Source organism: Manis javanica, chromosome 3 (genome assembly GCF_040802235.1).
Source record: "Manis javanica isolate MJ-LG chromosome 3, MJ_LKY, whole genome shotgun sequence".
Taxonomy (NCBI): domain Eukaryota; kingdom Metazoa; phylum Chordata; class Mammalia; order Pholidota; family Manidae; genus Manis; species Manis javanica.
The window spans coordinates 47347181-47491359 of NC_133158.1; the positions used below are offsets into that span (position 1 = coordinate 47347181).

The window sequence follows — 144179 nt, forward strand, 5'->3', positions numbered from 1 at the left end:
GCTTAGGGTCCAAAGGAGGAAGGCAGGTCAATAGGACTTTGAAAAGGACTGAAGGGGTGGGGGTAAGGGGTGCAGATTTCTTCCACAGCTCTCTTCACGCCCAGTTCCTTTCTCTACAAAAGTATGAATGGAATGGCTTTTCTAGAAAGGACTTCCATGAACATAAAGGAATTCCATTCCCTGGGAGGCCCGTGGAGGGCCAAGCCAGTCTTGACCTGGGCTTATTTCTCAAATCCATTTGATGTGGTATTTTTGTGAACGTGTTAAGACCACAACACTTGTTTTTCTCTTCTTCTTTGTGTGTGTGTGTGTGTGTGTGAGTCCATATTTACTAAAATGTTCCTCTTTCCCTGCCAGAGCCTCACAGAAGTCAAAAAACGGTATCCCCAGCTTAAATGTGCAGACGCTTAAAGATGGAGTTAACAATATTAGGTTGCCATGGTAACTGCTGCTAACTTTGCACTGAGCCACTGGCCCCCTGAAAGCCAGCTTGCTTAGGAATCTTCCTTCATGTTCTAGGTTATGAAAACTGATGTTTGTTTAGACAATGAAGTTTTCCCTAGTCCACATTTTTCAAGTACATACATATCACTGTTAAGCCTATTTACATTATCATTTGTACATCTGTAACAGTCTTTTCTTCACAGTAATATTTTGTCTTCAACTGCTCTGAAAGCCTTTATGATTTGTATTTACTGAATACAGCCCCCGATGGTTAATAATAAGGTAGACACAAAAGCGTTTTGCAGTATTTTATTGAAAAATGTTGGTGATATCTCCTGCTCATCAAACCTGCATATTCCAGGAATTATAGTTAAATTATGGGAGTCGTGAACATAAAAATAATATCCCAGTTTTATTGTATGTATGCATACACTCACACAGAGCCACTAGTGAGGAACAGCTAAGTGCAGTATAGATATAGAGGTGTATGCATTCAGTTCTTATAACCCAGCCTCTCTGATGCAGGACACATTACTAAATTTGCAGATTTCACCTCTTTATCATAAGGCAACTGACACCCTGCTAGGGAACAAGGCAGGTCCTCATAGTGACACTGGGTTGGCAACAGATCACTTCACATTTTGAGAACAGTAAACATAGGTACACTTTGATTCTAGAACGATGAGTTAAATACACTTGTTAAAAACCCTTCCACTCAGGGAGGTGGAAGGAGTTGCCTAAAAGTAAACCATTTTTTAAGAAGCAGCAAAATGATGGAGTGTTTATTGAGTGGAGCAAACTGGAAGACGGTGGTTCAATGTATCCATCCACTTCAGAGCTGTGATAGGATTTTTAAATGGTGAAATCTTGAAGCAAAAATATAAAACAAAAATTAATGGAAGTTCATTTTTAAAAACACTGCTGGTGCCTTATAAAAGGATTTCTGTTGACCTGTTACACACATGACATGTTCATATGGAACTTTCTATGTAGAAAACGCAGAAAATGCTGAAGAAAATGTATACATCATTTTTATTACATCCCTTAAGCACGTTTTCCTCCATGAGGCACAGTCCATTGACAGTTTTCCATATTGCACATGCAACTTAACTAACTTGACTAGCACTACTTGTAGCAAACTCGAGCCTAGAGAATTACAGGTCTGTGTGGACCAGAGGGATTCTGCCTTGTAATCAAATTTGACAAGGGTAGCCAATCGCCTTGGGCACCTAAATCATCCACATGTCATTCTCATAAAATATCTGGCACTATGTGTGTGTATATATATATAATGCCTAGTCAATATTCTGAAGGTGCTATTCTTGGTTATCAAGAGTTCAGAGGGATTAGGAGGAAGTAACCCCGGAAGTACCTGTGAAGCACCCCCACGGTCATCACCTGGGCCTGGGCTTGTTGAGTTTTGTATGGCAGAAAGGGTTAAATTAAAACAACTTTTAATGAGACCCATGAATGGCTTTTAAAGACCCTGGAGCTGTCTATTCTGGGGACTTAAATCATCACATTCTGCCTTGATGTATGAATCTCAAAGGGCTCAGATGCCCGAGGCGTCCTCCGTCAGCTCTGTGCGTGTCTGGCATATCTTACGATATCAGGGCGAGGGTTCCTCCTTAAAGTGGAGGATATTTCTGGAGTGGAACCTCCTTCCATCTCCCAACGGGACTGTTACTGGGTATCAGGGCCACGGTCAGGCGCGCGAGCCTCATTTCCAAAAGAGGAAACCAAGTGCCCCCAAAGACAGGGTGGTTTGGGGTCACACACGGGACGCTGGGGACCTCTCCTTGGCCCTTGGACTAATCTGGCTCTTGGAGAACAGAAAGGTCTGCCGTGCATTTCCCCGCTGGGCCCGGGGCCAGGACTCGGTCCTGCACTAGCGTTTACGGTAGCTACGGTAAAAATCTAAAAGTTGGCCGCGGAGTTCTATTAAAATAGTTGTCTCTGTATAAATTAATTTAAATCGTGCATCTACAGCTCGCCCCCTCCCCTGGACTCGGCTGGACGTTGTCAATCAGGGGCCCAAGCGGCCTAGCCTATGGCTTCTCGCTGCGGGTCACCTGCCGTTGGTGATGATGACCGAGGCGCCCAGGTAGTGCGGCAGCGGCGCTCCGGGCGGCGAGGCGGCGGCGGGGCCGGGGGGCCGGGGCCGCAACGCGCCGGCCGCCGCTTCGGGGGCGCCGGGGCCGCAGGCCAGGCTGGGCGCGCCGGGCGCAGCGCCCCCCAGCGGCCCGCGCCGCGCCAGCACGCGGTGGTAGTTGAGCAGCACGAAGGGCAGCTGCGCCGGCGCACCCGGGGACTCGGGGCCCGGCGCCGCGCAGCACTCGGGCGGCGCGCGGGCCAGCGCTAGCCGCGCCCCGTCCCGGGCGGCCTGGCGGGCGGCCTTGGCGGGGCCCGGCGCGGGCTCCTCGCGGTAGTGGCCGCAGCTGGGGAAGCTCGGCGGCGGCAGTGGCGGAGGCGGTGGCGCGGTGTCCTCGCCGAACCTGCGCGCGGCGGCGGGCGCTGCGGGGACAGGCGACACGTTAGACGCCGGCGCCGGGGAAGGAGGAGACGGGTCCAGAGGGACGCCGTCCCTCGGGAGGGCCCGGGCGCCGCCACCAGCCCTCTGCCACCCGCCGCCCGCGCGCTCCTCCCGTGGCCGCCCCGCCCCTCATGCGCCCAGGCCGCGCTGCCCACGCGCAGGATGCAGTTGGAAAGGTATTAGTGGTCGCGCTGCGTGAATGGAAACAGGTGGAATTCATGTTATTAATATACTTAAGTTCATGCTACATAGCCAGCATATCATTTCAGTACGTAATAAGTATTTTTAAATCATTGAAAGATTTTATTCTTTGTCTCTGTCTTGGAAATGCGGTACAGACACAGCCCGCGCTACTGGCTGCAATAGTGGGCAGCTCTGGTCTCGGGGCTTCCACACCCTAGCGGTAGGTGGCCCCAGTCTTTGCTCTTCCCTCCTCTTCACCCCGCCCCTTTAGTACTATCATAATTAAAGTAATAACCGCCCTCACTGATGGGATGCCTGGAATCAATTAGCTTCCTGCGTTTTTTACCTTAAGAAAATCTTTGCCTTCCGTGAATATCAAGACTAGGAAGCAGATCACAAATTGCCCCAGATGTGCACCTTTGGTCCATTTTTATCAAGTGTGTGACAAATGAGGTGGTTATTAACCTTTTTCACTTTCAAACAGCAATTAAAATTCAGCACTATGTGTTATCTCACTGGCGACCTTCTACACACAAAGAAAACTATTTAAAATCAAGCTCAAGTGGATAGTATTTCCAGCTGTTATCATTGCCCTGCTTTGTCTTTCTTTCCTTGCCTGTTCAGGAGGGATCCAATGCACTGATGGGTGCTGGGGATCCAAGTCTGAGAAATGTGCTGCTCTCAGGACCCATAAGGTCAGGAGGTAGGGCCGCACTGCTTGGGTGCTTGAATGGTTTTTTCTAAGTTGGCTACTTTTGAAAAACATGTCCTGGTAATCTCCAAGAAGGTTAGATTTCTCCCATGACCTGGCCCTTCTCTCAGATGTGGGGAGATGTGTCTCCCAGCCTTACAGGGATGGGGCCTGAGCAGGAGCTCCCTAGAGTGGCCTGAGGAGGAGCAGAGCCCTACCTGCCTCCAGGGAGAGAAAGTTGGAGCAGGAGCTCCAGCGAGCTCTCCTCTTTAGGTGGGTGATGCTTTTCTGGGGCATGTAACATTTGCCATGCATTTAGTGGCCACCAAGAGCATTTGTACCATCTTGGTCTATACTGAGCAGTAGCTAGGTATGGGTGAAGCAGGATCTTACAGCTAATGCCCACCTTCTGCCCTCTTCCTGGCGTTGGCCCAATGAGCCGACGGGGTCTGCCTGGGCCTGGGGCAGCTCGTGGCACCTCCACAGGGGACAGCTGCTTGTCTGCCACCAGGAGGACCTGGCTGAGGGGCCAATCCTCTCTTCTGTTGCTGAATGACTATGTGTGGGGCAAACATCTACTGTGTGCCAAGCCCTGGAGTGGGCATTTCATGACTTGTGACCCCATTTTACAGAAGAAGAAACTGAGTCCTGGAAGGTTGATGTTATTTGCCCTGGATTGGTGGGTGGTATTTTTGTCCTTGAGCCCATGAATTTCCACCACTGTTTTCCACACTTTGAAAACTGGCATGGGAAGAAACCGATAGTGTCCTATATTCAATTCTGGGTGGGGTGGAAAATAATCTTCTATCCTAAATGCAACTGGAACATTCTCAGTACACTGAAGCTCATTTTGAAAATCACTCTGCCTCCCTTTTGGGGAGCAAACAAAGCCAGGATTTCTATGAAGAGTGGCTGAACCCCCAGTTTCCTCTGGCCTTTGTGTTGTCACTAGTGCCCACAGACTCGGTCACCTGGCTTTTCTCACTCTCCTGAAGCATTTGCATTGAGAGCAGGTAAGCAGAGCAGTTCCTACTTAGAAGCAGAAAAAGGAAAAATTTGCCCAAAGTGTGAGGATCCTTTTTCCATCTGCCACCCACCACGGCCACCACTGCTGTTCACAGTTCTGCCCCCTCCCCTCGTGCAAACATGACCCACCTTCGTAGTTTGGCACAAGGTTGTGCCGAGCAGCGTTCACCGGTGGCTCAGAAAGGTTTTTAGCTGGAGACGGGCTGCTGGGCACTAGGGGGCTGGCATAATGCCACTGGCACTCGCCGCTGGCTGGCAGTGTGCTCAGGAAAAAGCGTGCCACCTCGCACGGGGATCCTTGGGGCTGTCCGAATTTGGCCGGCAATATGGGCTTTTTGCTGCTGAAGACGTGAGAGTCCAGCGGAAAGTGTCCGTAATGGTAGGAGAAGGGCAGGCCGTAGGGCGGGGCGTACAAAAGGTCGCTGCTCTCTGAATGGAGCTGCTGTTCTGGGGGAGCCGGAGCGCTGGCGGGGGGGCTGGCTCTCCAGTTTCCGAGCTGGCTGCACTCCAGTTTGTCCATTTGGAACGAGCTGTATTGCTGCATGGTAAAGACGGATTAAGGGCTCTGTGATCAACTCCCTTCTGGCCTCACAAGATCCGACCCTCTAGCGCCCAACCCATTTCACCAGTAGGCTTCCCCCACCCCCACGTGCTCAGCAAACAGCACCCCAATGACCCATCCTCTGTGGGGGAAAGAAGTCTCCCCACCCCGCGTTGACAGTACACGGGACGCACACAGACACTTCCTATGTCTGCAAGCTTGCAAACTACCTAAAAAAGAAAGAGGGCAAGTTTCATTTAAAAATAAATGCTGGGGAAATGTAACACACCAGTGTTCGGATTCTAGCAAGCTGATGTGCCTTCCCTATTTAGTCTTCTTTCTCCTAAACGTGACTAGTCCCCCTGGATGTTAGCTTTGCCTGCCTCCAGGCTGTGCCTCTGTTGTGCGCACAGGGCACCCCATAGGGCTTGGCTTCACTCACCAGAACACCGTCTGCTGTGCATTCTGAGGCCCACCACTCCTTAACAGGCCCCATTTCTCAGGCTGCCTGGGACAGATGACAGCCGTACCCCTCCCCTGCAGGTAGGGTGTGTTACCTGTGCGGGGTAAGGGTTTGTTCTCAGCTTAGTCCTCATCTTCGTATTTTTGGGTTTAGCTAATTTCCTAGGTTCTTGTGAGGTAGGCAAGGAGGTCTTCCAGGAGTCCTGGGACTTGGACGTGGACACCTGCTCCAGGGACAACTGGAGTTCCTTGTATTCAATATCCCTGAGAGGCAAGAGTGAGACAGGTCGCATTCAGCGGGCTGCAGCGCAAGAGTGGCCGCCCTGGCACCACCCCCTGCCGAGCTCCAGTACCTCATTTCAGGCAGGTTCATGGGATGGGATTTAAGAAAAGGACAGCTCATTATAAAAGCCACCCCCAGTCTCAGGCTTGGTGGCCCTGGGAAATGCCACCCAGGTTAGTGTTTTGGGGGGAGTTAGTGTTAAGAGGTGGGTGGATGCAGCTCTCCCCAATTTCACAAGACCCCAAACACATTTTCCTTGAGATGCCAGGGGCCACTGGGAAGGGTGTCAGGGCAAAAGGAAAGAGCAGAAGCACTATTATCAATCTGAGCATCTGTGGTCTAGCTCCTTCTCTGTTTGGCACCCAGGAGGCATTAATGGGGGGCCTTTGAGGGTCCAGGAGGCTTGCCCATTTCCACACCAGGCACCCATTTCTGCCCTGAAGAGCCCACTCGGTGCAGATATGTCCATGGGAGGGGAAGTTGCCCAAGTACCAGCCCTACCTGTTTGCTCAGAACAAATCTTTAAGTGGCTGAATGCTTTCTACCCTACAATTTTGCTAAAATCACTCTACGTCAAAAAAAAAAAAAAAAAAAGCCAGGGACCCAGCAGTGACACATTCTGTGAAAGAACGGAGAGCCTAAGTCACTGGGTCAGCACTCACGCAAGGCCCCTGTTCAGGGCGGGGCTGCGGGACCACGAGGGGATCAAGTGCAGGGTCAGAGCTGGGCGAGAGGTCATGTAACATCCACTGGCTACGGTGGGCAGAGTAGTATATGACCCCAGGTAGACTTATGTCATGTTGCTTCTGATGGTCTCAAAAGTACTATGACTGAACTTGACTTTCTGGGGCTTTCAAGGGGTAAAATATTTGCCATATTTTGCAACAGGCTATTTAAGAAGACAGGGAAAAATGGAAGAGAGGTATCCCTTGTCTCAAGTGGCAGGAGCATGCAAGATGACCCAAATGTTTGCGGGCACGGAGGGCATAAGTCTGTATTCCTGGTCCAAGGTGTGCAACCCTTGTCCATCCTATTCAAGATGGGGGCATCTCCCACCCACCCCCTGCCCACCCACACCCTCCACCCAGGCTCTCCAACCCCATCCTAAGCTACACCCAGGGCAGGGCTCCCCTTCTGGTGTTTCACTGCTGCCTGGCACCTGGGCCTCAATGCTGAGTATGGAAATAGCTTGTACCTTTCCAAACGACCAGATTGTTCAAATAAAAACAAAACAGGAGACAAATGCACAGTTCCAGAAAGAGAGAGAGAGATGGTTCTTACAAGAGCGCTCTGATGAGGGGCAGGGAGGGAGAAAGCAAGGAGAGAAACAAATACGGTGGACTTACGTGAGGACATAATTGACACTCACGATGCAGTGGGGCCGGGATGAGCGGCTGTTGTGCACCACGGTGGCGTAGCTCTGCACCCACACCCAGCCGCCCAGCTTGGACAGCAGCCGGTAGTACTTGGTGGTGACCTGGCCCTTCACCAGCACTGCAAGCACAAGGTGACATAAATCCTGAGGGCCGACAGCAGGTCCTGCCTTTGGGCCCTGCCTTTGCCCCAGTTGATGACCTACAGTCCTGGTTCTAGACCTTTCTGGGATCAAGGGCACCTTTGAGAACTTGACAAAGGGGGTGCGCTTTCTCCATAGGAAGGCAAATGCTTGCACGCACGTGCGCGCGCGCGCACACACACACACACACACACACGTGAACAAGATTTTTGCCTACAATTTCAAGGGAACCGAGTAGAATCTCTCCCCATCCCTGTAATGAATTCAGATTGGATAGCTATCGCTTTCATGGAAGAAGCAATCCATCCCCAAACAGCATTTGCACCTGGCAGAATGGTAAAGTTGGTTTTGCTTTTTAGTTTCCAAAATGCCTCAGTTATAATCCCCAAAACCCTTAATGGGCAGTGAGGGTGGAGTGGGGTGGGGGTTGCATTGGGGGTGGGAAGTAATGTGGTTGTTTAAACAAAACAGTAAGTTAAGTGTATTCAACTAAGCATCAGATTGTTGGTATTTGTTCCCCAGAACATGTGTATTCACAGTGAAACCATTTGCTACTCTATTGCGATTTATATTTTCCTCCCGCTCACCCTGGTTTTCCCTGGGTCCATTAATTTTCTGTTGCTCATGTAGGAATGACCTCTGCTTCACCACATAGTTCTTGAAAATTGGGCCTATGGGCCCATCTTCTATGCATGGGTGCAACTCTGCACAGCTGAGCCACTCCCTTTCAAAGCCAGTGCACATAAACCTCCCCTTTTCCCCCTTAGGGCTCATGAGGGCACATATAGGGGAGGGCTGGAGATGGAGGAAAGTGCCCGCTGTTTCATGTGGGCAGTGGAGAGGAGAAAGCCCCAAGTTAACCTTCTCCAGGCAAGGGGAGGCCAGCACAAGTCTAAAAAGGCACCCCTGGGTACCCAGGTCATAGCTGCAGGGCATTCCTGCTTCTCAAGGCTGGTGTAGACCCAGGGCCCTAACTAGCAGCTGCCTGAGGGCTGCGATGTGCTGGCTGGTGCTGAGGGAACCTCCCAAGGCTCGCAGATATGGAAACTCAGCCCTTCTCTCGTGCCCCTTCACTCTCTGCCCCAAACATCCCTGGGCTCTCCATTTCCTTTGAAATGTTGAAAGTGGCTCATCATCATTCATTTAAACACTTGCAGCAAAATATTTTGGTGCAGAAGAAAAATTTCTGCAAATATGACAGTCAAGGAGTTACTAGCCTTAATACAGAAAGAGTTCATACAGACTGATAAAAACATTAAGACTCTAAAGCTAATACAGCAAAGGTCGAGAACAAATAATTCATCAAAGAATAAATATAAATGGCAAACAAATGTTCAACTCATATGTTTAACTCAAAACTAGGTAACATCCATTAAATTAGCAGACATTTAAAAAGAAACAAATATTATATGATTGCATTTATGTGAAATGTCCAGAATAAGCACAGCCACAGGGATAGAAAGCAGATTAACAGCTGCCAGGAGCTGGAGGGTGAGAGGCACTGGGAGAGACTGCTAATGGTCCCAGGCTTCTTCTTGGGATGAAGAAAATATTTTGGAATCAGATAAAGGTGACAGATGCATGACATTTTAAATATACTAAAACCACTGAAAATATGTGACTTTCATCTCAAAAAAACATAGTAAAATGACACTGGGAAATGGCAACTAATCTATGGTGAGAAGCATATGATGGTTTCAAAGGAAACCATTAACAAAATGAAAAAACAACCTATAGAATGGGAGAGAATATTTGCAAATCATATATCTGATAAGTGGTTGATAGCCAAAATATATGATAAACTCATACAACACAGTAGCAAACAAATAAACAAATAGTCCAATTAAGAAATGGGGAAAACAGTTTGAAAAAGACATATGCACCCCTATGTTTATTGCAGCACTATTTACAATAGCCAAGAAATGGAAGCAACCTAAGTGTCCATCAGTAGATGAATGGATAAAGAAGAGGTGGTATATATACACAATGGAATGTTATTCAGCCATAAGAAGAAAACAAATCCTACATTTGCAACAACATGGATGGAGCTAGAGGGTATTATGCTCAGTGAAATAAGCCAGGTGGAGAAAAACAAGTATCAAATGATTTCACTCATCTGCAGAGTATAAGAACAAAGAAAAAAAACTGAAGGAACAAAATAGCAGCAGACTCACAGAACCCAAGAATGGACTAACAGTTACCAAAGGGAAAGGGACTGAGGAGGATGGGTGAGAAGGGAAGGATAAGGGGGAAAAAGGGGCATTACTATTAGCAGATATAATGTACGGGGCAGGGCACAGGGAGGGTTGTAGCACACAGAGAAGACAAGTAGTGACTCTATAGCATCTTACTACGCTGATGGACAGTCACTGTAATGGGGTATGTAGGGGGGACTTGATGATAGGGGGAGACTAGTAAACATAATGTTTTTCATGTAATTGTAGATTAATGACACCCAAAAAAAAAGAGAAATGAGCAAAGGATCTGATTAGACATTTTTCCAAAGAAGATGTACAGATGGCCACCAGGTACATGAAAAGGTGCCCCACATCACTCATCATCAGGGAAATACAAATCAAAATCACAGTGAGATATCATGCACCCCTTGATATTATCAAGAGGACAAGAAATGAGTATTGGCAAAGATGTGGAAAAAGGGAACCCTTGTGCACTGTTGCTGGGAATGTAAATTTGTGGCAGCTACTATGGAAAGCAGTATGGAGGTTCCTCAAAAAATTGAAAATAGGACTGTCATATGATCCCAAAATTCGACTTCTGTGTATTTATCTGAAGGAAATGAAGACACTAATTCAAAAAGATATCTGCACCCCTTGTTCACTGCACCATTATTTACAATAGCCAAGACATAGAAACAACCTGAGTGTCCATCAAAGGATGAACAAATAAAGAAAATGTGGCACAGAGAGACCTAATGAATATCATTCAGCCATAAAAAAGGAAAGCTTGTCTTTTGCAACACCATAGATGGACCTTGAAGGCATTATGCTAAGGGAAATAAGTCAAAGACAAATACCATATGATCTCACTTTTATGTGGAATCTTAAAAAAAAAAAGCCAAACTCATAGAGAACAAATTGGTGTTTGTCAGAGGAAGGGATGGGGGTGTGCAAAAGGTGAAGGGTCTCAAAAGTTACAAACTTCCAGGTATAGCATAAATAAATCATAGGGATGTAACGTACAGCATAGTGACCATAGTTAACAATATTAGTATTGTATACTTGAAAGTTGCTGAGAGAATAGATACTAAAAGTTCTCATTACAAGAAAAAAATGTGTAACTTTGTGGTGATGCATGTTAACTAGACTAATTGTAGTGATCATTTTGCAATATATACAAATATCAAATCATTATACCTGAAACTAATATTATATTGTATGTTAATTATATCTCAATTAAAAAGACAAGATTCAGAACTGCATAGAGTAGAATCCCAATTATGAAAAAGTGCATGCACACACACACACACGCACATCCACCCCTCAGAGAACTGTGTGATCCCAGACAAGTTACTAGCTCCCCGTGCCTCAGTTTCTCCTTTTATAGTGAGGATAGTCATACTCCTTACCTCATATGGTTGTCGTGAGGGTTAGATCATCTATGTGAATATTTAGAATAGTGACAGACACGCATGAAGGACTCAACACGTACCAACTCCCATTATCTGACTGATAAAATCACAGATAACTTTCATTTTCATCTCTCAGGTTTCCTTGATTCTCTAAATTCCAACAATAAGGAGCTAGTTTTCTAATCGAAATGAGAAATTAGTTATTTTTACTTGGGCATGTAAGTCTGTATGGGGGTTTGGAAGCAGAAGTGCAACATACACCAGGCCCACACCTGTAATTGTAGGACAAGCACCCTGAGCAGAGGGAGAGGTAGGTGGCCCAGGACGGGGCGGACAAGCTCCTTTCTCCCCAGGCTGAACATTCACAGCTCAATGGGACTTGCGTGGCAGGAATAAGGTCCTCTGCTGAAGAGTGTGGACAAAGGCAGCAAGAAAGAGAGAGGCTTTACTATGCTTCCCCTTTTGAGGTTTCCTTGTTTTAACAAGATACAACTTGTTTTAACAAGTTTCCAGCTCATTTTTGAGTACATTGTCGCATCCCCCACCTCCCTCACTACAACTGTGGGAGGTGGGCATCACCAAGAACGTGGGGCCAACAAATCCTGAGGGCACATCTGGGGCTCCAGCCCAGGTGTTCTGACTCCCATTTCTCAGAGTGGCTACTGTGGGGGCAGGGGGCAGCAGTCTCCAGAAGGTTCTCTGCAGCTACCTGTGGGGGTGGGGTGGGCCACCTGTTAGGGGAGACTCAGTTAATCGGTTTGCTTAGGGCCCAGAAAAGATGCGCCCTAATGATTGAACTGCAGTCCCACATGTGATGGCCCAAGAGGTCATATTTTTCTCCAACAGAAATGCTTATTAATACCTTCAACTTTGAAATCTAATCCTAGCAGCATTTATAAAGCTCCTAGGGATATGACCATGTATTTTTCCCTTTTCTTATCTTGTACTTTATACTTCCCTTATTTTTTTACAACATTCCTAAAGCCTATCCACAATCATCTTTAACTGGGTACAATGAATATTTTATTCACCCAAGTATTTTATAATAGTATTCAAATGGCAGAAGTTGCAGAGACTGTATTATTTCTGACCGTCTGCTATGACGGGGCTTACATATGCAGATCAAACAACACAGATATTGTTTGCTTTTTCTTCTCTATGACCCATGGCGATAGTCAACCTATCAATCCAAGTTGAAATCTTAGACAGTCCCAATATTCTTTGGTTTGCTCCAGCTGCACCTCCAGTCTGTCATTTTTTATTAGCTTCCTGAAATGATCCCAGGCTAGCAGACTATAAAGTAAGAAGGCCCTGCTTGGCAGTGATGGACAGGCAGATTGGAGATGTCCCCTAAACCATAAGCTCCCGAGGGCAGAGGCCCCATCCCTTGTACCCCAATGAGGTAGTATCTCCAACATCATGTTCAAAGTTGGTTCTGAAATCAGGGTGACCCCATGCTTAGATGAAAGCCAGGGGCCATGGTTTCCTAAGCCTCTGCTGTCCATAACAGAGGCAGCAGAAACTCTGGTTCCATAACTATGCTGTCCAGAGAAGGAGGTGGCCTTCCTGTTCTTGCAGACCTCCTCACGCAGGCACAGCCAGATCTACACGCCAGCCTCTATGAGGAAAGTAAACCTTGGCCTGAAGCACAATTTCTGTTTCAGGTTTGAATTTTAAGAGCTGAAAAGGATTCCAAATGTGTGGACTAAATAGTATCCCCTGAAAAGATATGTTCCTGGAACCTGTGAATATAACAATATTTGGGAAATAGGAATAGGGTCTCTGAGAATATAATTAAGGTAAGGATCTCCAGACAAGATCATCCTGGAATAGGGTGGCCCTAAGTCTAATGACAAGCGCCTCATATGAGACAGAAGAGCAGAAGACAGACGCACAGAGGGAGATGTAGGCAGAGATCGGAGTGATGCAGCCACCAGCCAAGGACTACATTGTCCGCTCCCGGTCTGGAGGCCCACGAGGCCAGCAGCAGGAGCCAGCTTTCCCTGTAACATTCATCTAGACTTCTCACACTGGACTGGAAATGTCTTTCAAGTTTATCTTCTGTTTCAAGACCTTTGTCCCCTGTCCATCGTGGTGCTATAGAGAGGTTGCAGACTGATATCCCACCCACCACACGTGCCCACAGATGGGCTTTGCTGGACAGGCCCAGTGTCATTACTCAGAATGACTTTAGATGCCCAAGGGTTCTTCCGTTAGCCACAGGCCTACCACTCCCTACTGCCTACACTTGCACATTCATACATTCATGTTACATGCCAGGCCCCAGAAGCATTTGAGTTTGTGGCTCTTACACATCATTTAAAGTGTGTTCTATACCAGCTGTTCTGTAATTTGGTGTAACAGCTACTGTTTGAAATGTGTACATCACATACTCAGACTTTGAAGCCCTTCTGTGTGATTGAAATGTTTTGATAGTTGGACATGGCCTATGTTTTCTCTATGATCTGGGCTTGGCCCACTCTGGACAAGGGCCTACCTGGGGAGCTAGGTGGAATTCTCTGCTACCTTGGACAAATATCCATGTGGACATTATGGTTCTTCTAGACCATTGTGTCTGCAAGAAATCTGCCCAGTGTCCTTCAACACAAATTGCCAAGTTTACCAACATTGATCTCTTCCCAACCTGTGCCTCAGGCTGCCCCCGCAGCCTACCCCCAGGACCTGCAAGTCAAGAGAACACAGACCTCTGCCGGCTTTCCCTACATGCAAGAAAGAGGCTCCCACTTTGCCAAGAGAGCAGGGAGGCAGCAGGGGCAGGCCCCAGAGGGCAGGGGTCCCCAGTTCCCTGGGCTGGAAAGGACTCCAAATGTCAGCGGGGTGGTCCACAGAGTGGCTGTATTTGGAGTGACAGCAAACAAGATCAGAAAGGTGGGATCCAGTGTGACGGTGTCTCTTTAGGAAGACGAGATGAGGACACAGACACGCACGGAGGGATGGCCACGTGCGGACATGGGGAGAGGATGGTGTATACACGCCCAGGAAAGGGTCTCAGGGGCAGCAGCCCTGCCTACACCTGGACTTCAACCTCCAGAAAACAAATTTCTGTTGTTTAAGCCCCCATCTGGGGTAGTTTGTTACGGCAGCTGCAGCAGGACGGCGGAGTCCCCAGAAGGAACTGAACAGCAGGAGGATCGAGAACTTAGGTCCCTGGGGTGGGGCTGGAAGGAGCTGGGCTCCCTTCTGGGAGGAGAGGTGGCAGCAGTTGGCCCTGGGCACGGGCCTGGGTATGGAGGACGCACCAGCCAGCCAACAGGGACCCTGGGCAGGGGACAATGGGCCCCTGGAGAGAGGTGATCGTGCACACAAGGAAAAGGCCACGTAGCTTGGAAGGAGGAGCAGCATGTGGAGGGAGGCCCAGGGCCAAGGCAGGGGGCCCAAGAGACTGTGAAGACGGGGCTGTTGCTCCTCACACTCCCCTTGGCTTCTGGCAGCTTCCCAGGGCCCCAGCTCCTCCAGACCCCTGTCCTCGGCAGAGCCCGCTCTGGCCGGACCAGGATACAAATGCTCACCCTCCCCTGGGTGGACCGAATCCCAGCCGACAGCGCCCTCTCGGCTCACTCCCCCTACCCTTTCAGTCACCTCCTCGGCCCAGGCCTGGTTCTGTCCCGGGAAGGGGAGCAAGGCCTCATGGAGCACACCCCCGAGAGGGTTCCAACTGCCCTGCTCCACACCACGAAGACCCTGCCGCCAGACCTCCCCTGTCGTCATCTGCCAGAAGCTCCCAATATACTCCTGCATCTGTAGAAGGGGGTTTGGACCCCCCAGTGCTTTCTGAGCAGCCCTCCTGCCCTCTCCACCCCAACAGTGGCAGGGGAGGTGTGGGGGTGCCAACCCTCACGTTTGCTCCCTGTTCCCACTGTCATCCCTTCTAGACTGTTTTTTGGGGCACGTTGCTGCCCATATCCTTCAAGCAGATGCCTACTCTGTCTGCCAGTGGCTTCATGATGTCAGAGCACACATCCCCTCTTATTGCCTGCACATCCAAGTCTCCCAAATAACAAACTGACACCCTCCACCATGTTTGTACAAGGAACGCCTCTAGTTGCCACATCAGTGAGGCTGACCTACAGGCCCCATCCAAACATGGCAGCTGCTTCCCTACCAGGCTTGGTCTCGACAGTGACAGGTATGTGAGATTCAGATTTGGTCATTTAAAAACAAGAAATAAAAAGGCTGTTCACAACCCTGAGTCTCTCTGTGCACAGAGACCTTTCCATGCTGCTGTGAATTAAAAGGGAGCAGGAGATGCTGGGTCTGCCAGCCAGTGTCCTGGTTGGCATGGGCCTCTGCCCATAGCGGCTTGGGAGGAGAGGACAGTGACATCCTAGTAACTGCCATGCTCACGGTCCCCATTGACCCCAGATGGCCAGGCAGACAATGTGGCTGCAGATGGAGCAGCCCCTGGACCTGCCGTCCACCTCCCATTCAACACCAGCAACCTGTCTTCTAACGCTTCTTAGTCAATACAAAGAGAGTGCGAGCAGAGGACCTTCAGTCAGGTCCTGTTATGTAAGAGCTCCTCCAGCCATCTGCACCCCATTAACAAGCACCCCTGGATTGGCCTTTAGTGTGGCGGGGCTGGGCATTGGCATGATGAGGTATTCCACCCCATCCCAATTATTTGCTGCCTCAATTTGGATTCTAGATGAAAAGTGTTTTTTTTTAATATTTCAGTGACTTGAGCGCCTCCCTCCATCCAGATATTCCCCAAACTATCTCTGCTGGCAAATCAAATACTGTTTGTTCATTTTTTCCATGCTGACTTCTCCCATCTTGGGAACCTATGGTCTCCCTTGAGCTTCCCCAGCAGGTGGTAGACAGTGGTCACAGGCTGGTTGCTGCTTGGGTTCAGCTCCCAGCTGTGCCGCCTCTTTGCTGTGTAACTGTGGGCAAATGGCTTAACCTCTCTGAACCTCAGCAACCTCAATAGTAAAGAGAGGATCATGAACATGAGAACCTCCCTCACTGGATTGGTAATATATTTAATAATTCAACCAGTGCCTGACAGTGGTAAGGGCTCTGTAAGTATCACTTCTGCTGTTGCTCTTATTCACAGCATTCACTTCCTGCCTCTGTCCCCTGCACCTCCTCTGGGGCCACCCCCAGCCGCAGCCCCGGGCGGGGCGATACTCACGGAGGTGGTGCGCGTAGCGGAGGTGGAACACATCGCAGCCGTGCACGTGATGGTAGAGGGTCTTCTCGATCAAGTCTTGCGGCTCGTACCCGGTCAGCTCCGTCACCCTGGGGGAGGACGGTGGCTCCATGAGTTACGCGGCTCTGCAGATAGCCTTCCATTTCAACTAATATGGGCTTTGCCAACCAATCAAGTGCTAAGAAGTTGGCAGAGGGGTGGAATGTTGATTTTGGAAACTGAGAAACAATCTTTTTTATAAGAATAGTCTTTGAACTCCATTCAGCCCAATGATGGATGTAGCACCATTCATGAGCAGGAATGTTCTTCTGAAACTATTGGCTAGAAGACCATTTGGGATGGCTTGAAATTTCATCCTTTTTTAAGGTGAAGCTTTACCTAAGGTCACCCAAAAGTGATCTTGTGATACTGATATTGGGAGAAAGCAGCCAAGGTGAGAAAGAACCCACTCTCTGGGGGCTTTGGGGGAACAGTCCTGTGTGAATCTTTTTTTATTACTATTGTGATAAAATATACATGACATACACTTTATCATTTCACCAATTTTTAAATGCACAATTAGGTGGCAAGTAACTACATTCACGGTGCTGTGTAACCATCACAACTTCCATCTCCAGGACTTTCCCATCATCCCAAACTGAGCCTCTGTCTCCATTAAACACTAACACCCCATTCTCCCCTCCCCCAGACCCCAGTAACCTCTATGCCACTTTCTGTCTCCCAGAATTTCTCTGTTCCAGATATTCCATCTGGTTGAATCATCCAGCGTTTGTCCTGCAGTTTCTGGCTTCTTTCACTCAGCACGCCTTCAAGGTTCCCCCATGTTGCAGCATGTAACAGGATGTCATTCCGTTTATGGATGAAAAATATCCTACTTTATGTAGACACCACATTTTGTGTATCTGTTCATCTGACGATGGACCCACAGGTTGTCTCCACATCCTGGCTGTTGTGTGTGTGAACCTTTGAATCTCCGCCCTGCCCTGGGCCCTGCTACCTGGTGCAGCTGGTCCATAGTGGCTGTGATCGGGGAGATTCCTACTGATGGGATCTGGGGGGTAACTGGAGACATTTGAGCCTCTTATACTGCAGGATGGTTTGGGAGCCCCCAGACCATAGTCTAGTAACACCCCAAAGTAGAGAAATGGAAGCACACTCCAGTGCTTCTGTGCAGCTACCCTGTCTCCTCATCAAGCTCCAGGCATACGCATTTCCCATGTGAGCTCTTTGAACACTGTGGCTCTCTGCATCCAAGACTACATCAGCACTGGCAGCTGCATTCTCTGCCCACAGGTGAAAACTACATGTGGCGATGGTATCACTTCCCAGGCCCTGGGAGCTGAGCCGGGAACTGGGCCCTCGGACGAGGTGGCCCAAATGTCCTGGTGACAGATATTCAAGAACAGATGAAAGAGGCGGACAAGGAGGGATCCCCTGAGGAGGTGAGACTGAGGTAAAAAGTCAGGCCTGGGGGCTGAGGATAGCAGGGTGGGGGTCCTGCCGGCTGGGATCTGAAACCTGAGCTGTAAATTAAGTGGGGAAACTTGACCTCACTTTGGTTCCTTAACCCGCTACTCTTCCTGTTGAGTTCTGCTCAGGCCGTGGGTCATAAATCTCTGAGAGCCTCATATTTCCCTGGAATTGCTCACTATTTGGTGTACACATTTCCATGGTGTTCCTCTAGCGCAGGAAGAGGATGGGGCTTGAGGTGGGTGGAAAGGGGACTGGCATAGGTCAGAGCCTTTCAGGGCCTTGGGGGACTTGTCCAAGGGCCACCTAGAACTTTCAGACCCCATCAGAGTCTGTGTGGAAGGAAAAAAGAGACTTCTGGCTTCCCCCCAAAAGAAAACTAGACATCTCTATGGTGTGGGGATGAAAGAAGCTTCCCAGGCCCTTTGGACATAGAGTTACAAATGTGTAAATGAATCAGAAACATATGTATTAAGTTTCTCATCAAAGTACACACAGGCTTCAAAAATTAAAGGGAAAGGGAAGGATTTGGCTGCACGCCCTCCCAGTTTTTTCCAAACCTCTAGTGTCTGAGGCCCTGTCAGGGGGATTTGCTAAACCCTAACATTGCTGGGCTCACCCATCCTTAGCAGAAGCACCAGCTACAGTTTCAAAGTGAAATACCACAAAACCCCGATGAACCAAATTCCAGGTCATGCTAAGTTCAGTTGTGTCTGGGATTGCGCTGGGTGGGGGTCCAACTGGCCATCCTTCTCAGGCCTTCCACCTTGGCCGCTGTCACTCTGGGGCTGCTGGGCTTCAGGCCAACCCCTCGCTGTGGCTTCTGGGGCTTGGATGTGACATCTCCCACCCCATCAGCCATTCTGCTGCCTGCCCAGCATGGGGCCAGCCCTCTGTCCCCCAGCCCAGTGGCCTGTCAAAGAACACCGAGCAGCAACAGACTGAAGGCCAGAGTGGGTGTGAAGAACCGTCCAGTACATTTCTGACCCCTGTGAGCCCCTTTTGGATGACTGGGGTTCAGAAAAAGCCTCAAAGCTTTGCCAGAAGCTTCCTGGTCTTTAGCAGGAAGAACCACAGGGGAGGTGGCCCTCGAGATGGACTCCTTTCTTTTCTGCTCACCTCCCTTTCCTACAGCCCTTCCACCCTGGTGTAGAGGAACACTGGCATCTGAGAAAGCCCACGTCTGAAGCTCCCTTCAGGAGAGCAATCTGGCCTCTGAGCTGACCTCACACACCCTTTTCTGTAAGTCCTCCATGTGTCCCTTGCATTTCAAAGCTGAGTGGGTTGAACTACTTGAGAAAACCTGAAATCTCTCCTCTGGTGAGACCCCCGTTTCCTGTCTGAGAATTCACCAAGCCCCCGAGAATTCCTAGGATGGTCAAAGAAAAACTAGAAGACAACACAAGGGAGAAACCAGCTGTAGCCTCCCAAATGTCTAAAATAATGAACTTTGTCAGCCTCGTTTTCTTTCAGCCCATTTGCATAAGGGGCTCTTGAATCTATAAAGAGCCCCTCCTGCATTTCTAGCACACCCCACACTTTGGGGCAGCAGCCGCACCCCCAGGGGCTCCTTTCCCTTACACACCACCTCCTTCACTGCAGGAGCCCAGTGCTGTCAGCACTTGACATCTTCCCCCAAAGGGTCATGTTCACTCTTTGCTTGGAGTTCCTGGGACCATCCGGCAACTCTGCAGCGCCCACCCTTGTCACTACTCTGCCTCTGAGTGGTTGTGAAGTGCATTAACCATGCTCCAGTCTAATTTGTGTCTTCACCTCCCGCCCCTAACCAGGTAGGTTTGTTTTTCTTCCATAAATGGTTAAAATGGTCAATTCATGTTATGTATATTTTACTGCAATAAAAAAAAGTGGGAAAAAAGAATCAACAAATCCTAGCTTCAGGACATACTGAAAAAAAGAAAAAAAATGTATATCTATATAAAGTATCTCCTTCCTCCTGGAAAGCTTAGCTACACACCCCAAAGTCAGGAGTGGGGGCTCGGAACTTACTCTCACCCTCGGCCAAGGACTCTAAGGGACCCAGAGGCGAAGCGACTCACCTTGCAGCTGCACCAGGCTTTCTACTTCTACAAATGCTTCGCGTCTATTATCCAATTTCATCCTTCCTGGCAACCTTGTAGGTAGTGGGGTGGGTGAGGTGAAGCTGTCAGTTTCCAGAGAAGAAAACGGAAGCCCAAGGGAGGCCTCCACACTCGTGAGGCCCCCAGTCTGCCGCGGTGATGGGCGAGGGCCTCAGCGCAGAGCGCCCCTCCCAGCAGGCTTTCCCAGGCCCGCGGAATGACAAACCAGAGCTTCCGCTGCCTCAGTCTCCCTTCTCTTGCTGATCAGAGGTTCTCGGATCAGTGGGCATTCCCAATCAGGAGGGGAGAGGATGGCTGGGAGAGGAAGTCCTGGGGGTGCCACAGCTCCTGCCCCCCCCGTCGGTGGGAGGTGTGGGGAGGTGTGCTCCCAGCCCAGATGCAGACAAGGCCACGGCCTTGCCCCAGGGCAAGCTTCCACTCTGCCCAGCCTCAGTCCAGCAGTGTCCTGCGCCCACCTGGGCTGGAAACCCACTGCATGGTGACGAACCTCCTGTTTAATTTAAAGTCCAACCAATTTGATGGAGATACAAGGCGGAATCCTGACATCCCGGGCCTCCGGGAAAGGCTAACTTGTGCCCACAACACACGCATTTGCAATTTAAGCTCCAGTGAGGTGATAAATACAAGTAAATAAAATGACACAAGTACCTATGAGCTGGAGAAGCAGGCTACTCCCTAGGTACTGAGGCTGGTATTAATTCTTTCAGTTCATGACTTGGTTTCAACTAAATCACTTTCTAATTCACATTCTCAGTTCAGCTTATTCTCTGTTACATTTTGGCCTAATGGTGCAGCTTGGCGGCGGGGGGCGGGGCGCAGTTCCCACCATCTGTATCTTCCAGAACTCCGCAGCAGCAGCAGCGTGGGCCAAACTCACCTGGAATCCAGGAATATCAGCTTCAGGTCCAGGCTCGCCCTGAACATGAACATGTTACTGTGCAGCTTGATCTCTGTGATGGCACTGGGCGGCAGCGACTGGCCCACAGCCACCAGCCCCACGATCTGGTAGCATGAGTCGTACAGGGACATGTCCAGCATATATTGCCTGATCTTCAAGTAGCCGCTGCAGTGGATGACCTGGGAAAGCAGAGGTCAGGGTCAGCCACTGGCAGCCCAGGGATTAGACTGGTGCCGGCTCCCGGCTCTGCTCCCTTTCTCAAACATGCTGGAATATCCCCCAGCCCAGCCTCTACTGAGCTGTGCAGCCGACATGCTGATGGACACCTGATTCTTTGCTCAGAAGAAACGAAGCTATTGTTCTCTCTGAAGAAACAATATCATAATAAAATACAAGGGTTGTCTCATCCAAGTGACTATGCTCAAGTAACCCCACAAGTTAAGGCTCTCTAATGCATAATCCTTATACATAAGTGACTCACACTGTCAAGGTGTGATTGGATGGTCTGACAAAAGCATTTTGGGGAGCTAACCACTCGTTCCATAACTCACTTCAGGAACTGTAATACTTATCATGTCTTGAGTAACTTAAGAACCCTTTCAGTAAAATTAAAAAGTCTTCATTCGTAATGTACTTTAATTTTACCTTATTTACTTTACCTATAATTCAAGATTTTATCTCCTTTTAATAAGCAAGAAGCCAGAGTGGCTATATAGAAACAATTCTAATTGTTATAATCAAAAAAACATACAAGAAAGAATGTGTAATGTTCCAAATGTCAAACAGAAACACTCGTATAGCCTTAAGCCTCAATATCAGAAGCATTTCTATACGTTACAGCCAGTGAAACCTTGAAAGGACCATGACCATCATAACAGCAGTGATGAACAGCTGAAATCTTAAATGCTCTTGTCAGAAACCTTTCTCCGGGATCCTTGAATGCATTCACAATCTTTAAGGCAAGAAAAATCTTAAAATCCTAGGAAAGTCTATTCTTTGAGGAAACTGAGGACAAGATAGGTGATGTGTTTGCTTAAGATTAAACAGACAGGACGTGTGGAAAGATGGTGAAACACACAGAGAGGGCTTGAACCCACCTCCTCTCACCTTCACATCAAATCTACACCTGCACACAGAGTAATTCATCTTGAGAAAGAACTGAGGACTGGGCAAACACCTGCACAACAAGGGATGCACAAACATGGCAGGAGAGATGGAAACAAGGTAACGGAGGGAGTTGCACCCCACTGCGATGACCCACAGAGGGCGGGATGCTGCTGAGGGACCTGGGTGCCAGTCCCCTTCCCTGGGACACAGAAGAACAGCCTCGCTTTGAAGTGCATCTAGACTATAAGTGAAAAAACCCAATTCATAGAATTAAGCACTGCTGTTTGGTGGCGGAATGGCTGGAACTCTCTCCGGATCAGAGGTCTGGCCAGCACTGTTGTTTGTACTCCTTCCCACATTGATGTGACTCGGGGGGTGCAGCTGGGGCACACACACCAAGTTCAGATTTGGTTAGGCAGCCCACACTCAGACATATCAGCCAGGGAGTGTACTAGGGCTGTTTCTGCCCTGTGGGTGCAGAGCCAAACTCTGCAGGCCCCTGGAAAGTGCACCTGGGCCTGGGGCTGCCCCAGGGCTGTGAGCCAGGAGTGTGGGGGTGGGCTTTCCTGGAGGCTGTGCCTGGACCCTCTGGCATCCACTCAGGACCCCTCCAACTGGCACCTCCCCTTACTTGCTCCTCCAATCACACCCCAAGAGCCCTGACACCAGAGTGCCCCTAACACACAAGCACACACTCACTAGGCCTCCAGCCAGCTAGCCAAACTGCACCAGGTACACACAGTCTACCCAGGGGGCCTTCCCTACACAGGCCAGTCCTTTGAGACTGGGAGAGATAGCCCTTTCTGCTAATTCACAGAATCAAGCACAGGAAGTCAAACAAACTTCAGAAAAAGAACTACATGAAAGTTAAGTAATCTACTAGATAAAAAGTACAAATTAATGATTATCAAGATTCTCACCAGACTTAAGAGGATAGTGGAAGAACTCAGTTAGAACCTCTACAGAAAGATAGAAAATATGAAACAAACCCAACTGGAGATAAAAATATAATAAATGAAATGAAAAATACACTGGAGGAATTAACAACATACTAGAGGATGTAGAGGAAGAGATGGGTGATTTGGAAGACAGAGTAATGGTTAGCACTCAGGTTGACAGCAGAAAGGAAAAAGAATAAAAAGGAATGAGGCTAAGTTAAGGGAGTTCTGAGATAGTATCAAGTGTCCAAACATTTGCATTACAGGAGTCCCAGAAGGAGAAGAGAGAAAGAAAGAAATAGAAAATTTATCTGAAGAAATAATAGCTGAAAACTTCCCTAACCTAGGGAAGGAGACAGAAGCCCAGGTCTAGAAAGCAGAGAGAGCCACAAGTAAGATAAACTCAAGGAGGTCCACGCCAAGACATACCATAATTAAAATGTCAGAGATCAAAGGCAGAGAGAATCTTAAAAGCAGTGAGAGAAAAGCAATGAGTTACCTACAAGGGAAGCCCCATAAGGCCATCAGCTGATCTTTCAGCAGAAACTCTATAGGCCAGAAGGAATCGCATGATATATTCAAAGTACTGAAGGAGAAAAACCTCCAACCAAGATGCTCTACTCTGCAAGGCTATCATTCAGAGTAGAAGGGGAGATAAGTAGCTTCACAAATAAACAAGTTATGGAAATTCCACTACTAAACCAGTCTTATAAGAAATGCTAAAGGGTATTCTTTAAGGGGAAAAGAAATAACCCTAACTCAAAGCAAGAAAAAGTATGAAAGCAGTAGTGGGATTAAAGATGGCAGCATGAGAGGTGAGACAGAGGCCTCCTCCTAAAACCGCATGTAATACAAAAATATAATTAATACAACTAATCCTGAAAGAGCAATGGGAAGGAAGGGGAGGAAAAGAACAGACCTCATGGAACAGGGTAATGTATGAAACCCGGTGGGACCCAAGCCCTTCCCCCACCCCAGCTCACTGGTGGGAGGAAGAGAAATGGAGCAGGGAAAGAGTGGAGGCCTGGGACTGCTGAACACCCAGCTCTGGAGATCTGCTCTGGGAGCACAAACCTACATTGCATGGAGCTCTGGTGATTGGGGGAGGGTTGGGAAACTAAGACAGGCAGAATACCTAGAGAGACGGAGATAGTAGCACTTGTGGAAAACAGGGATCCATATTCGGCTGCTCTGGGAAAAAAGAAAGGTGGGCAGTCTGAGAGACTTCCTGAAAGCAAGAGGGCTGCTAAGGGGCAAGGATTGCACAGAGCTTACTGCTCAGGGAAAAGGACAGGTAGAATTGCCCAGGTGCACTCTGCACAGTAGGTTGGGAAATTTCAAGATCTTCAGGCGCTCCAGCCCCCTGGCTGGCTATGCAGCTCCAACGCCCCCCCACCTTGATACACAGCCTGCTGTGCCTTCATCTGGACCAGCCAGCACCTGGCTCACAAACTGGCAAACCCTGCCCTGGCATCAGGTCAGCCAGAGGGAAGCCTCACCTACAGCAGCTACAAATGCAAAGCATAGACTTATACCTGTGTGCTTGATCCACTGGTTCTGGCAGTGGAGAGAGGCATGGCAGCCGGGAAGCAGGAAACAGCTCTTTCCTCACCCCAGGCACCAATACTGCCCCCCTGCAACCCCTGACATTGCTCCAGCGGCTTAGCATCTCCAGACAGTAGAGCTTCTGGGCACCAGAGGGCACAACATACAAATATGAAATATCAAAGGAACCTGGTTCAAAGCAAAATCATAAATACACCAGACAAAGAGTAAAATGAAATCAACCTCATGAATCTTCCTGAAAAAGATTTCAAAATAAAAATCATAAACATGCTCATGGAGGTACAGAAAAATATTCAAGGACTCAGGAATGAATTCCAGTAGGAGATCCAATCATTATGGAACACAGTATCAGAAATTAAACATACAATGGAAGGTTTTAAAAGCAGATTAGATACAGTGGAGGAGACGATAAATGAAATAGAAATTAGAGAAGAGGAATACAAAGAAGCTGAGGCACAGAGAGAAAAAAGGATCTCTAAGAATTAAAGAATATTCAGAGAACTGTGTGACCAATCCAAATGGAACAATATTCGTATTATAGGGGTACCAGAAGAAGAAGAGAGAGAAAAAGGGATAGAAAGTGTCTTTGAGGAGGTAATTGCTGAAAACTTCCCCAATCTGGGGAAGAAGATAGTTTCTCAGGTCATGGAGGTGCACAGATCTCCCAACACAAGGGACCCAAGGAACACAACACCAAGACATATAATAATTAAAATGGCAAAGATCAAGGATAAAGACAGACTATTAAAAGCAGCCAGAGAGAGAAATAAGATCACATACAAAGGGAAGCCCATCAGGCTATCATCAGACTTCTCAAGAGAAACCTTACAGGCCAGAAAGGAGTGGCATGATACATTTAATGCAATGAAGCAGAAGGGCCTCAAACCAAGAATACTTTATCCAGCAAGATTATCTTTTACATTTGAAGGAGGGATTAAATAATTTTCAGATAAGCAAAAGCTGAGAGAATTTACCTCCCACAAACTGTCTCTACACTGTATTTTGGAGGGACTGTTTTAGATGGAAGTTTTCCTTAGGTTAAATAGTGTCACCAGAGGTAATAAAACCACAATAAAGAAAGGAGAAGAGTTAATTACTAAGCAAAGGCAAAATTAAATTAACTATCCCCAAAGTCAATCAAGGGATAGACAAAGAGTACAGAATATGCTACCTAATATATAAAGAATAGAGGAGGAAGAAAAAGGAGAAGAAAAAAAAGATTCTTTTGATTGTGTTTGTAATAGCATACTAAATGACTGAAGTTAGACTCTTAGATAGTAAGGAAGTTAACCTTGAATGTTTGGTAACCATGAATCTAAAGGCTGCCATAGCGATAATCACATACTTATCGATAATCATCCTAAAAGTAAATGGTCTGAATGCACCAATCAAAAGACATAGAGTCACTGAATGGATAAAGACCCATCTATATGCTGCCTACAAGAGACACACTTTAAACCCAAAGACATACACAGACAAAAAGTGAAGGGATGGAAAAAGATATTTCATGCAATAGGGAGAAAAAAACAGGAGCTGCAGTACTTGTATCAGACAAAATACACTTCAAAACAAAGAAAGTCACAATAGACAAAGAAGGACATTACATAATGACAAAGGGGTCAATCCAACAAGAAGATATTATCATTATAAGTCTTTATGCACCCAACACAAGAGCATCTACATATGTGAAACAAATACTAACAGAATTAAAAGGGGAAATAGAATGCAATGCACTCATTCTAGGAGACTTCAACACTCTACTCACTCTGAAGGACACATAAACCAGACAGAAGATAAATAAGGAGACAGAGGCACTCAACAACACATTAGAACAGATGGACCTAACAGACATCTACAGAACTCTACTCCCAAAAGCAGAATACACATTCTTCTCAAGTGGAACATTTTCAAGAATTGATCATAAACTGGCCACAAAAAGAGCCTCAGTAAATTAAAAAAGAGTGAAATTGTACCAAACAGTTTCTCAGACCACAAAGGTATGAAACTAGAAATAAACTACGCAAAGAAAACAAAAAATTCCACAAATACATGGAGGCTTCACAACATGCTCCTAAATAACCAATGGATCAATGACCAAATAAAAACAGAGATCAAGCAATATATGGTGACAAATGACAACAATAACTCAACAGTGTAAAATCTGTGGGATGCAGCGAAGGCCATGCTAAGACAGAAGAATATTGCAATACAGGCCTACCTCAGGAAAGAAGAACAATCCCATATAAACAGTCTAAACTCACAATTAACAAAACTAGAAAAAGAAGAACAAATGAGGCCCAAAGTCAGTAGGAGGGACATAATAAAGATTAGAGCAAAAATAAATAAATTGAGAAGAATAAAGCAATATAGAGAATCAATGAAAGCAAGAGCTGGTTCTTTAAGAAAATAAACAAAATAGATAAACCCCTAGCCAGACTTATCAAGAAAAAAGAGTCTACACACATAACAGATTCAGAAATGAGAAAGGAAAAATCACTATGGACACCACAGAAATACAAAGAACTATTAGAGAATACTATGAAAAATTATATGCTAACAAACCAGATAACCTAGAAGAAATGGACAACTTCCTAGAAAAATACAACTTTTCAAGGCTGACCCAGAAAGAAACAGAAAATCTAAACAGACCAATTACCAGCAATGAAATTTAATCAGTAATCAAAAACCTACCTAAGAACAAAACACCTTTACCACATGGCTGACTTTTAGCAAACATTTAGTGAAGACCTAATACCCATTCTCCTTAAAGTTTTCCAAAACATAGAAGAGGAGGGAATACTCCCAAACTCATTCTGTGAGGCTAGCATCACTCTAATACCAAAACCAGGCAAAGACACCACAAAAAAAGAAAATTACAGACCAATATCCCTGATGAACATAGATGCAAAAATACCCAACAAAATATTAGCAAACTGAATTAAAAAATATATCAAAAAGATCATACACCATGATCAAGTAGGATTTCTTTCAGGGTTGAAAGGATGGTACAATATTAGAAAATCCATCAACATCATCCACCACACCAACAAAAAGAAGGACAAAAACCACATGATTATCTCCATAGATGATGAAAAAGCATTTGACAAAATTCAACATCCATTCATGATAAAAACTCTCAACAAAATGGGTATAGAGGGCAAGTATATATACCCCAACATAATACCCCAACATAATAAAGGCCATATATGACAACCCACAACCAACATTATACTTAACAGCAAGAAGCTGAAAAACTTTTCTTTAAGATCAAGAACAAGACAAGGATGCCCACTCTCCCCACTTCTATTCAACATAGTACTGGAGGTCCTAGCCACAGCAATCAGACAAATACAAAGAAATAAAAGGCATCCAGATTGGCAAGGAGGGAGTTAAACTGTCACTGTTTGCAGATCACATGATATTGTACATAAAAGCCCTAAAGAATCCACTCCAAAACTATTAGAGCCAATATCTGAATTCAGCAAAGTTGCAGGATACAAAATTAATACACAGAAATTTGTAGCATTCCTATATACTAACAATGAACTAGCAGAAAAAGAAATCAGGAAAACAATTCCATTAACAGTTGCATCAAAAAGAATAAAATACCTATGAATAAACCTAACCAAGGAAGTGAAAGACCTATACTCTGAAAACTACAAGACACTCATGAGAGAAATTAAAGAAGATACCAGTAAATGGAAACATATCCCGTGCTCATGGATAGGAAGAATTAATATTGTCAAAATGGCCATCCTGCCTAAAGCAATCTACAAATTTAATGCAATTCCTATCAAAATACCAACAGCATTCTTCAATGAACTGGAGCAAATCGTTCTAAAATTCATATGAAAGCACATAAGACCCCCGAATAGCCAAAGCAATCCTGAGGAGGAAGAATAAAGCTGGGGGATTATGCTCCCTGACTTCAAGCTCTACTACAAAGCCACAGTAATCAAGACAACTTGGTACTGGTACAAGAACAGACCAATAGACCAATGGAACAGAATAGAGAGCCCTGATAGAAACCCAACCATATATAGTCAATTAATATACGATAAAGGAGCTATGGACATACAATGGGGAAATGACAGCCTCTTCAACAGCTGGTGTTGGCAAAACTGGACAGCTACATGTAAGAGAATGAAACTGGATTATTGTTTAACCCCATAAACAAAAGTAAACTAGAAATGGATCGAAGACCTTAATGTAAGTCATGAAACCATAAAACTCTTAGAAGAAGGCAAAAATCTCCTGAATATAAGCATGAGCAACTTCTTCCTGAATGCATCTCCTTGAGCAAAGGAAACAGAAGCAAAAATGAACACGTGAGACTACATCAAACTAAAAAGCTTCTGTACAGCAAAGGACACCATCATTAGAACAAAAAGGCATCCTACAGTATGGGAGAATATATTTGTAAATGACATATCTGACAAGGGGTTAACATCCAAAATATATAAAGAACTCACACATCTCAACACCCAAAAAGCAAATAACATGATTAAACAATGGGTGGAGGATATAAAGAGACAATTCTCCAAAGAAGAAATGCAGATGGCCAACAGACACATGAAAAGAAGCTCCACATCACTAATTATCTGGGAAATGCAAATAAAAACCACAATGAGATATCACCACACACCAGTTAGGATGGCCAGCATCAAAAAGACTAAGAACAACAAATACTGGTGAGGATGTAGAGAAAGGGGAACCCTCCTACACTGCTGGTGGGAATGTAAGCTATTTCAACCTTTGAAGAGAGCGATATGGAGGCTCCTCAAAAAACTAAAAATAGAAATACCATTTGACCTGGGAATTCCACTCCTAGGAATTTACCCAAAGAATACAAGTTATCAGATTCAAAAAGACATATGCACCCCTATGTTTATCCCAGCACTGTTTACAATAGCCAAGATATGGAGGCAACCTAAGTGTCCATCAATAGATGAATGGATAAAGAATAGGTGGTACATTTACACAATGGAATACTATTCAGCCATAAGAAAGAAACAAGTCCCACCATTTTCAAAAACATGGATGGAGCTGGAGGACATTATTCTCAGTGAAATAAGTCAGACAGTGAAAGACAAATATCAGATGGTTTCTCTCATTTGTGATGTATAACAACAAAGCAAAACTGAAGGAACAAACAGCAGCAGACTCACAGACTTCAAGAAGGGACTAGCAGTTACCAAAGGGGATGGGTGGGGAAGGGCAATTGGGGAGGGAGGGAGAAGGGGATTGACGGGTATTATGATTAGTATACATGGTGTCAGGGGATCATGTGGAAGACAGTGCAGCACAGAGAAGACAAGTAGTGACTCTGTGGCATCTTACTATACTGATTGACAGTGACTGCAATGGGGTATGGGGGAACTCAATAATATGGTTAATGTAGTAACCACATTGTTTTTCATGTGAAACCCTCATAAGAGTGAATATCAATGATACCTTAATTAAAAAAATACATGGAAGTGGGAAAAAATATGGAAGCAAAAAATTCACTGGTAAAAGCAAAGATGTATCTGGTAGTAGATCAATCACTTAAAAGCTAGTATTAAGGTCACAAAGAGAAAAGTAGTATAATCAATTACATCTAAAAATTATAAGGGAATCACTATATAAAAGGTGTGAAAGAAGACATCATATACATAAAATGTGGAGGAAGGGAAACAAAAAATGTAGTGCCGTCAGAATGCATTCAAACTTAGGTGACCGTCCATTTATCACAAATTGCTATATACATATATATGTAGGATGTCATATAAGAACCCCAGAGTAACCACAAGCCAAAAACCTATAATGGATACACAAAAAACAAAGAGAAGGGAATACAAATATAACACTAAAGAAAGTCATAACACACAAGGGGAGAGCAAGAGAGGCAGGAAGGATCAGAAAGGAGCAACAGAAACAACCAGGAAACATTTACCAAAATGGCAATAACTTTATACTTATCAATTCTTACTTTAAATGTAAATGGATTAAATGCTCCAATCAAAAGACATAAGGTTGACTGAATGGATTTAAAAAACAAGACCCATCTCTTTGCTGCCTACAAGAGATTCACTTTAGAGCTAAAGATACACACAGACTGAAACTGAAGGGATGGAAAAAGATATTCCATGCAAATAGGAATGAAAAGAAAGCTGGAGTTGCAATACTTGTATCAAACAAAATAGACTTTAAAACAAAGACTATAACAGGAGATACACAAGGAAATTATACAATGATTAAGGGAGCAATCCAGCAAGAAGCTATAACAATTGTAATTATCTACACACCCAACACAGAAGCATCTAAATATATAAGGCAAATTTTAACAGACATAAAGGGAGAGATTGGCAGTAAAATAATAATGGTAGAGGACTTGAATACCCTACTTACATCAATGGATAGATCATCCAGACAGAAAATCAATAAGGAAACAGTAGAGTTGAATGACACACTAGACAAAATCTATTTAGATATACACTAAATCCATGAACAGATATACACAGAACTTTACATCCCAAAAGTAGAATACACTTTCTCTTCAAGTGCACATGGAACATTCTCCAGAACAGATCACATTAGGCCACAAAGCAAGTCTCAATAAATTTAAGAAGACTGAAATCATATCAAGTATCTTTTCAAACCAAAGAGGACGAAGCTGGAAATCAATTAAAAAAAAAATGGAAGAAGCACAAACAAGTCAAACATGTGGAGGCTAAAGAGCATGCTACTAAACAACCAGTGGGTTGTCGAAGTAATCAAAGGAGAAGTAAAAAATTCTTGGAGAATAATGAGAACAAAAATACAGCAGTTCAAAATTTGGATTGTTTTTTTTTCCCAGATATGTCTCCCCAGGAAAGGGAAACAAAAGCAAAAATAAACAAGTAGGACTACATCAAACTAAAAAGTTCCTGTGCAGCAAAGGAAGCCATCAACAAAACAAAAAAGCACCCTGCTGTATGGGAGAACATATCTGCAAACAATGCATCTGATAAGGGGCTAATATCCAAAATATATAAAGAACTCATGCAACTCTACACCAAAAAAACTAATCTGATTTTTAAAATGGGCAGAGGACCTGAATAGACATTTTTCCAAATAAGACATTCAGATGTCCAACAGACACATGAAAAGATGCTTAACATCACTCATCATCAGGGAAATGCAAATCAAAACCATAGTGAGATATCACATCACACCAGTCAGAATGGCTAGTATCAACAAGATACTGTACCAGAAATAACAAGTGTTGGCAAGGATGTGGGGAAGAGGGGAACCCTTGCACACTGCTGGTGATATTGCATATTGGTCCAGCTGCTATGGAAGGCAGTATGGAAGTTTCTCAAAAAACGAAAAATAGAAATACCATACAAACCAGCAATTCCACTTCTGGGAATCTACTGGAAGAAAACAAAATCATTAATTTGAAAAGATATATGCACCCCTATGTTTATTGCAGAATTATTTACAAAAGCCAAGATAAGGAAACAATCTAACTGTCCATCAATAAATGTACAGATAAAGATATGCAGCACACAGACAATGGAATGGTATTCAGCTATAAAAAGAAGGAAATCTTGCCATTTGTGATAACATGGATGCACCTAGAGGGTATTATGCTAAGTGAAGTAACTCAGTCAGAGAAAGATAAATACCACATGGTTTCACTTATATGTAGAGTCTGAAAAACTACACAAATGAACAAACAAAACATGGATAAACATAGAGAATGGATGATTGGTTAGCATGGGAGGTGGGGGAACAAGTGAAATAGCTGAATGGGGTAAAGAGGTACAAACTTCAAATTATAAAATAATTCAGCCTAGGGGATGCAAGTATAATGGAATATAGCTCTTAATATCATAATAACTTTGTATGGTGACAGGTGATAACTATATTTATCATGGTGAACATTTAATAATGTATATAATTGATGAATCACTAAGTTCATCTAAAACCAATATAATATTGTATATAAACTATATTTCAATTAAAAAATTAGACAGTTGATAAGTGGCAGAAACAACTCAAGACCCAAGTCCCCTGAAGAATGTCTCTTGGGTATAAAAAGACAGTGCAAGGGTTCCCCACCCCGGCCCAAAGAGGCTGAGTACGGGACAGCAGATTAGAAACACATTCCCCAAACTATAAATGAGGTAAAATCAAAGGGAAGAGCCGGGAGTAGGGCTCAAAGGGTAGGGCTGAGGAGAGGCTGAGGAGAGGCAAAGGCCAGGATGGGGTGGGGTGGGGAGAAGCATTCCAGAAAGAGAGGACAAAGGTAGGATGGAGGCATGAAACTGCCCCTCCCTCCTCACGTCCCCTCCTTCTCCAACACGCAAATACTCCTGCAAAAAAGGCCCCCATCCACCTCCAGCCCCAGAGGGCTCGCAATCTCTTTCCCCTGAGGCAGGACAAACAGCAACGTTTTCCTAGGAGGGGAGTGAGGAGCTCCAAGGATGGGTGGGAGGGAAGGGGCTCTCAGTGCAGGCTTCCCCACCCTTCCCTTGCATGGCCGGGAGCAGCCAACGCCCAGGGGCTCTGGGGTAATCCACTCGGATTCTGGAGCTGGCCAGAGCGGGTGGCCTCGTCCCTGCCCCAGTCCTCTGAGCCCTCTCTCTTCTGTGCCCCATCTCTGTGCTCAGCTTGTGCCCTTGATTGTAAAATGGGGCAAAATACTCCCCTAAAAGGGCTGCTATGACCTTTAACTAAATTAACTGGACGAGATGCTGCCTACCAAGCTCTACTCTGCCCCTCAGAATGGCTCTGCCATTGCTGCTGAGTGCATCATCATTGTCCCTGGATCTGGCAGAGGGTTCCGAGGTCAAGTTCCTCTCTCAGTACCCTCTGCCAACCCTAAGAGCCTGCCCCAGAATATGGATTCTCTGTAAACTCCAGGGCGGCTGCTCTGGTGGCCCTGAGCTGCGTACAGAGTAGAGCCTGAAGGTGCCAATGTAAAATTCTACCCTTAGCCACATTTATTCCTCATTCTTATATAATGAAGCCCAGTCCTCCCACAATATCCTTGTAAGATGTCAGCTCACACCCGCCCCTTGAGCAGCCAAGAGCAGAGCCACTATGAAGCGTGACATTAGGTGGAAAGGTTGGGTCTCTGTGCCTTCCTGTCTGCAGCTGTTCGCAAGGACGAAACGAAATGGAGCAGTGAAGACCCACCACCTTGGCCTGCATCCCTCCTCCCCCCTCGAGGCCCCGCCTACCTTGTATCCGCTGCATGTCAGGCCCGCATTTCTTTTCGCCAAGACACACTTCATCCGAAGAAAGAATGACCTCTCTATCTCATACTCTGCAAGCAGGAGTGAGGTTAGATTGGCCACCTGTCCCAGGATGATTTGTCAAAAAACCCGCTATATCAACAAACCCTGATCAGAGAGCCAGGGGCCTCATTCCAGTGTGCCCAGACCCTGACCCAGAGAGCTTCCGCCCGGGGCTGGGACCTGACTGGGGTGGTAACACGGCCATTGTAAGAACCTGGGAAGTGCCAGCCTAGGGCCACAGTGAGGAGCACATGCAGTGGGCCCAGCCCAGCTCCCCCTGCCCATGGTCCCCACAGAGAGGCCTGGTGCCAGGAGAGTCTCCTCCGACAGTCCTGGGGCAGGTGCCCCAAGCCTGCCAGCCAGGCCCAGAAGCTTCTGACTTCCCTAAGGGTAGTAGCAGTCAAGCTCATGAGTGAAGTCCCTTTTCCTGGCAGAGGGAGCCCTCCCAGGCCACCCTGCCAGCTGTGTGTGGGCACCAAGGCTACCCAGAGACATGGAATGGAGAGCAGAGCCCAGCATACCCCTCGGTCAGGTCGAAGCATTTGCCCTCCTTTATAGCCCTGGACAGACCCCCTCGTCCCTGAGGGCTCTTGCCCCCCAACTCACTTTGGCTGGCCCAATGGCCTCACACTCTGGTCTCTGACCTCACTATTACAAACGCAAATAATCCCCTAAGGAAACACCCTCCACTTTAGGGAGCAGACACCAGTCCTGAGGCACAAGAGAGGAGTGTCCACACCCCTGGGTGACCCAAGGTCACTCCTCCCTGAATAAACATCCATTTGGTGGTGTTAATAAATTAATTTTTAAAGAAAGTTTACCACTAGGAATGGAGGCGAGGCTTTCCGTACCCCCGAGGGAACCGCCTTGGAGGAAGCCAGGGCATGGTCTCAGAGGCGCCCTCTTCCCCTAGCTGGAGGGCCTGCCATGTTTAGCCACAATTCCTCTGCAGCAGGCTGGAGGCTGCAGACCCACGTCTCCCCTCCTGCATGGCTGCCTCCCTGCACCATTTCCAGCTAAGCACTGAGGTGTGGATGCTCAGCTCTAATAAACTGTCCAGTTTTGGGGAGAGCCCACTTCTCACACAACTGTCATGACCCTGAGGCGAGCTCAGACACAGAAGACCAACCCGGGCGGATGAGATGTCAGGAGGAAACGGAGCAATGGCAAACCTCGAACCCTGCACCTCGGGTGGGAATGAGTCTGTGGCAGCCCGCCACCTCCCCCGAGACTTTTTGCTTCCCTGGCACTGTCACTACACCACAGCCTTGAGCCTCACTGAAATCAGATTGGAAGGGTCTCAAGATTTATTTGCTGCCATTTTCTAAACATTTTTTTTAAGGACATGACAGGGAGGATAAAATGCGCTAACAGGAGGAAGCCCATTCCCAGGGAACTGACACAGTGCGGAGTGTTTTAAAACAGTAACATCACAATGCTCTGAGGAATTTTCTAAGACTCTCTCTGTCTTTGTCCACCTTCAAACAACCCTATAGTGAAAGAAATTGATTAGGTGCAGCGTTCTTTCCTAGCCTTAATTTTTAAGAAATTGCTTCTCCAGAGTCTTACTCATGTTCATTTAGGCAGCCAGACCACCTCCAAGGCCTTAGGAATCAGACCGTCAGAAGCCCCCGTCTCATCTCAGAAAGCAGGGTACCAGTCTCTCTGTGTTGAGGAACAATCAGACTTATGGCAACTATTTCTGGAGCTAGAATGCAGGGCCCACAGAGCTGTCTCTGCAGGTGGTTCTAACCTGAGTGTGCTATTCTGTGCTCTCTCCTCCAGCCTTACAAGGACCCTTTCCAGGATGAAGCAGTAAGAGTGAAATGCAATTTTGTCTCTGGCTGGCCACCCCATTCTCATCACTCCTGATGTTTCCTCTTTTGCATTTTGTTCCACGGGGGAGATTTGGACACACTGGGGGCCAAAACAGTTCAAAGCAGACAAGAGACCCATTGGTCAACATGCTGGTTGGTCTCACTGGACCATCAGAGGGAGTCACAAGGCCAGGATCCTGGAATAAGTTCTGTGTCTTGCTAGCACACATCGTAATTGTAATTTAAGGAGTCATCCGTGTAACAGTGGGCTCACATCTTCCACTGAACAGTCATGCCACGTCTGTCCTAACAGAGGGCTTACCACAGCAGGGCCCCAGTCAGTACATGCTCAGTGAGAAACTGTCTGGAGGAGGATCTTGTCCCCACATGGAGCCGGGCCAGCAAAATGGACCTGCTTTTGTGCAGACCTGGGCTCCTTAGCAGATTTGTGCCATGGCACAAACCTACAGATCCCAACTTGGAATAACGTTTCCAAATGCATGAAGTAAAATACATGAGATTGCAAACGGAACCAACTATGTTGAAAAGCAGTAATCAAAATATTAAAACAAGTAGTGAAATGGTTATAAATGTGCTGTTTTATTAACACATTAAATAACAAGATCCAGTAGCAGGTCTCCTAACTCCTGAAATTTCAAAGTAGCAATAAGCATAAACGATATGTTTAAATACCTGCAATAACTATAATATAAAATGAGAATGTCTGTGATTTTTGTTGTTGGTAAAACCACAAGTACTCGTGATAGCAAGATGGTGCGTGTCTGCAATCTAGAGTCAAAGGAAATACTAATTACAACTAGAGTAAAGATGCCATTTTCCCCTGAGTCCTAGCCTCTGACCCTTTGATTAAGAAGCCCAGCTTGTGTTGCTGGAATCCTAAACCAAGAGCACATTAGGAGCGAAGCCTCTGACCACTTCTTTTGCGCCTACCCAGCACCCATCACGGTGTCAGGCACAGGAAAGAGGATCCGCAGTGCTGCTGTAAAGGGCAGAGGTATAAAAGCGAATCCGCCCTACCGCATGTCTGCAGCCCTCGCTCAGGCCCTGGCTGAGCAGCCCAAGTCACCCTGCCCCTTGGCAGCACTGGAAGCAAAGCCCTCAGGTCACACCACAGAACATCATCTTGTTTTCGTTCTGGTTTCTTTTCATCTGGAGGAAATACCTTGGAGCAGGTGGTGATGAAGAGGCTGGTGGGCCGCGAGGACAGCCGTCATCTCGTCGTGGTCAGAGGGATGGATGTACTCATAAATACTGTTGCCCGTGAGCTCCACCTGCCGTGGGAGGGAAAGAAAAAGTCAGGAATCCCCTCCCGATTGCCTGGGAGCAGAAAGCGGGCGAGGCGGGCCACAGTCATGCACACACCCGGGACAGGACAGTGACCTCTGTTTACACACCTGGAAACATCTGTCTTTCCTTAAGCAGTGCCCTGAACCGTCACCCACACCTTCCGGCAAGGACAGAGAGTGGAGGCTTGAGCTGGAAGCCAGGTGAGTCCAGAGCAGAAGGAACCGGGAGTGAAGGAGGAATATGGCCTGCTGTGGAGGCAGGTGACCCCACTTAAACCTTCAGGAGCCGGGACCTCATCCTGAGGGAACTGGTCAGCTGGGAGACCAGCTGGTATGTCGAGCGTGGTCCCTGGGACAACGTCGTCCACGGAGACTGAGTGGCAGGACCGAGGGGGCTCTGCTGGGCTGGAGGAGGAACTCACCATGACAAAGGCCCTTTCTTTCTCCACCAGCTCTGAGTTGTGTCCCCAGACACTGCCCAGCTCCCTTCATGCTACCAGAAGCATGTCTCTGGACTCCCTCGTCCAGGATAACTGTGTTAACCCTGTGGCTCCCCCGACAGGTGTGGCTGCCATGGCTGTGTGACCTGCAGGAAGGTGTGGGCCCACTCCAGATAGCCATGTTTTGTGGCGGTCATTTCCTGAGGTTGCTACCGCCTCCTTCCAGACATGCCCCACAGAGGACACCACAGCAGGCCTGCAGGCCCTGTGCACATCAGACAGGACCAGCTCTGTGGGGTCAGGGGGCCCTAGGAAAACACTGTTATTATGATCTTCACATAGAGGCCCCCAGTGATTCGGTGCCTCACTTGAGAACTTTCTGTTGTTCTCCAAACACGAGTGCATGGTAGAGGATAACAGTGATACTCAAGAACTGGACCCCCTCACCCATCTTAAGATGGGCAGTGGTATAGAATGTTCCAGAAACTACCACATCACGGCAGTCTTCTAGCAGTGGGGGATGGGGATCCTATTTTAGAGATCAATAGTGTGGACAGGAGATCAGAGGCCCTCAGGGCAGTGCTGGTACTCCCACCACAGCTAGGAAACACCCCAAAGCCCAGGTGGGAAGAAACACACAGGACTGAGAAAATGCCCTTGGGTGGAAAACAACCTTGGGGGGTTCTGAAGTTCTCTTCCTCAGCCCTGCCCCAAGGGGAGGGCAAGAGGAAAGAGCAAAGGCAGGCTTGTGAATGCCTTGTCCCTAACCACCCCTCATTATTTTTATGTGTGTTGTGCCACGTGCTTCCTCGGGAGGTGTCCTGCTCTCAAGCAGAGCAGAGACAACTGGACCTTCTGCAAAGCGGCAGCCTTGACTGTATCTCACACAGCAGAACAAGCCCAGCCAGGCGGTTTAATGGAGAATTTCTCCTGGGAGCCACTGTTCCAAATTAACATCAAGACCATCCACCCTTTACTTGGGACCCAGGGGCCAGGAAGAGGTGAAGAAATTTACCTACTCCTCAGAGCCAGTTCCTCTACTTTGTTAAGACATGTGAGTTGCCCTTTTTAACCAGAACAAATTACATTTCTGGCCTGCTAAGTAATCTTGTCCCTAAAACAGCTTTCACAGTTCTATTTTCTGCATTATTCATGGAAGGTTTCCTCCCAGTATTATGCAAGAAGAGCATGGAAGAGAATCCTGTTCCAGAAACCCTGCCTACCTCCCTATGTAACACCCCGCTCCCAAACCTGGCACTTTTCCTAACGGCCCAAATAGATATTTGCCTATGAAATAAGTCATTACACGATTTTATTTTAAAAAATAAAGAATAAAAATGAAACATTCTTCAAGTTATTCCCGTTAATCCTTAAAGAGTTTAAATAAACCAGCAACACTCAAGTCAGACATTTGGGTGGGGACAACCTCCCTGTCCCTGAGGGCAGCGACAGGGGCTCCTTGCAAAGTTCTATCAGAAGGGGAGTGATAGCAGCTAATAAAGAAAGGGCTTAAAAAAAGAATTGATTCACATTTTCAAAAGCTTATTCTAAAAATGAAAACCTAACAAAATAGAGGGTTGGTTTGTGTGTGTGTGTGTGTGTGTGTGTGTGTGTGTGTGTGTGTGTGTGTGTGTGTGTTGGCCTATCATTTCTCCCATACCCTTGTTTTTAGGGGGAAATGATACTTCTGGTTTGCTCCAAGTTCTTTTTTTTTAATTAAAAAAAAATGAGGTACATACAATAAAATGCACAAATCATAAGTGTGCAGCTTGATGCACATTTAATGTGTATACATTCAGGCAACCACCATCTAGATCAAGATATTATCAAGCATTATCAAGCATTCATTTTTACCCCAAGTTCTAGTTTAGAACAAAGTAACTAGTGTCTCTTTAGAGAAACATCTTTGTTTGTTTGCAAAAAGGCTGGCATCTGTGCTTGTACGGAGTTGATGTGCGTTTTAATACCAAAGTAGCTTCATCTGTTTTTAAAGATCCCATTCTCATTACAAGTGTTGGGAGAATGAGAAGAGTAAAGGGCCATGAATTAAACCATGATTTTCAGAATACTTGGGGCAATTTAAAACTCTAAGGCTGTCTAGGAAGTAAAACAGTCTTCAAATAACGGAAATGTTTCTAAAGAACAAATTTGGGAATGATAAAACAATGCTGACCTTGACTTAAAATTATGGTTGACATGGTGTTTCCTGTATTTACATATCTATTCGTGCTTTTGAATGTTGAGAGAAATGTGACTACCTCACAAAAAAAAAAAAATTTATGGTTGTTGCTATAAAACTCTTCAGGTCTCATACATCAGCCGTATTAAAACAGACCCTCAATGCAATATTTTAGTATTTGTAAAACCCTGCTAACTACAGAATGAATTGCTTTCCTACTAAGAGCTTTTTTATGTTTTGCTGAATAGCTTTTCTTCCTGCCAAGAAAACTACATATGACAAATACAGCACTAAATGGATATATTCTGGGTCGGAAGGGGAAAGTCACCCAGTACTCTGAAAATGCACATCACTCCACTTTGGGTGTTTTGCTGACTATGGTAAATTAACCATTTTAAAATAAGATGGTTTGGGTTTCAGGGTTCAAGCTATGTCAACAAACATAAAACGCTGCCCTTTCTCTTTATTTCAAAAGTGAAAGGATTAGGTCTTATGGCCCCAAACAATGCCAGGGCTGTTTTTATGGCTGTGTTTCCAGCTGCAATCTCAAATACTGCATTTTCCTTTATGCATCTCATAAATGGCTATTTCATACCTATCTGTATTTATTTGAAAATGCATACTAGTTATGAAGATGCTATATAATATATCCAACTTCGTTCAAGCCACTGGATACTGAAAATTGAGGAAATACACAGCAGATACACAAAGCTGTTATCCTTCAAATGCAAATAAGTTAACTACACTAACAAACTGTGGAACTAAGTCATTTAACAAACTTGTGCGGATATGCCTCCCCAGCTGTACCTCTTCCAAATAGATATCATTATGACTATACGAATTATTATGTATTATTTATGTGTGCATACACCAAACAGAATTTTCAAGCCAGAAGCTTAACTCTTTTTCCCAACATTTGGATCATGGGCTGAGAAGACAACTTGCATTTTGTGATTGGTTATTTGTCACTTCTTGGTACAAAAATCCTGCAGCAAGGATTGCTGTGTTTACTAATTTAAAAGCAAAAATAAACTAGTAAACTCTGCCATATAAGTAGATTTCTTATTCCAATGCTTGTTAAACAGAAGAAGTCCGGTAAAAGGCTTTGAACTGGGATGGATTTATACCACAGAAAGAATCATTTCTATACTGAGACAGTTCAGAGAGTTATTTGCATAGTGTCGCTCTTTAAAAAAAACACCACTTTGCTGTGAATTATCGCACAACTGAGGCAAACCTACGAGCTGCCAACATAGAATTTAACCTCAAATTAACATGAAAGATGCTGTTTCTTAAAGAGTTAATGCCACTGATAATAACTAAAAGTTCTTGGAACCCAGAAGAGCGCTGTTGTAAATAAAGGCCCTTGCTACTACGTTACTCATCAGAAAACCTGTTTAAAAGGTTACTCTACTACTACTGGGTAAAATTTTATTAATGTTTTTATCTCTGGTGATTTTTTAAAAAAATCCTTAAGCCTATGTTAATAGAGCTTTCATGTTTGATATGTTTGCCTGACTTTTCACTTCTAATAAAAATAATCTGAAAGGTGGAGAAAATTTTTCTTAAAAAGAGAAGTTGGGTATTTGACATACTATTCAATACTCCATTTTACTATTTAAGTAAAGAAGACAAAAAAAAATACACACTGTGATTCTGCATAGAGTCCCTTCTACAGAGTTAATGGTGAACAGGAGGTAGGTTCGAGGGAAACGTTTGCTATTGCTATTTAAACAGTTCAACATGGAAAACTCCCTAGACGCTAACGAGGGCTCACGTCTGCATTAAAGTGTTTTTGTAGCTGGAGACTGATGCTAAGACTGTCCTGCCAAGAGATCAGCAAAAAATCAGTCAGGTTGACTTTTCTTTAAACTGACACTTCTTCTGGCCACATAGAGACAAAAGGTATCTCAATAACGTTGACAAACAGTGGCGTGTAACTCCCTCCCCTTTCAAAATCATGATACAACATTTATTTCTGCATTATGACCAAAAAGAAATATCATTTTAGTTGTGATTCTGCTTAGATCTCCTTCTGTGGAGTTAATCACAAACAGCAGGAATATTTGTCACCTACCCAAATATCCAATTTGGTTGTTCTTAATTATTGTCTTCATAAGCAATTTTATTCTCCACATAAAATGAGAAAAATGGTTGAGAAAGAATTGTAGGATGCTACATCTAACAGACTGAGAGAATGAACTGCAATGTCCTGGTACGTGCACATGCCTTCTGATGTACCACAACATCCCAAATGACTGAGGCAGCCCTAATATGTGGGATGCTATATGAAGCCACTTTTGTGTTATTTGAAGTACAATTATAATGAAATTATGGTGATGCCTGGCTCCCTGTAGTTTATAAATCACATAAAATGGACATTTTATATGTTTCTTACCAGTCCGTCTGAGAGAGGGGTAGAGAGGCATTATTTTCTTACCATACCTGCTGTATCAGACAATGAAAATCATATACCTGAATGCATTCCCTTTTTTGCTTTGACTGCTAGGGATCTCAGATATTTAATATTCAATAGCAGTGGCTTCATTTTGAAATATGTTTGACCAGTCATTTTTAAAGATTGTGAAATGCTTTGTCTTGTTTGTGACATTATTGTAAAACTAATCAAAGATTTTATAAATTTTATTGAAAAAGTTAAGTAATCCGATCAAGGTCACTCAACCACAGATCAAGTCAGGAGTAGAAACCAAGCTGGGTATAACTAAAGGGGCTTAAATAATTCTAAATAGGGCAAGATGGAAATTCAGAGAATAATAGCCTTGGAAAATATAAAAATAGCAAATTTCATGTTCCCAGCAGTATTTCCCATTCTTCAAGTGCACCAATCCCATGAGTCACTTAGGTGTAAGAGCCAAGCCTTAGTAAATCTTATATTGGGGAGCTGGTGTCATGAAAGAAAAGAAGAGAAAAAGAAAACACCAAACAACTTTAATACGAGATTAACTTTACAGGACTTTGCATAAGAAACACATAGGCACAAAAACCTACTTGGACATGGATAAGGATATATAAACATGGGAAGAAAAGCTGTAAACAAATGGCAAGTTTAAAAACTGTACTGGCAGAAAAAGAAAAGGAATACACCAGATGCAAGTTTCCAAAGTGGTAATTTTGTTTTTCAGTGGGAAACCAAGCCACTGTAATTGGCATGTTTTATTTTGGTTTAACTGCACAAGGAGGCTGGCGCAATACTAATTATTCATGTGCCTTCTGGGAGCCCATTTCCTGTATCTAATTAATTCTAGTGTGTCTTCAGTTGTGATTAAAAAAAAAAACACTGTGCTAATTCACAATGTAAAGAAACATTTAGTCCCTATATGTATTAAAAATGTGAGTTTCAGAACCCTGATCCATGCTTGTTAAATCTGAAATGTAAGTGGCAACAATTGGTTAGACTCCCCCCATCAGAACGGCCCAGACAGCAGCCAAATTCCTCACCAAACCCTTAGCTTGACCGGCATAGATAAAACTAAGTGCACCTCTTTCCTCTAAGGGATGAGCCCCTTTTTAGAAGCTGGTTTCAGAAAAATGGGTAGTATTTAAATGCTCTAAAGAAACCAGGATCTTGCTGTGCAAAACAGTAGTAAACCGAGTTTTATGAGTTTCTATCACAAGCATATAAAATGCTTTACTGAAACGACCACTGAACTGGAAAAACTCAGGAAAATTTACCCTGAATTCCATGTGAACAATCATAAATCTACCCCCCTTTTTACTCCCCAAAGCTCATTCTGCATAAAACCTATGTTCTACATCGGTTTTCCTCTAACTTTCATAGCAACTCATAATGCCACATGCAGACCATCAAGGGTGGACTGAAAAGTCTCTCTTTGTGAAGCTCTTGTTGGTGGCAGAGTGTTACTGCAGAAACCGAGTCCAGGCTATCCAACAGAATCTCAGAACAGGGCTGACGGTTGCAAAGCTATACTGGTCATTAATCCCAAAGGAAAAAGAAAATAAAAAAGTGAAATGTAACACAGAAAAGAAAAGCCCTGCAGGGTAGCCTAAGATGATTTTGCACTTTTGAATTATGCTCATACACAAAAGCAGGCGCTTAAATAGGATCATTTTCAAGTTGAGTAAGACTGTCAAGATCTGCCAACACATAATTTAAAATTTTGGCTGTACATAAAATTAGGTAATACCTACCTGGGACAAGCCCAAATGTACAGAGGCTGTTTCCGATATATACATGATTTTGCCATCAGATGCTACCACAAAAACAAATCCATCCAAAGTCTGTAAGAGAAAAAGTGTCAGGGTGAGAAGTGACGGTTGTACATTAGAGTTAAACCTAATAATTGTACTATCACTGGAGGGGAAGAATGTATAAAATATTATCATCAACACATACCCCTGTTAAATGCAAAAAATGGAGCCCAGGGCAAGAAGGAGGATTGTAGTTTATAGCACTCAAGATTTAGTTCCCGGTCCTGGTTCTCAAATGCTTTTAAAGCACTTTTAAAAACAACTTTACATACACAGCACAAAAATCATGCAAAATGTTTGAGAATTCTTGTCATGCTCAGTTTAGATGTAGTAGCTTTATTGTTTGGGGTTATTTTAGCACTTTATATTTAACACTTAACACAAATCCGGAGTTCTATGGTACTTAGGGGAAAATCTACCACTATATAGACCATTTTATGTCATAATTGGCAGTCGTTTATACCACTAGGACATAGGCTTTATTTGCCACAATTTTCTAGTTACCTCTAAGTACCATTTGAATAATAAATTCCAAACACTACCACTCCCCATAAAATAAAGGAAAACACCTAGTAACTTTAACAGACTATCTCTACATAACTGTTTAGAATTTGCAAGAGATCAAATGCCTTTGCAAAATTCAAGGAGAAATGAAAACTGCAAAACAAAAACTACCTATAATGATATTTTGATTGTGCCTAAGTTGGCTAGCCCTCAAAAAAATAAAAATATAAGAGGTCATTAAGACAAATAAAAAAGTTAAGGATTATATTTATGTGTGGCAAGGATAAAAAGACTAAATTATTTTTGAAAAAGGAAACTGGTTTTATTTACCCATTCATATTTCAGGTCCAGAACGAAAGAAAAGCAATATAGTTGGTGAAAGATCCATACAACCCCAAATGCTGCCCCCATAAAAAAAATATTCCAAATTAATTTCTGGCCACAAATTCTATTTTTACAGCATGTAATTGAAACCAGATTACCTTTGGGTTTTCTAAATCTAACCCTTCTTTGGAGGGGGTCCTAAAAAGAATGTAATAGAAGTGAAACTTGAAAGATAGCCTTACACTCTACCGGCTCCAATGCAGTTTTGCAACAAAAATTCTTTGCCAACTAAATTATCATTACCTTTTGATATGCTTAGGTTCAAATCAACATCTTGATTAGAAGCCTTACTTTCACATTTCTAGCTGAGCAACAAACTATGTTACCAACTAAACTTCGTTTCAAAAATGTAAACTGTGTGGTGATTTCTCGTGTTTGGCACATTTTGCATTCTTGCTTAATTTCAAAATAATTAAAGAGATACATTTAATGAGAGTATCTGATACCTTAGTCAATGAGGAAAAGAGAAAAAATGATCATATTTAAATTCTGTAAGTTGCCGGCAGTAGCTAAAAAAATTATATTCTTAATGGAAATGTTGAGTATGCCTTTATAGCTTCAAATTACCTAATTTGCTTGCACGTATATTAACTGCAAAGACGCACATCCACACGTCCCTCCGGAATTAAAGAAACATACAGTGGAGGAACCTGCCAGTATTGACTTTGCCTGCCAGGTTTTTGCCCAGCACTTAATTGTCCCTGATATTAGTGTCACTTATACTATGTAGGAGTATCAAACATGCAAAATACCGCACAAGGAGCTGGAAGCGAGCCCCGGCGGAGAGCGCAGGGCGCGCGGGAAGGGCTCCGAGAGCGCCTTTACCCGGCCGAGCTGCCACACCGTTCGATTCGTGTTGTAAAAGCTTCAGATTTTAACTATTCCCGGGATCTTCTCTTCCCCAGAGCACCCATTTAAAAAAAGTAAATCACACTAGGACACCTGGGGCAAAAGGTTTTGAAAAAATCTGCTTTTTCGAAATGTGCAGCTCGTGGCTGACTCGCTGACCCAAGTCACTGCGTCCCGCCGCCAACTTTTTTTCTTTTAAAGAAAACACGAAGTGGAAGGAGGAAATGCAAAATAACCCTCGGTAGGCATTTTTCGATGGCAGAGACAAATGACGGGAGAGGGGAATGAATCGGGTCGTTGATAAGGCGCTGTAAGGGGTATTTGAAATTCTGAGACACGAGGCGTTGTTGTCCCCACCTAAGCGCCAGCCGTCCTGGAAATGGCCAAGTCGCGCGCACGGTTACCCGGCCTGCGTCCCAGACACTGCGGGGGGGAAATCCGAGGTCAGGGACAGTTCAGGAACCGCGGTCTGAATTGCTCAGTGCTGGGCGCTAAGCGGCTCACTACAAACCAAACAAGGGCTTCCCCTCCGTGGGCCAGGGGACCCCGGAGGCCGCACCAAGTCCTGAGCTGGACCACTCAAGAGCTGGACCACTTGGGTTGAACCCAGCTCCACTACTTGCTGTGTGACCTCAGGCATGTTGCTTAACCTCTCTGTGCCTCACTTCCTCTGAAAAAATGAAGGCATAAATAGAACTCTGGGTGGTGATGTGAGTTGCTACAGTAAGATTTAGAACAGAATCTAGCCCGTAGTAAACGTTCGATAAATGCCAATTATTAATATCCTATTATTACTGCTGTTTTTCCTTTATTGCAACACCTGCAAACACAGACAATTGTCAAACGCTTTAGGGCGGCCGCACAGGGGCCAAGGGCGTCAGAATCATTCCTTCTCTGGCTCCAACGCCTGGCACAGCATCTGGCACAAAGATAGTCCTCCATAAAAATTTGCTGAGGGAAGTCAGGTTGGAAAGGGCGTAACCACATCCAGAGCCTTCCTTCGGCCTGGGTTTTGTGGGCTAGTGTCCTGGGGATGGGCGACTGCGCAGGGCGGGTAGTAGGGGTGTGGCTGGGGTGAGGCTGCTCCGGGTGAGATGAGTCCGCTCAAGTCCGGACTTCAGAGAGGCTCGAGGGAGCCGCTTGCCCGAGGACAGGCGCTGCTCTCGCCTCGGGGTGACCTCTGCAGCCGGACGGCGGCCTTCTGGGTGTGACACCGGGGTTCGCTGGGAAAAGGCATCTCGACTCCGGGTGGTGGGGTCAGAAAGCCGCCCCCACCCGGCGCGGGCCAGGGCCACTAACCGCGGCGCGCTCCTCCCGGGGGCGCGGCGGCTCTACCTGCAGCAAGTGCGATCCCAGCTCCTTGGCGACGCTGTCCAGGGGCCCGGCCCGGCTCGGCTGTCCCCACGCGTCTCCTAAACCTGGTCGGGGGGAATAAAGCAAACCAGTAAACGGCAGCGCCCAGACAGAGGCCCGGGCGCAGAGCAGGGCGCGCGGGACTTCTGCACTCCCTGCCCCGGCCGCCCCCCCTGCCACCTCCCGGGCCCCGCGGGACGCCGTCTGCAGCCTCGCTATCGTCCCTTCGCCCTCGGTTAAAAAGAAAAAGACCAGAGGAGAAGTTCCCGGCGGGCCTTGGGTCCCAGCGCCCGGGCGCGCACTAAGGCCGTCAGGCCCAGAGCTCCCGTTGGTCACCCACGTGCTCAGGGCTCTGAAATTGCAGTTTTACTTGAAATGCCACAAAGTAATCTAATCTGCTTTGAAACCAGCCATCCTTCTATCCAAACGGGGATATCGATTTGACCCTCCCTTCCCCGCGTCGCCGGCAACTACGCATTTTCTCAAATACCGAGAAACTCACACGAAATTTTCCCCAAGACGAAAAGCCCTTGCCGTCCAGAAGGCAGCTTTTCCAGCTTTAAAACAAAAATCCTTTTCAACCTCACGTAATCCCTCGGGCTCCCCAGCCCTTGCCGGCGTCCTGGGAGCGCCGTCCCGCTTCCAATCCAAGCGCTCCAGCCTGGGAAGGGTTTACATGGCTGCACCCCGAGGGCAAACTCCAAACGCGGCAGCGGCAGGTGGGCCCCGGATATACTCGAGGGTAACTAGGTTGTGTCTGCTGTTACGTATCTGGGGTCCTCCAGCTCCTCCGCTTAACTCCCTCCACCCCCACCCCCCGACCCAAGCCTCCCGCCCCTCCCCACCACCTCCCCAAAAGCCACAAGTGTTGCAGAAAACGCAACAGGGGAAAGGCCGCCCTGCCCAGCTCGGGGGCTCAGGGGCTGTGACCCCGGAGACGCCGGGCTTTCCTGTGCCTGTTCAGGAGGAAGGAGGAAAGCCGGTGAGGTCGACGCGTTGAGCTCCAGCTGGAGAACCCCCAGTCGCCCCCTCCAGTCTTGCTGGGGACCTGGGCCGCAGCACCCAACTTCCCCAACTCCAAGGGGAAGGCGCGGGCCGCGGCAGGCCAAGAGCAGCGCTCCGCTTCCCTCCTTGCACAAGTGGGAGGAGGCCTGCGGACCCCCTCACGCCGAGGAGTGGGGCTCTGCCCACGCACAACGGCAGTCACACCGCTGGCCACTCCGCGCAGAGGCGCAGTTAACACCACGGCCCCGCGCGCGGCGGCAGCTGTCTGCGCCTGAGCCCGTTCCACTGCTTCGGGGAGGCTGCCCTCGGGCTCCAGGCCCGCTAGCGCGCCGTCCACCCCCAGCTGTGACCCCTGAGGGCTGAGCTCCAGCCGCGCCGGCGCGTCCCCCTCGCCCGCGCCCAGAACTCCAGGCCCGACCCGCTCCCGCCCGCTGCGCGCCCCAAGCGCGGGGTCAGAGGCCAGAGCGGGACGCGCCGGGCAGGGAACCTCGCTCAGACAGGGAGAATTTGGGGACCAATCCCAGGATCGTAAAGTCCCGCCAGGCGGACGGCGTTGAGCGGGCTGCCAGAGCAGCTGCGAAGGCACTCCGGGTCTCCCCACAGTCCCTGCGGTCTTCGGGGGCACCGCGGCTTCTGCAGACCTTGATTCCAGGAGGTAGAAAACGCACCCCTAGCGCAGCAGGGCCGCCCGGACCCAGAACACCTGAGGGACCAGGGTCCCCGCAAACTTCCCAGAAAACTCTGTTCGGCAACTAAAAATGCGTGACCTTTCATTTCTCTTCCTGGGCTCTAGGAGTTCGGAGCTGATCCTGCTCTGCCCGTTGGGAAGTGGCTAATATCCACATCCCAGTCCCCGGAATATGACCGCAGCCCCTCAGGCTCCACCACGTGAACAGAGGTGTCTCTAGCCCCAGGGAATAACCGGGCGCCCCACGCCCACTCCCAAGGGTGCCCATGGCGACCAGAGTAGCAAGCTCCATGCAGGTCCTTCTGCCGCGACATCCACCCAGCTGGCCTGGCAGTACCGCGTCTACCCCCATTTAACCAGAAATGGAAAGAACCAAAATGTGTAAGTCCTGGGGCTTTAATGTAGAAATAATAAAGACCCAGAAATTCTGATTTTTAATAATAAATGCACACTGGTAGCTGTCCTTTTCCCAGTTTGGGTTAAGCCACCCTTGCCTCTCTCAGTGGGGAAAGTGAGCCCTGCCTTCCAGGCGTGGCTTTTTGCAGCGTGTGCCCTGGGTGACCTTGGGAGATCTACACCTTTGGGAATGACCCCAGACCAGACTTTCCTGCCTGGTTCTCCCAAAAACCTTGTGGAAGAGTGCATTGGGTACACGGGACAGTTTTCCGTATAATTCAAATACCTGGATACTTCAAAAGAGCCTCTTTCTTACACGAGTGTATTTTTTCCTGTAATCAATATAATTTTTCCTCTAATTTCCTGATGGCAGATATTTGATCGGAAGTCCCCTTCTGGACTTCGCAGGAGGTGGGGGCAGCAGCAGAGCGGACCCCATCTGGCATCCATGCCCCCACAGCCCAGCCCAGGCTGAGGGCTCTGGCACCTCTTTCACCAGAAACTGCTCTGGGCAAGCCCCCTTCACTTGGCCGTGAAAATCTACTTTGGGCTGAACACAAAGACCAAATTAGGTAAGATGTCTAACACACCCCCACACAAAAAATTGATTTGGTACTGGTAAAGCCATATACACTCCCAAAAAAGTGAGGTGCTAGGTATGTGGCCCTTATCTGGACCTAACAAAGGGCTTTATTTGTTTGAAAAATGAGGGGAGGAGTGTAAGAAAGTCTGGGCTAAGTTCCTCCCGGGCACTATCAACCATTGGTGGTCTGCCCGCTTTCCCCGGAGCCCCCACCCACTGACTTCAGGGCAGCACCTGTGGTTCCAAGCCTAGCCTGTGGTCTCCTGATGCGGGGTTTGGGGTCCTGCTTGCCGTACATGTGTCAACAGGGGAATTAGCTGGGGGCTCCCTGCTAGTGGGAATCCAGATGGCCAGGTCATGGGAGAGGGGGTCAGCTGGATATTCCCTTTCCCCCTCTGCCTCCGAGGGTTTGGAGATACCTGAAACTTGGTAGCCACACTCAGCTGGCTGTTTGGCTTAAACCCCACCAGGCCCTCCTGCCCCAGAAACTGTCTAAATATGGTCCCTCCTCTCTGGATGCTCAGTCAGTCAACAAACAGCTCTTGAGTGCCTGCTATGCCTTGCTGTCTTGCCAGGTACAGGTCACAGACCATAAATATGGGGCCACAAAAATAAGATGATTCTCTAGTGAAGGGGAGTAACAGTCCCTGTGAGGTAGAGCCACCCCTCTCAGATGAAGGGACACCTGAGAGACCTAAAGGAGACAGGGGTTTGCTACTTCCTGTGGGCCTGGGAGCAGGATTTGCCATGGCCAATGACTAATGGTCCAGCTCAGGAGAACGGTCTGGACTTTGATAAGAACTCTCGAGATGCACAGCAGTTCTCACACTCCCCCAGGGCAACTTTGGGGATGCAAAATGGTGACAAAAGCACTCCTCCCAGGGATCTCGTGGAAATTAAATGGGGTTAATAACAGGGGACTGCCTCACTGCCTGACCCTGCCACCACGTTTCCCTGTAAAATTGGATCTGAGATTGTGCAAAATCTGGGACAGACCATGCTGGACCCCTGGGGAACAGGCAGGGGTCTGACCTCCTCCTGCCTCCCCGTCTCTTAAGATGCCAGCTGGGCCAGTCTGGATGGGCTGGTTTCCACCAAGAGCCCTGACCTCTAACCTTTTTCTCACCTCTAAAATGGTTTTTTTATGGGATTAAATGAGCTAAATTCAAGCGTGATGAGCAAAAAGGTGGGTCCATCAGAAGGCTTCAGGGCTTGCTTCCCAGCCTGTCTCCCTGCCACCACTCAGGTCCAGCCTTTTCTTGCCCTCTCACTTCTTCCCTGTCATCTTTCCCCCAATTACTATCCCCAGTGGGGGGAGGAGGCTTATATGGTGAAGCTTGGCCTCTCTCCCCTCGTTGGCCATCTGAGGACACATGATGACACTAGCAGAGTGCAAAGGACTCCAAAGTCAGGAAGGGTGTGTATGAGGGGGGTAAGCTGGTAAGGACAGGATGCTGGACCTTCTCCACCACCTCCATCTCTCCTCTTCCCACCGTAAGGGTGCCAGCTCAGATCAGCAGGCACCCCCAAGGGCATTTACTTCTAGGAATTCAGAGCAGGACCACCCATGGGGTGGCAGGCTCAGGGGGCTCCCTTCAGGGCTACCAGGTGCCAGGAGCCTAGCCAGATTGTAATGGGGGAGCACTTGGCTACTTGAGGAGAGGCCATAACTTGCTCTCTGATAAGCCTACTCCTTTGGGTCCAGGACTGCAGTAAACTGTCATGGCTCCGGGGCTCCTTGGCGCACTTCAGGCCTTCTCCAACCTTGGAATGCTTCCTTCTCTGGAGTCCCCTTTTATTATTTCCTTCCTCCTTTACTACCTCTCTCAGCCGTGTGCACCCCAGCCAGGAGTGAAGGGCCCTTGCTGCTCATGGCTGGGGAAGAGTAGAATGCTTGGAGAAGTCCAGGCCCCGAAGGCCCAGCACTGCAGAGAGGAGTACTTGTGGGGAGTCAGGACCTCAGCCTTAGGCCTCTCGGGCTGCCTCTTTTCTGCTCACCTTCCTTGTGACAAGGGTTCAGGATGTCAGGATAGGAGAGAGGAGAGTAGGTGAGTCCGGCCCCAGCAGGAGAGAGAACGGATTAGTTCAAAAATGGTAGGCAGGCCTGAGTAGTCATCTTTCCTGGATTAGAATTATAAAACAAGACAGGCAAATGCCATGGTGGGCAAGAGTCACTAGGCCCCACCAGTCCAGCGGGCTCCAGGTGGTAAGAAATGGTGGCACACTGGGCAAGCATTCCCTGCCAACCTGCGATCTGCTGGTGACTGTGGCTGCCTGGCTGGACACCTCCAAGCAACAGGGCTGGTGGAGGCCTGGTGACCACAGCATTCTTTTTGGTGTCCTGGTGGTTCTGTACTGATCGCCTTCCCAGGGCCCCCAGCCAGTGCTATACATGCTCAGACAACAAAGGGAAGTCCCTGACCCCAGCGCCTGAGGCTTAGACTCCAAGGCCCAGGGTGGAGGCTGTGAGGCCCACACTGAGTAGCAAGCGTGGCTAGTGCCCTGAGCACCCGGGGCGGCGTCCTGGATCCAGCCCCTGGGGGCTAAGCCTGCAGCCTGTGTGTGCTCCTGTTCCTGGCCTGGAACCACCAGGGGCCTGCACCCCTGCAGTCCTCTTCACCACTGCCCACAGCTTCCCACTCCACAGTGGGAGCCTTCGGACCTGAGTGCACTGCCTGGCAGGCTTCCAAGTAAGGATGCGGAGAAGGTTTAAATTGCCACGGTATTCTAAAAAATAAGTCTCTTTTTAAAAATCGACATTCTCTTGGGTTGCAGCACAGAAAGGCTTTGGATCTGTGATCCCATGTCGGTTTAGGGCAAGTGTCTCTTCACCAAGCCCTCCAAATCAAGGAGTTTCTCTTCCTGACAATTTCTAGGCTAGCCCCCTTCCCCGCAGAGCAGACAGGGGTGTTTATGTGTTGGGATGGGGGTTCTGTCTGAATTTAAACCCAGACAAATTTCACTACTGGAATGGCTCAGGCCTCCAACTCCACGTATTCTTGTGTGTGTATGATGTTTCCACTTCTTTTAAGATAAAGGTTGTGATAAATATCACAGTCCCTTCCCCTTCTTGAGCGTCCAGGTCTGGGAAAGCGGGAGGATTGGCTCTGTTTTCCTTTCCACTGTCAGCCTCTGTTTCCCACTCCGTTCCTGACCTGGAGCCTCAGGACAGTCCCTCCTGTGTGCAAGGGCCAGAAGGGATGCCACTCTCCGCCCCATTGCTGGTCACAGGAATCCTGGCTCCAGGGAAGGGGCCTAACCCTCCATACTGGCCATGGAGCCCCTGCAGGCTTCCTGCAGGCCCAGTGTAGATTACCAAGTGGCAGAACTTGTCCTGTGTCCTGGTTATCATGTAGCTATGGCCAGAGAGCAGCGAAGCTGGCCCACCCCAGGTGCTTCTGTGTTTTAGACGTGCCCTCTTTCTCCAGGAGGGAAGGCCACACTGCAAATCAGGCAGGCGGACGCAAACACATTCCTGAGCACTGGATGTACGGAGCCTTCCCAATCACCCCTTAACTTTCCAACTCCACTTCCAAATCCAGCCACCATTTCTTGCCCTCTTTCCTGCCCATGCAGCCTTCACTTCTTAGTCCCCAGTATCCGAAAACAGCAGGTCTTCCAACTCCCTGCAGTGAGTCCCAGAGGTCACCAAGTGGGGCACTCTGCTGTTTACACCACCTCTAGCCCAGGAGACTCCCTGAGCTCACAGGAAGGAGTAACTGGGGGGTAATAACAGGTTAGATTCCACCTGCACCAGCTGGTTCCTCACACTTGATTCCAGGAACCCAGGGCAGTGATGGAGTTGCTAACAGGCCCATTTTACAGACAAGGAGACAGAGGTCTAGGCTGGCAGCTTAACAGAGCAGAGCTTTTGAATCAGCTGTAAAAACTGCCACCACCCAAGCTTGCAGACTGGCCTCTTGTAGCCCCTGCGCGAGACTCCTCCCAGCTCGGGTCCTCTTTCTCTCCACCCCCCGCGCCCCTGATCTCTGGTTGAAAGAAGCTGAGGCCAGCGGCCACTCCCCTGTGGAGGGAGAACAGGTGGCACCTGGCCACCTGGCAGCGCCCGCCTGCTCTTGCCCTTGCTGCCTGCCTCTCTCTGGCCTCAGTTTCCTCAGGTATGAAGGTTAGTCCGGGCATTCCTGTGGCTCCTTCGAGCTGTGCTATTCATTTTCTGACCCCGTAAATCCTCACTTGGCCTCTAGATCCTTCTTCACCCAGGGATCCCGTTTGCTTCGTGGGTATCAAACAGCAAGACCGCCCTTGGCCCAGCAGTTCCGCTTGGCATCCTTCGGTTCGCAGTTGAGAGCAGGAGCAGATCAGAAAGCTACCGCCGCAGGTAGAATGGGCTTGACCTTGAAGTCCCCCCTAGTCCCGGAGGCTCCTCCAGGCCCCATCCCAGTCCCACACCGCACTACAGCCTCCACCTGTGCGCAGACTGAGTTCCCAGAACAGATTAAGTCAATTACTGTGCCCTTTCCGCACCACACCCGTTGGGGCTACCAAAAGTGTAAGCAAGTTATTTTGCATAATTGAGGTCTTTCTCTACGCACCTTTCTCTGCCCCAGGCATCTGGCTTCACAACTCCTTGCCCCAGACTGCCTTAAGGGGAACGGGGCCGCCACCCAGAGCTGCAGGCCCAAAGCCTCTCTACGGAGGGAGGGAGGAATCCCTGGGCTGCAAGTCCAAGGCTCCAGGACAGCGCTGCGTGCCCCGCTGGGCTCTGCAATGAGCCCGGGACAAGACCTCCGCCTCCTCCCAATCGCTGATCCATCTGGACTCATGCAGGTCTTCCAACTCCCTGCAATGAGTCTCAGAGGTCCACCAAGTGAGGCCACTTCCAAAACTCTAGGGCCAAACAGCGCACTCCTGACCTCTTCCGGAGTTCCAACCGCCGTGGTCACCCCCAGGAGACTCACAGGCCGCCCCACAAGCAGGCGGCGTGGGAACAAAGCACAGGGGCCTGATGCTCAAGTCCTGGATCCCCCCACCAACCAACCCCTGTAAAGGGCTCAGAGCCGAGCAGTTGGGGGCCAAAACACCGGGAGCCTCCTTTCCCAGACTAGAAGGCACAGACCTAGTTTACGTATCTGCAGAAGCAGTACCCGCACCATTTCCCAATTTGCAGCAGGCTTTCCTGGGAATCCCCCAAACAACAAAGGGCTTTACAATTACTCCTTTTCTTCAGGCCTTCTGTCTAACTAATATCTGGCTTATCTGAAATAATTAGGAACAAGCCATTTATTATTCTTATCATTTTCTAACGCTTTCATTTCCAAAGGGGAGGAGAAGGGCGGCGGGCTCCTGTCCTGGTTCTCTGCCTACTTTGCAGCAGGCGGATTAAGAAACTGCTCACCCAAGCAAACTGCCACTTGTCCCTGGCTGCAGAGGAGACTTGGCCCTTATAAAACCTAATTTTAATTCTCACTGAAACTTCAGAGGGAGGAATCATCTCTACTTCTCTGGTGGAGGGGTTCCCTTGGGCAGACTAATACTGATTACCCAGCAGACAGCTCCCACGGCAGGGGCTGGAGGAGCGGGCACCTGGTTGATCGAGGTTGGAAAGAGAAAGAACGCGCACTAGGAACTGGTGGGTGGGTCTCGGGCTCCAACGCTAGGAGGACAGTGCCCGGCAGTTGTAAGGCCTGGCAGGGAGGCACGCAGGAGGCCAGGCCACCATTTCCGGCCCCCTCACCTCCCATGCCATCCCCGCTGCAGGGCTGGAAGTCAAGCTGGTGGACAGGCCCTCAGCGCTCCACCGGAGGCTTGTGGGGTGCAGCTCAAGACCCAGAGACTATTACAAATAACAGGCTTAGGGACGACTAACGCAAAAGATGGAGCTTATTGACTTTGGGTAGATCCCTTGGCCAGGGACTGCCTCAACGGAGATGCCCTGCACCCAAGGGACACCTGTCACTGCACTGCAGCCCCTTACATGCTCTGCCACTGAAGTTGTCTCCCTACCTGCTGCCAGCTTCCGGAGCTCCAGAAGCCAAAACAGCCCTAGTGGCCCCTCCACTAGGGGAGGTCTCGTAGTCTTCCATTTTGGAGTAGAGGCCTCAGAGCAGAGGGTCCTAACCAAATGTCAGAATCTCCTATGCCAGGCCTCAGCCACCCTGACTGGGGACAGAGACCCTGGAAGGCGATCAATACAGAACCACCAGGACACCAAAAAGAATGCTGTGGTCACCAGGCCTCCACCAGCCCTGTTGCTTGGAGGTGTCCGGCCAGGCAGCCACAGTCACCAGCAGATCGCAGGTTGGCAGGGAATGCTTGCCCAGTGTGCCACCATTTCTTACCACCTGGAGCCCGCTGGACTGGTGGGGCCTAGTGACTCTTGCCCACCATGGCATTTGCCTGTCTTGTTTTATAATTCTAATCCAGGAAAGATGACTACTCAGGCCTGCCTACCATTTTTGAACTAATCCGTTCTCTCTCCTGCTGGGGCCGGACTCACCTACTCTCCTCTCTCCTATCCTGACATCCTGAACCCTTGTCACAAGGAAGGTGAGCAGAAAAGAGGCAGCCCGAGAGGCCTAAGGCTGAGGTCCTGACTCCCCACAAGTACTCCTCTCTGCAGTGCTGGGCCTTCGGGGCCTGGACTTCTCCAAGCATTCTACTCTTCCCCAGCCATGAGCAGCAAGGGCCCTTCACTCCTGGCTGGGGTGCACACGGCTGAGAGAGGTAGTAAAGGAGGAAGGAAATAATAAAAGGGGGAGTTAAAGAAGTGAAAGAAAGAAGGCAGGGAAGGCAGAAAGGCAGGCAAATGGATTAGCATTCTCCCAGAATAATTCCTGGTTCACTCGTGCTCAGCCCTGGGCCAGGAAATGTTCTGGTGGCCGGGCTGCCAAGGCCCTGAACCCTCTCTAGCAGGAACCGAAGCTCCTGGCATGGCCTCCCCAAGACACCCTGGCGCTGGCCGGGAGAATGAGGCGGCCCCTCCGGGCCAGCTCCTGCTTCCCACCTGGGCCGAGGCCGCCGGGCTCCCAGCGCTCCGGCTGCCCACCAGCGGCCTCACCTTCGGGGAAGACGGCCCGCATCTTCAAGTAGCTGGTGGTGAGTCTGATGATAGACGCCTTGTCCAGCTGCGAGGTGATGGCCGACGGCAGCGGGAGCAGCTTGGCCAGCTCATAAAACTCGCCATTTTCCTTCTCCCTCCTGGTCTTGGCCGCATTCTTGGACTTCTCCTTCATCGCGCCTCGGCTACGGGCATATTAGTACCAGCCGTGCTCCAGGCCCGCGGAGCCCCGCTCCAGCTGCAGCGGCGGCGATGGGGAAGGAGGCGCCGAGGGCCAGGTGGTTCTGGGGCACCGGCCGTGGGCAGGTGCGCCGGGCCGGCCTGGGCCACCGAGACCCCTCTCGGCAGCCGCCGGGGCCCGAGCTCGGCGCGCGCCAAAGGCGCCGCTCCACACTCCGCCGCCGCCGCCGCTCGGGGCGCAGCTTTCCTCGGGCTGGACTGTCCCGCAGCGAACAGAGCCCCGACTCCCGCTCGCTTCTGCCCGCTCTTCCTCCCTTCCTTCGTCCCTCCGGTCTTCCGCGCCTCGGCTTTCCTTAGTGGGGGCAGTGAGGCCGGCGAGGAGGCGACCGTGCTGTTTAGTCCTTGGCAGGGTGCTGGTACCCGCTGCCGAGAGGCCCCTCCGGGCTGGAGGGCGGCGGCGGCCGCTGAGCCATGGAGCGGGAGGGGAGCCGAGGGCAGCGGGGCGGTGGCGGCTGGGGCCGGGCCGCGGCACACACTCCTGCCTTCCCTGTGCCTGGAGACGCGGCGCCCGGAGCCCGCGATCGGTCTCGAGGCGCAGCAGCTCCGCGGTGCACGTGCGACCGAGCCGCGTTTGTTTATGGCGGACCCGCCTTCGGGCGGAGCACTCGGCCGCCGCTGTCCCGGGAGGGGGGGCGGGGGGAGGGACCGTGGCGGGGGCGGGGGCGGCGAATCTTGCCTCCGGACCCCGCCGCGGTCCGGAGCCCCAGGCGCGCCTCCGCGTCGCTGCCTCCAGGGAACCCCCAGGAGAGAGACCCGCGCGCTCCCTGCCTGTAGGAAGTCGCGGTGAGTGCACATGGCGGGCGGCAGGGACCGACTCCTGCGAGCCGATCGCGGGACCTGGGCGCTGTCAAGGGCAAAAGGGAAGGCGAAGGCGGGAGGGAGGGATGCCAAGACGTCCCCTGTGGCTGCCCAACAGGCCCCGGGAGGGCACGGCCGACGGGAAGCGGCGCGCCCGCCCGGCCCAGTGCATCGCCAGGGAGGACCGAGTCCTCCGGGACAGCGCTGGTCGTGCGCCTTCGCCTCCCCACAGCTCAGGTCCGAGGCCGAAAAGGGGGGGGACCAGAAGGGAAGACTCCTCCCCCCAGGAAACGGCGCGAGAGGGGCTCAGAAGTGACCCTTCTGCCCTTTCTCCCCCGGAAACAAGAGCGCGAAATATCAGCGCCTTCCCCGGAGGTGCCTCAGGCCTCGGGGAGGCGCGGGCCGGACAGAAGGAGGGGGCCAGGGAGCCGAGACTAGCGGCGAGGCCTTGCGCAGCGCAGCGGCTGCAACAGGGCCCAGCGGCCCGCTCTCCGGCAGCCGGACTCAGCGCAGCCGGAATTTCGGGGAACCGCCTCTGGGACGGGTGCTTCAGGCCGAGGGTCCTTGCGCGAGCATTGGTAGGGGCCAAGGTGATGGGCAGGAGGCTTTGGAGTAGGGAGGCGCAGTAGGAGACGCGGCCGTAGGGCATCCCAGAGCTTTCGTTCCGGGGCCGCAGGAGTCCTCTTGTCCCCCTTTTCTCTTTCCTGCAACCCTGGGAGGGTCCTTCTTTCTCCCCCGCCGCGGCTGTTGCGCAAGGCCCAACCCCTTACAGGAGTCTGACTTCTCCAGATTCGGTGGGACACGCGTGTTGGGAGGATGCCAGCTTCCCCGGAGCATGGGGTCAGAGGGCAGCAGCAGGGCACGGGGTACTGGGGATCCTTCGGCCAGATCAGAAGAGTGTAGGGCGCCTGATCTAGAGTCGGCTCGGGGAGGAGAAGATGCCAGGTTCCCGGGGTTCCGCCCTAGAATCTTCGTTCTGGGTGCCACCTCTCTCTAGCCCGGCCCGGCAGGAACTTGCCGCTCTGCACAGAGCGGGACAACGACGCGGTACCCGCCTGCCTCCTCCGCCCCTGCATGGTTTGGCCTACGACCACCTGCAGCAGTTTCTCCTGACCTTTTCCTAAGAACCCCTCTGAAGGGTAGAAGTTCGAAGGCGTCGGAGGAGTCGAAGCTCCCTCGGTGGGAGGGACAGTGTACGCAGAACCGGGCTTGGCCCCCACCTGTCCCGGCGCCAAGCAGAACCCAAAGCGGCGGCTTTGGCTCCGAGGGCTGGTGCTCCGAAATCACCGAACTGCGGGGGCACCAAAAGCCGGGCGCATGAAGGAAGGACCACTTGCCCTTGGGGTTTCGGCTCTAAGAGCGTGTTCCTGTTTCACGCAGAGGGTCAGGGCGGCGCGGGAGCGGCGCGGGTACGCAATGCCCCAAAGCGGGGCACCAGCCCATTTCCCTGCCCACCTCGAGCCCTGAGCTGGTCTGAGACAACGGTTGTCGTCTTGGGGCTTCCTGGAGAACAGGCTCCAAGGGGAAAAAGACTGCGGGCTGGACCCCGCCGCAGCTCACACAGGCAGGCCTCCGAGTGCGCTCCGGCACCTCCCTGGCTTCGGGAGGATTTAACAATTTCCTCACCCCCACGATTTCCGAGCCTCAATTATGGGCCCGGGAGAATTCCTCCCGGGCTTGAAAGGAATTACGCAGATCCCAGAAACATGCCTAAGTGGAAGTAGGAGAAAACCGGCAAGTATAAAGAACAGGAACTTTCTCAAACCAAATTTCCCGGATTTTACGGGAAAGCGTGGTTGAGATCTTGCTCTCGGTCTTCACAGTGGCAGCTGCTTATGGTTTGAGAGCCAGCATAACAGCGTTTGAAGACTCGCGGATGTGTGGGTGTGGGACACTTCGAGACTCAAAATCTGCCCTAGTGGATGCCCAGGCAGGCACTGTATACCCCAACAGCACATTTACACACACACGCGCGCGCACAGCGATGGGCCTAAAGTCCCCCGCAGCATCACCGAAAGCACCCACAGTACTTGGGCGGGAACTCTGAGGTTTCCCATTTGGGAAGGACAGAAGGGACAGATGTCTGAGTGGGGTAGTGAAGGAAGACACCCCCTCCCCCCCCCACACACACACCTCCACCACGCGCCTGGTTGGGGCCCGCCCAGGTGTCTCCCTACAGGAGGAAAAGTGAGGCCCCTAGGGCTCTTAGGACGAGAATCCACAGTCTAGAAGCTCTCTGCACACTGAAAAGAGCACTAAATAGTGCTAATTAGAGTAATCAGGAGCGTCCGCGGTGGCTGCGGGTTGGGACACCTGCTGCCTGTCCCTTGCTCCAGGGCTTCTGTTGCGGGAAGTGCCTCTGGTCTATCTTTGGACCTAAACCGGAGTGCTCGCTCAGAGCATTCAGATGCGCCAGCAGGGGAGAAGCATAGATACAACGAGAGACCCCAGTCCCGGGCCTCACACAGAAACTGGCCCGGAAGGAGCCTGCAGAATCTAGAATTAAGGGAAGCTGGGGGCAGGAAGAGGGCAGGTGGGAAGAGAAGTCCGACACCTTGAGCCCAGCAAGCTCCCAGCTCGCCGCCTTCCTACGGGGCGCCGCCACTCCAAGTCGGCGCCTGAGTGCACCTCGAGGTGCACAAGCACGCCTTCGCATAAACCCCACCTCTTAGAAATTTTCCATTAGGAAACTGATCTGGAAGAAAGTGAGGCCCCAAGAGGAAAGGGGCGGGCTCAGGCCTCCCCACATCTGCTTGGATTTTCCGCCTCAGATGCTCAGCAACTGTTTTCGCCCGGGCAGCGCCCGGCGCCTACCTGAGGCCCATCCCCCGCGGAAGCCGACTTTCGCGTGAGATCAAGGGAGAAACGTGCAGATGTTCCACCGGGGATGGGCTCCTGGAGAGGCTGCTGCGGTGGCAAAAAAGCATCAGTGACCTTGCCACTAAGGAGGTGGGGGAGGCGGGCACCATATTTGAAGAGGGTTGAATCTCAGAAGTGGTGTTTATGTAGAACTTCAGCCTCTGGAATAAGCCGGGGCAACAGAATATGCCGGACTTCGGAGTCTTCAGCCTATTCGATTTGTAAACTCTTGTCTACATAGGCAATTAGCCAGATATGGTTACTCCGGAAAACCCCGATTGCGTCCAGCGTCTACTATACGGTTATCACGGCTGGGAGGCTGATATGGTCTGAGGTATCCATCCGAAAGAGTACTTCGAGTTTCCACGCCTTTCCTTCTGCATCCAATGGAGATATCACCCACTTCTCCTGGGGTCATTGCTACTCCCAGGAAGGATCAGACTATTACAATACCACAGGTCATTGTTTAAAAGTAATTACAGGTTTCCAGAGCAATTTCCTAATGATTCATTCCTGCTCGTTTCCGAGTAGCAGAGGGAGAAAAGTTTATATCTCTTTTGGTTTTGATTTAAATAAATTCTTCCACCGGAAGGTACTCCTTGGGAGAAAGTTTTTGTTTTTAGGTTGGTCGGCGTCTCTCTGGACTATCTGATTACATCGCAGGAACCTAGGGCAGATCCGCTCTGGTGCGCCGGGTCCAGAGACCTCTTAGTGCCTGAGAGTTCTCCCTCAGCAGGGGTGCTCAGGGTCAGGGGCAAGCAGGAGGCATGGGGGTGGGAGGCTATTCCCATCCCCACCAGGCACCTATCTGGGCCTGCTAGAGGCGGACTCCGCTTTCTGGGATTCCGAAAAGAGTGCCATCCTTGTCCTCCGACTCCGTGGTCCAGGACGGTTTAGGATTCTGGGATTGGGGGCTCCAGGCAGCCGACCGGGGCAGTGCCTCCAGTCCGAGGAACGGAGTAGCTGACTGCCTACTTCTCTCCCTCCCTCAAAGTGATGCATTTAGGGGAACAGAAACAGGGCCCCTGGTAATTAATTACAGTGATCTAAGTCCCTGAGCGAGGGCCACGGGGATGCACCAAGCCGCGCCCCTTTGGGCGAACTGACAGCCAGACGTCTCTTCTAATTTTACCTGCAGATGAGAGGGTACCCTGCCCTTGCCTTTTTCCTTCCCTGTCTCCCAGGCCTGGCCCTGCTTTCTCCCTCTTCTCTGAGAAGGTGCCCAGGGTCTTTGGCGCGCCCCTCCCAATGCACAGACATCCAATGTCTTCCGGGGAGGGCCAGGGGCCCCTAGAGCGCCTGAAGCGTCCCGCGCCCCAATATCAAGGTTCAGGGACGGGCTAGGGATCCGCAGCCGAGTGGGTGGGGAGCCGAGCGTCCCATGCTTCCTCCCTCCCACCATTCCATGGCCCGTCCAGCCTCAGCTGTCCAATCCCAGGGGAGCTCACGACCCGGTTTAAGGGAAACGTCACATCAACATGTCTGTTCTGGGGAGAGGCAGCCCATCCGCACCTCTCCCCACCCCCACCCCCGCCGCCACCACCCCACACCCACCCTTTCACATCCAACAAGCTGGGGATCCCTTGGAAACCCTGAGCTGGGGGAGTCCTGATAGTCTGGTGTGCCTCCAAATTCCTCGGTGGTTATATCAATTATACACCACCTTGAAATCTGAAAACCAATTAGTTCCTTAACGACGGCACAGAAACCGCCATTCGAAAACATCAGCCAAAATATTTTCCTTTAAAAAACAAATTCTGTTCACCAGAGGTTAATATTTTTGCACATCAAAGAAACAAACAAAAGGGCTTAATTTTTTTTCTAGCAGGTAATAATAGTAATAGCTAACCCTTAATATAAGGCCGACTGTGATATAGAGCTATATGGGATTTTGAAGACACGAACTCGTTTCATTTAATCAGTGTAACCGGGCTATTTGCAAAGCAAAGCGAGCATTGCGGAACCTTCCTCCTAATCTAAACTAATCTGTAGGAAGAAGTATGCTGATCCATTCGGGATTTAATAGAGGGAAAGCTACAGACAGGCGGGCGGGGTGGATCAGCCCCCTCCAGCCTGGCCTTGGCACGCAAGACCGCCCAAACCCAGGGAGTGAGCATTTTCCCTCTTGTCCAGGATTTAAAAAAAATTTTTTTTCTCTCCCCTTTTAAAGGCCGGCGTGGATGGCAGTTTTCCTGAGAGGTGTGTGCCTAGGAAAACACTCTTCTCTCTGGGGAAGAGAAGGAAGCGACGCCCCAGCCGAGGGCCGCCCTCGTCCGAGGTTCCGGGAGATCCAAAGGCGACCTTCAGATCTGAGCGGCGGCGGGGCCACTGTGTGCCGGCCGCATCCCATCTGGCCAGACGTGGAGCCGGTGACGGGGCTCCCATCTCCAGCCCTCCCGGCCCTGGGCCGAAACCCTGATGGGGAACTACCAGGCGCGGTCGGTCGGCGGGGGCCGAGAGGCAGGCTTCCCGGTTGCTGGAAGTCTTCTTAATTCTACAGAAGGGTCTACTCGGGTCTCCTGCTCCCGGCGCAGGTCGCGGCGGGACCCTCGGAAGAGGATTGTTTCGGACAGAGTTCACGGTGCGGCCCCGCCTTTTTCGGGCGCAGGAGCTCGACCCGCCAGCGTGGTTAGGAACGCGGAGGGCGCAGGCAGGCGGAAGGGGGCGCAATGCGCACGGCCGCAGGAGGGGCTCGGGCAGCAGGGCGGGCGGCGGGCTCAGTGGACAGAGGCAGACCAGAGCGCGCCCGCCGCGGGGTGTAGTACACACGGAGTGGGGGGCTCCGGGCCTCCGGAGAGGGCTCCGCGCACAAGGGGTGGAAACTCAAGCGCGCGCGCCCCGCTCTCGGTGGGCGCAGCGTGCACTGCGGGGCCTCGGTGTGCAAGCGGCGGGGGCCCGTGCGCGCGCGCCAGGAGGTGTGCGGAAGGTCCCCTGTGTGCGTGGGTCTGAGGACGCGGTCCCAGCTCCGCCGCCGGCAGCGGGTGCTGGTCTCCCGACCTCTCGCCACTCGCGTCTCCCTGCCCCACCTCGGCCCCTCGCCCGTGATTCTTTGCAGGCGGGCGGTGGGGTCGGCGGGCGAGGGCCGGAGCCGGTGCCGGCGGGTGGAGGGATATCTGCTGGGAATTAGAGGCGATTGTTCTCGTCCAGGCTGCGCCAAAACCCGCGTACCGTCCCCAGCTTGCGCGAGCGCGTAGACAGCCCGGCTCCGGAGTCGAATTCTGGGGCGGGCGGCTCAGCCTTCTTGGAGGGCGCCCGGGTGTGGGAAGAAGAAGGTCCCGGTCCGCTCCTCCGCCCGTCGCCGCCTTTTAACTGACGCGGGTCAGGATCCCCTTTGGGTGCCAGAGCAAATATTTCGGCGGAGGAGGCGCGGGATACAGCACGTGTTCATATAAAACGAAAGAGTTTTAAAATAAGCATTTTTTCTCAATTCAAGATATTTTCCCTGGCAAAAACATCTTAGAGCTAACATACAGGGTAGATCCTAACAAGCAACTTATGAATTTTTTTAGCCCCAACTCCAGTACCGTCTTTATTCCTTAGCGAAGGCAAAATCTTGGCTATTGCACCAATGCTCCTTTTGTCTTGCTGGTGTAGACAAAGACATTATTTAATCTGACTACGGAATTTTCTGTGCTTCTCTCCCAAAAAGTTTTTTAACCACGTGTGGTGAGTTCTCGGACGATTCTTGGCTGGGTGAGCAGATTTTTACATTCGGGGGACCCTTCTCGCCGCCTTTCTCTTTATGGAAAGGATGGTCAGGGTGCAGGTGTGAGCACGACTCAGCCGAGTTGTGCAAGTGCTTCTCCGCTCCCAAGGCCGCTTTATTAGGGTGGTTTGACTCCTCATTTCAAGGTTGCATTTAATTTTGGAGAGTTCCTACCAACTGCCAGGCCCTGAGCTGGAGGTTGCGGGACGGGAGAGGAGGATACACGGAAGAGTTTATTGAGAAATACAACTTTTGAATAAATACAAGCAGGCGTGGGGGAGAAAAAGCGCAGACGGGAACGCCGTCGGAGGTGCACGGTTCGGTGACCAAATAGGCGCTGGCTACGCCTGACGAGGCCACGCGAGCCATTTTCGACTTGTTTGGGCGCGCTAGCACCTTCTGAACCAAAGCAACAGCTGCAAACACCTTTTAAGCACTTAACCGAGGTAGTGAGTCCTAGAAAGCTCACGTGTGAATTAGCTTTACTTCCTGGATAGCTGGGGACCAGGGAGGAAAAAGATCCGTGCACAAATAATTTGTGTTTATTGAAGTTTATTTAAAATAATTGACCAGAAAATGCCTCCTTGTTTAAGCAACATAAAGGGTGCTCCACTGAAAGCTAACTGACTTACATTTCTGTTTAGCCTGATATCTACACTATTATTTTTGGAGACGCTGTCAACTCTGATAAATGAAGGAAAGTGGAAGCTGGTAAAGAGCCACACCTGCAAAAGGCTTGAATTCCAGGGCCAACCCCGCCCATCTGTGCTTTAAGGGTATTTGGACCTTGATTGTTTGAGATCCAGCAGTTGGATTTTCTGAAAGTAAATCCCAGAAATGGAAATTCATGCTTATTATCTTGCACGAGCATTTTAATATCTGAGTGGTCTGGATGGAGTCAAGAGGCAAGGATTCTTCCTTCCATAGCTCCAGCAGATTTTGTAATAGCTGCAAACCTGAGGGTAGAAAAGCAATCATTTCGACGCAAGAGCAAATTCCCAGCTAGAAGAAAAGAAAAAAGCCTCCCAGTGAGGTTAGACAATTTGTATTTGTACACAAATCCTTTGAATATCATTTGATGGTAAATGTATTCTCTTAGTTATTTTTGTTGATCTGAATTTCTCAGCAACCCTTTTTATGTAGGAATTTGGGGATTTGCTCTCAGCAAAGATGACTAATGGATCTTTTAGGAATCCATGCTTTCAAGTTGATTTTCTGCGTTGGTCATGGAGGCTGCTTCACTTTAGATGCTTTATGAGATGTTGTCAAGGGAACCTTGGGTAAAATTTCTGAGGAGTGTCTCTAAACACATTATTCATAATTAAAAAATGATTCATTAGAAATCACCAGAAAAATTATGGCAAGTTATGTTCAAACTTGTTTTAGACCATGTGGAATAAATAAAATTATTAAGGTCTGGTTGGGTAACACTGCCTCCCAGCCGTCCTCTGATCGTGCCAGGAGGACTTGATATAACTTCACAGATGTGACAGCTGCCGTGGGACATGAGCCAAAGGACATCTGTGCTTTCTCCAGGTATTTCTATATTGATAACATGAGTTATAATTCCATCCCTTCAAAGACTCCTGAATAGCAGAGTCCAAAGGGTGGGGAAAGTAGCACTAATAGGAGTATCTTTAATAACCTTAGTGTTTTTTAAGGGGAAATAAAGGCTGGAAACCTCCACATGGTAGAATGGTAGAGTCTGAAAGACAGAATGAACCCATTGGGACATAGACCCACCTAATTAGAGACCCACCAGCTGATGTTTGACAGGTTTTTGGGCACCTTAGTGGTGAAATTACCAAGACAAGCCATCCTGCCACCAAAGTTTGCAGAGAAAAACAATACATTGAGGTCTCTAGGTTTTAGCAATATGAACCTCTTCAGCTGGTAGTGATGTGGTGTGACAGTTTTCAGGGCTGGTCAAGGCCATTTAGTGGCCTGTACCTGTTAATGCAACTTCTGAGGGCATTGAGTTTACAGCCTAACTTACCTTGAGCATTGGCAGATCTGTGGCAATATATGTCAGTTGCCAGTGTTTATGTGGGGAATAGGGATTTAATAGGGCAGTTAATTTACTAAAAAAACCGAAGCTGCTGTACTTACTAAAAATGCTCTCATTTGTGTACCTAGAAGGATAGATAGAATTTTCAGCCCCATGCGTGGTCAGATGCCCTGTGGTGTGACTTATTAGGTCATTTTAGATCTCTTCACAGTCAACTAAATCATGGGCCTGCATGGTGAGTCACCTGCCATGTGAGGGTGGTTAAAATAAACAGATTGAGGGCTGTATGTTCCAGACCCTCCTTATTCCTGTGCAGTCTAGAGCCAGACTAACTTAGAAGCAGCTTGCACTTGATGCATCACAAGGAAGCCGGTCTTTGAAACACAGGTCTTTGAAGTGGGGAGTCCTCAGCACTCCTGGCCTGCACACTGTTCCTCATTCCAGGAACAGTTACGATGGCCAGAGTGCCAGAGGCCCAGCCTTGCATGATAAAAGTGAGCTCCTGCCACGGAGGCTTCTTAGTCCTGATGATGACTTTGAGGAACTGGCCTGCTAATGTGTATCAAGGGCCTTAGAGATGTTCACAGCTTTTAAACCACTAATTCTATTTCTGATTATGTGTCCTATGGAAATAATTTCTGATATGAAAAAGCCTTTTCTCATGAACGTTTGTTTGTGTAATGGTTAAGGGTGCAAGTTTTGGTGTCAAGCCTCATTTTGACTTTTCTTTAACCCTGTTTTGTTATCTGTACAATGGGATAATAGCTACCCCATAAGTTAATGAGTTTTAACTATAAAAATCAATGACAAATACAATGACCGTAAATGAATGATATTCTATAATGACTAGCACATTTAGCACACTGCCTAGGAGAAGGAAGTATTCAATAAACTGAAGCATTATCAGCACAGCATTATTTATATTAAGCATTGGAATATTAATGTTTTTAATATTAAACTCTGGAAACAAGCTATCCTAAATGGGTGAAGGTTAATGAATTGTGTTGGTATATATATATGTATATTCAATAAAGAGTTATGCAGCTGTTTTGAAAGATTGTAAAACCTGTAACAACATGGCATGGTAAATACCTTCTAGGGGACAGATCATGGGGGCCTGGCAGTCGTTTCCCAGGCTCTCTTGCAGCTAGGGTTCTTGATGTGAATTAAATATGGCCAATCAGATGCTCTTCTTTGAGAAGTAAAGTGGAAGCCACCCTTCTGCTGCCTTTGTGGTTCTGCTGGTGACTCATGCAGTGACTACTTTGTTAAGGGGTGTGTATGGTAGGGGAGGACAGTGTTACCAGAGGTCCCTGTGGCATTGTTCTGAAGCCAACAGTTCCAGTGATGGTTTTCTCACCCTGGCTCAAAGCTAACAAGGGTGTAGCTGGATTCTGCAGTCACAGTGGCTGGGTCCTGGCCCCCCACCTTCCTGATTGGCAATGGGAGCAACTGCCCTGGCTGGCCAATCCTGCATGTTGTCCATTCCTGGAGAGCCAGCCTCTCCTCTAGTATGTCCAGTGGTTTTGTAGGCACCAAAGTCCCTCCATTAAATCTCCTTCTGCTTAAGACAGCAGCTTCTGTTATTGGCAACCAAACCCTGACTGATGTACATTGGAAAACATGCTGGTGCATAAAACTCTACATATTGTGTGATCCCAAGTAAAGCAAAACTAGAGAGAGATGTACCAGAAGGATATTCCTTTAAGTGTTGAGTGTAAGTGTCTTTGGATAGTGAAGCTATGAATGATTTTTCAATTATTTTCATTGCCTCCATTTTTTTAAAAGCGGCTTTATTGAGATGTAATCACATACTGTGAAATTCACTCATTTCACATATACAACTCAGTGGCTTTTGGTATATTGACAGATGTGTGTGACCATCAGCACATTCAGTTTTAGAACATTTTTATCACCCCAAAGAGAAACCCCACCAGCTATTAACTCTCCATCACCCCACCTGCATCACCAATGCTTGCCAACCACTAATTTACTTCCAATCTCTATGGATTTCCCTATTCTGGACTTTCATATGAATATAATCATATGGTATAGTGTCTTCTGTGCTTTGCTTATTTTGCTTAGCATAATGTTATGAAGAATTGCAGCATCCATGGTGTCTGCAATGTCAGTACTTCATTCCTTTTTATGGCCAAATAATATTCCATTGTATGGCTAGACAGCACTTTGTTTACCTATTTGTCTGTTGATAGATATTTGAGTTGTTTCCACCTTTTGGCTATTATAAATAATGCTGCTATCCCCCTCCAACTTTTATTTTAACCACATCAATTTCATGACAAATATTTAGTAAATTTTATAACAAGGCAAGTCTAGGCTAATAACTAGTACATTTGAGTTTGGTGTTAAAAAGAAGGCAAGACTGTAGATTTCATCTTCAGATTGGCCAGTTAGCTTAGTACACAGTAGAATTCTGTTCCAAGCCAGATTTACAGCCTCCATCTGCACCCCCACGTCCAGTGGACCAGTCTTTAAGTGGTACTCTTGGTCACCCCTTGGACTTGGAAGGGACACCAAAATTCATCTCCTCTATTCAGGAAACAGCTTTGAAGCCAGCAGGACTGACTGTGGTAACCTAACAGGAGTCCTGAGATTTGACTGTTATATTTACTGGAGTCCTGGAAATATTTTATATCATGATCTGGGATATGGTTGCATGGCATTCATATGAAAAATGCATCAGCCTATGTATGTTATGTTATTATAACATGTGTATGCTATTATATTTAAGCATATGAGAGTTACACCCCAATTAAAGAAAAGGAGAAGTCAACCATGGGGTTTCCCTCAGATCTCCCATTCCAGCTGCTGTTTCTTCCTTTCTGACCATTTCTAAGTGACCACATCTGGTGAGGGACAGAGCTGGGATTTAGTCCAGTTCTCACTAACTTGGGGTGGAGCTCTGCTTTCACTAGGAATTTCCATTCCAATGCCTAGAATCTCTGTGATTTTTGAGACTTGTCCCCCAAACCACATGACCAGTGAGTACCAGGGCTGATCTAGGGGCCAGATCTCCTGGCCCCAGGGCACATGCTCTGTCTGTCCCATCAGCATCCAGCATCGTACCAGACACATAGTGAATGGCCAACAAATATTTGTTGAGTCAATGTGACCAGAGTGGGGTTATCACCGAAGGCCAAGCAGACTGCCCGTATGTCAATTGCTGGAAAAATGAAAGCAGGAAACTTGATTCTTATTTTTTTCTCATGCCAACACCAATGGATGCTGGTTTGTCACAAGAGCATGGAAAGTTCCCACTGGAGTCATCAGCGCTCTCTGGCCAGACCCATGAAGTGTTAATTTTAGCTTTCGATGACCGATGCCCCTGTACAATTTAGTGGGTCAGGAGGAGCATGAGCCACAGCTAAGATGAGTCCCTCGGAGAGGTGTTCTTTCCTGTGGAGTACTTGGCGAGTGTTCAGAGACTTGATGCTTACACGTTTACTTGGAGAGAATGTCTGCTGTTTTGAGTCTAGTCTGAGAATTGTGAGCTGTTCCTTTAAAATATTAGGAATCTCTGCTATCACTCAAATTTTCCCAGAGTTCATGCCTTAAACATGAGTTCAGCCTGCAGTGCCAAATACCAAAAGGGTATATAGTAATAACCATAAAATAAACAAAATACTTGCTTGTCCCTAGATACTCTGAGTTGAAAGATACATCATAGGTTGACTCTCAATTACTTCAACTGAGGAAGTGTATATCACAGAGGTTTCCATGTCTGCCCAGTTTTCCTCCTTGAATCCTAGTAGGGAATGAGGGTGTCCCATGCTGAGGGGAGACACTTTGGGAGGAATAATAGCTGCTGTCTGTAGCTGCCCTGGGCTCACTAGGGACAGGACTTTCCAGCAGAGCCCAGATTCAGAATGCATAAGAGGAACTGTGTACCTTCTCAGAGGGTCTGCTCCTTACCTGACCAGACCACAGGCATCTCCAATTTGCATGCATTTGACCTTGTGCATATGCTGTACACTATACACAACCCATCACACCTGGTCCCGGCTGCATTAGCTGTACTCAGGTCCGTTTTGAACTGTTGCCTGGCTGTGGTCCCTGCTAACCCACAGTATGGCTTCAGCAGGTTGTGTTCTTGGCTTGCTCAGTAAGGTTTGCATATTCTTTGGCTATTTTGTTGCATCCTTCCATAATTAATTTAGAAAAGTTAGTGGAAAATGAAGAAAGGAAATCATAGACCTCATGAACGCAACACAATAGAATCAGATAGGAATCATTACATGTGAAAGTGTGGGTCTTCAGACTCAACCAGACACTCCAAGATATAAAACTGCTCAACTGGGGATTCAGTTGTGAAGGAAAGGAAAGTAGTAAAGAATATGTATGAAATGCTAGAGATTAGACATTAGAATTTCATCTAAGGGCAAACAAATAGTTCATAAGGAGAATTCTAAACTCCATGTAAATAGAGCAATATAAAAGGTAGGATAGAACAAGACACACCATTTTGTAAACCCCTGGTGAAATTATGGATTTCATCACTGATCACCTGATCATTCACTGCTAACCTCAGGGGCAGGAGAGAAAGAGAGAGAGAGAGATCTCCAGAAAAATTCAGAGATCTTACATGCCCGCTCATGGAGCATATAGTGCTTACAAAGTAATAATGCTAAAAAAAAACTCTGAATCTACTTCAGTCCCTAACTAAACATTCTAACTATGAGTTTTCAGGAAATACAAGGACAGAGAAATATGTTAAGTGGTATCAGGGAATGTTACCAGCAAATCTAGAATGTGGGAAACTCTAGGAAAGACAAGTCGGTTTCTCTTCAAATAAATAGCAAGGGAAGGGGAGAGGGGAAGGGAACCTGTGGATGGAAGGCTCTAAGAGACATTAGCCAAGTGCACACTAGAGGGACTCTGTTTGCATCTTAGTTCGTGCAAATCACCTGTTAAAAACGTATGCGCAAATCAGGGAAATGTTTAGCTTGCCGGGATAGTTGATGCTGTCAAAGCACTAGTGCCAATTGTTTAGGTATAATGATACTGTACTCATATATTTTTAAGAGTTCTTATCTTTTAGAAATACATATTGAACTATTTACACATTTAAAAAAGTATCTCAAAGAAGAAGTGTAAGTTAGAAACTCATAAGAATTTTTAGTTTTCCAAGGGTCCATCTGTTGTTCCAGCTTCTCATGATTGTCTGCAGGGTGCCATTCCAGGAGTGCATTATAGACAAAAGCTGAGGCCACAAGGCAGACTTACCCAGCTCCATTATTCCTGACCTCCTCAAGAGGACAGTCTCAGGCTGTTACTGAACCACACAAACCTGGGTCCACCTGCCCGCTGCACAGCAAAGCCAAGCACTGACACTGGGCTGCATGGAAGAAGGGCGTTTATTGCAGGGTGCCCCGCAAGGAGAATGGGAAGCTAATGCTTAAGATCCTGAATTCCCTGTGGGCTTACAAGCAAGGGTTTTTTATAGTGTGTTTTTTTTATTAAGATATCATTGATATACAATTCTATGAAGGTTTCGCATGAGCAACATTGTGGTTACTACATTCCCACCTGTTGTCAAGTCCCCGCCACATACCCAATGACAGTCACTGTCCATCAGCATAGTAAGATGCTATAGAGTCACTACTTGTCTTCTCTGTGCTATACTGCCTACCCCGTGCCTCCACTATCTTATGTGTGTCATAATACCCCTTAATCCCCTTCTCCCTCCCTCCCCACCCACACCATCCCCAGTCCCTTTCTCTTTCCCTTTGGTAACTATTAGCCCATTCTTGGGTTCTGTGAGTCTGCTGCTGTTTTGTTCCTTCAGTTTTTGCTTTGTTGTTATACTCCACAGATGAGTGAGATCATTTGGCACTTGTCTTTCTCCAACTGGCTTATTTCACTGAGACTAATACCGTCTAGCTCCATCCATGTTGTTGCAAATGGTAGGATTTGTTTTCTTCTTATGGCGGAATAATATTCCATTGTGTATATGTACCACATCTTCTTTATCCATTCATCTACTGATGGACACTTAGGTTGCCTCCATGTCTTGGCTATTATAAATAGTGCTGCGATAAACATAGGGATGCATATATCTTTTTGAATCTGGGATCTTGTTTTCTTTGGGAAAATTCCTAGGAGTGGAATTCCTGGGTCAAATGGTATTTCTATTTTTAGCTTTTTGAGGAACCTCCATACTGCTTTCCACAATGGTTGAACTAATTTACATTCCCACCAGCAGTGTAGGAGGATTCCCCTTTCTCTACAGTCTCCCCAGCATTTGTTGTTGCTTGTCTTTTGTATGTTGGCCAGCCTAACTGGTGTGACGTGATATCTCATTGTGGTTTTAATTTGCATTTCCCTGATGATTAGTGATGTGCAGCATCTTTTCGTGTGCTTGTTGGCCATCTGAATTTCTTCTTTGGAGAACTGTCTGTTCAGATCCTCTGCCCATTTTTTAATCAGGCTATTTGCTTTTTTGGGTGTTGAGGCATGTGAGCTCTTTATATATTTTGGATGTTAAACCCTGATTGGATATGTCATTTATGAATATATTCTTCCATACTGTAGGGTGCCTTTTTGTTCTACTGATAGTGTCTTTTGCTGTGCAGAAGCTTTTTAGTTTGATGTAGTCCCATTTGCTCATTTTTGCTTTTGTTTCCCTTGCTCAAGGAGATATGCTCATGAAAAAGTTGTTTATGTTTATATTCAAGAGATTTTTGCTTTTGTTTTCTTCAAAGAGTTTTATGGTTTCATGACTTACATTCAGGTCTTTGATCCATTTCACATTTACTTTTGTGTATGGAGTTAGACAGTGACCCAGTTTCATTCTTTTACGTATAGTTGTCCAGTTTTACCAACACTATTTGTTGAAGAGGCTGTCTTTTCTCCATTGTATATCCATGGCTCCTTTATCATATATTAATTGGATTTTTATCTGAACTCTTTATACTATTTCAGTGATCTTTCGCTCTGTTCTTGTGCCAGTATCAAATTGTCTTGATTACTGTGGCTTTGTAGTAGAACTTGAAGTCAGGGAGCATAATCCCTGCAGCTTTATTCTTCCTTCTCAGGATTGCTTTGGCCATTTGGAGTCTTTCATGGTTCCATATGAATTTTAGAACTATTTGCTCTAGTTCATTGAAGAATGCTGTCAGTATTTTTATATTGATTGCACTGAATCTGTAGATTGCTTTAGGCAAGATGGCCATTTTGACAATATTAATTCTTCCTACCCAAGAGCATGGGGTGAATTTCCATTTATTGGTGTCTTCTTTAATTTCTCTCAAGAGTGTCTTGTAGTTTTCAGGGTATAGGTCTTTCACTTCCTTGGTTAGGTTTATTCTTAGGTTTTTTATTCTTTTTGATGCAATTGTGAATGGAACTGTTTTCATCATTTATATATAGGAATGTCACAGATTTCTGTGTATTAATTTTGTATTCTGCAACTTTGCTGAATTCAGATATTAGTTCTAATAGTTTTGGAATGGATTCTTTAGGGTTTTTTATATACAATATCATGTCATCTGCAAACACTGACAGTGTAGCTTGTTCCTTGATGATCTGGATGCCTTTTATTTCTTTGTGTTGTCTGATTGCCGTGGCTAGGATCTCCAGTACTATGTTGAATAGAAGGGGGGTTAGTGGGCATCCTTGTCTTGTTTCCAATCTTAGAGGAAAGTTTTCAGCTTTTCACTGTTAAGTATGATGTTGGCTGTGGGTTTGTCATATATGGCCTTTATTATGTTGAGGTACTTGCCTCTATACCCATTTTGTTGAGAGTTTTTAATCATGAATGGATGTTGAATTTTGTCAAATGCTTTTTCAGCATCTATGGAGATGATGATGTGATTTGTGTCCTTTTTGTTGATGTGGTGGTTGGTGGATTTTTGAATATTGTACCATCCATGCATCCCTGGAATAAATCCTACTTGATCATGATGTGTGATCTTTTTGATGTATTTTTGAATTTGGTTTGCGAATATTTTGTTGAGTATTTTTGCATCTATGTTCATCAGGGATATTGGTCTCTAATTTTCTTTTTTGTGTGTCTGGTGTCTTTGCCTGGTTTTGGTATTAGAGTGATGCTGGCTTCATAGAATGAGTTTGGAAGTATGCCCTCCTCTTCTACATTTTGGAAAACTTTAAGGAGGATGGGTATTAGGTCTTCTCTAAATGTCTGATAAAATTCAGCCAAGCAAGGGTTTTTAAGGGCAAAATTATGGGATCAAGGATACAGGACATCTCAAGGATATAGGATTCAAGAGTTTATCTATGGCCTTGGGGGGAACTGAGAATCCCGTGGCTATTCAGTTTGTTTCCCCTTGGTTTGCAAATTCCCCCGTTCTTTAATCTCTAACTGCCCAATCTCATTCCCCTTCTCTGAATCATCACTAAGGACTCAGGACTTCTCCTTGATTTGTTAATGAGAACTCTGAGAGGCTTCTCCAAGAGGGGGTTACCGGTGCATCTCCTGCCCCCAACCCCTGCTTCTGTTATCTCCATACTCCAGCTGGTCTAAGCTGTGCCTTGAGGTATAAAGGGAAGCAGGGCCACCTATGAAACGTACAGGGCCCAGTGCAAAATAAAAATGTGAGGCTTCTTGTTCAAAAAGTGACACTGAAGGCACTGAAATATGAAATGTTTCCTCTTTTCCATTTTTCTGTGGTCTCTCTCTCCACCTGTCATCATGACTTTTTTGTGCTATTTAATGTGACTTACCCTAGGGCATGCTTATATTCCCACAGACCCTCACAGCTGCCTAAGGGTACTGCCTTGCAATGCAGTGAGCTTGTATGCAGCCCCCAGCTACTCAGGTCCCTTCCTATCAATCACCCCCTGAACACTCTGGCCAAGCAGAGGCGTCTAAGTCAAGCCAGGCATCTCTCCTTCCCACGGGTCTGCAGCCCCAGCCTGCAGCTGACGGGCACCCCACACAGGGTTACCTCCTCTGGGCCAGGACATGCTCTTTGCCTGCACCAGGGATGGGTGAAAAGCACTTCTTTGAGCCATGTTGTCTGCAAATAGTTATGTTCTTATTCCATGCCTTACAATCATATTTATTATTGTCTTCCTGTGCTGACCAGATCTCTGATGCAGTTTTGAAGAGAAGTGTTTAGAGCAGACATCCTTTCTGCATTCCTGGTCTCAAGGGGGAAGTTTTCACTATTTCATTGTTAAATATGAGGATTTCTGTAGATATTTCCTCCTCTAGATTATATAGGTTCCCTTCTATTTCATTGTCTTATGGCTTCTTAATTGGTGCTCCTTTAAATGTAATGTGCTTTTTCTCTTTTCTCTAGCTGCTTCTAAGATTTTTTTGGGGGGAGGTTGTTTTTGGTTTCCTTAATTTTACTGACTTGCCTAGAAATAATTTTCTTTGTATTTGCCCTGTTGGGAGTTGGCAGAGCCTTTTGAATCTGTAGTTTGACATCTTTTGTCAGTTCTGGAAAATTCTCTGCTAGTGTATCTTCCATTACTGCTCCTCCCCATCCTCCCCATCAGCTCTCCTCCACTCCAGTTATACCTATGTTAGAGCTTTATGCTGTGTTCTACATGTCACATACATACTTTTCTATATTTTTCACCCTTGAGAAAATTTTATCCGGTATTCAGACCAGGTCTAATTTCCCATCCAATTAGAGCACAGCCCTGCTGAGGTCTCAGCTCAAAGCCTGGGGTGTTTTCCAGGCCCTGGGCTATCCAGCACCATGCAACCTGTGTCAGTTTCCTAGAGTTGCCATAACAAATCACAACAAATTGTCTGTGGCTTAAGACAACAGAAATTTAGTCTCTCATGGTTCTGGAGGCCAGAAATCATGGTGTCATCAGGGCCATGCTCCCTCTGAATGCTCTAGAGACACATCCTTCCTTACCTCTACCAGTTTCCCGTGTCCAGGCATTCCTTGGCCCATAGTGTATCACGCCAATCTCTGCTTCTGCTGTCACATGGCATTTATTTCCCTATGTGTCTCTGTGTCCTTATCTCCTCTTATAAAGACATCAGTCTTTGGATTTAGGGCCTATTCTAAATCAGGATAATTTCATCTGAAGATACTTAGCTAATTACATGTTCAAATAAGATCACTTACTGGGGTTCTGGGAAGACATGATTTTTTGGGGTACACTGTTCAGCTATTGAAAATTCTGCCTCGATTTTTAACTTCTTTGCAGCAGCTTTCTGGTTCGTTTTTCAGCTCTGGGCAGCAAATACCTCACAAACCATATGGAATGTCAAGTGCATCTCTCTGCAGTTCTTTTTCTTTCTCTGGGATTTTTGTCCCTCAAGTACTGGCTGCCTTGGCAGTCCTAAACTCAATTATTTTTATTTCCCAGCTTAATGAGACTGATACAGACTTTAGGCTGCTGCTTCTCATTCATCATCTATGACATGTGCTTGAAACTGGAAAATGTTCCAAGGGAAAAATCAGTGGCTAATGTGGTGCCCCCTCAATTCATTTCCATCCACTCCAGGACCAAGAGGATTGCATACTAGATGTCTTGGTTGTTCTTTGATGCTCTGACAGCTGTCCTGTATTCTATCCAGCTTTTGTAGTTGTTCTTAGTACACAGTTTGCTGTGATACTTCCTTATAAATAGAAATAAAAGTCAAATATGGCATTGCTTTATTCTAGGCTCATGTCTCCAGACCGCCAGGTGAATGTCTCCTACATTGCTTTTAGAAACCCAGTTATTAAGGGATGGGCCTCTTTGTTTCCCCCATCCCCTTCTTTTTACTGTGTTTATAGGGAGACATACCTACAAGCTTGCTTCTGTTCTCTATATACAGTGCTGCTTGGGATAGGAACACTTCTGAAATGTAGAGAAATAAATGATGAAAAAGGCCATGGGAAATAGTGGGACATATTGGAGCTACATGGTGCTCCTGTCACCTTCTTGCCTTATAGGATCCTTAATGCAATCTTACCTTCAGGCATATAAAAGGAAAATCTGCATGAATAAGCCACACAGTATTACCTTTGCATGCTGAGGTCTGAGATTCTGGAGCAAGGAGGAGTTATGTCTATACGGGCATGTTTCAAAGGGAGCTTTTCATAAGGTGGCATGGCTGTTACACATTTTTCCATGCAGAATCCTCAAAAACCTACAGTACAGGTACTATTATTGGTCCATTTACAGGTGAAGAAATGAGGCTTACTAAGTCAATTAAACTAAGCTACTAGGTAGATATTATTTAACCTCTCTGTTGCTCTGCCTTTTAGTTCATTTATTCCTTTATTAAAACTTTGGTTTTTTTACCATAAAATGCACTATTATGGAAGTGAACTCTTAATTAAATGAATGAGCATTTGTAACTTTTAGTTTTTGTATAATTTCTAACTTTTATGGAAGTGTTGCAAGAATAGTATGAGAAATTCTCGTATACTCTTTACCTAGATTCACCAATTGTTTCCATTTCCCCCCCTCATTTGGTTATTAATTTTCTCTCTCTCTCTCTGAATCATTTGAAAAAAGTTGGAGACATTATTCCCCTTTATTCCCAAATGCTTAACTATTGCCTAAGAACAAGAATATTCTCTTACATAACTGCAATACAATCACTAAATTAGGACATTCATAATTGTAAGATTACTCATATTTAATCCAGAGTTTATATTCATTTTTCACCAATTTTCCCAATAATGTTCTTTATGGCTTCCCCTACCCTCACCCCTGGATCCAGGATCCATCCCAGGACCATGTGATGCATTTAGTCATCATGTCTCATTAATGTCCTTTAATCTGAAACAGCTCCTCCACCTTTCTATCTGATGTTCGTCGTCACTTGATTCAGGTCATGTGTTGCCGGTACCAATGGTGCGTTCTCATTGCCTCCTACCAAATGGGACATGGATTTCATTGCTCTGTTACTGTTGATATTAAATCTGATCATTTGACTAAAGTGATATCTGTCAGGCTTTTCTACTGTAAATTAATCCTATTCTCTTTATAATTAAGGAGCATTTTGTTGGGGATGGTACTTTGAGACTATATAAACACCTTATCCCTCCTGAGGCTTTGATGAAACTGTCCCTTCCCTGTGGTAGTTCTGTCTTTTCTCTCTCTCCCTCATCTTCTTTGGTTTGTTTTTTCTTTTTGTGAAGCACATCCTCAATTAGCTTCCTGAGAAAGGATGCATGGGAGGACAAGTTTTTGAGATTTTGCATATCATCCTGCCCTCATCATTCATTTGCCAGTTTTACTAGTTATAGATTTCTAGATTTGAAATTTTCCTTCAGAATTTTGAATGCATTACTTTACCATCTTCCAGTTCCAGTGTTGCTGTGGAGAAGTTGCTGTCATTCTAATTCCTAAAATTGTGAACTACTTTTCCTGTTCCTTAAAATAAAAAAAAAAATCTTTGGTGGGGTCTTCCCCCCTATCCCCTCCATTCATTGTGCCAGATGCTCTCTGGCCTGTTCGATCTGGAAAATTATTCTGTTTGTTATCTGCCTATCACGTTAGAGGATGTATCATGTTATAATGCCAGGAAAAAAGTCTCTAACATGACATTAGGGGATGGTGTGTGATATGATAGCACAACAGAGCAAAGAACAACAATAAAACAGAACAAAACAATCAAAAGGGAAAGGTCCTGTCTGTCCCCATGTTAGAGAAGGAGTCTGATCAGAAGCCCTGTGGGGTTTGGTGGGCCATGTGGGCACTGGGCTTCACTGTCGTGTGATTGAGAGGCTATCTGTCTTTCACTGGGGGCCCCAACTACTGGTGTCTGTTTTGTCCTGGGGCCCTCTCATTCCTCCAGGGACAAATCCTCCAATTTCTTGCCTGGGGAAAAGACACCTTGTTTCCAGTGTTCTGGGAGCTGAGTGGGAGCACTGGCAGTTCAGCATATAGATGTTCCCTTAATTCTCCTGTTGTCCATTCAGATCCTACTCCTGCCTTTCACTCTACCTGCTCTCCCTGAGTGCAGGGCTTCTGTAAATGAAAGATTTTGAGACAAAATGTTCAGAGAAGAAGTGTACTTGAAAAAGATCTGGGAGTCCAGGGGTTAGAAGGAACAGACCGTCAAATAAAATCCAACAGGCATTTAAAGGAAGAAAATTTCACAAAACGACCAAGGCTACAAAGATTACAGTTAGTCTGTGCTTGGCAGAAAAACAGTGAATTTATCACACGATTGTCATATCCACAAAGGTCCTCACAGATCTCCAAACAGCAGCATTGCAAAACTCTGGGATAAAGTTGTTTTTGCTAAGAAGTTAGTAAGTTAGAAGAAAGGCTCAAGATTTCCTTTATTTTGGTGACTATTTTCATTTGCTGATCTCAGGTATGATGTGGTTTTTTCTTCCTGACTATGGGATGAGATGTGCATGATTACACATAATGAGATGCCATTTGCTTCTACAGTCCCACTTCGTGGTCAAGGTCCTGGCCCTAAGGCACATGAGTTGGTTTTTATGATTTTTTATTTCAATATTCATGAATTTGATGTTTGTTTTATTTGATTAGTAGTTTGATTTACATAGGTGTAAAAAGAGGTATTAATTAATAATAATAATAATAATAATAATGGTTCACAAAATTAGGGCCATATGACACCAAGACCTAAGAGTTAACTCTTGTCTGGATGCTCTGTAAATCTACTTGTACGTGTCTAAAGCGTTTATTATTATCAGTTCATCTACTGACCACATGCACCGAGAACCAGCCATTTATCTCTACCTGGTTTTGCCTGCAATACCTATATCTGGAGGGACACCTTCTTTCTCAGGTTTGTTGAAAAGTTGTAAGCTCATGATTCTGTGAGTGGCTGGGGTCGGGGGGGAGGGGAGCTGGGCTGCATGAAACATTGCTGGGGTCATGGTCCTCTTGGGGCTTGCTGGGGCTGGGTTACCCAACGGGGTTCACCTGCCTGTGACAGGACCCCCTGGGCAAGACTGGTTGAGGCTGAGCTGCCTCCGGGCAAGAGCCCTGGGATGGAGAGGACACTAGGGACTCTAGACCTGAGAGCCAGGCCCTGGGGTGGGACGGGAGGGAGGCAAAGCCAGAAGCAGCATCCAAGTGTTGGGTGACAGGGATGTCTGGAGGGTGGGCTAGCTGGGATGCTGGATGGCTGGGCCTTTCGCTCTCTCTCTGGGGAGTCCAGGCCCTTCTTTCTCCTCTGGCTTCTCCACATGCTCTCTTCAGCAGGGTAACCACTTCTCACAAGGTAGCCTGAGGATCCCAGAAGTGTAAAAGCAGATTCTGCCAGGGCTTCTGAGGTCCAGGCTGGGAACTGGTGCAGCATCACTTCTGCTGTATTCAGTCGGTTAAAACCGTCATGGGCCACCCAGACTCAAGACAAGGGAGACAGATGACACCTCCTGGTGTGGGGAATGACAAAAAACTTGGGACATTTCTTTTCTACCACACTAAACAAACGTGTTAGTTCCCTAGGGTTGCCACAACAAATCACCACAAACTTGGGGGCTAAAACAACAAACATTTATTCTCTCGCAGTTCTGGAGGCCAGAAGTCCAAAATCCAGGTGTTGGCAGAGCTGCCCTCCCTCCAAAGCTCTAGAGAAGGATCCTTTCTGCTTCTTCCAGATTCTGATGGTGTGGGGTGTCCGTTAGGTTGTGGCTGCCTCCCTCCAGTCTCTGCCTCTGGCTTCTTCCCTGAGTCTCTGCATTGCTGATTTCTTTCCCCTTTCCCCTTTCTTCTTTGTAACAACACCAATCATTGGATTTAGGGTCCATCTTAAAGTCAGGATGGTCTCACTCAAGGTCCTTAACTTGGTTACATTTGCAAGGATCTGATGTCCACATAAAGTCACACCCACAGGCACTGGGGATGATGTGTTGGACATACCTTCTTGAGGGACACATACAGCAAGCATGACTCTATTTATCCTGCTTGGAATATGTTGTAGTCTCTGGATATGTGGCTTCATGTTTCAAGTAGTTCTGGAAAATGTAGTCATTATCTTTTAAAATCACACACAAACCACAGTTTGCCAATCCCATGTGCTAGACCTTCTCATACTTTTCTCCATAATTTTATACTTTTTCATATTTTCATTTCTTTCTCTTTACTGTGTTCCAGATAAGTTCTTCAGATATATCTTCCAATTCATTAATTCTCTTTTTAACAGTGTGATCTACTGTTTAATTTATCCAGTGAGTTTTTCTCTTCAACAGTTATCTTACTGTTTTTAGAAGTTGTTTGTTTTTCCCTTGATCCTTCCAAAATGGTGCCCAGTGGTTTCCTTTTGCTTATTCATGCATTAAATGTATCCTTTCTTCTTTAGGTATTTGATACTTCATAATTCTGCATGCTGTTTCTACAATAGAAACATCTATAGTCCTTGGGGAATATAAAGCTGTTCCTTATTTCTGTTAGCTTTTGTTCACAGTGAGTTGTCTACCCAAATATTTGTTGATTTTTGTTTGTTAGTCATGTTTAATTTTAATTGGTGGGATTCTTGCCAACTAGGGGAACATTTCCTTCAAAGGGAGTCTACTGCTTCTGCTAATTAATGGGGATGCCCCTGCCCTTCCATTGCAGATCATCTAAAGACCCTTCAAAGATTTTTTCTAGGGTAAGAATCTCAGATTCAGGACCCCCATGGGACGCTACCTTAGGGCAGCCCCACCCCCTCCCCACCGCCAGAGGGTCAGACCAGTTCCTACCACTCAGATGCTCTGTCACTCTGACCCCACCTCCCTGCCTTTGAGCCAGTCCTGAGCATTGCCGCCCTACTCCTTGGTGACTCCTGCTCGGCTTCCAGTTACAAAAACCTGGTGACCCCCATCTACCTCCTTTCCTCCCTGTCCCTTCTCAGACTCAGCTTGCCTTCGTCTATTTTGTGGCATCCCTGGAGATCTCTACTACATGAAGAAATACGGCAGGCCTGAGATCTTGGTTTTGTGGAGCAAGCCAGCCCCAAAACACCTCATTTCTCATGGTCTGGAGACAATTCTTTTGTGAAACTTCTCTTTACATGGACATATACCCTTGTAACTAATTTGGTGTCACTTTGGATGGGAACAGGTGGACTTATGTACATACAGCCTCTTAGATCCCAACCTGCTCATACATGGAGGAACTTTGGTGCCTACCTCACAGGTTGACATGAGGATTAAACGAGACTATCTATGTGGAAGAGCATATCTATGAACATAAAGATGCATTTTAGTTCACCTATAATATTAGAATAGCAAGGGATGCTCTCTAGGCATAGCTTCAGTACCTTTTCCCTCTTCTATCCAGTGATTATTCCTCACTCCCACAGTAACCACTTGCTCTGAGAAAATGCTAGGATAAGTGTATAAATAAAACCATGCTTAAAGCATGACCCCCTTCTAGCAATATTGGTGTTCAGACCAGGGGCAAGTCCAAAGGAAGGAAGCCCTGATCATAGAATTTGGGACATGCACCTGGCTGTTTTGAAGGGTCAGAGGGGAGGGGTACTGCAATTCTGAGCTTTTCTGCCTCCCCTGAAATCACAGTAAGTGTTCACTGGCCATTTGCTTAGTCTGACAATAGAAACTGCTACATTTGGAGAAATCCTATAATTATTCCTGGCTTTATTAAAATGAACAGCTGAAAGAGTGTGATGCAAAATCCTCTTACATATGACCCTCTCCCACGCTGAAAAAACAATCTACTACATGTTCACATTTATCTAAATCTCTGAACAGTCATGCTCTGCTGAGTTATAATGGGGAGTGAATTTTCCAACGGTGTGATTTATGGGCCTTTCACAAATGGGGCTTAAATGGGGCACCGACAGTTCCACTCCTGCAAGGGCTGGGCTGGGGGCCCTTTGGCCCAAAGGAGCTGAAATGAGCTGGTGAGAGGCAGGGGAGAGGCTGGGCGGGTAGGTCAGAGCACCACGAGCCGGGGCACACAGCCAGCCCCAGCTCTTCCATTTGGGAGCTGTTCGTCTCTGCAATACTAGATTATTCGGTTTTGTTTCTCTCAAGGAAGAAATAACACATGTTGACATGAAGATTGAAGGCGGACTCTCACGCGCGCCACAGACGGCACCAGACACGGAAACATTAGCACCCTTCCCTGCTCCTGCTTCTCTCCCCATAGAACTGTTTGGGGGTGGAGGTAACATTTCCCTTGATTTTTCTTTCTTTCTTTTTTTTCTCTCTGCTGTACATTCCAGCCAGCACAGTAAGGATGGCATGCTTGGTTGAAAAATGGTCCCCCAAAGATATGTCTACAGCCCAATCCTTGGAACCCATGACCATGACCTTGTTTGCAAAAAGGACTTTGCAGCTGTGATTAAGGATCTTGAATGAGGAGATCACCCTGGATTACCCAGGAGGGACCTTGATGCCATCCCACATCCTTCTAAGAGAGAGGCAGAGGGAGAATAGGCAGATGCACCAAGAAGGTGATGTGAAGATGGAGGTGGAAACTGGAGTGATGTGGCCACCAGCCCAGGAACGCCAAGAGCTGCCAGTAGCTACCAGAAGCTGCAAAAGGAAAGGAAAGACCCTTTCCCAGAACCTGGGGAGGGACACAGCCCTGCCGACTCTGTGATCTCAGACTTCTGGCCTCCAGGACTGTGAGAGAAAACATTTTGGTTGTTTTAAATCATTCAGTTTGTTGTCGTATGTTACAGCAGCTCTAGGAAACAGAGATGTGTATGCCTCTAATATCACTCCAGGAAACTGATGAGATTGTACTTGATGTTACAGTGCCCAGCTCGTCCCTGCTCTGCACAGGGGTGCCTTTTGCAGGGGCAAGACTTGTCTGGATGCTCAAGAAAACAGAGTCTGCAGCAAAGTTTGTGTGTGAATGCTTTTTTGGGATGGTAATGGTGGTGCAGTCCGAGGGAAGCCAGAGTGAGGGGGAGGAGCAGGGAGGGAAGAAGGGAGGACAGAAACACCAGGCGGTGCCTTCCCCAGCTGAGAGCCACACTGCGTGGCCCCAGGAGACAACTCAAGGGCAGGCTGCATTTAACTGCTGCTGTTGGGAACAGGCTGGGGCTGGGAGGATCAAATAATTTATCTGCTGGCTCCTTCTTGTCTCTGTTGGGCAAAGATTACTCCACTCTTCTAGACTGTGGAGCCCCTGCAGTTGCTAGGGCCTTTGCGGGCCAGATCAGGCCAGACCTGGGTGTCAGATCCGCTGGAGCAGCCGCCTTGGGGGACACAGTGGAGGCTGTGCCCAGGTCTCGCCCCTGGGGGAGGCTGAGGAGCTTTGTGGTGGTGGGAACAGCACGGGTCCTGCCTGGGACCGTTTCAGCTGGGGCCGAGGCTGGGAGGCTGGCCGTGCTGGGTGTATCAGGGGACCATGGAAACTGAGGCATCACCAAGGCTCTGGGCTCATAGCCAGAGTCAACTTCCCCTTGTTTTATGGACTTCCAGAAACCGGTGGGGGGAGGACCCGCAGGCTCATTGGCCAGAGCACACACACCCTGCTGGATCCCTGCTGCCGGAGCTCGGGTGTGCGGGATTCTGCTGAGGTGTTGGCCACCCTTTCCCACTCATTTCCTTCTTTCTCCAGCCCCTTTGGGCATCACCCCCGCCTGCTTCACTTTTTCTGTTTTCCTTTGTCCCTCCCTTTGCATGTATATCCTTTCCCATCTTCTCTAATTGCATATACAACTGTGCCCTCCGTGGGTCCAAGATTTCCCTCCTATTTCTGTGTTTGATTAGACATTGTAAGAGGAATTCCCTTTAGCTTGATAGCACTGGGATAGAGAATTGGGAAGGAGAAAAAGATTCTTCAACAAATGAAACAGGCCCCAGGGACTCTGTTCTTTTGACATCAGAACACAAGAAAAGCCTCAAAGAGGAGACCTCAAGCAGTTCTCAGGTGGAATTCTGCTGGTTGCAGGATAGATCCAGTCCTGTGTAACCTGTGTGCGTACAGCTAAACTGTGTTGGGGCCACAAAGCCAGGCATGAGGGATGGCCTCATCATTAAGACAGAACACTGAAGCCTCCAGGATTCAAGGGGCAGGCAAGAGAGAAGGTGGACCATGCACTCTGCCCTGAGGGGGCCCCTAGATCTGACCTTTGAAGGTTCTAGCAACTTTGGGGGCTCTACGATCTAGAAGAGTGGAGTAATCTTTGCTCAGGAGAGACAGGAAGGAGCCAGCAGATAAGGAGCCAGGGCGTGGGCGAGGAGGGGGAGTCTATGGGTGTCTGGGAGGGATATTTCCATAGTGCCAGCCACTGGGTCCCTGAGATGAGCGGGCCCTGTGGGCACAGCTGTGGGACAGACCGGACGCCAGGCCAGAGCAGGGGTGGGGTTGGTGGGGTACATCGCCAGTGCGAGGACAGGGGGTCACCAGAGTGGGCAGACAGAAAGCAGAGACTCCTGGGAGTCCAAGGCTGTACATGCAACTGACCTGAGAGCCCTGAGGTACCTGAAGAGACACTTTAAAGGAGGCACATGTTAAATGGCAAAGAGCTGGGATTTACCTTGACTTGGCAAAATCAATATATCCCTTTGCAGAAATGGAGGCTTGAGAGCTAATTGAAATGATAAAAAAAGACAATCTGCCACCTCACTGGCTCACCAGGGTGTCAGCGGGGATTGTATCTGCATGGCACAAGCCTACCTCGTGCCCCTGGGGGCAGCCCTGCCCCTGCTCTCTGGCAGGTTTGCAGCTGGGTCTGAGGCCTGGGAGGCCAGAGGAAGTTCTGCCCCCTGACAATGGGCTTCAGAGACACCATGGTGACAAGGTGTGTGTGGTATCCGCTCCGCCACACACAGAGTCCTGCATGGTGGCAGCTGTGGGCAAGGACGGACACAGCCTTTGAAGAGGCTCGTTCTGTGGGGGCTGGTGGATGACAGTTCTGTGCCAATGAGGGTGACAATGAATATCTAATAAACGCTTGTTCTCTTCAATCTAACTTTAATCACATTGGGCACCCATTCCAGGTTTTGAGAATTCCCAAATGTGACTTTATCTTCAGGTGATTATGATGGTTTTACAGAGCTCTCAAACCATCACATGTGCTTCCCACCCCCCAGCCCTAACTTGGCCTGGGGGCTGCTGGCCCTTTCCACAACGGAAGGAGCTGTAGTGGTTGATACATTGGACTCCGGGGATCCAGAGGCCCTCCACACCTCCACAAGGTCCTGGGGCCCTGAAAATCTACACGGGTGATATTTCTTACCAACACATCAGTGCCTCTGGTTTTCCAATGTGTGCAGATGGTGAAAATAGACTTAAACACACATTTATTTCAAGACTATTTAGGAATTGAGTTAATTTTTTGTCATGCTAAATTCTCAAGCAGTGGGTACCACAGGTGGGACTTGGATCATACATGTGACAGATGCTGTCAGAACCCCATCTGTGTCCTTTCAGGAGCTCTGGCTAACTTCCAGCTGCCTGAGGGCTCTCTGGCCTCTGCAGCCCGTCCCCCCACCCCACCCCCCGCCAAAAGCGCCAGGACACGTGCATCCCTCCCCAGCTGCCCCGAAGGCCTGACCCCCCAGAGCAGGGGTATACATACTCCAGCTCCCTCCTCCCTTGCGTGGGATAATTCTGAGATACATGTTCTGCAAGTTTCCCTGTGGAATTAAGCCCCGTTAACAAACATGATTGCTGGCTTCACAATGCAGCTTTCATCTTTCTCCTGTCAGTCTGCTACTTCCTATGAGTGCTCTTGTACCTCTGAAATAGTAACCGCGTGCCTCCAATCCTGGACCGAGGGTGCCATCTTTAGGTGCGGCCGAGGTCGCAGTCCCTGAGGTGCAGGAAGTGGACGTGGCCGGGAGAACAGGTAGTCAAATTTTATGGCACATGGTCCCCTTTCAACTTTGGCGTTTTTCTGCTTATTGAGGCCTTGCCGCAAAGTTTCGTTAATTCATTAAACGGATTTATCAAATATAAAATGCAATGTAGTTTAATTTCCTTCCTCCCAAGAATATAACAGAATCGTAGCCTTTCCCCATTTTTGAATTCCAATATGCTAATGTCCTCCACCCCCTTTCCGCGTGAACCTGGTGTGTTTAAGGAAGAGAAACGCTGTTGGCTCTGGAAAAAGGGGCAGTGGACTCTGGGACGCAGCGCAAGCTCCTGTGCCCGCCCCTGAACGCCGGGACGGCCCCCTCTCCCTCCCAAGGCTTCCGCACGCCCCGCCCCGCGCCGCGCCTGGTCCCCTTCCTTGTCCCCGCCCCCCACCAAGTGCTTTCACTTTCTCACGGGCCTCCCCGCCCTCCCTGGTCAACTCCTGCCCCACCTGGCGCTTGGACAGCGCTCCCTCCGGAGCCCCCGGTTCGCAGGCTTGCAGGCAGCCCGCCGCCGAGGCTCCCCTGGCCCCGGGCCGCCCCTCCCTGGCTGCTGGCGCTGGGCCCACAAAGCCGGACCAGCTCACCCCGAGTCCGCGAGCGCTGGGGAAGCAGGGACCGGTTTGCAGTAATCCCTGCAGTGTCCCTGGGACATCGTAAACGAAAGAATGAGAAAGGTGGAATTCATCATATTAATTCTGCATTTCCTCAGTTTGAGTCCCGCCTTTCAGATCATATTCAATTTCTCATCTGTTTTTTTTTTAATTAAAAGTGTTATCACAAAAATTTACTTGGGCCATTGTCATTTCCTCTCAGTTGACTGTGTTGTTATTTTGGCACAAAAATAACTCTTGGAGAGACGAGTAAAGCCATTAGGTAAAATTAATAGCAATAATTAAAAGCAAATCGCTTTCCTGGAAAACGCTGGTTTTAAGAGCTGCTCCAGGGCAGCTCTGCTGGGGAGCGGGCGCTCCTGGGGTTTGCTGCACTTGGATCTGCTTTGTTCCACGGCTGCTGGTGCTCCTCACTGGTAGCCGCAGTTAGTGGCGGTGACACATTAATTGAACCTCACTACTTCCAGGTGTGTGGCACACTCCGGGGTCACCAGTGCGGGTGGGGGAGTTTCATGTGTATTCAATTACTACTGCGATATGAAGGAATGCACCGTGTCATACGTTAAAGTGTCAATTACCACCCTTTATGGGGCTGCCGGCAAACTAAACCAATCAGCCTCCCTCCCTGTGGAGCAAGTTCTGTTTGGGCTGGAAATATACTGTAAACCGTGTGCTGTTCGGGAGAAGCAGGGAGGAAACAGAGACAGGAGCGGGGAGGGCTAATGGGTTAGTAAATCCGTCTTGACAATTCAGGCAACCTGTCCCCATTTGTTTGGAGATTGTGCTATGGAGTGTTCAAGGACAGGGGGTTGGAGTCCTGAAGCCATGAGGAAATGAAGAAAGTCATTCAAGGATGCAATCGTCTGCCAGGCGCCCAGGGAGGCCCTTGGAACATTCGTCCTTCCGTATATCAGCATTATTATACAGGACTCACTTACGACCTTTACATGTTTACGTTTAGTATTTACACAAATAAAGTGAAGAAATGCATGATTCCCTGTAAATTTTGGCCCCAAGCATGTGGACCTAAAATTGTGATAACTTGACAATCAGAACGTGAAATTAATTTAAAGAAGAATTTAAAAAAATAAGGTTTCCTGCCTGCTCTGGCTGACGTGAGCTGCACCTAAGCCTTTTCCCCTTTGGGTTCATTCAGACCCACACAAAGCCGACACCCCATGGCTGCCCCATGAGGCCCTCCTTTGGAGGAATTTTTCTTTCCTTCCTTCCTTCCTTTTTTTTTTTAAAGGACGTTTTTCTTAGAAGCCAGGAATGGTTATTATAATTAGTATTTATTATACTGGCTTCCTTCCCCAAACTCACAGTGATCAATCATGTTTACTTTCCTGCGGCACTGCCCTGTATGGAATAAGTATTATCCCCCTTTCTCATAGCAACAAAACGAGGGTTAACAGTCCTGTTCAAGGTCACCTGACAAATTCTTCTATATTAGAAACCACAGTGGTTAAGCTCCATTATTGCTTAGACAAACATGCCATGTTCTTACTCTTTATGCTTTTTGGGGGGGTGCTGGCAGCCCTTTTCTCTGTGTTGACCTTTGAGTCCACTCATCAGTCAGCAAACAATTATTAAATATCTAGTTGGAAATGTGCTAATTGTAAGGATAAGATTCTTTGGCTGAAAGAATACAGATGGAATTCCAAACCTCAAAACGACACTGAACTCTTATTACCAGGAAAAGTGGTCCTCGTTGGTACAATTTAATTTAATGCCATTGTCTCCTCTTTCTGCATCTCCTCTCGCAGACCGTACATCGCAAGGCCTCTTGCTTACTCAAGTTGTTTCCTTCTGCAAATCTGGATGTTTGCCGTCAAGTATACTGGACTGTAGGAAAACTTTCAACCATTTTTGTCTTACAAAACTGATTATGTCATATGATTCAACTCAGTACAAGACTGCTACAGAGGTTTGTGCATTTGTGGTTACACTCAAACTGCACAATAGCTAGAAAAGGATTTTGAAAACAGCAGGAGGCTGAACATTGCAGGTGTGTGTTACTGCTTTTATTATTAAAGTATGATGCTTTTATAATTAAAGTACAACCTATTTGCTTCGGGACTGAACTAATACTTTACTTATGAAAGCCCTCGATTAGGACCTTTCAAAGGGAGCCACCGTCTTCCTCCTTTTTGTGGGATGGTGAGTGGGGCCTGATCAGGAGGAAGCACACACCGCTGGGCTTGTGCCCTCGTGAACTCCTCCATGAGCAAAGATAAGATGAGATCCCTGTTGTGGATCAGCTTACTTCAGAGAGAGAGAGTGAGAGAGCAGGCGTGCCAGGAGGGCAGGCTTTCTGTGGCCCAACTTAGAGCAAGGCAGAGAAAGTGTTCTGATGCTCTGCCCCTGATTGGGTTTCCTTGGCTGCTAAGGAAGACTAAGGAAGCTAACGCAGCTAAAGAAGACTCAGCCGCAGACACAGAGAGCTGGGAGCAGTGTTTTCTGGGCTATAGTGGTGGGTCTGTGCCAGAGCCCAGCTAGGTGAGCTGTCACATGGGGCCCACAGTGTGGTGGCCCTGATTTTCTGATGGCTTGGGATCCAAAGGGGCCAATGGCCTGACCATGCGTCTTAGCTTGAGCTATTGTAACAAAATACCAGAGACTGGGCAGCTTAAACAGCAAGACATTTATTTCTCACATTCTGGAGGTCAAAAGTCCAAGTTCAAGGTCCTGGCCAGTTTGGTTACTGGTGAGGACCCACTTACTGTTTTTCGGACAGCTGCTTTCTTGCTGTGTATTCATACAATGGAGAGGAAGAGGAGAGCGGGGAGAGAGAAGGGGGAGTGAGAGAGTGTGCTGGAAAGTTCTCCTGTGACTCTTCTTATAAAGGCATCAATCCCATCAGGAGGGCTCCACCCTCATGACCTAATAACATCCCAAAGGCCCCTCCTCCAAATGCCATCACACTGATATTAAGGCATCAATGTATGAATTTTGGAAGACACAAACATTGAGTCCATAGCACCATGTTAACCAGGTGGTTTAACGGAATCCACTGAGTGCATTTATTAACAATTTTGGCCTCTGTCTCTTCTATAGTTCCAATTCAGAAGCTTTTCCATTTTTCTTTAATTTGCACATCTTTTACATGACATGTTTTTGTTCCCTAGAAAACAGAGCCTGAGGCAAGGATTAAGTTCTAATGCTTTATTTGGGAGGTGTAATCTCAGGGCAGTGAGAGTGAGGAAAGGGGAACAGAGGCAAAGAGGATGGGAAGTGATGCAGTGAGCCATGGAGACAGAACTAGCTGCTTGCCATATGTATTCGTTAACTCCATGGAACGTCACTGTGTCTAAGAATAGTCCATTTGGAGGGAGAAAGACAGAAGACATTCATCTTCCTGGCTTTCTCCAATCTAATGCTCCCTTTGGTCTGTGTCTACCCTTTGGGGAGTTACCTCCCCTGTACAATGAACTGTGTCATCCAGCTCTTTCCCAGCCAGGCCGAAGTCAGACCCATGCCCTGCAGGATTTTATCCTGCTTTGCTGAGACCAAAGGGTCAGGTGGAGCCAGAGACTCTGGGCATGGAGCTGGTTGGCCTCAGGCAATAGAATCTCATGGGCCCAATGAATTTGGTCTGCCACTGGGGCTAAGCAAGCAGTGGAAGGCCCAGGAGGAAGGTGAGGCTGAGGGAAACGCGGGGTACGAGGTGAACGCATTTACATGCTGATTAATAAATAGTTACTAATAGCTCCTTGGCTCAGGGCCTATGAGGACAAATCACACCAGGGGCATTCATTATACGTGTAATCAGGGGAATTCTATCCTGACCTAAGATGTACACCTGAGAGCACAAAAAACATGCATGGGGTCCCGGTGAGAGGGAACGTTTGTTTAAAAAAATGTTGGCAACATCCACAAGTTTACAAATGTTTATATGCTTTATGAGTTATCAGGTTGAGCTGCTGGAGATATCAAGGACTTAATTAACCTGAGTTTAAGTAACAGAAATAAAGGCATTTCTAGATTTCACTTTCTCAGTCTCGGCTTCAACAGAGATTTGCTGAAAACTTACAATGACCTGGCAACATGCAGGGTGCTTTCTTAAACTGTCAAATTAAGTTCTTCCCATTGCCCAGTCGAGTAGACTTCTGACCCCTGTTGAATACAGTTTAGGTAACTTGCCCAAGGTCATGCTGCTTTCAGGTGACAAAGTTGGTATTCTTTCCATGTTTCTGACTTCAAGTCCATTGTTGTTTTGTTGGCTGTGCAGTATGACGAAGTGAACACGGTTGCATTGAACACCTGCTTGGTAATCAAGTCACTTGCAAGGGTGCACTGAGTAAGGGGTCTGCAACTCAGGCACCATTAGCATGAGCTCCAGATGCTGACAAGCCTCCATAGCTCTCAGGTGACCCAAAGAATAGATGGTTTAAAATCTATACTGGCTCTGGCCTGCACCTGAATTTTTTTTTTAAAGTGAATTGACTTCCTCCTGAGATTTTGTTTGTTTTAGTGGGACTGGCATGTTGGGGTTTGTCAGCCCAGCTTTGATCGATGCAGGTGAGAAGAGGTGAAGGTGAGTCGGGGGTGGAGGGCAGTAGAGGATGGGACAGCTTGCTGGGACCACAGAGCTGGATGGGGACGAGCCCAGAGATGGTGAGACAGGGGGAGCTTGGAGCAGCCACCCGTGAGGTCTGTTCTACAACCTGGGATGCAGAGCAGGGGCCAGCTAACAAGATTCTTAGGACCCTGAGAGCCGTCACAGGGAAAAGAGGGGAGTCCATGATACTCAGGCAGGGCTGAGTCCCAAACTGGTGTTGAGGAGGGATGCTTGGGGTTCAGGGAATTTAGGTATGGTTTGAAGACCTTTTGATAAAGTGTCCTGGCCTTGGATGCCTCCGGGCCTCAAATGTTAGAAGACAAGTCTGAATAAGGGTCAAAATGCACAAAATAAGAGGCCCTTGTTGGGATAGTCAAGAGGGATCTGATCTGTAGGGGAGTCTTCAGTGCACAGTGGCTTTTGAAACCAACCCAATGCAAGAAACCAAAAAGTTTGCATCATGCACTTCATTACTGTTTTTTTCAAATTTTTAAAATTAAAGTATCATTAATATACAATCTTATGTTGGTTTCAAATACACCACAGTGGTTCAACAGTCCCTATGATCAATTTATACTGTGATAGCAAATTACTGTGCTCCTTTATCCTCCCCCTACCAAACCCCACACCTGCCCCAACCCCTCCCCTTTGGTAACCCTAGTCACTTCTCAGCGTCTATGAGTCTGCTGCTGTTTTGTTCTCTCTGTTCTGCTTTGTTTTCATATTCCACAAATAAGTGAAATGTTATGATATTTGTCTTTCTCTACCTGGCTTATTTCACTGGGCATAATACCCTCTAGATACATCCATGTTGTTGCAAATGGCAGGATTTCTTTTCTTTTTATGGCTGAATAATATTCCTTTGTGTATATGTACCACATCTTCTTTATCCTCCATCTATTGATGGACATTTGAGTTGCTTCCATATCTTGGCTTTTGCAAATAGTGTGGCGATAAAAATAGGGGTGCATGTATCTTTTTGAATCGGGATTTTGTTTCCCTCAGGTAAACTCCTAGGAGTAATTCATCACTTTTTTAAAGGCCTGGTATTTTTGTTGGCCAGTCCTTATCAAATCCAACCCTTGTTTTGCCCTAGGCAAGGGACAAGTGTTTCCATATCAACCACAGTGTGAAGAGCAAGGGGTTCTGTCCCAATCCATCAGAGCCTGTTTGGAAGGTTGTTTCCGAATCACTGGGGTCCCCCACAGGCTGGGGCAGGAGAGGTGCCTGGACCGAGAGGGAGGCTGGTCACACCACTTGGTCCCCTACCCTGGGGATAACTCAAGCCCAGAGCCCTGGGTTTCATTTGCGACTTGCTTCTTCTCTTCCTTGCTTCCCCAGAAGGTGCTGTGGGCACGTCTCCATCCCCCAAAGGCTGGCTTGAGATCAAGCCTGGAGTCAGGAAACCCCCCCTTTCTGAGTCACAGAGGCCTTTCCTTGGAGCCTCCTCCCCCTTGACAAATAAAACCAGAGCATGGAGATCATTATGCTGCACATTATTAGGCAAAATTGGATTAATTAACCTCGTCTGGCCTCTCAGCTTGGGAGACAGAAAAAAAAACGAGGTCTAGTTCAAATGCAGCGTTTTGAAAATGTCAGCCATGACTTGGTGATAAATATTTATAAATATATATGCTGCATATCAACAGGGCAGCCAGTGTATTTTTACATGTAAGTAGACAAAGACACTCTGTTGTTAACGCGCATTCAAAGCAGCAGCCTTGAAAGAGCCATTATGGCTTATACCATGAATGTTTATTAAGAATAATATGCAAAACGGGGCTCCATCTGAATCGGTCCATTGATGGGGTATCAGCGCAGCCAGGGCTGGGATGGCGAATCATCAGGAATGATAATAATGTTCCTAACAGGACTGGGCCCAGGCCGAGAGAGTGGTGTGATGTTTCAGTGGCCTGGCCATTTCTGTTGGCTGGTGTTTGCTCTGGAAATGCTGACTTAGGGTTTGAGGGTGCCCTTAAACCCGGTGCTTAGGCCCTGAGTCACCAAGCCATGTAAAGGATTTTCCCTGAGTTGAGCTCCAAGTAGTAATTGGAGTTTTAGACATGTGTACCAACTAAATCCTTTCTTCCTCCCCATCTTCTAAGTAGGAAACATTTCCTGGGAATTTTCCCACAGCCTCCCCTTCCCAACCTCTCCCCTGCTTTTCTGAGTTGGAGACCCTTTTAGCTGAATCTTTCTGGGCATCCCAGGATCCCTTCCCTGTTTTAGGGGACTTCCCATTTATATATTCAACCGGTATTTTCTGAGTGCCTAGTATGCGCCTACCACAAACCTAATATGGAGCCGCAGGGAGGGATGAGACAGCTGGATAATGATTCCCGCCTACCCTCCTGAGAGGACACAAAATAAACAAGTCGACAGAGGACAGGGTGACTTCATAGAAGGACGTGTCACCAAAAGTCAAGCAGGTCCACATTGGGGAGGGTTTGGGTTTGGGTGAGGATGCTGTTTCCGGATGGGATGTCCAGGGAGCGTCTCCGAGAGTGACAAGTCGGTTCAGCGCCGACTGTCCTGAAGGAGCCCACCTTCCACAGCCTGGTGAACAACTGAGGCTGGAAGAGCCTTGCTGGCAGCAGGAACCGGGAGGCAATGGGCCAGAGAAGCATGAACATGGCATGTTCAAAGATCAGAAAGGTAAAAAAGTTAGTGCGGCAGAAACCAGAAGCCAAGAGGCAGGTGGCCACAGTGCCAGAGGACACTCGTCCTGTGTGTTAGTCTCGGGGAGCTGAAACTGGCTTCTGGAATGCTGGCTCCTGTGCATTCAGAGCTATCCATGACTGTTGCTGAGAATACCAGGGGAAGCCAGGAGCTGTTTTCCAGGTTGTTGATTGGTTTACTTAGAAACATCCTGGAAAACAACCATTGTCCGTGAAGTTGGGGTATTTTCCCCTACTCCTCATTTGGGTTTGAGCTTAAGTCTGTCTACTGTAACATCTTTCATCACAGAGCTTGATAGAGCCTTCTTCCTTGATCCCGGTTCACCTGGAGGCCTCCAAGGTGACTTATTTCCCCTCAGATACTCGTAGACTCACTTATCACTCAGCATGGTTGAAAGATAAAATTTAAAGAATCAACCTTATTTATCATTCCAAGAATAGCTGACATCATGATCAATACATCCAGACAGAAGCTATTAACATTTTAATGAGTTACTCAGTAATATTCCAAAGATGTGTCAACAAGTCATGGCCCCTCTGATTAAGGATGCACTTTAGAAACTACTGTAAATATATATAAGAAAGGCCCTGAATGGGGAGCTGTCACCCATCAATCCTGGGAAGAAGAGTGAGGCTTCATGAATAAGGAAGCTCACAGGTGACTGTCCCTGGGCTTTACAGTTTACTCTAAGAGAAATAACCTTTTAAAATGCCACTGGTCTCCACTAAATGACAAACAAAGATGTCTACCATTGCCAGTCGTCAGGTATATGTGTGCTGGGGAGATAGAGCAGTGCTGTTTGCGGGGGGACCAGGCGCAGAAAGCTCTGCACATCTTTCTTTTAGATCCAGATCTGGGGTATCAGTGAGGGGAGGGATAAAGCTTTGGAGAGGAAAACAAATCCAGAAAAGGGGAAAGTTATTGAAAAAGAGGTCTGGACAGCTCTGAGAAGAGGGGAAGGAGATGACAGAAGCCAACAGAAGAGTGTGTTCCCACCTGGTTCCAATCTAGGGTGTTGAACGCTTTGGCACAAAGACCCTTTGGGGCCCATTTCCCTCTCCTCTATCCAACCCCTTCCCATTTCCTGTGCTGGCACTCTTGAGGTCTCCCTTGATCTGACTGGGCTCTAGACTGTTGTCTCATAAAGCCCACCTTCTCCCCAGGAAGGGGGAGAGGTGGAGTATGATTCTGACATTGGCCTGTCCCTGTATCTGGAAGGTAAACTTAATGCTGTATTTGTGCAAGGAGAAGGGGTCCACTCATATGTGAACTTGGAGTGAGGGCATACTTTCTGGTACAGACACTCAACCCATGGTTTGCTCTTGGGCTAGACTTGTGGGAATGGGTAGGAGACTAGAGGAGATGACAGGGCGTTACTGATATCCATCACTGTGTGAGGTTTCTCGTGATGAGCCATTGAGCCCCAAAGATTGTGAGCTTCAGCTGCTTGAAGCTAGGGCAGGGGAAAGAACCCGGTAAGGAGGGGTGAGGTAGGGTTGAGAGTGAGCCAAAGAAAGCAATCCCAAGCCATTAATGCTGTTCCCAGCCAGAAGGAGAAGTTGTGGGGGGGGCGGTCAGGGAGGGGCTGATGCATATTAACCGGAGTGTTGTGTTCTCCCAACATGGAGACTGTGAATACCAAGGAAATTTAAGTCCAAATAGATCCAGTGTTTTCCAACCCCTTTGCCATTTTGCTTTCATTTCTCTTTACCAAAAATACCAGGCGTGGAAGTGTGAACGACCTGAGTTCAATCCCAGCACACCTTACTAGCCGTGGATTTATTTTGCTGGATCACTCAAGTTCATTTGTTAACTATGACCAATAATACTGTTGCTATCTTACAGAATTATAGCGAAAATCAAATGAGATAATGTGTACCAAGCAGTTATTACAGTCTGGTGTATGGTGATGGATGCTGTCTAGGATGGCAATCTGTACTGTTGCTAATGACAGTGAAATCTGGCTATTCTCTTAGGTAATAAGGGCAAATTCTTTTTTTAATTTTTATTTTGGTATCATTAATCTACAATTACATGAAGAACATTATGTTTACTAGGCTTCCCCTTTCACCAAGTCCCCCCCACATACCCCTTCACAGTCACTGCCCATCTGTGTAGTAAGATGCTGTAAAATCACTACTTATCTTCTCTATGTTGCACAGCCCTCCCCGTACCCCTCACATACTATACATGCTAATCGTAATGACCCCTTTCTTTTTCCCTGCCCTTATCCCTCCTTTCCCACCCATCCTCCCCAGTCCCTTTCCCTGTGGTAACTATTAGTCCATTCTTGGGTTCTGTGATTCTGCTGCTGTTTTGTTCCTTCAGTTTTCCTTTGTTCTTATATTCCACATATGAGTGAAATCATTTGGTACTTGTCTTTCTCCGCCTGGCTTATTTCACTGAGCATAATACCCTCTAGCTCCATCCATGTTGTTCCAATGGTAGGATCTGTTTTTTTCTTACGGCTGAGTAATATTCCATTGTGTATATGTACCACATCTTCTTTATCCATTCATCTACTGATGGACACTTAGGTTGCTTCCATATCTTGGCTATTGTAAATAGTGCAGCAATAAACATGGGGTGCATCTGTCTTTTTCAAACTGGAGTGCTGCATTCTTAGGGTAAATTCCTAGGAGTGGAATTCCTGAGTCAAATGGTATTTCTATTTTGAGCATTCTGAGGAACCTCCATACTGCTTTCCACAATGGTTGAACTAATTTACATTCCCACCAGCAGTGTAGGAGGGTTCGATAAGGGCAAATTCTTAAGCCAAATGGGAAATTAACAGATGGGTAGCACCTGTATTATTCTCTGTAATGTCTGTCAAAGAGCTGGAGAACAGTATAGCTGGTAGGCAAGCTAACCATTGCTCCTCATTTTCTTTGACAAAACAGGTTGGTCATTGGTGCATTTCTTCATTTTCCTGAGGTTTGACAATATTTTCCTGAGTGTCTACAACAGACTTCTGGTTTTGGCAACATGGTGGATCAAGCTGATATGGAACGGCTCTAGATACAAATACCTATAAAAGCTGAATAACTAAAGCAATTAAAAAGTTATAGCTGAAAGAAAGAGATAATCTCAGTACTAGAAACACAGGGGGAATTGGAAGCCAGAAGGAAAAGAAGCAATCTGTCACTAAAGTCATGGCTTCTAGTGGGGAGTCTTCCTTGAATTAGGTCGTAGCACTCCATTTTAACACAGGGGACCTTGAACTTAGACTCTTAGGTAAAGTTAAGACCCTTCAAAGGCAGTACCCTCTGTGAATAAGAGACTCAGAGGCCAAGAAAGTTTTTTTTTTCCCATCCAAGGCTCTGAGTGGGGTGGGGGTAGAAGTTATCCTAGGATAAATAAAAACTCTAAACCCAAGCGAGATGTCTCTATTGTGGGATAAGAATTTACATAATTTACATAATCCTAGAATTTATATACAGTTGGTTTACAAACTGGGCCACAAGGAATCCCCTCAGAGGAAACAATCCCAGATGAAGATGAGCTCCTAACAACTCTAGGATATGAGAGGAAACATCATGGGCATGTGTCTGTAGCAGTCAGCAGAGATAAGGGCCCTCTGTGTGCCAGCCAGCTGTTGTGCTGGGGCTGGGGAGAATGCAAGCTGTGCAGGGTCCAGAAGGCTCTGTCTGAGCTTGAGGATGGACCTAATATAATGGGCCATCCATTCTGTGCTGTAGCTATTTTAAGAATTTCTTCCTGACCAAAGAAGACAATAGTTGTACATAACTCTTTCAAGACACAAACTTTATAAGAAGGGCTAAAGTCCCTCCAAAAGGTTTACCAGTGTAGAGAACAACTGTGGCTATGGGTTGCCTACCATTCTCTCTCCCTGCCTCTTGATAAGAGCCACCCCTTGTTTTGGTTCTGGTGAGACTGCCAATCACAAACCTACTTCTAGGCACAGCTATGAACATATGATGCCTGCTTGGTCAATCCTAGTACCCCACCCACTGGGGTCTGAATGGCCTGAGTTCAATCCCAGCACACCTATTTACTAGCCATGGATTTACTTCTCTGGATCACACAGGTTCATTTGTTAGTGAGTAACTTAGACCTGGGCGTGGGACCCAGACCCAGGCACCAGAGTCCTTTCCTGAGGTTCTCTGTGTGGATGCTGGCAAAGTGAAGAGCTCTCTGTTCTTTAGGTTTGCTGAGATGAAATAGCATAAGGGTGCAGCTTTCTGTGGCTATTCTTCACCCCATTCCCACCCCCACTCTTTCCAACCATGTGCAAAGAACCCCTCTGCAGTGAAGATGGTGAGAGCTGATATTTATGGAGCAATTACTAGGTACCAGGCACTGTTCTGAATGCTTTACAAGAATAACTTGACTAATCCTCACATTAATCTTATGAGATAGGCTATTATTCCCATTTTGCAGATGGAGAAAGTGAGGCACAGAGAGTTTAAGTAAATTGCCCTAAGACCACACAGCTATAAGTTGTGGAATCTGGACGTGAAGCCCAATAGTTTGGGTCAGAGCCTTTGCTTTAACAATACACACCAAGAAGCAGGACCATGAGAGAGACAGATGGACAGATGGATGGATGGATGAATGGACAGATGAGTAGTTAGGCAGGTAGATAGAAAGGAAATATAGTGATCACATGTGGGTCCCTCTAATCTCTGAAGCTAGCTCTACTCTAAGGATTCCCAGTTTTCCATGAAAGTAAGTTTCCTTTTCTGTATAGATTGTCTTGAGTTGCAGCAGTGGGCTCCGCTTTATTTTTGGGGGTCCCACAAAGTTTTTCATTGTCCTTCTCCTAGTAGCACTTACTTTGCCTTTGGGAACCATCCCTATTCCATGTGGTTTCTGGCAGAGCTGTCAGTCAAGGTGCCTCACCCGCTCCTGGTGAAGCACATGACCCAGACCCAGCCAATCAGAGTGCCCTGTCCCCTGGCCTGTGATTGGCTCAAGGTCAGGCATGTGACTGAAGATGGGTCTCTCAGTGTCCTATGGGAACTTCTTCTGCAGAGTCAGGAGAGACCATCTCTTTCTGTTGGACTTGTTGTGCTGGAAAGATGGGGTCTCGGGCTGTGGGATGACTCCAACTCATGGCTGTTCTGTTTCCCACTGGCTTCCCTGCTGGGATGTCCATCTATGTTGTTGCAAATGGCAAAACAGCACTCTTTTTTAATAGCTGAGTAATATTGTGTATATGTACCATATTTTCTTTATCCATTCATCTATCAATGGACACTTAAGATGCTTCCATATTTTCTTGGCTATAGTAAATAACAAAGCAAAAAACATAGGGGTACATGATCTTTTCGAATTAGTATTTCTGTTTTCTTTGGCTAGATTCCCAGAAGTGTAATTGCTGGGTTGTATGGTATTCCTATTTTTACTTTTTTAAGGAACCTCCACTCTGGTTTCCATAGTGGCTGCAACAATTTACATTCCCACCAAGAATGTAGGAGGTCCCTTTCCTCCACCTCCTGGCCGACATTTATTTACTCTCTTTTGGATAGTAGCCATTCTGACTGGTATGGGGTGATATCTCACTGTGGTTTTGAGTTGCATTTCCCTGATGATAAGTGATATTGAGCATCTTTCCATGTGCCTGTTAGCCAACTGCATGTCTTCTTTGAAAAAATGTCCATCCAGGTCCTTTGCCCACTTTTAAAGTCAGATTATTTTGTGTGTGGTTTCTTTTTTAAGAAGTTACTCGACTCTGTTACCTTGGTCTTCTGTTACCAGAAGTCGTGCTGCCACTTATGTCTGGTTTTGTACGCAGAGCAAAGGGTGGCTCCCTAGTCAGGAGGTGATTGAATGGCACTGTAAAGCTCCTTCCCCCTATGCTCTGGAACTGCAATGGGGCAGAGCAAGATTGCCAAGGGCTGCCTTCAGCAGCACACAGAGAGTGTTTTAGCATGGGGGTAAAATCGTGCAACTAGCAAGGCTTCCGGACAAGGCGTTTTGTGCCTGTTTGGCACTCATGGGTAGTCCATTGCTGTGAATGGAGTTCTCGCCCTGGAGAGTTAAGCAAACAGTAAGGAGAGAAATAAATTTGGGGCTGAGGTTCTGGTAGGTTAGGGGAAAGGTAATTCAGTTAGTGTTTTTGGGGTGTGCTCCTAAAATAAACTATTTGGGGAGCTCTCACTGGTGTGGAATTACGTAAGTAAACAGTCTCCTTCATTGGGAAGGAGAGTCCCTCACTTAGGGCTACTTGTAAGGCTGTGGTTAGTCCTATTTCACTTTGACAATGACAAATTTGACTCAGCTTTTCAATGTCTTGCTCAAACTTTCCTTCACGACCCTCCTTCCCAGTGACCTTCCCTGCATTGTCCCTGCTGCTGAGTTTCCTGTGCTCTGTAAATGCTATCAGATAACAGCCAAGCAGGGGACCGCTTCCAACACTGATAAAGTCTGAAAGTGGAGCCCCCTCTATCCTCTCAGGTTTCATGAAATGGTCGCCAAAGTCTGTTTAGCAATTTTCTTTTTTTCTCCCTGCACAAATGTATGTTTGAGATGAAGACATGGGATTCTTGAGTGAAATAGGGTTTTGTAAATGGGGATGTTTGTTTATGGTTTGAAACATTGAAAATCAATACTGTACTGACTCTCAAGGGGAAAGGGAGTTGTTTTTTCTTCCTAATGAAGTGTTTGAGATGGTTGTAGGAGCAACTAATGATGGAGGTTTGTTTTTTAATGGTTCCTAACGGGCACACCCGCAGCTTGCCTCTCTGTGCCCTGTGTCTTTCCCTGTGCTCACCCACTCTCTCACACACACAATTTAGAATCTTGATTGAATCTTTGCTATGTGACCAGGATTCTGAGCCTATTAAAATAAATAAATAGATAAACAAACAAACAAATAAATAAATAAATGAGTTGTCCCTACCTCCTCCCACGATTGCTTGGCCCCCAGCAGAGGTCCTGGCACATGGTAGGTGCTCAGTGAGCACTGAGAGAAGAATGATGCTGCTTGCCGCAGGGCTGTATTTCCCAGCTCCAGCAGGCTGGGGTTGCTCTGTAAGCCTTTCACGTCTGTTCATACATGGGGATGGTGAGAGGTGGGCCACCTCAACCTGAGCAGCAGCAGTGCCAGGCAGCCAGGGCAAACTCGCAGAATCCTGGCTGTCCTGGCTGGCATAAGGAGCCCCATGTAACCCCTTAGGAGTCCTTTCCTGCAAGGATGAGTGAGCAGAGCAGGGGTGTCCCTGGCCCATTCTTTGCAAAGCCGAAGACAAATGGAAAAAGGAAAAGCAATTAGTCCCAGAGTGGCAAATGGTATTCGTGATGGGAATGCCATGGATGGCTTCACAGGGGCCAGAAAACCTGATGCCTGAGTCTGCGAGAACAAGGATCTCTCATCTACTCTTCTCCCCATTTTGTTCCAGAACAGAGCCTAGACACAGCCTCCAGAACTTCCTGGAGCCCTGAGGTCAGAGGCTGGGTGGCCAGTTGAGAGCACCCCCAGCAATTGCCTGCTTCCCAGGACATGGCATTGAGGGGCCAGGGGTGCACCCTGCAGGGCCAAAGTGTGTTTCGGGTGGGACAGAGTAAATTTACAGCTGTGGCATCACGGCTCATGGGGAATTTTTCAAAGCAAACTGACTATGTTTATTCCATTCTGGCTAAACTTTAAAGGAACTTTGCTTGAGGACACTGAGGTATACATATGACACCATCCTGAATTAACCTGTAGTTGGTTATGATGTTGTTATCCTTAATAATTTGGAACATGGACGTGTCTCTGGAGTCTAGTAGGCATTTGCAGCTGGATAATAATTTTACAACAATTTCTGGTGTGCTGCTTAAGAGGGGAATCATTTTTAGTTCAATGGTGGCCAACTCAGAGTCATAAAAATAATTTTTTGAATACACAGGACAAGAAAATGCATATCAACTAGTAGCGATGATTCATCATCGAAACTCTGTGTTAGTTGTCTCTTTAATTTGGAGGAAGTTTTGAAATAAAAATAATACCCATGTTGGGATCTCCAGAGAAACAACCTATCTCTCTCTATCTATCTACCTATAGTTAGCTATAGATATGGATAGTGAGACTTAAGAACTTGGAAGATGACTGACGTGTCTCATGGCTAAATAATGGTTTGGTGTAATCATTATTTTATTTCCTATTTACTAAGAAAGTATTAATTTAGTTATAATTTTGTATTAATCATTATTGTTTTTCAGCTGGAGATACCCTAGACCAGGGTGCTGGTCATATAGCCACATAGCCACCACGTCTGTCCCGAGCAGGCCTGCCCTTCCTCCCAGGTCCCTGGATGCCCAGCTGCTTGTCAGGGACCCAGCCGCACAGCCACACCACACCATCCCTCTTTCCCTGCAGTCTGGCCCAGTCCTTGGGAAATGAGGGTGAGAACAGTGGTGAGCACAGCCCACTGTCCCCTCAAAGTGCATCTCCATCTTCTGGCACTCATCTTGTTTGTTCTTTCTCTAGAGAACTCTGAGCAATAGGCCCAGGTGGTGAGGAAGCTATAGCTCTGTGGGCGTGGGCCGCACCCAGAAACCCCTCCCCTGCACCGCATGGCCTGCATGTGCTGGAGGGCTAGGACAGTGTGGGCCTGCTTGCTCTGGGTTGGCGAACCGTCCCTCACTGGTCCTCAGCTGAGGCTCCACCACTGTCCACATCTTCTGGCAGGAGGGTCTTCTCCGGAGGGTCTGGGGCATCTCAGGGGAGGAGAAAGGCCCCCAGAACAAGGAACCGTGTTGTCAGCCTCCTCCTGGGCACTGCTGCCTGTCTACAAGGAATGGAAAGGGACTTGGTGACAGGAATCTGGCTTATTCCCAGGTTTCAGGACCTGTCTCCTCTCAGCTGTAGGGCAAGGTACCACCCATCCTGGAAACAGCAGGAAAAATTATCTCATGTCCTGTGATGTCCTGAACTCGAGAAGCTTTGACTCCAGAAAAGAGAGTAGTCTAGTCACTCAGGGATGATACTGAGCACCTCCTGTGGACCAGGCATTAGGGATACTGTGGGAACCAGGCCGTTGAAGGGGCCTAGAAGGCATCAGAGGACTTGGCAACAGAGAGCAGGGATTCTATATTGACTTAATGAAGTGGCGAGGGAGGCAGGGCCTTTGAGGGGTGCTTTGAGGGACCCCTAGAGAATTCTTTGTCCTTAGGTATCACACCCATTCATTTGATGTTCAGCCATTGGAGATTATTGCCTACAAAAGACTTAAAGTGTTGAAGCTCCCAGGAAAGTCCTTCCATCTTCAGGGCAAGGTAAACACTATGAACCATCGCTACCGGAGGGTCAGGGTTAGTGACCGCTGGCACCCGGGCCCCATGGGAGAGTACCCAGGATGGGCTCTGTGACAACAGGGCAGCCAGAGGGGACAGGCCCAGAAAGGGACCTGCGCAGGCACCTATCCTTTCTGTCCCCTCCTTCCTAGAGGTGCACCCAACCTTGTTGGTGACCCCCTCCCTCATCCTCCTTATGGTCACAGCTGTGCTTTGGCTCAGGACTCCACCCTTGGGGAAAGTGTCCAGTCTGCAAACGAGGAGTAAACCCGATTTGTCCATGCTGATTAAGGCCATTTCACTAGCAAAGTACTGAGTGAGGGATGCGCTGGGAACTCAGGCTTGGCCAATGAGATATTAGGGGGAGGGTCTCCCAGGGCCTATGGGAAAGCTTCCTTGCTTTTGAAAAGAGATGGGAGGGGGGAGGAGGGGAGGGGGGAGGGGACCCCACCCCGGGGAGGGGACCCCACCCCCTCTTCCACTGGGGATTGATGCATCTTGGGGGAAGCAGGGCAGGAAAGCTGTCACCGGCCCCACTGAGCCAGCGGAGACTGCAGTGCCGCCCGGCACCCTCCCTGGTTATGCAGAGAGCCCATTTCCTCACTGTTCCCACTGCGTGGATTTGACGCCCATCCACATATTTATTGAACAGTTGCTTTTTGAGCACTCACTCTGTGCCTGGAATTGCACATATTCTAGCAGAGGAGAAAGAAGAGTAAACAGTAAACATGAAAAATTAGTAATGGAAATAGTAGGTGACGGTCAGTTGGGAGGTCAGAGGAGGCCTCATGGAAAAGGGGACATTCAAGGCCAGAGCACCCTAATTCCCTCTGTGAAAGCTAATGAAATGACACTCTCTGAAGTGCATGATTTGTGTTCTTTCTACCAAAGATTCCTTCTAAATAAGTGGTTCTCAGCTGTGGGCGATTTGCCTCCCCTACCAGGGCCATTTGGCGAAGTCTGGAGGCACATATGATGGTCAGGACGGAAGAGGGTGCCACTGGCATTGAGCAGGTGGAAGCCGGGGATGCAGCTAAACACCCTACAAGGCTTGGGACAGCCCCCCACGAGACAAAGGGTGATCTGCACCCAAGTGGGAAAAGTGCCCCGGGTGAGAAGCCTGGTCTCGGCTGGCAGACTGGCTTTTGCAGCAGCCACGGGGAACCCAGGGTGGATCCATCTGCCCTTCCCTCGGCGGCGTGGGCTGGGGGGCCGACCACACAGAGCTCAGCGGAGCAGATGGGAGTGCCTGGTGCACCCGGATCCTGCAGCATGGACACATGTTGCTGACATGGGGCTAAGAAAGAGAAAGATGATGATATGTACTAACTGGTGCAGCCTACCACCAAATTGCCGGGGAAGGAAAACGAACCACATTCCTAGAAACTCTGTTTATGGAGCAGGAAGGGTTTAGTGACTTTACTGCTCAGATTACCATTCGGATATCAGTTTCATCATCATCAACCTCCGATTTCCTGTTTTGCTTATCTTGGAATTGCTTTTTTTTTTTTTATGTTTTCACAGCCCATATGGCTTTAGCTTCAAGTTGATTAGATATGGAACTGGTTTATAATGGATTAGAATGCAGGATTTGTTTGCTTTGTAATATTTTCAGAAAGAAATGAAAGGACCTGCAATGAGAGACAGAGATATTGTATATTTACAGTCTTATTCTTTTTTCATTACCGGAAAAGACAACTTATTTAGGAATGTGGATTATGGCTCTTGGTCACTTTTTGATTTGTGTTTCACTTTAGGGTTTTCCTGAGTTACAAATCCCTATGGATTTGTGGGACTTAAGAGGTACACTTGTACATTCATTTTTCCTTTTAGCTTTTTTTCCCTTTTTTCCCTGAGGTTGGTTTTTTCTTTCCCCCATCATTTATATGTTACCCTATAAGCCTATCTGTGCACCACTTTTTCCTGTATCGCCCGTACAGTTGAAAACATTATTCAGATTAGCCCTGAGAAATGCATGGCCCGTTGCCCTGGATGTTAAACAGTGACTCTCTGTGCAGTGACACTCAGCATCTGGACATCCTATTTCAGATCATATTTGGGTAAATATATATTTTCAAACCACCATGTAAAGCCACATCCTGCTCTTTGTTAGATGCCCGGAACAGTGTGATAATACACTGTAGATGGCTTTGCAGGTAAGCAACAGAAGGCTGCATGTGCTGGGTCTATGGGAAGGAGACCATCAGGGCAGGTCTCCACACACCCTAGGAGCTGAAGAGGTGGCCTTCTTATAGGATCAGAACTGAGAGTCCTGGGACCCTCTGGCTCTCAGGGTTAGAAGTCTTTGGTATATTTCAACATGACCAACCTTTAGGATCCCTTCATGTCATTGGTAGAAACAGTATGTCTGGTCACAGGCTGGGAAGTTGGGATCGGGATGTAGGACTTTTTGTCTGATAGTCCTGGATCCCCACTTCTTGTGATGTAACCATACTAACGTCTGTGGGACTTGGTGGACAGTTATTGTGGGCTGTGTCTCCCAGGAAGATATGTTCAAGTCCTAACCCCTAGTACATGTGAATGTGGCCTTATGTGGAAATAGGGTTTATGCAGATGTAGTTAAGATGTGAGTTGTAAGAAGAGGAGAATAGAGAGAGACACATATCACAGGTGCAGGTGCAGACAGATGTGACAGCTGAGGCAGAGACAGGAGACATGCAGTCGCAAGCCAAGGACATCAGGAGCTGCCGACGACCACCAGGAACCTGGGGGAGGCATGGGGCACATTCTCTCTCTGAGCCCCTGAGAAGGAGCCAATCCTGCCAACCCCTTAACTTTGGACTTCTGGTCTCTAGAACTGTTGAGAGAATAAGTTCCTGTTGTTTTCAGCTCCCTAGTTTGTGTATTTTGTTACAGAAACCCTGGGAAGCCAACACACCGGGAAGTGATTCCTTAATAGCAACAAATGGATTCTTCAACTTCCAATTTCTAGGAAAAACTGAGAGCCACCTGTTTTTAGCCCAGAATAATTAAATTGAATGTACTTATAAAAAAAAGAGTGGGAAAATGTATCCACAGCAGTCAAATGGACTCCATGTATTAGTCAATAAAGGGGTTTGGATGCAGATATTTGTGTTTTTAATAAAAAAAATAAATAACTGGGAAAGCACAGATACAGTTCTAACTCTCAGTTCAATCTCTGTAGAACTAGTCATGCAGATTAACTTTGAGTTAATTCCTTGGTGACCCAGGGTTCAAAACACTCTTGTTTTACCACTGCCATTGGAACCAACTGATATTTCACTCTTTCACTGGAAACCTCTTTTGAGCGGCATCCTTTCCTCTTGCTTCTCATAGTTCAGCTTTCATGTGATGCTACATTAAAGTTGGTAGCAACTTAGTTGGTTGATAGTAAATAACCTGTACTCCGTCCTCACTGCAGTTCCCTCAGAGTGGGAAACATGTCCAACTATCTTTTATGTCAATCACAGGGATATGCTGGCTGCTGGAAATAGCCTTCTGATTCTTAGGAATAGTTCTGTCTATCTCCAGCCCCCAGTTTACTGAGATCCCATTATATACAAAAGGCGGAACAAAATGAAAATAACATTTCTGATTCAGGCATGAATCTGAGACTCTGGAATATTCTTAAATTCTGTATCAGTGCCTTAAATCTCAACACTGAAGATCCACTGTGTTGGCAGTGGGTGATCCTGCAGCAATCTGAGAGCGCCATGATGGTCCACCAGGGGCCATGCTCTCCAATGGAACCTCTCCAGGTCAGTCGGGTGGTAGCACATCCAGATAGATATTAAGTGTAGATACCCACAGGCCGTACAAACTACTTTGAGCTGCTTGAGTGCACTAACTTCAGGGCTTCTAACAACCTGTCCACAAAATGCCAGTACACACTTTAGACAGGCAATAAGTGTCTGTGGGCTTCTGAGAAATGTGGCATCCTGGTACTAAAGGGGCTTCTTGGGGATTTTCTCCAATGCTTCTGAAGCCCTAGGAGCCCTGCAAGAGATATTTGGGCTGCCTGCCTCACACTATGCTTGTGCACTTGATGGAGTTGCTGGCTGGGCTGAGTGCCTGAGGAAAGAATCCAGTAGAAGTGAAGAGTAAGTAGTTTATGTGGGCAGGGGAGAGGGAGAGGGAGACATAACAGATAGGCTATGATAGAGAACAAATGCTTCCCAATTCCCAGTTAGCTCATCCAGACAGTTGGTCAGACTCACATAACAAGGGAGAAATTGCCTGCCTGTTGGTGGATAAATATGAAGGCAACCAAGGAGCACCACATTTCAAGAGGAAAAATAGCCCCAAGTAGAAGGACCCAGATGATTAACAGAATAATTGATGCCAAAGAAAGTGCAGATAAACTAGGCAATGGGTCAGAACTCAAAAAAAATCCCCACCCGAACCTCTAATAAGTGCCTTAGAAACATGTTAGAAGCTATTGCATCCATAAAATGAGAACAGCTGAGAATAAGGCTGAGTGCTTGAAAATTTCAAGTGTTATTCTCAAAATAAAGCCTCTAATAAAAAGCTTGGAAGAAAAGGTAAAGGCAGTCTTCCAGAATAAAAAGATGTAAAAAAAGAAAGGCAACAAAGAGGATCAATTCAGTAAATCCATGATGGCAGTTCTGAAAACATAAAAGAAGAAACTGAAAGGAGGAGAAAAAAATAATAGTATTCAGAAAAAATAATAATAGAATGAAGTTACCAGAGCTTTAAAAAAAAATCTATCACAGCTGAAAAGAAATGGAGGCTCAGCTAGAAAGTGTTCAACAAATGTTGGACAGATTGAGCAGGTCCGTTTTCCTATCCAGACACAACCTTGTGAAATTTCCAAAGGCTTTAAAACTCACAAAGAACAGATGCATACAAAATGACAAGAAATCAGATTTGTGCTGAATTTTTTATTGGCAACACTGGATGTTAGAAAACCATGGGACAATGCCTTCAAAGTTCTGAAGAAAACTGATTTCAAACATAGAAATTTCTATCTAGCAACTTGTCAATCAAATGAAAAAGCAAAATAACGACATTTCATATGTGAAAAGATTCAGAAAGTTTTACTTCCCTGTAATCTGTCTGGAAAAATTACTTAAGGATGTTCTCCAGTAAAATAATATCAATAATAATTAACACCTACTGAGGGCTTTACTACATACCAGACACTGTTTTAAACACTTTACATGTATCAGTCAGTTTCACCTTCACAACTACCCTGAATTAGGTCACTACATTTCTCATCATAATCCCCCTTTTATACACAAGGAAACTGAGGCACAGAAAGATTAGGCAGCCGTCACATAGTAGCTGTGTGACCCTGGGCACTGCACCAAGAGTTGGCTGCAGTCTAGGGCTTGACCACCATGAGGTCCCACCTCTCGGCACTGGACAGAATCCAATGAAGGGAGTCAGGCTGTAGGCACAAATGACCCTCCCTGGCAGAAACAGGAGGTGTGTCAGGAGGAGAACCACTCAGCAGGTCGAGGAAGCAAGCATTCCAAATTAGAACAAGAAGAATAGACTTCAGCAAGCATGACTTTAAAGTGAAACTAGATTTGCCTAACAAATAGTGTGATTAAGAAATTGGATGATCTCATGATGGGGTAAAGGAATGTCCTTCTTTTGTGAACAAATGCTCGAAGAGACAGTTAAAATTCCATCAAAACCAAAAAAGCTGTAGCGGGATCTCATGTTGAAGCATGACCCAAACTGCCTCGGAGGAGGAAGCCTTCTTCATGTGCCCTGCTCTGGGAAGGACCTCTCCAGGCTCCATGCATTGGTTTTGACAGTTACAGAAGCGGCTCTGGCGTCTCTCACCATGCAGGAGGAGAAGGTGGAGTTGAGAGTTGTGGTACTTGCTCCAGGCCTCCCTTCTGGGAAGTAGCCAGCGGGTCTTTGTGCATTCAGCGGAGTCTCCTCTGCTTGCCCAAGCCAACCTGAGCCAGGGAGAGCAGGCAGTGTGTGAGGTGTCGGGTGAGCTAAGATCAGGGAGTTCTGGGGGACAGTGGGTGAGCCAAGAGCCAGAGGGGACCACGTTCACCTGATGGGGTATTTGTGGCTGGCCTTGCACTCCCATCACCCAGAACCTGTGTGGCTACCATCTCCGCACCTCCTGGGAATGGTGTCACTAAGTGGCCATCAGGAAGGACATGCTTCGCCATTCCTTCCCTCCCACACCTAGTCATCCGCGCGCTTTGCTCCAGCAGGTGCCTTCGCTGGAGGCACACAGCACTCAGTGCTCCAGGGCACCCATGCTGAGGCCTGCAGTCATTCACGCCCAGAAGCCCACTCCCACCTGGCATATTCTGCTGGAGCTTGGAGCCCATGAAGTGGGTCGGGAAGTCAGTCCCTTCCCTGGCACTCTGGGACACACTGTGCAGTACAGGGGAGCCTGCCGTCGGCCGGGAGACCCTGGGGAGAGAGGGATGCAGGCCTGGTCCCATTGCTCCCATCCTGGAGGGGCAGCCTGGCTCGGTGCGGCCCCCCCAGAAGAGGAGGTTGGGGAAGGGGTGCTGGCACAGTGCCAGAGCAGTCCACCCACACAGGCTGCGGTTCAAGGGCCCATGTGACGAAGAGGTTAAGAACTGCCTGAGGTAACCATGCAGATCTTCACAGCTCCAGACCGGGCGTGTCTCCTGGGACCAAGGTGCCAGGTCCCTGGATCTTTTCACCTGCCCATTAGCTTCTGCCCTACTTGGGGCAAAAACTTTTAAAACAATCCCTAGCACCAATGTGGTTATTATTCAGATAATTTAAAACTCTCATGGTTTTTGTCTCTGTCTCACACAACACGTGGCCTGCATTACCCCGGTGACCATAGCTATGTGGCTCCTTTGTTTGAGGAGTCTGACTGGCAGGGGAGCGTCCAGTGTCTGGGATCCTCTACGTGTTTGTCACGGTGGAGGGCCAGCCTTTGTGTATGAGCAAAAGGTGCGGCCTGACTGCTGTCGGCCTGGCTGCCGGATTCCCGGTACAATCAGTTCCAGAAGCACAGGGGCCATTTTTCTTACAAGTTTCTGGTGCTCGGCTTCTATAAGAATCAGCCATTCATCAACTCACCTCTATTAACACTGTCTGCTGAGGCTGGAGTCCATGGAATTTGTAATCCAGAGAAATCACACCTGCCAACACTTCTCCAAGGCAGAATAGTGTGCAGAGAGTGGGAGAAAGAGGAGGGAAACATTGCGAAACTCAGATGGTTCCTGTCAACACGTTCTCCCCTTCAGTGTTAGAATGTGGCCTGTTTTTCCTCTTAGAGTTGCATGGAAAGATGAGCTGTTTGTAGGTTAGTCAAACTCACTGAACAATAAAATCCCAAATTTGTCTGTCAGATGGAAGCAAAGAAGCTATTTTGATTTCATGTCAGGAAACAGTGAAAGGGGTGACTTCCCTAAGCTCTTTCCTCTTATCTATGGCAGCAGAAAGATAAACATGAGCCTTCTTGTTAATGGGTTTTCACAACTCAAACATCCATAGGTCAATTTTGAGCGTCAGCTGCTTGGTCACCCACTCCCTTCCATCTTTCCCAAGAACTCTGGGGAGACCGAATCAAACCCCTCCTCCCTTATCTGGGCTGCTTGCCCTCTAGGCTGGCCTTTTAATCAGCTGGGGTTGACCAGTTCTCTGCCCTAAGATCCATAGGCAGTAAGAGTGTGTTTTCTAAATTTCACAGCTCTCAAAGGATTGTTGTCCAAGTGGAAAAGGCAACTGAGAGATGGTGCTAAGACACTGAAGTGTCTGGGGGGCATTTCAACAGCTTTGGGAACAATTTGAAAACCCCCTGGAATATTTGGTTCCCAAAGCGTGGCTCTTGCACTTGTCACGCACAGGAGCAGGACCTGGGCACTGCCCCCAGCTCTCCTTCCTCTATGGACTGATACACCTGCTGTGTGCACCAGCCGCCTTCACCCTCTGCCCCACCCCAGCTGGGCCCTGACCCCAGGCAGGAGCACTTCCCCTGCATTTAGGAGATTGGCTTCTCAACCTCTCCTTCCGCCAGTTCACTTCTGAAAATCTGGGATTGTCTCCTTTTTTCAGAGACACATTCCTTTCTGTCACTCAGGCCAGAATGCTAAGAATGAGGTCTTGCTCCCAGAGCAGCTGCTCCTGCACTGGTGGATTTCCCTGCCTGTCCTCTGGAGATGGGAGACCTGGCCTTGCTCCCTGTCACTGCCCCTCGGCCTATGTCTGAAGTGTTCTTCCTGAGCTGCTGCCCACCATGGCCTTGCCCCAGCCCAGCTGCCTGCCCTCTGGGTCCCAGGCTCTCTTCTACCCCCATGTCTCAGGCCATCACTCCCAGGACTGCATGGCTGCAGCCAGGCCTCTGCCTGCTCCCCTGGACTTCCTGCCCCACTGTGCACAGTGCGCTCTGCTTCCAGGCTGGCTTTCTCTCCAGCCTCCAATCCCCAGGAGAAGGAGTTGGAGAAGAGAGGTCCTCCCTACTGGAATGGGGTAGTACTGGGACTGACTTTTCACAGTGCCATGAACGGGGGGGCTTCAACAACACAAATGTGCTACCTTACAGTTCTGGACACTAGAAATCTGCAGTCAAGATGCCCCGCCTTCTGAGGCCTCTCTCCTTGGCTTGTAGACAGCTGTCTTCTCCCTGTACCCTCACATGGTCTTCCCTCTATGTGTGTCTGTGTGTCCACATTCCCTTTTTATAAGGACACCAGTCATTTTGGATTAGGGCCCTGCTCCATCCAGTGTGACCTCATCTTAACTAATTACATCTGCAGTGACCTTTCCAATAAGGTCACATTCTAAGGTCTGGGTTAGAACTTCAACCTGTGAATTTGGGGGAGGGACACACTTCAATTCATCTAATAGGGCCTCAGGGTCTTTGACACCAGAAGTCCCGAGAGGAGTGGAGAGAGTATTCCAGGACCAGCCGCTCATCATTGCACTTAGCTTGTCACCTCATTTCCTTTATTTCCTGAAGAGATTTGTGGTTCACTTGGAGGATGGAGTCTGCCCCAAGAGCTGAAATCCCCTATGTTGATTCATGGCCATGGCAGAACTCTGGCCCACTTTGAGGCCAGTTGCTAGGCCCATTCCCAGGCTTCCACACCAGTCAGGTTACAGGCACAGTGAGGCAGGAGGGAGGGCACCACGCGGAGGGCAGGCAAGAGCCTGCTCCAGAACCCCACAAGATTCCAGGGAAGGAGATGACATGTTCCCCAAGGGCGGCAAGCTGGACACCAGGCCAATGGTTGGAAAGGTCAGATGAGGGAATCTGAGGGCATTGGGAAGGGAGGAAATGAGGACGGGGTGTAGGATGATTAAGGATGGCAGGTGGCCCAGGGTGGCAGAATCAGAGGATGCCCGCAGGGCCATGTGGCACTGGGGTCTCATTAGGGAGGGCTGCGGGTGTCTCACTAAGGGGCTTGCACATTGTTCTGGAGGCAGGCCAGGGCCACCAGGGGTTTTCACCAGGAGGTGTGTGTGTGAAAGTGAGGTTTTCTACGACTAACCCACGTCAGAGCAGCACAGACAGCTCTGGGTGCTGAGAGGTGGGCCAGGGTCAAAGCCAGGAGGGGAAGAAAAGGTGGGAGGAGTCACCGCATTCAGAAGGAGCCTGCAAGGTGGCTGCCGGCAGGGGCAGCTCGTAGAGCCGTGGTCACAGGGCCAGGACTGGACACTTGGAGAGTGGGGGGCCACAGGAGCCCCGGAGCAGCCCCTGACCGCAGGCCTGGGAGTGAGGGCACATGAGACAGATGGAGGGGTACATCTGGGGGTTGCTCCTGTGACAGAAGCTTCAAGGGGGCAGAGGGGGCACTGAGAGAATGCGGGGACACAGAAGGATGGCGGAGAGATGAGTCAGTGCAGATGGATGAGCTTCTGGGATGGGGACTTCGGTAGCCGCAGCCACAGCCCCAGGCCTGGCAGTGGGCCCGGCGCATCTCAGGTGCTTAGTACGGATTTGTTTAGTGAAGGAAGGAAACTGGGGTAGAGCCTCAGCAGCTAAGGGTGAAGGATATTCTAGGAAGGGACAACGACGAGCCTTGGGGCAGAACATGCAGAGCATTGTGTCATTTCCTGTGGCTGCTGCACAAATTGCCACAAACTGTGTGGCTTCAAACAATAGAAATGTTTCTGCCACAGTTGTGGAGACCAGAGTCCGAAACTGAGGTGTCAGCAAGCTGTGATCCTTCCAGGGCTTCCAGGGAGGGCCCTTTCTGGCCCCCTCCAGCTTTTGATGGCCCTGACGCTCCCTGGCTTGTGGCTATATCACTCCTGTGGCCTTCTTCCCTGTGTCTCTCCATGTATCTTCCCTTCCTGACTCTTCCAAGGACACCTGTCCTTGGATTTGGGGCTCACCTATAATCCAGAATGATTTCACCTTGAAATTCATACCTTAATTATATCTGCAAAGACCCTTTCTCCACACAAGGTCACCTTCACAGGCCCCAGATTCCATGCCAAGGTCACCTTCACAGGCCCCAGACTCCACACAAGGTCACCTTCACAGGCCCAGACTCCACGCAGGGTCACCTTAACAGGCCCCAGACTCCACGCAAGGTCGCCTTCACAGGCCCCAGATTCCATGCAAGGTCACCTTCACAGGCTCCAGGTGGAAATGCCTTTTGATAGGCCCACAATTCACCCCACTATAACCATAGATTGACATTTTGGAGGAGAAACAAAAGTAAGGTTGATGATCTGCTCCAGTCTTTGTCTGGAGGTGCCGAGGGAAGAGAGGAGAAAGAAATGCTGGAGGTGATGGGTGGAGGGAAGGGCCGAGAAAGAATTATTCCCTGGAACAAGTGGGGAAACAACTGTGGGGCTGCCTATGTTCAGTTGTAGCAAGAGTGTAGAAGCCATACTAACTGAGAAGGGAAAACAAAACATTTACTGAATTTTTTAGTCAAAATACTGGCAACATGGGCTCTTCCTCATGCTGCGTGGAAACCCTTCTGCACCTTCATTTCACTTCCAATATTGTATCAGTTTTCAGCTGCTCTAACACAGGACAAACTGTGCGTGTTGAGGGAATGGTGCTTAAAACAACAGAAATTTATTCTCACAATCCTGGAGGCCACAAGTCCAAAATCAAGGTGTCAGTCCCTGAAACCAGCAGGGAGAATCCTTCCCCACCTCTCCTGGTTTCAGGTGCCACTGGCACTTCTTGGCGCACGTTGCTTGTGCACGAGCATCTCTCCCATATCTGCCTCTGTCATCACCTGGCTGCTTCCCTGTGAGCCTGTGTCTCCGTCCTAATCCCCTCGTTTTATAAGGATATGAGTCATATTGGATTAAGGGCCCACCCGAATGACCTCATCTTAATTAGTTACATCGGCAATGACCTTATTTCCAAATAAGGTTACACTGACAGGTACTGGATGATAAAAATTTTAACGAATCTTTTTGAGGGACACACAACTTGTAACAAACATAACAAAGCCTGAGAAGTTTGTCAGACGCCTTAGGCGCAGCACCCCAAAGAAGCCGAGACACTCCTTTGGCAGCACAGAGGAATCTGGTGTCTGGGAGTAACTACACCCCGAGAATCCCCATTTGGTATGAGATTCCAGCAACGAAGGACAGTGGCCACTCTACTTATGGCTGACTACAGCTTGCACGGGAGTTGATGCACGCAGGACATCTTGGGAGAAGAGCATCGGCACCCTCCACCCCACCCCACCTCAGCCAGGGCCCTCCATGGCCACCCAGTGGCTGTGCTGGCCACGAGCCCAGTTGGCAGCTTCCGGGGGCTGAGGGAAAGAGACAGAGACTTTCTTATTCAAGTTCAGTTTCCAGATTCTTGGTTTCTGCTGGAATTGTAAGAGAATGAACTGAAAAGATGTTTCTTGAATGGGCAGATGGCCCCAAACTACCTACTGCCAGAAATGTCATAAGTGTGGGGTTGCCCAGACCACCTGCTGAGAGGTATGGATAAATTGCAAAAGAGGTGATAGAGGAGGTGGTGCGATTCTAACCTAAGCCTTAGGAGGACCTTACATCTTTGGATGTCTGCAGTCCTTCCAGAACTGGATGAGAAAACTAGGGTCACCTCTTCTTTCCACAGTTTGCCCTGACCCGCAGGCCACTGTTTGCAGTGAGTCAGGCACCCCCTGGCGGACAGTTCTGTACACTCCCCTTAGGAAGGTGTGCGCTGACAATTGGAGATAGTTGGTTCTACCCGCTAGAAGAGATGGTAAGATTGTCTAAGACCCATTTTTGATTTCAAAGATAAAGAAATGGAGGCCAAGAAGAAAAAGGACATTTCCATGGTCACAGAGCTACTAAGGGCAGAGTCTGGATTAGAACCCTTGGCTGTCTAACAAGAACGCCGAGGCTAATTTATTGTCATGCAGAACTTCATCCTTTCTGCCTCCTTGTGTCTTCAACTGGAAAAATCTTCACTTATGGGTGGGATAATTTTAAGCTCCTCCCCAGTCCCTGTGTGTGGCTGATGATAGGTTAGTTATTAGGTGGTGTCATGGAAAATATTTTAATCACCTTTTCGAGAGGCTTCTGTTTTAGGGTGTGGGTTATGTTTCTTTCTTTCTTTCTTTTTTTTTTAAATGGGTTCTTTTTTTATTAAAGATTGTAAATGAAATTTGTCTATGTAAATCATCACTTGTTTCAAAACATATAAGCTATTCCTTTTTTTTTCTTTTGTTATCGTTGATCTACAATTACATGAAGAACATTATTTTTTTTAATGTTTACTAGGCTCTCCCCTACCCCAAGTCCCCCCCACAAACCCCATTACAGTCACTGTCCATCAGCATAGTAAGATGTTGTAGAATCACGACTTGTCTTCTCTGTGTTGCACAGCCCTCCCCATACCCCGCCCCCCACATTATACATGCTAATCATAATACCCCCTTTCTTCTTTCCCGCCCTTATACCTCCATACTCTCCCATTCTCCCCAGCCTCTTTCCCTTTGGTAACTGTTAGTCCATTCTTGGGTTCTGTGATTCTGCTGCTGTTTTGTTCCTTCAGTTTTCCCTTGGTTCTTATACTCCACAGATGAGTGAAATCATTTGGTATTTGTTTTACTCTGCTTGGCTTATTTCACTGAGCATAATACCCTCTAGCTCCATCCATGTTGTTGCAAATTGTAGGATTTTTTTTCTTCTTATGGCTGAATAATATTCCATTGTGTATATGTACCACATCTTCTTTATCCATTCATCTATTGATGGACACTTAGGTTGCTTCCATTTCTTGGCTATTGTAAATAGTGCTGCAATAAACATAGGGGTGCATCTGTCTTTTTCAAACTGGAGTGCTGCATTCTTAGGGTAAATTCCTAGAAGTGGAATTCCTGGGTCAAATGCTAAGTCTATTTTGAGCATTTTGAGGAACCTCCATACTGCTTTCCACAATGGTTGAACTACTTTACATTCCCACCAGCAGTGTAGGAGGGTTTCCCTTTCTCCACAACCTCGCCAACATTTGTTGTTGTTTGTCTTTTGGATGGTAGCCATCCTTACTGGTGTGAACTGATATCTCATTGTGGTTTTAATTTGCATTTCTCTGATAATTAGTGATGTGGAGCATCTTTTCATGTGTCTGTTGGCCATCTGAATTTCTTCTTTGGAGAACTGTCTGTTCAGCTCCTCTGCCCATTTTTTAATTGGATTATTTGCTTTTTGTTTGTTGAGGTGTGTGAGCTCTTTATATATTTTGGATGTCAAGCCTTTATCGAATCTTTCATTTACGAATATATTCTCCCATACTGTAGGGTACCTTTTTGTTCTATTGATGGTGTCCTTTGCTGTACAGAAGCTTTTCAGCTTGAGATAGTCCCACTTGTTCATTTTTGCTTTTGTTTTCCTTGCCGGGGGAGATGTGTTCATGAAGAAGTTGCTCATGTTTATGTCCAAGGGATTTTTGCCTGTGTTTTTTCCTAAGAGTTTTATGGTTTCATGACTTACACTCAGGTCTTTGATCCATTTTGAATTTACTTTTGTGTATGGGGTTAGACAGTGATCCAGTTTCATTCTCTTACATGTAGCTGTCCAGTTTTGCCAGCACCATCTGTCGAAGAGACTGTCATTTCCTCATTGTATGGCCATGGCCCCTTTATCGAATATTAATTGACCATATATGTTTGGGTTAATGTCTGGAGTCTCTATTCTGTTCCACTGGTCTGTGGCTCTGTTCATGTGGCAGTACCAAATTGTCTTGATTACTATGGCTTTGTAGTAGAGCTTGAAGTTGAGGAGTGAGATCCCCCCCACTTTATTCTTCTTTCTCAGGATTGCTTTGGCTATTCGGGGTCTTTGGTTTTTCCATATGAATTTTTGAACTATTTGTTCCAGGTCGTTGAAGAATGTTGTTGGTAATTTGATAGGGATTGCATCAAATCTGTATATTGCTTTGGGCAGGATGGCCATTTTGATGATATTAATTCTTCCTAGCCAAGAGCATGGGATGAGTTTCCATTTGTTAGTGTCCTCTTTAATTTCTCTTAAGAGTGTCTTATAGTTTTCAGGTTATAGGTCTTTCACTTCTTTGGTTAGGTTTATTCCTAGGTATTTTATTCTTTTTGATGCAATTGTGAATGGAATTGTTTTCCTGATTTCTCTTTCTATTGGTTCATTGTTAGTGTATAGGAAAGCCACAGATTTCTGTGTGTTAATTTTGTATCCTGCAACTTTGCTGTATTCCAATATCAGTTCTAGTAGTTTTGGAGTGGAGTCCTTAGGGTTTTTATGTACAATATCATGTCATCTGCAAATAGTGACAGTTTAACTTCTTCTTTACCAATCTGGATTCCTTGTATTTCTTTGTTTTGTCTGATTGCCGTGGCTAGGACCTCCAGTACTATGTTAAATAACAGTGGGGAGAGTGGGCATCCCTGTCTTGTACCCAATCTCAGAGGAAAAGCTTTCAGCTTCTCGCTGTTCAGTATGATGTTAGCTGTGGGTTTATATATATTTGCCTTTATTATATTGAGGTACTTGTACTCTATACCCATTTTGCTGAGAGTTTTTATCATGAATGGATGTTGAATTTTGTAAAATGCTTTTTCAGCATCTATGGAGATGATCATGTGGTTTTTGTCTTTCTTTTTGTTTGTGTGGTGGATGATGTTGATGGATTTTCAAATGTTGTACCATCCTTGCATCCCTGGGATGAATCCCACTTGGTCGTGGTGTATGATCCTTTTGATATATTTTTGAATTCGGTTTGCTTATATTTTATTGAGTATTTTTGCATCTACATTTTTCAGGGATATTGGTTTGTAATTTTCTTTTTTGGTGGGGTCTTTGTCTGGTTTTGGTATTAGGGTGATGTTGGCTTCATAGAATGAGTTTGGGGGTATTCCCTCCTCTTCTATTTTTTGGAAAACTTTAAGGAGAATGGGTATTATATCTTCTCTGTATGTCTGATAAAATTCTGAGGTAAATCCATTTGGCCCGGGGTTTTTTTTCTTGGGTAGTTTTTTGATTACTGCTTCAATTTCTTTGCTGGTAATTGGTTTGTTTAGATTTTGTGTTTCTTCCTTGGTCAGTCTTGGAAGGTTGTATTTTTCTAGGAAGTTGTCCATTTCTTCTAGGTTTTCCAGCTTCTTAGCATATAGGTTTTCATAGTAGTCTCTAATAATTCTTTGTATTTCTTTTGGGTCTGCCGTGATGTTTCCTTTCTCATTTCTGATTCTGTTGATGTGTGTTGATTCTCTTTTTCTCTTAATAAATCTGGCTAGAGGCTTATCTATTTTATTTATTTTCTTGAAGAACCAGCTCTTGATTTCATTGATTTTTTCTGTTGTTTTATTCTTCTCAATTTTGTTTATTTCTTCTCTGATCTTTATTATGTCTCTCCTTCTGCTGACTTTAGGCCTCATTTGTTCTTCGTTTTCCAATTTTGATAATTGTGATGTTAGACTATTCATTTGGGCTTGTTCTTCCTTCTTTAAATATAGCTGGATTGCTATATACTTTCCTTTTAAGACTGCTTTCGCTGTGTCCCACAGAAGTTGGGGCTTTGTGTTATTGTTGTCATTTATTTCCATATATTGCTGGATCTCCATTTTAATTTGGTCATTGATCCATTGACTATTTAGAAGTGTGTTGTTAAGCCTCCATGTGTTTGTGTTCCTTTTTGTTTTCTTTGTACAATTTATTTCTAGTTTTATACCTTTGTGGTCTGAAAAGTTGGTTGCAGAATTTCAATCTTTTTGAATTTACTGAGGCTCTTTTTGTGTCCTAGTATGTGGTCTATTCTGAAGAATGTTCCATGTGCACTTGAGAAGAATGTGTATCCTGTTGCTTTTGGGTGTAGAGTTCTATAGATGTCTATTGGGTCCATCTGTTCTAGTCTGTTGTTCGGTGCCTCTGTGACCTTACTTATTTTCTGTCTGGTGGATCTGTCCTTTGAAGTGAATGGTGTGTTGAAGTCTCCTAAAATTAATGCATTGCATTCTATTTCCTCCTTTAGTTCTGTTAGTATTTGTTTCACATATACTGGTGCTCCTGTGTTGGGTGCATATATATTTATAATGGTTATATCCATCCTCTTGTTGGACTGAGCCCTTTATCATTACGTAATGTCCTTCTTTATCTCTTGTTACTTTCTTTGTTTTAAAGTCTATTTTGTCTCATACTAGTACTGCAACACCTGCTTTTTTCTCCCTATTGTTTGCATGAAATATCTTTTTCCATCCCTTGACTTTTAGTCTGTGCATGTGTTTGGGTTTGAGGTGAGTCTCTTGTAAGCAGCATATAGATGGGTCTTGTTTTTTTTATCATTTTAGTGACTCTGTGTCTTTTGATTGGTGCATTCAGTCCGTTTACATTTAGGGTGATTATCGATAGGTATGTACTTGTTGCCATTTCAGGCTTTAGATTCGTGGTGACCAAAGGTTCCAGGTTACTTTCCTTACTATCTAAGAGTCTAACTTAACTCAGTATGCTGTTACAAACAAAATCTAAAGGTTCTTTTCTGTTTCTCCTCCTTTTTCTTCCTTGTTCATTCTTCATATATCAAAATCTGTACTTTTTGTCTATCCCTTGATTGACTTTGGGGATAGTCAATTTAATTTTGCATTTGCTTTGCAGTCAGCTGCTCCACCATCCCTACCATGGTTTTACTACCTCTGGTGACAGCTATCCAATCCTAGAATACTTCCATCTATAGCAGTCCCTCCAAAATAGACTGCAGAGATGGTTTGTGGGAGGTAAACTCTCTCAGCTTTTGCTTATCTGGAAATTGTTTAATCCCTCCTTCAAATTTAAATGATAATCTTGCCAGATAAAGTATTCTTGGTTTCAGGCTCTTCTGCTTCATGGCATTAAATACATCATGCCACTCCCTTCTGGCCTGTAAGGTTTCTGCTGAGAAGTCTGATGTTAGCCTGATGGACTTTCTTCTGTATGTGATCTTATTTCTGCCTCTGGCTGCTTTTAACAGTCTGTCCTTATCCTTGATCTTTCCCATTTTAATTACTATGTGTCTTGGTGTTGTCTTCCTTGGGTCCCTTGTGTTGGGAGATCTGTGGATCTCCATGGCCTGAGTGACTATCTCCTTCTCCAGATTGGGGAAGTTTTCAGCTACTACCTCCTCAAAGACACTTTCTATCCCTTTCTCTCTCGCTCCTTCTTCTGGTATCCCTATAATGCGAATATTGTTCCACTTGGATTGGTCACACAGTTCTCTCAATATTCTTTCATTTTTAGAGATCCTTTTTTCTCTCTGTGCCTCAGCTTCTTTGTATTCCTCTTCTCTAGTTTCTATTTCATTTGTTGTCTCCTCCACTGTATCCAACCTGCTTTTAATACCCTCCATCGTGCTCTTCAACAATTGGATCTCCAACCTGAATTCATTCCTGAGTTCTTGGATGTCTTTCCGTACCTCCATTAGAATGTTGATGATTTTTATTTTGAACTCCCTTTCAGGAAGAGTCATGAGGTCCATATCATCTAAACCTTTCTTGGAAGTTGTAATTGTATTAATAATTTTACTCTGGACAAGGCTCCTTTGGCATTTCATGTTTGTATATGGCGCCCTCTAGTGTCCAGAAGCTCTATTCTGGAGCTGCTCAGCCCCTGAAGCAATGTCGGGGGTTGCAGGGGCGCAGTACTGGTACCCCGTTCAGTGAGGTCTGCTTTTTTCTCCAGGTGTACACACTCTGATGCCGTCCTCTTTCCTGTTGCTCTCTCAGGATTAGTTGCGCCAATTAAATTTTCTAATTGTATCCAGAGTTAGGAGGAAGCCTCTGTCTCTCCTCTCACGCTGCCATCTTTAATCCCATCATGTTTCGTTCTTTTTTTAATCAGTGACAATGTAGAGGTTCTAACCAAGAATTTTTAATAAGTGAATAGTCTGGGGAGAGATGAGGAAAGGGTGTACTCTTATAGAAAATACTTTATTTTGAAAGTACTGCAGCCTGTCCATCATTCCCCAGGATTGGGTGGGAAAACAGTCATTCTCAAAAGACGTGTTGGCATTTTCCCTCTAGTCATGAAATCAGAGTTCCCACATCAAGCTGACAGGGGTTCCTCCTCCCTACATTTCTAGGCTTTGCAAACGTCTTAGAGACTTTTATTAGTGGGGACCGCCCACTGGTGGCATGGGGGTGTTTCCAGACCTGAAGATACAGGCGATTCTTGCAGATGACAGAACAAAACTTGTTTACGGAGTGAGCAATATCCAGCCTGAGTTATTTACATGCTATCTCTTTCCAAAAAGGGCTGTGAAGCTGCTACAAACAAACCCACATATATGGCAGTGTTCATGTAACAACAAACCACGAGAGGAGGAGGAAACAGATAGCATAAGCAGAGCCCAGGTCAGCACTATGGCTTATCCTTGAATTTGGCTCAAAACTGTAGCAGCTCTGGGTTGTGTGATATTCATTATTAGGAAGTGAGGAGCCAGCAGTCTTTAAGGGCCTTCCCCTCCCTGCACCATGGCATTATATTCTAAAATAAAAAATCTTCCTTTTGTACCTGTGTTTGGGTTCCCTGAGTGACAAAAGCCCCACCCTTGACAGTGATTTCCATCCAAATGCAGAAGCAGTCCTTATCCAGCTGCTTCTTGTAATGACCTCAATTAAATCTAAGGGCATAACCATAAACATGAACACACCAAACAGCTCTGCTAGGGCCAAGCAAATGGGATCCAGATAGGTGCTTTCCTTGTAAGTGAGCATCATGAAGGGGTGGGACATAAACGCATTCAGGACCAGAGACCATCACTGCCATGGCCTAGGAGATGGTGGGGTGGTCCCGCGTTGCACGAAGCATCCTTCAGGAGTGCCACTTCAGAGCCTCCCCATGCATGAGTGTGTTGATGCTTCCAAAGCTTCATCACGAGCTGGTCCAAGTGGATGCAGGCAGGATGATCAGCTCTACATTCACCTTTTGGGGTAACCCTTATTTAGAGACATAGGAGCATAGCAATTAGCCTGTTCTTAAGTCCCCGAGATGCTTGAGTCTTTATTGCCTACAAGCACTAGTGAAAGTTGCAGTTTTTATTAAACTCACCCTCCTGCAGGCGCCTGTTTAGTGTGTGTTAGAAAGCCAGGCTCAGCTCTGAGGATAATGCAACCCACATGTGGACCTGCTTGCTCCACTGACTTATTGAATACCTCAGGTAGCAAGTAATTTCTTACTGCCCTGTTAGAAAAATATGCACTGGGCAACACTGTTTGCTTTATGCACCCTTTGCTGAGCAGGAGTGGCACCCAAACCATCTCCCTGGGGAGCTCAGGGCCCTCCTGACAAGCAGACCCCAAGACAATAGTAACAATCCATAAGGTATTTCAGCATTTTGTGATTTCCTGCAAGTTGGCCAAGTGGCTAATTGACTCTGTGACTGCTTCCCCTCCAGTGTGAGAAAAGCAAGTGACTTATGATTATTGTTTTCAGTATATCCTCCAGTCCTGTCCCATGAAGTCCTATTTCAGGAGGACCACGTACCCATGTGCAGGGGTGGGCCGGGGGAGAGCTGTGGTCTGGGATGTGGGGACTGCGTGGGGCTAACTGGCACAAGTGCATCTTGCTCTCTGGGGTGTGTTGTCTAGGATGAGCCATGGGCACAGAGGCTGAAGGTGTGCATACTCATTAGGATGCTATTTTCTTCTGCACAAAAGCTGAGGCCAGGAGGCGGATGACCCCAGCAAGTACTGGAGTCTCCAGCTCACTCTGGATGTGGGAATGTCAGAATGCCAGGCCTCTGGGCACACATATCGAAAGCCACCAGTTTCCCTGAGTGGGCCCAGATGGAGATGAAAGCGGACTGACCAAACTGTTCTCCAACCGATCTTTATTCTTTCTCTGGACCCATCTGAGCAGCAGGACTGGAGGGGATGTGGAAATGAATGCTGAGGAGAAATGAAGGCCCTTTGTGTCTTTGTATCTTTGAAGAAGTCTGTGATCTGGCAAAACAGGAATTGGGCCAGACTTTTCTTTTGACACCACATCTAAAAGGTTTATATAATTTTAAATATATTTTCCATGTTATCTGGAAAACAACCTGAGAATTTGGATTGAGTGCAGACCACTAATAAAAATGACAAACCACTTCATCCTGGAAAGGTAATAGAAATACTATGCAAATCTATGAATGTGATCTAAATGGTACATTGTGTATGTGTGTGTATCAGTCAGCTCACAGTAGGAACAAACAGCCCCACATTCTCACTGTTTGGCCCTGAGTAGAAAGCTCATCATGGCAGTGTGGGGACATTGTCACAGTGACACAATACAATGAAGGAGATGAGGGCCCAATTGGCTCTGACACCACCTGCCCTCCTCTTGTCCCCACTTCCCAGGGTAAAACAGTCTTGGTATCATGGGCACATGGGGCTCCTACAGGCTGATGTCTATCTCCAGCAGCTGAAGGGCCTCGGAAACATTCAGGCCAGGAGCAGCCCAGGGGCAGCAGATGTTTGACCTGGAAAAGAAAAGATTGACAGGAAGACAAGGGTCTTGAAATACTTGGAGGGATAGTAATGGGACACAGGAATTAGAATTGTATTTTTTCTTCCCCATGAGATGGGAATTGTAGGCAACTGTGTTTTTGTTGCACTTGAGGAACAATTCTGTATCACCTGCTCTATCCCAAGGAAGGAGTCTGTCCCCAGGGTTTGCACAGCACACTGAAGAGACGGTGCAAGAGAACTCAGGTGCTGAGTGAGCCAACCAGTGGCCTTTAGCCCTCTTCCAGCCCTGGAGCTTGTGATCTATGGGACTGTATGTTGGGAACCTTGGGAACAGGAGTGGGCTCTCCTTACCTCAATCATTACCTATTCCAGTAATGTCTTCAAAGGGTGACAGCAGTGTATTTCAGAGTTCTATTTTTGAGCCATTCAAATAGGATTTTACTTTTTGAAGGGTTTGGGGAAATCCAAAACCATATAAAGTTTATTTTAATTTCACATATGTTACAGATCAAAAGAAACAATGTAGAAAAAAATACCCTAGTGATTTGAGATGATCTAATTCTTGTAGCCTTTTTTCGGAACAGTTCCATGGCCCCAACCAGAGGCAATTTATAGCCCTTTAAGATGACACGAGAATGTCATGAAGTGTTGCCATTATCACACCAAAGCATTTCATTTTATGAAAACATATTTTCATTGTTGAGGAATGATATGTAACATTTGCTGTTTTATCAAAGAATTTAAAAAGAAGAAAAGATATGTAGTAGAGAGGCAAACACATTGTCCAGATACCCATGATTCATCCACCAAAAACTTTATGAATATCTGTTGCATTACATTTATTACATTTTCAGCTGCAACTAAAAAAGAAATGAAAGTGGAAAAAATAATCAAAATTAATGATGGCCTTACAAAGTAACGTGAACCTTCTAAAAATGAAAGCTGTGTCTATTTCTAAGCTGTGAGGAATTTATATGAAGGTTATGTTATTTTAAAACATTCCTTATAGCAACATAAGACTTTAAGTTTCATGTTCCTGAGAGCGAGTTAGAGCTGATGTGATGAGCTGACAGGGTGCTGCCCTGATTCCCAAAGTGTGTTCCCTGTAGCACCCATACCACATGTGGCTGCTTAGCTGGTTCTCTGGGTTTTGTGGTCAAATATGTCAGGAAGGGCTGGAGCCCACTTCTCTGGCTTACAGAGTCATAAATCTCAATGGCATATCAAATGCTCTGCGAAGTTTTATAGTAAAGACCTTCATTAATACCTCTAGGAACACATTTTGGGAAACTCTGGGGGCAGGATTAAGAGCCCTGGGCTGATTGCCAGAAGTTTGATGCTAGCCCTGGTTCTGCAGCTAACTGGTTGGTGGACTTTGGGCGAGTCACTTTCCCTCACTGTGCCTCAGTTTCTCCAGGGTCTAACAGAGTTAGGGGCATGATGTCTTGCAGTAGCGTTGGTGTTCACAAGTATTCATCTCCCCTTCCCTGTTAAAGGCTTATACACCCTGCTCCGCTGGCTCTGGTTTTATGCATGGAGTATGTTTTAGCCAATGGATTATGTGTGCATGAACTTTAGCCACGTGTGAGCAAAAGCTCTCTCTAAGCAGCATTGTGGGAGCTTCTACCCACTCTCCTGATCTTTTCCTCTGCTTCGAGAGCTGAACAGGGCTGTTTCTGAAGCCTGTGTCCTGGAATGAGAAGTGGTTGGAGCAGGGCCCCAGCGGTGGTCCCTGTAACATAGTGACAAACTGTCTTGGGTGTTGTAACCATTGCGAATTTGGGGCTGTTTGTTACAGCCATAATGTTGATTAATACACAAGCTCTGATACTCCAAGATTCTTAAATGCATCTGACCCCACCCCTGAGTCATCCCCTCCAAGGTCCTCATCCTCATCAGCCTCCTGCATATGGAGATGCTTATAATACTTGTCCCCACAAGATGTTCAAGTGACCCTCTGTCACACACACCCAGGAGACTGAGGGTCAAAACCTGTGGTGGGGACACAGCAAGAACCTAAGACTCCTCACTGGGTGATTTTGATGGGTTTGGGAATTTCCAAAGCCTGTGGGTGCTTAAGTGAGGAGTCTAGCGATCTGGAGGCCCTCTGGGAAAGAACCCATCCAAAGGTAAGAGCTAGAGGGTCGTCCAGTCCATTGTAACATACATAATACTGTCCTGGCATGCGGGTTCTAGAATCGTCCAGGCCCACCCATGCTCTGGTGCTGGGCATGGGGACAGCAGGAGCCAGGGCAAGGCGGAGCCTGGATTGTATCTGGCAGAGCTGGGAATGACATTGCCATTCCTCCATCGGCTCAGAGGTTTATGGCACCGGAAATAGGAGATGGGTCCTCAACACTGGGAGCTGGGCTGTTGACATCTTCTACAATGGGCACAGGGAAGGTGAGTAGAAAGTGGAGGAAGCTACAGGGTGGCCTAGAGACCCGTGTCCCACTCACCAGGTGTAGAGTTTAGGGAGATGCTTCAAGGAGGCTTGGGGTCCCTCAAGGGTGGGCACAGACACAGGGAAGAATGCAGTGATATTGTTGCTGTGATGCAGGTTTTCATCCTCAACAGTGTGGTCCAGTGTCACATTGTGTGGTGGTACCCATCTTTTAAAGCTACCCTATAAAGACATTTTGAGGAAATCCTTCAAGACACATGAAGATGTATGAGCATTTGGAAAATGCTCATATGTATCATTGTTTCTGTATCATGACATTGGAAGCAACCTGAAGGGTCATCAAAGGGGAGTTGTTAAATTTGGGTCCATTCATCAATAGAACACTGTTCAGCCCTGAAAAAGGATAAGCAGCATAGAAAGGTCTGAGAGACAGTGAGTAGTGAAAAAAGCCAGTAGATAAAGCTACATATTATGTGGATACCCTTTATTCTAACTGTACACAACCATCTACAGTGACTCTTGTAGAGCAGAGAGAAGAATTACAGGGGCTCTTCTTTTTAGTCTTTTGAACATTGTATAATGAACCTTCACTTCCTTAGAAAGCAAAACAGTAAAGATATTCTGGAAAAAAAATACTTTTTCCTAAAGAAATGACTATGATTGCTTATGAGTGACGCCTTGGCTTCCTGGCATCTTGTTATGATAAGGAGTTTGCCCTGATTTGTCCAGTTGATATGGGGGTGAAAACCATGCAGAGAAGTTACTCTTGCAGCCATGGTAACTTACTCAGATTTTTCCAGCAGAAAATTTCCTTGGCCCAAATGGCACGCCACTGAAACTCTGGGGTCAGAATCGCAGTCATGTAAATATGGCTTTGAATCTGATGGTCAGCCTGAGAGCTGTACATGTGCTGCTCAGTTTCCCCAGATGACAGAGAGACCGTTGCGAGCACTTCGTGGGGGCGCTGTGCTCACACAGTGCAGTGGAACGCAGTGGATAAAGAGTTTTTGCATCCTTTCTCTTTTTCTGTGTTTCACCTGCCTATCCTTTTTTCCTCTTTAATACACTTTGCTTTTCTGTCTCATTTTTGTTCTAATGCTCACAGTCAGTCCAACTTTTTCCATAAGTTTTCGTACCCAGACGGATGACAATTCTTTCCTTTCCTGACTATGGAAACCAAGAGAACAAATGGCCTCCATTTGTTCACCTGTATCTGCCCATCCAGGATGGTAGCCCTCAGTCACATGGAATGTGAAATCTGAGCACTGAACATGTGGCTTCTGCAAACTGAGATGTGCTGTAAGTATAAAATACACACCAATTTCAAAGACTGTGAGAAAAAAAAGTGATGGAAAATATCTTATAAATGATTTTTATAATCATTGCATGTTGAAATGATAATATTTTGGATATATGGGGTAAAATAGAATAGATTACTAAAATTAGTTTCACCTGTTTCTTTTAATCTTTTTAATGTGGCTCGTGGAAAATTTAGAAGTACATCTGTGGTGTGCATTATAGTTCTCTCAGGCAGCAGTGACCTAGATAAACTACATAATTTGTTTCTCTCAATACACCTTTCATCCTGCTTGCTCCATAGGCCGAGTGTTGGCTGTAGGGAACAGTGGGCCTATACATGGATGATGGCACAGAGGAGACTCAGGGCGATGGTTCTCCCTGCCTCTCTGGAACCATAAGCTCCAACAGCCACTTCTATTTCTGCCTCAGAAATCTCTTAGATGTGCACATAAATATTGGCTAAACAGATGTGTTCTTCTTAGTAATCTTGATTCTCCCCAGCCCAAAGATGCAAGGTGGGCCTGAATAAGGGAAGGAAGCAGGAAAATGGATTGCTAATTTATGGAAAAGATGAATCATGCAGCCACAATGGAAAACAGTATAGAGGTTCCTCAAAGAATTAAAAATAAAAATATATGATGTAGCAATCCCATTTCTGGGTATTTATCTGAAGAAATGAAAACACCAACTCAAAACAATATATGCACCCTTATGTTCATTGCAGTATTATTTACAATAGCCAAGATGTTGAAGCAACTTAAGTGTCCACTGGTGGATGAATGGATAAAGAAGATGTGGTACAGGCATGAGAACAGACCCATAGATCAGCAGAACAGAATAGAGAGCCCAGAAATAAATCCACACATATATGGTCAATTCATATATAATAAAGGAGCCATGAATATACAATGGGGAAAAGAGACTCTCTTCAATAAATGGTGTTGGGAAAACTGGAGAGCTACATGCAAGAGAATGAAACTGGATTACTGTCTAACTCCATACACACAAGTAAACTTGAAATGGATTAAAGGCCTAAATATAAGACATGAAACCGTAGAACTCTTAGAAGAAAACTCTTGAACATAAGCATGAGCAATTTTTTCCTGGACACATCTCCTTGGAAAAGGAAAGCAAAATAAAAAATGCTGTACATCAAACTAAAAAGCTTCTGTACAGCAAAGGACACCATCAGCAGAACAAAAAGGCAATCTACAGTATAGGAGAATATATTTGTAAATGATATATGTGATAAGGGGTTAACATCCAAAATACATAAAGAATTCATATGACTCAACACCCAAAAAACAACCCAATTAAAAAATGGGCAGAGGACCTGAACAGACATTTTTCCAAAGAAGAAATACAGATGACCAACAGGCACATGAAAAGATGCTCCACATTGCTAATCATCAGGGAAATGCAAATCAAAACCACAATGAGATACCACCTCACACCAGTCAGAATGGCCACTATCCAAAGAAAAGAAATAACAAGTGTTGGCGAGCATGCAGAGAAACAGGAACCCTCCTACATTGCTGGTGGGAATGTAAATTGGTGCAGCCACTATAGAAAGCAGTATAGAGGTTCCTCAAAAAACAAAAGATAGAAATACCATATGACCCAGTAATTCCACTCCTGGGAATTACCTGAAGAAAACAAAATCCCTGATTTGAAAAGATATATGCACCCCTATGTTTATTGCCGCATTATTTACAATACCCAAGATATGGAAGCAACCTAAGTGTCCATCAGTAGATGAATGGATAAAGAAGTGTGGTACATATACCCAACAGAATACTATTCAGACAAAAAAGAGAAAGAAATCCTGCCATTTGCAACAACATAGATGGAGCTAGAGGGTATTATGCTAAATGAAGTAAGCCAGGCAGAGAAAGACAAATACCATGATCTCACCTATATGTAGAATCTTAAAAAAAAAAAAAAAAAGCTAATCGTTATAGGGAACAGACTGGTAGTTGCCAAAAGGAAGGGGTTGTGGGGGTGAAGGGGGTTGAAAGGTACAAACTTCCAGTTATAAAATAAATAATTAATGAGATGTAATGTACAGTGTGGTGACATAGTATATAATGCCATATTGCATATTTGAAAGTTGCTTAGAGAGTACATCTTAAAAGTTCTCATCACAAGAAAAAACTTTTGTAACAATGTATGGTGACAGATGTTAACTAGACTTATTGTAACGACCATTCTGCAATATATACAAATACCAAATCATTATGTTGTACACCTAGAACTAATATAATGTAAGTTAGTTATACCTCAGTAAAAATCTTTTTAGAAAAGGAAAAGATGAATCGTAAGTCCTCTTGAACACACATGTCCCTGAGACATTTAAAAAATGTCATTCGATCAGGCTCTGGTGACTTCCAGGGAAGGGTTATCCTAACCTTGCATCTGAGTCTTCCGTCTGTAACTGCTTAGGAAGAATAAGCTCTCAAGAATAGCACATGCACCTTAATCAGCTCCCATGTGCCCATTACCTGGCTGTGGGTAGTGGAGCAAGACGTGTTTCCCAGGATTGAATCCCATGAAGGACTGGGTTTGTCTGCATGGTCTGAACCCTGGCTCCGTCCCTTGTTAACTGCACACACCTAAGCCAAGTCCTGTGAATTGGCTCTGTTTTTCTTTGTTTTTTTTCTGGGTGTTATTGATGCTCTGCCATTTGGAGCCTTGAATCCAGAGAGACTGCCTCTCCCATGGCTAGCTAATTCCTAGAGAAAGCAACCCACTCCCCTGCAAACGTACCTTTAATGTGCAAGCAAGCCAACGCAGAGCCCACACCTCAATCTTCTCCAGTATTTAACTCTCACAGGCCACTCCAGTGTTCTCTCTGCCTTAAATCACTCCAGGGCCAGGAACAAGACAACTAGGGACAGCCTTGCAGCCCAGAGCCTGTCGTAAGCACACGGACTAGCCAGTCCTAAACTGCTCACTTGGCCCTGCCTGGCCTTCCCATGAAGCCTCCCCAGGAATGGCTGTGGCCCTGCTCCCCCCTTTTCTGCACTCTGCCCCCTGGCTGAGCCTGGTGCTTCCCCGGGTGGCCCTGCATGGCATCTGTGCCTCCTGTTCTAGGGAGCTGTACCTACAAACGTGACAACCATTCCTGGGTCTGCCCGTCGTTCCGTGCCCGATGAAGCCCATCCCGGGCACATTTTCAGAACATCCGGGCTTCTCTGAGTCACGGCTTCCTCACCTGTAGAATGTGGGCGACAGCGTCCCCTCCACAGGGAGATCCTGTGTGTGAAAGTCACTCACCACAGTGCCCTGCCCCACAGAGCTCAAAACAAGGGTGTAATTTTTTAAAAGGAGGTACCTGCTATGATTTCATTCTCTTTTCCCAGTTTGTTCCATGATATATATACTGTTACATCTTTTTTAAAACAAATAAATATAAAAGTTTTAAAAGCTCAACCGCCTTGGATGACAACAGGTTCCAGTAGGTCAGCGAGGAAGACCCACCGCTTCCTCCGCCCTGGCCCCAGCTCCGCCCATAAGGCCCCTCAGCCTCTCAGAGAGCAAGAACAAATTTCCAAGCCCCGCCCCTGCCCTCAGCAGGACACACGCAAGGGGAATGAGCTCCCTGTCCCTTGACTCACTCTCTTCCTTAAACCTGGTGTATTTGGCGTTGCAGTTCAGGCATCCGTCAACCAGAGGGCTGGCGAGCAGTATATGCTGTCCGACACGCAGCAGCCAAGTGGGGACATGTACGCCAAAGGGTTCGGGCTGGAGGAACTCTCTCCACCTCTACCTGCACGCTGGAGGGAAGGCAGAAGCCAGTGGCTGCACATGTCTCCAAGCCAGGTGGCAGAGGATTTCTCCTCCTTCTTTCTCCCAGATCTGTCCATTGGTAATGAGGACTGTTTGGGAAGGAACATGCAGACACTTTAGGGAACAGCAATGGCTGGTTGAGCAGAGCTGACCTCAGGGCCACCAACTGCCATTGAGTCCCGCCAAAGCCTGACCTCACCAGAGTATGTAAATTCACTCCTGCTCTGTAGATACAGCCAAAAGTTTATTTATAAGCTTGAAATAAAAGAGGGACATTAAGATATTTTAATAAAACAAGGCAGCATGTTATTTCAAGTCTCCCATGGAAGTAAAAAATTAGGAAGTGGTGTGCCTCAATAATGGACGAAATAAAATAACAAACGGGGATGCCCCAGGTTGGGGATCAGAGAAGGGGACTCTCCATGCCACAAACTAAGGCACTGACAGCCAATTTGATCCAAATCTTCTGACTGTCCGGCCTTACCCATGCCCAACATACCTCCTGTGTAATTTATGTGGTGACGTTGGATTTCCTGGTGGTTAGGAAGAAACACACTCTATAGTAGCTGAAATTTACAAAGACAAAAATGAAATTTTTGGACAGATACTTAACTGTATTCAATAACTAGAAACATCTATTTGTTGTAAACTATGGTTATCATCTTGAGTAACTCACTACATAACGAAAATGAGGATTTCACAACTTTTTTCCATTTATAGCAGAACATCTTTTTTTTTTACTGTTTTTCATCAAATTTTAATATTTTTTTTTGAGAGGGCATCTCTCATATTTATTGATCAAATGGTTGTTAACAACAATAAAATTCAGTATAGGGGGGTCAATGCTCAATGTACAATCATTAATCCATCTCAAGCCTAATTCTCGTCAGTCTCCAATCTTCTGAAGCATAACGAACAAGTTCTTACATGGTGAATGAATTCTTACATAGTGAATAAATTCTTACATGGTGAACAGTACAAGGGCATTCATCACAGAAACTTTCGGTTTTGATCTCGCATTATGAACTATAAACAATCAGGTCAAATATGAATATTCGTTTGATTTTTATACTTGATTTATATGTTGATCCCACATTTCTCCCTTTATTATTATTATTATTTTTATTTTTAATAAAATGCTGAAGTGGTAGGTAGATGCAAGCTAAAGGTAGAAAACATAGTTTAGTGCTGTAAGAGAGCAAATGTAGATGATCAGGTGTGTGCCTATGGACTAAGTATTAATCCAAGCTAGACAAGGGCAATATAGCAGAACATCTTTAACTAAATTAAAAATTGAATCATATTTTCATGATTATATTTTTCAGTTAGCTGCCTTAAGCCCTTTCTGGGACAAGACAGCATGCACTAAATAATGTATACTCTAAAGTTAAATAACTTTAAAAGTTGAATCTTCTAGTTAGAGCCTGGGCCACACAGAGGACCTAGCAATAGTCGTTTGGGATGTGTGTGTGAGGCCGGCAAAGAATGGTTTGCAAATTAAAAAAAAAAGAGCCAAAATCCATTTGCTCTGTCTTTCTTGAACCCCGTTTCCACCTCTCTGCTTCCACTTAGATCAGACGGACCCCAAAGGGAGTCTGCTGATGGAAGCTGCAGGTGTGTGGCTATCAGGGCGCCTGAGGCTAGACTGGTCCAACCTGCTCTCTTATACATGGAGCACCCTCTTCTTGGGGGAGCACCCTCACTCGGAGCCAGACTGTGGCCCCCTCTGTAATGTTCTTCTAGGCTGTAAGGAAAATCTCTGACCCATCCTGACCTTGGACACAAACTGTGTTACTAAGTTGCCAAACTACCTTAACTAACTCTGTGTCACTCGAATGAGAGGTGTGGAGTTACGGGGAAGGGCAGCCACATTTGGTGGGAGGCTGCCAGCCTGGGTTAGACAGCGGAGTGCAGGACATAATCCGTGTGTTTTTCAGCCAAAGCCTAATGCTGGAAAACCCACCCATTGATAAGGGGTCATAAACCACAATCAAGGAGAAAAGGCACAGTTTCATCCTGATCAGTCCATGGCGCTCACAGTAGAATGAGGCAACTGCATGGAGCTGTGCAAAGATAAAATCCAGTAAATTTTCATCTGTTTACCCCATGCTTTCCTGCCAAGGAACTATAACCTAGGCCGGCCCAACAAAAACACATTTGAGAACACACCCAGCACCTCTTAAATCGATGAAGGAGACAGGAAAGTTGGAGCATTAAGACTTAAAATAAACATTGATCTGTGGAATAAGAAGCGGACTGCATTTGGCACAATTTTTCCCATTGTCTTATCCTGAGCTGAAAACACTAAAATAATAATAATAATGTAGCCCTGAATGTAAAAACCATACTACTGCAGTCCTAAGGATCGCTCCTTGTCAGGCAACCCCCAGGGAGCTGTCGAAAATAAATAAAATCTGAGCTAAAGAGAAAGTTATTGAGAAGGTGGGATATGGTAAGAACTTTATATGTGGCAGTCAGGAATGCTGGGTTGACAGAGGCAGCTAATTCTGGAAGAATAACTTCCTATTTGAATAACAAGTAAAAGGTGTGTAAAGAAAGAAGGTTATATTTTACTTCAGCAAGTACAGCTTTTGGTGAGTGTTACATAAATATTGATTAAAAGACTGTCATTTTCCTTCACTTTGACAGAGAGAGAGAACAGGAGGTCATCGGAGCCTGTCCTCCGTGGCTGGTATATAACAGAGATCAGAGTCACCAAGGCTCCCCTGCTATATTCAAGGGAAACCAGAGATTTAGATTTTATATTATTTTAATTCAAAAAGTGTGTTGGGGGGTGCTTGTTACTTGGGCATTCGGTGCGGTGTGCATTTTGCACCATCATCATTAAAATATGATGATGGCGATGCTGTGCTTACTCTGCACAGAGCTTGATGTGTTCTTTGGGGCCACATCACCTAAGATGAGCAATTTTCCTGAAGGCTGAGTCTTGAGAAACAGTTGACAGGGATACTTCTGCAGCTTCCCAATGGGCAGTTGACTAGCCAGAAGTGGTTAGTGCAAGACTCAATGCAGAGGCCATGCCTGACTGCAGGAAGGACACCCAACCAGGGAGACAAACTGTGATTGTAACTCTCCTGCACTACCCTTTTGTTTTTTTTTCAATTTTCATTCACTCTTTTTTTTAAATTTTGGTATCATTAACCTACAATTACATGAGGAACATTATGTTCACTAGACTCCCCCCATCACCAAGTTCCCCCACATACCCCATTACAGTCACCGTCCATCAGTGTAGTAAGATGTTGTAGAATCACTACTTGTCTTCTCTGTGTTGTACAGCCTTCCCTGTGCCACCCCCCACCTTATACATGCTAATCGTAATGCCCCCTTTCTTCCCTCCCCCTTCCTTTATCCCTCCCTTCCCACCCATCCTCCCCAGTCCCTTCCTTTCCCTTTGGTAACTGTTAGTCCATTCTTGGGTTCTGTGAGTCTGCTGCTGTTTTGCTCCTTCAGTTCTTTCTTTGTTCTTATACTCCACAGATGAGTGAAATCATTTGGTACTTGTCTTTTTCCACCTGGCTTATTTCACTGAGCATAATACCCTCTAGCTCCATCCATGTTATTGCAAATGGTAGGGTTTGTTTTCTTCTTATGGCTGAATAATATTCCATTGTGTATATGTACCACATCTTCTTTATCCATTCATCTACTGATGGACACTTAGGTTGCTTCCATTTCTTGGCTATTGTAAATTGTGCTGCAATAAACATAGGAGTGCATATGTCTTTTTCAAACTGGGCTCCTTCATTCTTAGGGTAAATTCCTGGGTCAAATGGTGTTTCTATTTTAAGTTTTTGAGGAACCTCCATGCTGCTTTCCACAATGGTTAAACTAGTTTACATTCCCACCAGCAGTGTAGGAGGGTTCCCCTTTCTCCACATCCTTGCCAACATTTGTTGTTGTTTGTCTTTTGGATGGTGGCGATCCTTACTGGTGTGAGGTGATATCTCATTGTGGGTGCTACCCTTTTAACTCTCTCCCCTTTTACTTTCTGCTCTGTTAGAAAGACACAAGCATACCTGTCTTATCAGTCTTTCAATACTGACACTGATCATGGCAGGAATAGTACTAACACAAGTAATTGTACTCACAGTGCCCCAGTATCCATTGCTGTGTAGGAAGGTACTCCAACACATGCCACCAAAAAAAGTAATTTGATTATAGCGCCCAATTATGTGAGTCAAAAATTCAGCAGGAGATTCTTCTGTTGTGCATGATGCTGATGGTTGGAGGTCCTTGCGGCAGTCAGCTAGCAGATGGGCCTGTCTGGAGGGATAATGATTCAGCACCTTGGCAGAGGTAGGCTGGAAGGCTGAACTCAGCTGGCCTGAGGACCAGAGCAGCCACGCATGGGTAGTTGATCTTCCTACATGGTGACTCAGGGCTCCAAGAGCAAGTGTTTCCAGTGAACAAGGAAAAAGGGGATAACCTTTTATGACTTGACCTCAGGAATCACACTTTTTCTGTATCCTAATGGGCAAGACAGTTGCAGAGGCTACCCAGACTCAAGCAGATATGTAGGCTTACTCTCCGCTTCACCCCTGCTCCCACAAAGGGAGAAGTGAAAAAAAATTACAGTCTTGTTTTAAAATTACTGGAAACAGTGAAAGCTGACATTTATTGAGTACTTCCTATGTACCAGGAAATCTCTATTTGTAAAGTTTACCAGGCAAAGTTTCTGTGTATTAAGTTACTTAATTCTTATAACAGTCCGATGAAATAAGTACCCCAATCCCATCTTATTGATGAAAAAGACTGCAGAATGGGGAAGTTAGTTAGCTTGCCAAAGTCACACATCTAGAGGGTGATGGTGTGCAGATTTGCACCCCTATAAGGTTTTGGAAGCTCAGATAAGATAATGTATGAAAGCTCTTTTTAAAAACATGATTATAGCCACCTTGTTCTGGAAAGGATTTAAGATGGCTTTGTCAAGGGCACAAGGCCAGCATGAAGACCCATCTCTGACGGGCTCACTCCCAGTCAGCACTGCTCAACTCTCGCATTCCCTTAACAACAAAGCCCATTATTCTTCGCAACAAAATGGAGGCAGCTGTCTTCCTGAGTTCCAGGGAAACTGAGCATGTCTGATGTGCTTGTGGGGACATGCTTCGGGGACAGACACACGGCCCAACTGTCCCTCAGGACTATGCACGGCAGGGAGGTACAAAGGGGATTTTACAAAATGGCAAAGGGTGTTTGTGTCGTGTGACACATGGGACAAATCCTCTCTGTTGACACACATTTGCAGTAAAGTCTCCACTGTCTGTGGAGCCTTCCCTGGCTGCCTTACTTATAATTCAACTTCCCATCCTTGATTTATTTTCCCTAGCATATGCCAATTTTCTCTTTTGGGACTGTTTCCTTCAACAGAATGTAAACTCCATGAGGGTGCAGGGTTTTTTGTTTTATTTTGTTTTTGTTTTTGCTTTTGCTTTATCCCAGCTCCTTGAAGAATACCCAGAACATAGTAAGGACTCAGTAATTAGATGGATTATTTCATTTTTCTGTGAACTATTCCTGGCCACAGAGGCCCTGTGCAGGTGGCCCAGAGTTCCATCAGTTATTCAATGGCCATAAGAAGGACTCATTAGTTAAATGAATGAAGACTTCAATAGAAGTAGATTTCTCATGGTGGTTGGGGTTCAAGGAGAGTCCCATCCTAAATTTTAAAACAATCGAGAGGACAGGAGGTAAGATAGGAGAGTTGAGGTGTGAGAGACAGCTATTACTGGTCAAAGTTGGGTAGGATGTGGGCAGCAAAGGGCTTCTACAATCAGACCAAGGTCTTGCTATGAAGAATGTGGCCTCTGGCCCTGCATCCCCAGCTTCCCTGGGAACTTGTTAGGAATCCCCAAGCCACACGGAATTTATTTTCGCACATTAGTCTGAGAAGCACTGGGTGAAGGTGTCCACTGGCAGCCAGAAAGAACTGCTCACAGGATGCAGATTTTCCAGAAGAAGAGAGGAGAGAGACTTCTGCTCTGGGAACTGCTCCTTCCCAGGGGAGAGGTGAGAGGTGGTGGGAAAACCTGGGGGGTGAGAAGTGAGAAAGAAGTCCTGTTCTGGGTGCTATGGAGTGAGAGGAAACACTGAAGCAGCTTCCAGTTGGGGTGGGCAGAGAAAACCACACCCAGCACGCTGGGTTGTAGTCCCCTAGCGGGGTCCTGCACCATTCCCCCCTCCCCACTCCCACACAGAGCAGGGAGGTGCCCTTCCCTCTTCAGTGGATGCCCTGCTTCCCATTATCCTTCCTCTCCTGCCTCCTCACTCCCATCTTCTAGTGAATTCTATATACACTTGATGTCTCCACATCACAGTCACCTCCTCCGGGAAGAACCCCCTGACTAACTAGCTCCCCTGTTAACTGGGCCCTAGAACTCTGACTCCTGGAATTCAGTGCAGATGCCTCATTCCTCTGTTGGATGCTCCAGGAGAGCAGAGACTATGTTCCCGGCACCCAGGCTAAGATTTGCCCATCGTAGGGCTCAAACACATATTTGTTCAATGAATGGCTGAGTAGTCCATAAGACTTTGCTCAGTCAGTAAGATTCAATTAATTGGAAAGTTACATTTTTTCATGAGCTGTCTAGCAGGTACTTGGTTTCTTACATCTTCCTGTAATAGGACACTGAGTCTGTTCAAGTGTTGTGCAAGCCCAGGGAAGGCCCTTTCTTCAGGGTCAGGGGGTGAATCATGACAGGGGACCCCAGGCTTCTTTCCAGTCATTGGCCTGGTGGTAAGGGTGTGACCTCGTCTGGTTCAAATGACATAAGGGGAATGTGCTGGGGCTTCAGGAGATGTGCTTCTCTAATAAAAGAGAGCCATATGGTGACTACCTTATCCCAGTCTGTCTGGAACTTTCCAGTACTACCCTTGCTTTGGTCCTGGGCAAAAAGGCTAGTTGGTCACCCTAGGTGCTGACCACATTTCCTTTCCTGTTTGAGAGGTTGTACCTGCAGCTGCAGAGGCATCTTATGACCATGAGGCAATGAGTTTAAGGATGAAAAAATCTAACTTATTGAGAATACTTAAACATAAAAAAGAGTCCTCAATTATGTCACTGAGTCATATGAAAATTTTCCTGGAATTTTCTACTTCTCACTTCTTGTTAAATGACATAATCTATTGTCTTTATTGCTTAAACCACTCTTAGATGGATGGGTTTGTCATTACTTGCAGCTGAAAGCAATCTTACCTGATACAATAAATAAATTATAGGGGAAAAGTGCTGGCAAAAATAACACCAATTGAGTATAAACAATGCAGAAGGCAAGATCGTTTTGAGTGCTCCAAGTTGTATAAACATATTGGGCATTCCAAAATCTATGGGACACAGCACAAGCAGTTCTAGCAGGGAAATTTATAACAATACTGGTCTTGTCAAGAAACAAGAAAAATGTCAAACAACCTAACATTATACCTAAGCAAACTTGGAAAAGAGGAACAAATAACATCCAAAATTAATAGAAGGAAGGAAAAAATAAAGATCATAGTGGAAATAAATAGAGATTTTGAAAGCAATAGAAAAGATCAATAAAACAAAGAGCTTGTTGTTTGAAAAGATAAACAAAACTGATAAATCTTTAGCAGACTGATCATAGAAAAAGGCAAAGGGCCCAAACAAGTAAAATAAGAAATGAAAGAGAAGTTACACTTGACACCACAAAAATACAAAGATCATGAGAGAGTCCTACAAACAATTATGGGCCAATTAATGGTACAATCTAGAAGAAATGGAAAAATTCCTAGAAATACACAATCTTCCAAGAGTGAATCAAGAAGAAATAGAAAACCTGAATAGATTGATTTCTAGTAATAAAATTGAATCAATAATCAAAAACTCCTAAAAATCAAAAATACCAGAACCAGATGTCTTTACAAGAGAATTTTACCATGCATTTAAAGAATTAATACATACCTTCTCAAATTATTTCAAAAAATTGAAGAGGGAGGAACAGTTCCAAACTCATTCTATGATGCCAAGTTGGCCATCCAGCAGAGAAGACAAATAGTGACTCTATAGCATCTTACTGATATGACACTGATGGACAGTGACTGTAATGGGGTATGTGGTGGGGACTTGATAATAGGGGGGAATGTAGTAACCACAATGTTGCCCATGTGAAACCTTTATAAGATTGTATATCAATGATACCTTAATAAAAAAAACATACTGGTCATCCAAAATCTATGGGACACAGCAAAAGCAGTTCTAATAGAGAAATTTATAGCATTACTGGTCCACCTCAGGAAACAAGAAAAATGTTGAACAATCTAACATTATACCATGATACAGACCCAGACAAAGACATCACAAAAAAGAAAGTACAGGCCAATATCCCTAATAAACACAGACACAAAAATCTTCAACAAAATATTAGCAAGCCAAATTTATACATTAAAGGACAATTCACTAAGACCAAGTAGGGTTTATTCCAGAGAAATAAGGATGGCTCAATATCTGCAAATTAATTAACGTGATATACCACATTAACAAAAAGAAAGAAAAAATCATGTCGTAATCATAATAGATACAAAAAAAAACATTTGATAAAATTCAACATCCATTCATGATAAAAAGTCTCAACAAACTGGTTATAGAGGGAACATGCCTTAACATAATGAAGGCCATATATGACAAACCCACAGTTAACCTCAGATCAATGGTGAAAATCTGAAAGCTTTTCTTCTAAGATCAGGAGCAAGACAAAGATGACCATTCTCACCACTTTTATTCAACATAGTATTAGAAGTTCTACTCAAAGAAATCAGACATGAAAAAGAAATAGAAGATATCCAAATCTGAAAAGAAGTAAAGCTGTCACTATATGCAGATGACAGGATACACTATATGAAAAAACCCCAAAACTCCACCAGAAAACTATTAGAACTAATAAATGAATTCAGTAAAGTTGCAGGACACAAATTAATAAACATAAATCTTGCATTTCTACACACTAATAATGAACTTTCAGAAAGAGAAAGTAAGAAAACAATCCCCTTTACAGTTGCACCAAAAGAACAAAATACTCAGGAATAAATTTAACCAAGGAGGTGAAAGATCTATACTCAGAAAACTATAAGGCAATGATGAAAGAAACTGAAGGAGACACACAAGAAAAGGAAAGATATACTGTGCTCATGGATTGGAAGAATTAATATTGTTCAAATGTCCATACTACCCAAAGTAATCTACAGATTAACGTGATCTCTATCAAAATACCAATGGCATTTTTCACAGAACCAGAATAAATAATCCTAAAATTTGTATGGAACCACAGAAGACCCCCAAACATCCAAAGCGTTCTTGAGAAAGAAGAACAAATCTGGAGTTATCAAGCTCCCTGGTTTCAAACTATACTACAAAGCTATAGTAATCAAAAAAGCATGGTACTGGAAAAAAAACAGACAGATGAATGAAACAACAGAGAACATTTAGAAATAAGTCACACTTATACAGTCAATTTATCTTCAACAAAGGAAGCAAGAATATACAATGGGGAAAAGATAGTCTCTTCAGTAAATGTTGCTGGGAAAGCTGGACAGATACATGCAAAAGAATGAAACTGGGCCATTTTCTTACACCAGATACAAAATAAATTCAAAATGGATTAAAGGCTTAAATGTAAGACCTAAAACCACAAAACTCTTGGAAGAAAACTTAGACAGAAGTTAAGACATTGGTCTTCATATTTTTTTGAATCAGTCTCCTCAGGCAAGAGAAAAGAAGCAGAAATAAACAAACTGGACTACACCGAACTAAAAACCTTTCACATAGTGAAAGAAACCTGAACAAAATGAAAAGTCAACCTTCTAAATGGGAGAAGATATTTGCAAATGATATAACTGATAAGGAGTTAACATCCAAAATATATAAAGAACTCACATAACTAGATATCAAAAAAAGAAAGTATGGATATAAAAAATGAGCAGAGGACCTGAATAGACATTTTTCTAAAGATATACAGATGGCCAACAGGCACATGAAAAGATGCTCCACATCACTAATCATCAGGGAAATGTTAATCAAAACCACAATAAGCTATCACCTCAAACCAGTTAGAATGGGTATTACCAAAAAAAGACAGGAAATATCAAGTATTGGTGAGGATGCAGAGAAAAGGGAACCCTCATGCAGCACTGATGGGAATGCAAAATTGTGCAGCCACTATGGAAAACAGTATGGAGTTTCCTTAAAAAATTAAAAATAGAACTACCATACAATCCAGGAATTCTACTTCTGGGTATTTATCTGAAGAAAATGAAAACACTCATTCAAAAAATATGTTCATTGCAACATTATTTGCAATCAACAAGATATAGAAGCAACCTAAGTGTCCATTGATAGATGAATGGATAAGAAAGATGTGGTGTATATATAGAATGGAATATTACTCAGCCATAAAAAAGAATGAATTCTTGCCATTTGCAACAACATGGATGGAACTTGAGGTCATTATGCTAAGTGAAATAAGTCATACAGAGAAAGATAAATACTGTATGGTCTCACTTATATACAGAATCTAAAAAAAACAGAAACAGAAACAGACTCATACAAAGAGAGAACACCCCTGGTGGTTGCCAGAGGAGGGGGAGGTTGAGGGATAGCAAAATAGGGTAAGGAGGTTAAAAGATACAATATTCCAGTTATAAAATAAATAAGACGTAGGCATGCAATGTACAATATAGGGAATATAATCAATCATATTGTAACAATTTTGTATGGTAACAGAAGGTAGCTAGATTTATCATGGTGATCATATTGTGAGAGATATAAATATCGAATCACTGTGGGGTATAACTGAAATCAATACACTATTTTATGCCAATTACACTTCAATAAAAACAAAACAAAATACATATTGCCAATAAGGGGAGACATTCATATCTGGGTTGCAGGCTGGAGATCTCTCAGGCTTCTTGTTGTCATAGGTGCTGTCACACACACCATCTGTTCAAATATTGTCAAATAGAGAAATCCTGTGCTGAAAAACTCTAGCACAATTAAACTACAAGTTTTACCTGCTGCAACAGGCAGGGCCATTATTTGAGAATTTCCACTAAACAAATAAGCCTTCACATTTTCTCTGGTAAGCCGTGTGCAGTGCGCATGAAAAGCTGAATCACGTGCATGATTTTGTGTTCTCGTTGCACACGTTTTTCATGGCCCAATAGAGGTGTGTGTGGTTTGGCTCTGTTAAAAATTCTCCACCCTTCCCCATAAGCTCAGAAACAAAAGTGCTCTTTTTACAAGTCTCTCATCGACCTTTCATCTGGAGCCTTCCTGTGAGCTGAATTTCAAAGGGAGGCTCCCCCGAAATGCACTGGACCCCAGCACTTGACTTCACCTTCATTTACTGTGGGTGTCATGCGCTTTTTGGTTCCTGGCCAAGTTAGGAGCCGCCTCCCGTTCCTCACTGCTCATTCCTCCCGGATGGTGTTGGTTGCTTTCCTGGCCGAGGAAGAGAAGCAGCAGATGTCAACTCACAACGGAAATCAAATAGCCCGACCATCTAGAGGATGCATTTTGTGATACATTCCCAAACGTACCACAGAACCCCAACAGGGCACTGACTCTCAGTGCTATTGACATTTGGGGTCAGATCATTCTTCTGTTGTGAGAGTCTATCCCTGTGTGCTGTAGGATGTAGGATGTTTATCAGCACCCCTGCTCCTACCCATTAAGTACCCACAGGGATCACCTCAAGTGTGACAATTGAAAATGTTTCCAGACATTGCCACATGTCCCCTGGGGGGATGCTAAATCCTCCTGGTGGAGAACTCAGATATGGGGGAACACAGAAGTTACAACACAGAAGTTACGAGGTTCACTGAAGCTCACCAACAAATATATTAGGAATGGAGATGGAATTTGGGAGAGGTTGACCTTAGTGACAGACAT

General features: G+C 46.3%; 1 protein-coding gene and 1 long non-coding RNA gene across 3 annotated transcripts; one reads left to right on the forward strand and one right to left on the reverse strand.

Moving 5' to 3' along the window:
• Positions 1–2512: 2512 nt before the first annotated feature.
• Positions 2513–56723, reverse strand: SIM2 (SIM bHLH transcription factor 2). Of its 2 annotated transcripts, XM_037014645.2 has the most exons (11): positions 56542–56723; positions 46834–46916; positions 43702–43791; positions 36789–36897; positions 33732–33817; positions 20888–21087; positions 16424–16530; positions 7510–7657; positions 5976–6144; positions 5007–5415; positions 2513–2958 (listed from the first exon to the last, which is right to left on the reverse strand). In XM_037014645.2, exons 1-11 carry the CDS (start codon positions 56714–56716, stop codon positions 2513–2515), a joined length of 2022 nt encoding a protein of 673 aa, XP_036870540.1. In that variant the 5' UTR covers positions 56717–56723. The 2 variants fall into 2 exon arrangements, with proteins under 2 accessions (XP_036870540.1, XP_036870541.1); XM_037014646.2 differs by lacking the exon at positions 2513–2958 and having other exon boundaries at positions 3193–5415; positions 56488–56723.
• Positions 56724–57437: 714 nt separating this feature from the next.
• LOC118971761 (uncharacterized) lies at positions 57438–83869 on the forward strand. Its single transcript, XR_005060411.2, has 3 exons — positions 57438–57564; positions 62609–63019; positions 83254–83869. It is a non-coding gene; the product is annotated as an uncharacterized lncRNA (long non-coding RNA).
• Positions 83870–144179: the final 60310 nt, after the last annotated feature.

Coding starts and splice junctions, on each gene's coding strand:
- SIM2 (XM_037014645.2), bottom strand. CDS start 56,716: ATGAAGGAGAAGTCCAAGAATGCGGCCAAGACCAGGAGGGAGAAGGAA. Junction 46,917..56,541: donor GCGGGCCGTCTTCCCCGAAG/GTGAGGCCGCTG, acceptor CCCCCCGACCAG/GTTTAGGAGACGCGTGGGGA. Junction 6,145..7,509: donor AGTGTCAATTATGTCCTCAC/GTAAGTCCACCG, acceptor CTTGCCTCTCAG/GGATATTGAATACAAGGAAC.